The sequence below is a fragment of the Necator americanus genome, chromosome V (assembly GCF_031761385.1).
Source record: "Necator americanus strain Aroian chromosome V, whole genome shotgun sequence".
NCBI classification, from domain to species: Eukaryota; Metazoa; Nematoda; class Chromadorea; order Rhabditida; family Ancylostomatidae; genus Necator; species Necator americanus.
This window is the reverse complement of record NC_087375.1, coordinates 9,963,485-10,102,827: the sequence shown is the minus strand read 5'-3', so window position 1 is coordinate 10,102,827 and position 139,343 is coordinate 9,963,485. Positions and strand designations below refer to the sequence as shown.

The window sequence follows — 139,343 nt, the reverse complement described above, 5'->3', positions numbered from 1 at the left end:
GATGTGATTCGTGTACGTTACGAAAATTTATTGGAAAATTACCAACAACAATCATTATCGAGCTCAGCTCTTCTTCTTTCGTCTCATCTTCGAATTATTTCCACAATGTACGGAATCAACTTGCTTTGAAATCCTGTCTTAGGTCGAGGTCGAATCACCAAATGGGAATCGTTTATTTTTGTGGATCCCCTTAATTTTTATTACCAGCTCCGTTTCGTTGCACGTCTACGATTAAAGCGCGTACATAGTGGTAGCAATTTCTTACGGTGGCGCAGCATCCAAAGTCCAATCAACAACACTCCAAATTACGTCCAAGTACAAATTTTGTGATTCATCATAGTCCTGTCGTTTTCATGAGAGAAATCGATACGTTCATGTGGAATTATCATTATATTCGTGTATTCATGTTAAGAAAACTAAATAAGTAAAAATAAAATGAAATAAATGAAGAAATAAATAATAGCAGTACAATAAGTGGAATAATAGGCTATTTACTGAAGTCTTTCAACGCAAAACATAGCGATGCAGAGCAGGATGACGAACCACTTCATCTTCTGCAATGTGGGAAGTTCGGATCGGAAAATGTAGGCGTATCATTTTTATCTATTGGTGCTAAATCTTATGAGCTTAAAAATTGTGATCTTTTAAAAAGAGAGAGGGAAAAAAGCAGAGGTGAACGTGCCAGCTGGAAAACTATTTATACTCTCTTCCTTGGGAGTTGATCAAAATCCATATAAATCCACATGACATATGCTAAATAATACAATAAAAATCACGCCTTTTAAGATCGATTTCGATTTTTTCGATTTCCGATTTCCCAATTGATTTTTTTATGGTCGGGATAGCAAAATTTCCTCCTGTAATCTGCGAACAGTCATACAAACAACGGGCATCAAAATATACTGAATGTGACCATTCTTGTTTTTGGATCCACTTCTATCCTGGTAAAAACCATCTTCTATTGTTTACGCGGTTTAGAGTACCACTCTTCATGGCTATAGAGGTTCAGAAAAATTGGAATGTAGCCAAGGATCGCTAAGAATATATGTGGTAAAAATCCTACGTTCATTATCTGCACCTTTCATTTCAAGTATCTGGATATCAATTTTCAGGAAAAAGAGTTGATAATCTCACAAAACGGTGCTCAGTAATCACTATATTTCACTCCACATTTACTCGTTTCTGTGCAAATGAACTAATCAACACGGTACCACAGCAATAGCTCCACCTTGGACCAAGATGTGAGATGGAAGGGTCTGGAATAAAATAGTATTCTGTAGAGACCGACAAAACCTATGATAAAACTTTGAATGATATGAAATTTTTTTCAAACCAGCGTCCTCGAATACAATAGTCGCCATTATTTGTCATAAGTGGAGGGATAGTGGAGAAAAAAAAATAGAAATATAGTGAAGGGGTACTGTGGCGTAGTCGGTAAGTCGTTCCGCTGTGGGCACAGCATGATCCATCAGAGGTTCGATTCCGTCCCAGTGCCGACCAAGCTTTCTATCCCTTCGGGATCGATAAATTGATAGCAGAGTGGTCTGGTGGGGTAAAAACACTGAGCCGATTCAACGGTTGGTCCCTGCTAGTTATTGTATATATAGGCCAGACTCGCTTTGGTGAACCTCAAACGATTCTGAGTTGTAATGAACGTGGTGGATCCCAGGCGGATTGGTCAAGACCAGGCACTTCACCCTTTTGATGAAGTAAGGGTATAATGGGTTGTATTTTCTGTTTAAACCTCATCTCATAACATATTTCCCCTCATAACATAGCTTTACTATTTTATAACTTTTACTATTTTATACTTTTTATCCTATAACAGTATACGGTGTAACGGTGTACGGTATTTTTTTATGTCATAACATATTCTACTACTTAGCATTTGTGAGATAAAACATGTTCATACTGTATGACATATTTCCTTCTCTCCTGACAAGGTCACCCGAAAATATCTAAGATTCCAGTAAATGAGCTCTTTTCTGTCTCCGTCACTTCAGCTAGCTCCTCCATGGATGTTGATTTTCGTTGCTGTGATTTTTTTCAACCTTTGTTGTTGACTTTGAAAGAGTTGTTGCATGGATGGGATGTCAGGACGAATTAGAGTATTTTTAGCACTAAATTAATTGTTTTTCATTGTCAATCAGGGAGCATTGTCAATTGCTGTAAAAAGTCTAGACAGAAATGACGTTCTATTCGTTAAGTCATTTTTCATCAAAAGTGACGGAACGTGAATGAAGATCAACTTAAGAAATGATTTCAGATGTTGTGAATGCAGTCCAAAGTTTTGTTTACTGCTGCGATAATAAATCACTGGCGAACTAATAAAAAAGGGTGGTGAAAAATTTTAGAAATAAAAAAATAACATCGTGATTCAGCGTTTGCGTACCATCTATCAACATCACATGGACCTTTGTAGCAATCCGAACTCAAAATTTTATGCGTTGTACTGAAGCATACACTCATCGCATTCGCCGGTCACAACTCAAATCCAAAGACCTGGTTCCTAGAAAACAAGAAATTCGGAAATTTTCTCTTAAATATTATCCATAGAGGTGCCTAGTTATGTAAAGCGACATTGGATGTCTATTGGGATGCAACTTAATAGCTTAGATGCTTATTTGTAAACGCCCATAGGTGTGTCATAAATTAGAAAAAAAGGAAAAAGCTCATTAGAATTTCGGCTACATTTTTACAAATTTGACTTTTTCCAGATTTGTGCGGTAGGTAAACAGACCATTTTCTCCCTACCGAAAGTGGAGGCTTTTCCGCTCGAGCCCTTTTCCCAAGTCCAGAAGGCTATAGATGGTAGAACAACGGTTACTTGGGTTTAGGTGAGAACCAATGTAACCCAGAACGAATTAGTTGTTCTATGGGAAAGGGCGAAAAAACCTCAAGTGGGGCGACTCAGCTTTTTTTTTCAACTTTTGCTATCCTTGAACAGATAACAACTACTGGGAAAGAATAAAGACCAGTTACAGAGAGGAAGTCTCGAAAACAAATCAGACGGAAAAATGGCCGAATTCCAGACGGCTATATATGTAGAGTCACGAAAGTATAATGACAAAAGAAGGTAAGAAAAACTCCGAACTGAAGAACACAAATTAAAACAATGCTTATTGTGGTCCCTGATAAAAACAAGTAGCTCTGAAATCTCTGAAAAAAGTAATCGCTGAAAAAAAAATGAAACTTTAAGGCTCGCAATACACCTACGACAGTAAAGACATTCAACTTGGATGACCCTATGGGTTTGGAGTGGACATAAGTTTAGCAGGAGTTAGATGAATCCAACGCGCAATTCAGAAAAAATGGAATTGAAAATAGTTGAGAGGAGTTTTTGTTCGAGTTTAGAATAACTCAAAATAAGGTACCTGCTCTTCCAAATGTGTCTTGGTCGGAAAGTCCAACACACGCTTGTCTTTTGTTTTATTTCTATTCCTGGGTTAAGAGACCCCAGTACTCGTCCGTTGACTACTCGTCCGTACTTTAGAATGTGGTTTAGGGTGCCCTAGATCAGGGATGCGATGATTTATTGATGGGTTGATCATGCTAACTAATTATAAAACAATATAATATATCATCATTATAAATTATTTGCTGTTAGTTGCTCATTTTAACGCTTAGCAAAATGTTTAAAATGATTTTTTTTTGGAAAAAGAGGTGATCGTAATGTTAATTTCCTCTAGTTTAACTCTTCATTTACAATATTCTCTACTCACGAGATGACAAGAAAGAAGTCCTTGCAAGTATCACGAAAAGTCAAGGGTTTGCTCTCGCACAAACATTTGTGAAATCCCTTTTGAATGTTTTTCTCCAAAAGTCTAAGATTTATTTACATGCTGAGTAGCTTGCAGAATTTTATTAAACTTTAAAGTTATCAACTGTTCCCTGCACTTGAGAAATTAGAAATCTTTTCCGAATCTAAGCCTGTAACTGATATTCAGGCTAATTTTTCCTTGATAATTGTGAGGATACCTCATCTCCACGCTTTTTCTTAATAAATGAAGAGGTAAAGTGGAGAACTGCTTTTGTGAATAAATGAATTTCTCAAGGCTTACAATTTGATGTTGTGAATTTAAAAAAATACTTCTAAGTAGGCTCAGTACAAGGCGCCAGAAAGCAAAAAAACAAAAACCTTAGAAAACACCGGATAGATAACACCTTTTCACAGCTGCTTCAGCTTTATTTCATTGGAGAAAAAAAAATCGAATTAAAATGAGAAAAGTCCCCCCATTCGACGTTTTTTCGAAATGATCCATTCGAGTTCAAGCGACATTCTGTGAATTGTTGCTTATAGTCAGCGCTAAAACTAGTATCGTGCGCAGCTATAGTTGCTTACGATGAGCGGCGGTTATGCGTGGAATCTCGTCCACGATGATGATGTTTACACATGCAACATCGTAAACATCATCCGTGGAATTTCTATCATCTCCATCAGAGGGAAAGGGAAGAGCATTTTCGTATTTTCAAGACACCCCCTTTTTTTTCCTCAGCGATGGAAAATAGCGTGTTGATCGTTGCGGTACGGTGGAAATGGATCGAAAAATACGCATGAAATGCCATTTGTCAGATGACATTGACATGTTTCGTTTTATTTTAAGAATGTTTACCGGGTTTTTCGGATGGCTCTTATTAACATCAACGGACTGGACGACTGCAACCGGCTATATCACATGTGTAGCGAGCGACACGACCCCCATTAAGGCCAACCGAGGTCTTCGGCGATCTATTTCGGACTGATCGCTACTCATCAACATCTTCGATGGTGATCACGTTTCCTTATTTATGATGCTTTAAGTGTTTTTCTAATTCTTCTCGCCTACAATCACTACGTCAGCGAAAAATGAAACCACCATGTTCACCGATCAGAAAGTTTACCTTGATGTGTTGCCCAATTGATGACCTTCACGTTTATCGCAGTTGTTTAGAGATCGCAACGGAGAGAGATCTGTGAACTCACAGAATTCTACCGGAAATTATGACGTAATAATAGCGGATAATTGTTGACGATATGAGTAGTCCTGTGACATAACATCGTTCGTGGATCTTAGCTATGTCTTTGGGTTGTTATGTTGACATAAGCCACATTATATAAGTGGAAAATTTCCCGCCGAATACTTGGCAGTCTCTTTCATTTTATTCATTTTAATTTTTACTTTATTTTATTTCAAACTAGTCCCTTCTATAAAACTCCTTGAGGGATGACTACGTGCGATCCTTATTTTTTGTTTTTATTTAATTTTCTTTGTTTTTTTTTTGTTGTTATAAATGTGCTAGGATAATAAATACTGTAATCCTAACAGGGAATTAACTCCAGCTATGAAATTGTCTTCTTTATGGAAATCACTGGAAACTTCTGTGGCATTATTGGAACACGTTCGTGCAAAATATTTGAATGATGGGAGATGATTCGAGGAATTCATTAGAAGTTACCAATTCGTCAATACCTACAATAATGTTGAAGCTTCTTTAGGAAGAGAACTCCACTTTGCACTCTTTCTGCTCTGTGAAGCATACATTCACAAATATAATTTTTTAGTCTAGTGAATTTTATTATAATTTTTTTTTGATTGTTAATATATGGAAGATAGATTTTGTCACAAATTGACATGTGATTTAAGTCAAGCTTTTCTTGGAAACCCTAATTTTCCCTAAAAATATGACAAAAGACATGTATTATGACTATGACGTATACTGTGACAGAAGAGCACAAATTTTCCGCATACTGTTGAACAATTTTTGAACATCGTATTGATTTTCTTATGAGCTGTACGTGAAATTTTTCTGATAGTCCCATCCAATGCTCCGAACAACGTGATTTGTCAAATTGTTAGTCAATGAAATCAATTAACAATCTCGCGTACAGCTCATAAAAAATCAACACGACATCATACTACGCCGAGGTTCATTGAAACTCGAACATTTTGAATATTCGGAACGTTCCGGAAAAACGTACGTGTTCCGTCGAAACATAGGTATCTCCTAAACAAATTTGTTTGGAGAATAGTGGACAAATGAGATTACATCCTAATTTATGAAGTTCAGTTCTGGTGTAACTGTGAACATATGTAGTACAACTATGAACACCTACAACAACGGGTACTGTACCATAGTTCACAGCAGTTTTGTAGATGGATTCTCCATTTTCGGGAGATTATGTAAGCATTCGCATAATAAGAAAATCCACTGGAAATATTACTTATTAATTAATAAGTAATAATAATAATAATAATAATAATAATAATAATAATAATAATAATAATAATAATAATAATAATAATAATAATAATAATAATACTTCAAAAGCAGCGCTCTCGGTGGAATTCGCTCGCTTCTCTATTTATTCAACAACCTTCACTTCTGCTATCTGTTTCTCCGTCCCTTCTCTGGTTTTCTCGAAATTAAATAATGTGCGAGGAAGTAACCCGTCACTCGTTTCGTTTGTGAATGAGGAGCGTCACAAATCTATATAGCAGACTTATATCTCTATAACAGCCCATTACTGTGCTAAGTACCCGAGTGTCATAAGACTTCGTGAGCAACATGGTAAGAATTTGTGATCGGATTGCCACAGGCTGCACATGTTCTACGTGTCTCTCTGCATTTCGTCACCGCCTACGTATGTAGCTCTAATCCTGAGAAGAGGAATTGGATGTTTACAGATTACAAAGTTTCACAGGAAACAGGAACGGTGCCTCATTAGAACGAGTAGATTAAAGAACGTCCACAACTCGTGCAAAAAAAGAATCATTTAAAATCGTGTATTCGGTCAAAAAAGGACATTCCGGTATATTTTTAAACATACATTTATATGTCTTATATATACATATATCTTTAAAAACACACTGGAATGAGAGAGAATGAGAAAGAGTAAAATTCATGGATACTGTAGGTGCCGAGTAAACGAGGCACAAGACGCATCCGCTATGCAAATAGGAGTATATAGGAAGGTTGAGACATAGACCTTTCGATTGTTATTCTCCTTTTTTTTAATTTCACCTTTCACACAATCGTTTCCAACCGTCTCATCACATTAACTTCTGCATTTCAGAACCCGTACCAACACCAGATATTTTCATGTTTTTCTTCTCAAAAACCTGCTCACAGTTACCTCAACGGTGATTTTTATAAATGAGAATGTGATCGATTTCCCCAGTATTCTCTCACTGAATTTGTTCGGAAGACATTTATCCTTTGAAAGGATCCATAAACTTTTTTCTGTGAATTATCCAATTATTGCTCACGTTTATGCACCTTTCTGCCACTTTGTAATCTATTTTCTTCGGGAAAGTGAAGGTTTTCGAGGAAAGCTTGAAGTCAATTCTAAAAGAAATTGGGTCTCCAATTTCATCTTCATTTCATGCCAGTAATAACATAATTTGAAACTATATCTCACTGAGCAAAGAGAGTTCAAAGTGTGGTTATATATTTAGAAGAAGTCAAACTTTGTATTGGGAAACTAATAACTTCTATTCATTTTCACGACTCTTTCCTCAAATTCAGGCCAATATATCATGCATTTTTGACTTCTGAACATTATGACAAACCACCTGTTTACAAATTTATCTTCCGCCCTTCGCTTTTGCTTACTTTCGTGAAGTACTTCTCAGAAGTATGTAAACACGGATTGAAATCCAGAAGTATGTTGTTCATCACTGTCTTGTCCAGTTTATGAAATATTTTGATTAACCGTCTCGGTCTTTGCTGGTCTCAGCGGACTTTAGCTTGGTGTTAGAGTTTTGTCCTCAAAATTGAGGTGGCTATTATCAGATTCATGAATGAGTGACGAGGAAGATTTTAAAAAAAGTTTTGCTCTAGAACATTTGAATAGCTTCATAATTACCTGTTATCTTTTTGTTAGCAGATTTTTCTGACATTTTTTACAGACATTTTTTCAGTTTCTGAAAGTCCTCTGCGCACAGTTCAGTTGTTATAAGACTTTAAAAAATTGTGCTTTGTATCTTGGAAGGAGAATCCTTTTGTATCCTCAATTCAGCATCCACTTCTACATCTTTTGGAGCACCAACGTTTCTTTGGATAAATTTCTGTAATAACTGGGAAGTTTTCGCCTTCTGTAGAAGGAAAAGGACCCGATCACGTTTAATGAGCAAGACGACAGCTACGCGCTTACGTTTACAGTTACACGAAATTGCATTTCGTCCACTTTTTAATTGCGCGATTCATGGCAGACTTTGTGTGCCTTGGAATAAGTGAGCAAATTAGTTAATTGGCTAAGTAATTAATTAATTAATTAGCACAGTAAATTTGTGAAAATTCGCAACAATTTACTTGACGCGATTTCGAGACGTCTCCTGTCTCCCTGCAAAAAGTTTATCTTCGCCTTCTTCACCACCATCGCACACCACCCGGTTTCGCCGCGATTGTTGCAAGGTATCAAACAGCTGCGCGACAACTTGATCTGATAATCACGTGGACATCGTCTTCGATGGTGATTTCTGATGTACGACAGAAATCACCTTCTGTTTTTCAATTATTATTTTCAAATTCCTTTGGACGTGTTTTGAAAGTATCCGGAGATTCTTTTGAAGGAATCCAAAGATCAGCCAACTTTCTGCATAACTTTGCAGAACCAAAAGAACAGTATGTGAAATTTTCTTTCCAGTATTTACACAGGTGACGTCAACTTTTTTGCGGCTTACCTCGTGGTGTAAAAGCTGTTGATTTACCTCTCCTCCTCAATTTTTCTCGAAAATTATCTTCCTGCAATACTTATTTACATAAAAAGCATCTAAAAGAAGAGAGAACACTCTTAAGAGAAAAAAAAATAGAAAATGCTTAAGATCGTTTGGGCTCCATCACTTGTTACCTTATTTTATTTTATTATTATTCATTTATTTTCTTGTTATTTGTGGGAAATTTCCCGAATTTCAAAAGAAGCACAGTTTTTTCATTATCTTTCTGTGGTAGCTGTTGCGTCTCATTATTGTATATTGTATTTATTGTAGAAGAATTTATTGTTTTTAAATATTTATAGTAGAACCCACATATAACCGCATAATTCCTATCGTCTTAGCTCTAAGTACTCTAAAGATTTTTTCACTGGATTAAATTTTAGGAAAAAAGTGTCGATCGACAAATCAAATTCTCCGTTTTGTGAGCCAAAATAAAATTTGTTTTGATGGAAATTTCGATTTGAAAACGGGGATTTTCTTCGCTTCTTCGGTAAATTGCTGCAGAACAACTAACAACATTATTAATGGAACGATGTCATGGTTTCGTTTTTGACAGGCGTTGATCAAAGATACGCTGATTTATGAACACTTCATTCCGTATCATTAATCGAATTTGTGACATCACCAACTCATTGAAAGGAAGAAAAGGAAAAGTGTGAAAATGAAGTGTGATTGGGTTAGACTGTAGCCGTTGTTTTTTTTTTTATAAAGCGACAATGAGGCGAGAACTGCAGTAACCTTTCGAACGTTAAATTTTACAAGCATTCCAGAGTTAGATTGTGGAACATGGATTAGAGTTCGGTTGAAAAAATAGGTCTGCCACATATGAGCCCTGTTACTCTTCCTTTTTCCCGAGAAAAAAAACACTAGATTAAACCAATGTTTTCTACTAGTGTCTCAACGAAATTTTTTGATGGGACCTTAATTATTCCGACGTTTCAGGTTTTTGCCGTCTTCAGAGGCCTAAATAGAGCTTGACTGGAATAATCTCACGCCTATTCCATCAAGTTGCACAGTAGTAGAAAACATAGACAGAGGTATTCTGAGGTTTCTAGACACGAAAACGTTTGAACTTCCTGCGAAAATCGACTTTTCTATTCGAAAAGTGCTTTTCAACAATCAGATTATTCCTCATAAGGTTAAAGATCTCAACGTTTGGAGCATAGATCTTTGAAACAAAGAAAAGTATCCACAGTCGCTGTTGATCCCAAGCTGAACAAAGCCTTTCTTTATTCTTTTCAATACGACAATCTCATTTCTTTACAGAATTAATGCGATAAATGTTTACGTAGCAGATTTTGACGTAGTGCTGACGACGACAGAAGTTGACTGGAACCGTCACGTTCGCAAAAATTCTAATCCGTACTGAATTAGGCGCGCGCTTAGTAGGTATTAATTCTTTACGGATCAGACACTCAACAAGTAATCCTCTACGACGTGCAGAATCAAAATATTTCCCGGAATCCCTCCTGCTGATGTAAACATTATGTTTCGGAATGCAGATTTTAACATCGAAAAAAAATTGAGAATAAATTGCAAAAATGTGTGATAAATATAACAAAAATAATATAATGTGTAGTATAAAAAATAATGTGTAATATGTTTAAATAATATTATAAAGCTAATAATGATATAATGCGATAATATGCAACATATAAGTTATTTCATAGAACTAATAAAAACAATACAATGTAATAAATATACAATACTATTTAATATTTATACAACGTATTATGTTACAATATTTTATTTACAATATATTTATAATATAATATAATAATATGTAGTAAATATATAGTATAGTAGTAGTGTATAGTTTAGTATAGAATAGTATATACACAAAATGAGTGAGAAGCAGGATTCAGTGCTCTCTCAAAAGCAACCTTCACTTATCCGCTAAAAAAATTTTCGAGATATTTCCACTGCTGATTTTGTTTTTTTTTTTTGAAAAATTTCTTATTCAGAGATTAGCTGTTGCGATTTTTTTTGAATACTCAGGGTTAACTGACCGAGCATTTACTCAGTGTCGCATCCATGGAATTTTAAACAATTCTTCAAATTTCATCTTGAAAAATTGTTGTTGCTCATTACTCCAAACTAAAAAACTCTCGGTTGGAGTTGATATCTTTGGAAAAGATATCTATTTGACAAATTTTCTGCTTCACTGGACTTCTGAGACCTTCAGCATTGTTTATGCGCTTCATTTCTGATCAGTTTGTTGAGCGTTTGAAGGTTAAAAATGCAAAATTAAAAGAAAAACTCACTTCCAATGCATAAATCTTCGATTTGAGGTTATAAAAGGTGCAACAAAATTATAATGATGTGAATTTTCTCAAGATCTACGGCACTATATTTAGCAACCCGTCTAGTCTGCAAGGCAATGTGGTCTATTAATAATTCTGTCCACTCACAATATTAGGAATGTGTCTGGAAAGAAACCATATTTGTTATTTGTTTAGGGTATCCATGGATGGCTAAATTCGGATACACTATTTGTGATGACGTATCTATAGCATATGTTGTTATTCATTCACAAGAATAAATTCGTGTGACCACTGGTCGCGTCACAAACATCTGTGAAACTGGTGACGATGACGTGAGCGCTAGAATTCGCAGATGGAAACAAAAAAAAGTAAAAATAGAGCAGGCTTACCTCAGTATTTCCTTTCTGAGATACGCTACGGACTACTCGTTGGGGACAGTGATAGGTTAGGAACTTTCGAAACTTTTTCCTAACTTAAGGAGTACATTTTAAATAGCTGATAAAAGACGCAAAAAGAATTTCAATGAAACAGGAGGTGTTTTTATCTACAACAAAATTTAGCCCCTCTACTCGAAGAATTGCCACAAGCATCCGTTTAACCACAGTACATGGAAATAACGATAGATAGTGTCGTCTCGAAAAAATTAGGATGGATACTATAATTATATTTTTTATCACTTCTAAAAAATAGAAATGAAAGCATAGTTTGTTTCCTAAATAGTTGTTTAAACGTATTTCCTATTTTTTCTAAATTTTATTTCCCTAATCTTTTGATTCCACCCCAAAATGGCATCGTAGGTAACGATTAGGCGGAATTCTTTGCGAGTTTATGTAAATCGTTGTGAACATCGTCCAGGCCTAGGCAACAACTTCTACCAGAAAAAAAAACGTAGATGTACCAAAGAATATTGGTTTCAGGAAAAGTCATATGGAATTTGCAACCGAGAGCAGCGAACAGTTTAGAGGAAGGAAAAGTGATCTTTTTTTTCTGACAACATGAAAAATTTGTTCAAAATGAGCGAATGAGAGTGCACAGGAAATTGAGAACCTGAAAATTCCACGAAAAAGTCGATTTGCGGCTCATTCGTCGTTCATTGTTCAAAAATGTCCTTTCAACGACTAGTGCTACTGTTTCATAAATTCAAACCATAATAGTACTAGTATTCCATAGAAGTTTACTTAAAACCATAGCATACTGTTATAAGTTTTCAATCGTACTTTATTTGCATTCCTTTAGTTAAAACCCTACTAGTTACACGCACCTGAACTCGATAGGAAATTTTTCTCGACAAAAGAAACTCGGTTATGGAGTTTGCAGGGATTTCTTTAGGTTTGTAAGCATTGAAGAGATTTTTTCGTTGGGATTTGTTAACGCTGCTCTTATCACATTCTATTCTGTTAAATTCCTCAAATAATGCTTCACATAACTCTTGATTAATTTGCATTTGTTTATTTATTTTTTAGAAGTTATTTGTAAGTGAAATTCGTTTGAAATTGTGTCGTTACATTTTTATTTCCCTTTTTTTCGTTCATACTTTCCTTTTTTTATTCTCTCTTTATCCGCTCTACATCGTCTTCTGTTAACGTTCTTCTCTGAATTCTTTGTTTATCTCTATTGTATAGTTTCCGTGTATTCTTATTCTTGCAGATATTCTTTACGTCCTTATATAGCATTTATAGTTTCTGCATCAATGAGAGTTTCTTTTCTTTTTTTTGACAAATTCCGAAATTGCTTCTCCACCGGGGCCTTGCAAATGTGGATTTGTTCCTACGTTCACTTATCCATGCGTCTCTTCAGTCATTCATCCATTCACTCGCTTCTATGACCTATGGGGACGGTATTATTTACTGTACGTTAAAGTTCATCAAGTTTCCAAATACAAGACACTTGATTTTTCGCTTCATGACCTCAGTGTCCTGGTCCAAGATGTTGGACATGATCTCTGTGTTCAATGAAGTAGCAAACCGGTTCCTGGCTCAAGTAATGTGGTGTAGTGTAATAGTGTGACCCATCGCCAAAAATGTGACCTTGGCCCACGGCATGGCAATAGATTCAAGTATGGTAAAGTCGATCACTTAATTAGTTAAATTTGCATCTCAAGTGTTGCCGAAAAAAAAACTGGAACAGTTAACAATTGGATACTGTTGAATGACTTGTAGCTATGATTGTATAATAAAAATTGTATGGATTTTAGAGGTAAATAATTGAATAAGTTGGGGTCCCTAAAGCACTAAGCACTAGTCTTAGAGGATCTACGAAATGTACGCTAAAGTTGGTAAGAGAAAAAGTAAGTTAGAGCTTCAAAATGAAGAAATAATGGCGCCACTGAGTACCCGTAACTACATTTTTCCCCGGGTTTTTATCATTGGAAAGGACATCTGCGACTCGACAGCCTGTTTCGACGTAGCCTCCCAAGAATTTCAGCAGCAGTCTCTGCAGAATCTGATTATTAGCCTCGGGATTCTGTTAGCTCTGTTTCAGACTCAAAGCTAACCCAGCTCCTGCAGAACAAGGATAACCCAGCTCCTGCAAATTTGTGTCATACGCGTCGGGGTGGTTGTAATCGTCCGCATGTAGACGTAGTATGCAGAAGCTTAAGAAATTTAATAGGGGTCTAGTCTGTGACGGTGTAAGCGATTTTAGCGGATTTGCAGACGTAATTTTTAAGCGTTAGGTAAGTTGCAGATACGTATACATTGTAAGACGGTATGATCGCTGATTTATCTCTGCAGCTTGTTACGCAAGCAAATCTACCGCATAATCGACGACACGACGTCCAAACGTGAAATAAAGCCCAGATCAAGAGATTTCCTGCTTACATGCAAGAATCCTTGATGTTCCTCCGCCGTAGACGAGTACAGTATGAGCTCCACGTATGTTTACGATCGAAATAAATTGTACTGTTCTCGACTTATCCTCTCAGCACAGGTGTATAAACAAACAACAGAGAACATAGTTATTGTCACTTCGGTTTGAAACCTTCGATGTGTTGGTAGATAGTGCTGAACTCATTTTTTTGGGGACACATAGGATAATTTTAGGATATGATCTTCAAATAGAGGAGAGCTCGTCTGTTTGAAATATTAGAAATATATCATTAAATATTGATATATAATGTAATAAAATAATAAAATAAATAATATAATATATGATATATTAAAATATCAGAAATATTTGAATCACCTGTCCTTTTAGATTCCTAAGGAAAACAGAAGAGAGCACAAGCGAGGTAAAACGAGGTCACAGAGCGAACTAAGCAAAATGAATCCTCCTGACATTCTCTTTCGGTCCTCTCCGTATAGTCGGGTCAAAACGACCTAAAACTTGGTGCAAGCGGCCGCGTTCGAAGCGATGTGGTGGAGCGTAGCGGTTAGGATCGAGGTGGGGCCCTTACTAGCACCAATCATCGCTGCAATTCTTGGTGGTCCCACCACGAACTCAACCAGAGCTTCGCTGCTTTGAGCGCTGCTGCTTGCGCAACAGCATCGAGCTTTGTGTCGTTTTTACTCGACTACACATACTCCACTCTAGTCTTTCTGGATCTCCTAGATACTAATCGTTTCTCCTCTGATCCCATTAGATTTCCTCTTCGCACGGGATCAAACAAACTGAAAAAAAAACTCTCGGTCTGCTTTAGACCTACCAGGATTCCTTGAGATTCTGGCAGGTGCGCCCAGACACATTCTTTTGGTTTCCAAAAATTGGAAAAAAAAATGAAATGTGCCCACTGTTTTTTCTAATGACTAACAACTCACACCCACTGTTTATCACGGCTGAATGCTTTTTTGAACCTGATTCTTCTTCAAAAATAAAAGAAAGGTAACGGAAGAAAATGTGTTTCGGAGTTCCAAGAATTTTCTATTGGGGAACTAAACAATTTTCAAAACCAAATAAACCAAATTTCAAATAATTTGGTTTGACAGGAAGATTTACGAAAACCAGCCATCTGATGGTAGTTTCACCGACAACGTACTGTTCACCAGTGGACACGGTGTATTTTCAATAAACAAGACATGGCTATCCATCAAACCACCACTTAGAAAATTTTCAAGAAAAAAATTATCCTATGTAATTTGTCCAACAACGTTCTAACCAGTTTCTAATTAGTATTGTACTCTGTTGTTCAGCAAAGGTTGGGCGTGGAAGTGCGGAGAGAAATTAGCCGAGCTGAAAGACCAACGCCGGACAAAACGTGGAGCTGGGTCATCTGGCCCAAGACATTCCAGACGAATGCTTTGATGGAATGATTCCACAGCAATTACCTTTCTAATTGTCAACTTAGTTTACTGATAGTTCACTAATTTCCTATTCTATACATTCAAGTGTGCTGTCACTGTCACACTGTGTAGAATTTCAAATGCACCATTCCGTTTCTTTATGATACAGGTGAAAAATCGTCTAAACATCATCACCCATTTGTGATAAGCAAGGTTATTTTTTGGATACATCCTCTCCTGCCCCCTTCCTCAATTTCCCCACAAAAAAAAATAGCAAATCAAACGCATCATTCCACATAGAATCCGGGATAGTGCGGGTTTCAGGTGGGTTATCCCAATACTGGGTCGTAGATTGTGGGGAGGAAGGTGTTTCCATCCATTTCTTTCTAATCACCACAAAAAAAACGGGCTGAGAAATGCGGCGCGTGCACATGGCTGGCGCGCTCCAATACAACTCTTCGTTGACAACAGCGCCCCGGAACGCCCCGCAACGCTCAAAGTCTCATCTTCCGGGCCGTTTTTTATGGCGATTAGGAAGAGATGAACGGAATCACCCTCTTCCCCACATTCGACGACGTTCCAGCACCTCCAGGAAATTGGTCAATGTCGAAAATTTATCCTCTGTAAATCCCCAAGCCTATCGCTCGCAGAAAAAAAAGCGGATGATGTAACTGTATGGAGCAAAATTTATAAAGTGAATTGAACAGTGAATTAGAGAGGAAGTGCTCCCTTATAAGTTGCTTACATTTCTGTTTGGAAAGACACTTTATTTTCACTAGAAAAACCGGAGAAAACCCCTTTCATGCATTCGTTCATGTTTTATCTTACCGGAATTTATCGGAATGTATCATGAGAAAAGTAAGTAAAGGTCACATGGCACTGAAGTGACGTGATTTGTTTTTGTAGAAAATCTACCACGTGATGCAGTTGATAGCTAGGCAACTGTCAAACTAGAAATTAAACGAAGAAATGTCGGTCCTCTTGCGTAAGAGGAAACGTATCAGTTTTTTTTCCTCACCCACGTGACTGTCTGTAACGTCAGATCCCGCACGGAGCTCTCTTTTCTTCGCTGTGGAGTCACAGATTACATGACATTGGAGTATCAGGTGTGTCTGTGACTCAATATGTGTGCGCATGAGGAATCTCGACTATTTGAAGTGCGTAGGAGAGGACGTGATTACTTCCTTATCAGACAATACAGCATTAGCGACACGGTTCAAAGACTGAAATTGTCCAGACGAGACGGAAGTCCTTCCTCGGCTATGACGAAGCCGTTGCCGGCCGACGCCACCGGTCAGGCGTCGACAATGACGCTGTCATTGGATCGACTTTAAAGGATTAGCGAAGGAGTTGGGTGTATTACCGGGCTGGCACGTCATGAAGATTTGCGTTTTGAGTCAACCCACTGAGAGGATTTAGCTGAAGATGCTGAAGAGGTATTTTTCCTTGTGCTGATCTCTGGATAAATTGCTAATATTTTTGGGTTGACCTGGAAAACAAATAAATATAATAATATAAATATAATAACTACTTAAGACCAATAAGATTTCGAGAAAGAAACTTTTTTTTATTCGAATGAAATGAATTTCTTCATTGTCTTAACCCCAGACTGTTTTCTAAACTAATTGCAAGAAAGGAAAGGTCAAATCATCTCGAAAAATGCTGAATATTGAGATATGTGAAGTGCTAAATATTTTTTTGAAATAAATTTCCCGTCTTCTTATCAAATTCTGCAAACAGAATTCTTGATAAGGCAAATCCTAACTACATATTTAGATAGTGAAAGGGGTACGTCTAATACAGTTCCCATACCCAGAAATGGTGACTTCCGTGTAACAAAAGGCGTAATTAACAGAGGTTATCCTATAAGTTCCCTCGTTACTTTCCTGTTTTTTCTCAAATTTTTTTATTCAACAACAAATTTGCTCCAATCAACAATAAAGTCAGCAGAACAGTTAATAGTCTTCGTCCATTGATGTGATAGATTTTTTATTTTTATTTTTTTGGACGAGAGAAGGTTGTTGTGAATTAAAATGTTGACGATTATGGAACGAAACTTTTGAGACGTTGTACCACTAATTGAGTCTTTTTTGCGTGAAGAATATCATTTTTGGAAAACTGTATTCGAGGATATCTTTCCACAATTTCATCAGTTACCAGCTTTTCCAGCTATTAGAAAAAAAAACTCTCTCTGCAGAATGTAATTAGAAAAAAAGCATTTATTTTGGAAAATTATTCATTGCTTAACATTTACCTATTTAAGAATGAAAAAATGTTTAATTTTATAATTTTCGTTTTAAAATTAAAAATGAGTGTTGGTCGCGAAACGATCCACGATTATTTGTATTGTCCGAATATGACCATTTTCATCCCTTTTTTCCATCGCTCCTTTATTGATTTGTTGATGAAGAATGTATCAGTGACGGGAGTTCTCATCATTTTTAATAGTTAATATATCTCTGTGGATATGCAGTCGGCTTGAGGACGATGATCTGGTCTTAACGTTATTTAACGTTCGTTGACCTATGCACGATCTAGTATAATCTCGTCGATGAAAGCACTAATCATGCTATCCGCAAGATTTATTCTATCACAAGTAGTGCATGATCTACTTTATCAGTGTCTAATGGATCCAGCGGACGATTTATTTCGAGGAAAACCGCTACCGACCAAACACCAAAGAATAAATGACGAGAAATGATGCAGAACACATGTTAGAGGTGGTGAAAGTGTGGAACTAGGGGAAAAAACGCGCCAAAATAGCTCGTGTTCTGACTTTCCGAGCAATTTATCCGGACAATTCCGATATTTGTGCTATTAGAAAGGTTCCTAACAGGTAGTTTTTTTTTTGTGACTAAGCTAAATTTAAAAAGTAAATAAAACTAAGTGTTTGATGTCTGGCATAGAAAAAGGTTTAGCTGCTGACTGATAATTGAATTCCTGTCAATTTTAGTAGAACTATTTCTTTCTGCTGATATCAGAAAGAATTTTTTTAAGTTTCGACGTGCTGCTGCTATTTATTGCCGCCTATTTTAGGATCTATTGATATACTAATTAATTCTGGAATTCAACTATGGATCTAAGGGAATTATGTGCTAACTATGGGAGACATATGTAAGAATAAAAGGATAAAGGATAAAGTCACTGGCGTATCAATCCACTTGGGATGCGCCAACGCGTTTTACTGGAATTCATAATCGTTGAGGTTTTGGAACGCGTGTTGACCCCTACAATGACATGCGGGGGCCAGCCGATGTGTCAAGTCAGTGTTTTTTTCCCCTCAGACAAGTCTGGTACCAATTTATCGACCCAGAAAGATGAGAGGCTTGGTTTGCACTAGGACGGTTTCGAACCCTCGACCATGTGACCACAACGGACCTCTAACCGACTGCGCCACACCCGCCGCTATGTATGTAAGAATAGGATTTTCAAAAATGTCATTTACCGTAATCCATTCAAACCTGTCTGTTAAATTTCCAAAAAAAAGAGATTTTTTTCTCACAGAAACAAGAACTCCTCCAATTTTTGTTTTCAGGTTTGGGTGAATCGAGGAAAATGAAAGTATTACTCCTACTTACTGTGCACATTTACGCATTAACATAAAATAAGCGCGAGGAACGTGAAAAATCACAACGATATAGAGAAATTTTCATTCTCACCGGATTCACTTTATTTATTCTTACGAATGAACACTCGTCGACATTTAATTTAATTTAATTGATGTAAATCACAGCTTAATGTAGTAAATCCTAGACAAATTTCTATTTGATGTTTGATGGAGGATTTAAAATATTGGCTATATCTGTCTATGGCATAAGGCAGACTTCAGACATGGTGGTCTGAATTTTACGCATCCGTTAGTCGTTCGATTCATCACAACACGGAACAGATTTGCTCCTTCTAATCCCATTGAAATCCATAAAACATCAAGTGTTGCTTACTTATATGTCTGCTTGCTTATTTTATCCCACCCCCACCGAGCTTACATGTCTGATTTTTTCGCTGACTAAGTCAAAATAAATGTTGCTTTGCTATATATGTATGAGGAGGCGCCGACAACTGAGTCATCTATGGAAAATTCAAAAATTTTCAAATTTCCAAAAAAAGTAGAAAAGCAGAGTAAAGAACATCATCTAGAATCTAAAACGGAATCCCAATTAAAATTCTGGATTTTCATAGTTAATCTAGAATTCCGAGCGCTTAATTCCCAAACAAAAAAAAATTGTACATGAAATTGATCGAGTTCTAGATTCGGGTTAGGGTTTAAATTGTACCCATTCCAGGACTTTTAGGATAAATGTAGAGGAATTTAGCGTTCGCTAATGAAAGCGTGGTTTTGTGATGCGAATTTTTTTAAAGATCATTCTTCGCCACGTTTACTGTTTTGTTCCGAAGACTCCAAATCTTTAAATCATAGATGTTCAAATATTGCACGAGTATTCCATGACTTATGACTTTCAACATATTACCAGTAGATTTCTAGGATTCTCTTTTTGAGCTACTTTTTGAGCTGAAATTTGGCCGATTGCAAGCGGATTGATTAACTCCATCTGCTTTTCCTTCATTGTTTTTTTTTGAATTTATATTCATCTGTGTGTTTCAGGAAAAAAATCCTATAGATTATTGCTTAAGTAAAGAATCCCTAGCGAATTCAGAATAAAAAGTGTTCAAAGTCACTCTGGAGAGGTTTTGCGTGGGCGACTATAATTAACTCTGTACCGCAATCTTGTTGATATCGAACGATACATGTGAGCAGTAAATATTGTGCTATTATTTGTAATTACTGTATTGTAATCGTGTACTTGTAGTTGTTATGCTGTTGTCTGTATGCTACTATTAGAAGGAACTAACGTGGTAAATGAGAAAATTTTGTTCTCTGAGCGATCATATGAGCAGGGGACCCACGCGGATGTTAATTCCACCTCATGATTGGACTTTCTTCATCCAGACAGTATTTTCCGGAGTAATCATGTGAGAGACCAGTTTACAACTCGATAAACTTCACTAACATTTCCGAAAACGTGTGGTTTGATAAGAGAGGCATTTTTTAAAGAGATTCAACAAAAATCTCTATTCTACTTCCCTTCTAATAACCAAATAATAATAATAAACACAAATAAATTAATAAAAAAATAAATAGTAATTAACTAAATAAATAAATATTAGGTTAAGTAATCATTAAGGATAGCCGATGGGTCAAGTCAGTGTTTTATCCTCCCAGACAAGTCCGGTGCCAACTTATCGACTCCAGAGGAATGAAGGGGTTGGTTTGCACTAGCGCGGTTTCGAACCTCCGATCGATTGTGCAGGAAACGGAACCTCTAACCGCTACACTACACCCATCCATACAAGTAATAAAGAAAAATATAAAACAATTAGCTGAAATACGTATTCCATTGCTCTTGTGAACAGCCGTTTAGCTAGGATTAATTTTAATTACAGTAAAATTCTTTTCATTTAAACTTCCTTAGATATTCCTGTAGGAAATCGCTCTTCACTTCTTTTTCCTTGTCTCAATTATGTCCTATTATGTAAAAAAATTTATTTTCAATCATCTGCACCGAGAAATCTTAAAGAAGAGCACGCACGCCTATTTCCGGCTGTTTATTCCAGGGGTTTTTGCAGTTTTTATATGTTTTTAATATGTATGATAAAAAAAAATCAAACTTGGCGATTCTTTTCACTGTGATTACGACGCAAACAATAGTTGGATATGTGGGAACGTGGGATATATATATTTATACATATATATATGGGGATTTTTTTATGTTTCCATAAGTTTTTACGGCGGTTTAATGTTTCGGATCGTGCAAATCCGTGCAAAAGTGCGCATTTCATGATTCTCTGGATCTTTCAGCGTAGAAACAAGAACACAACAGTCCAACACGTATCTCTGCCTACCGCTGAATGATGTCATACGTTTGTGTGCTACACTGCAATCTTCATAACACTACGTAATGCTCTCGTTTCTTGCGGTCTCAATCATACGCCCACGCAAGTTTCACCTGCCGCACAAACCACGACGATAGCAACACAATGAATGATACAATGAATGATTAAAGATCAATGTTCGTTGCAGTCAATTTTCTCAAATGGGTTAGGATATGTTTTCAAAAAAAAAACCCAAAAAAAGGAACATTTTATACCATCGAAAGAGATTTAGATGAAGGTTACGTATCACCTATGAATTGTGTAACTTAAAGGGTAATTTAGTCAAAATTTTAAATTGAGGAGGAATTTTGAGAAAGAGATTAAATATCCGTTTTGCTTTGTTTCGCTTATCATTTCCGAATACACTCATTTTTAAGAATTTTTTTTTCATTAACTACCATTGTGTCAAAAAGGTCCTGCACTTTATTGATGCATTTATTCATCCGTTTATTTATTTATTTGTTTACTTGTTTATTTATTTAAATAATCAACCGTTATTACTGCGGCTAGATTCGGTTAATGTCCCCTCTAGAGACACATTTGTTCTGTTTCCTTTTAGAGGAGAAGAGTAGTCGTGGTACATAAGTGCATAAGACTTTAGAAACATAACTAATTGGAAAAGGAGAGAATTCTTTGATCCAAGACTATCAGACATTTCCTTCTTTAAGCCCTTTAGACAGAAAATAAGGGATTTGTAAGACTCAGTTACTAGAGAATCTGTCAATTTCAGGAATCTAAGAGTTTGTTAGTATAGGGTTGCAAATTTTTGTAATCATTTATTTTTCTGGTTTCCCTAAACAACTAGAAAAAGGACTGCAAAAGTGAAAGCACGGCAGTTTTCGCGTGGATTCCACCCTCCGTAATTGGAAAGATGAGAGTTGCACGCTTCATTGCACTGTGAATGCTTGGGCATGTAATTTTTTCCACAAGGGTTTCTTTTTTTTCAATTTTTTCCACTTTTTTAACAGAACATTTCCTGAAGAAGCCTTAGCAGCGAACACTTTGCAGTGTTTGATTCCGGCTTGCACCCCCGCCCCGGCTGTTGGGCTTCAACTTCACTTCGTCATAATAGCAGATGCTATGCACGGGTTCGCCGAAATACCTAATTGAAGTCACCGCAACCTGTCAGACGAACAGGTCGTAAGCCGTCGACGTCATCTCAAACCTGCTAAACCGTAGCCCCAGCCTCGAAAACACCCACGCGCTAGGAAATATGCTCCACTGAGCAAAATCCGTCATTTAATTCGATGACGACGAGGTTAACGGGGCGAGAATCGTCATGTGCAGCTCAACACGGGTCAGAACCCATGAGCTGCTTTGAGCTAACAGCTCACCTACACACATTGCAGGATTACTCCACGTCCCAACGATTATCCTGCTATAGTAAGCGGCTATTTTGGGAAAGTGACGCCTATTTACATACGTAGCAAATCCTAAATGTTTTCCAACGTATGGTGCGTGGAATTAAGTGTAAAATTTATTAAGGCTACTAATCTTGGCATGCCAAATTTCATTACTCGAGGCTAATCTAAATTTCTATTATCTTCATTATTCAGACCATAAATAAAATTTCGTCAAACTCTTGTTGCCAAAACAAGAACCCGTGAATGAACAATTTCATTATTCTCAGCTAATCCAGACATCTATTTTCTCCCCTACAGCGATATTTTTAGAACAATTGACGTAGGTAACGGAATGTCTGGAAACATTTGAGAGATCGAGATTAACTACGCTTCCGGAGCGCATGTTGGTGAATGATCTTAGCAGATTTCCTAGATTTATTCATTAGGCTATCTTTATTTTATTGTATTCTATCACTAGAACCTATCCCAGACATAGTTAGCTCAAGATACACTCCATATTTGCTTTTTTAGCAAAAAGGACAAGAAGAAAACTATAGAAGCGCTTAGAAAACGAATTTTACAGAGAAAAACTACATTCGATTAAAAACTTACACGAAAATGGTATTCAAAGTGGCAAGGTATTTCAAACAGTTGTTCATATCAGGTGAATTTTCCTAACTCTGTTTTTTTCCAAAATTTTTCACTTTTGATCTAACATATCCTCTGAACTTAAACTTCAATAGATACTCCGTACATGTTAACTAAAATTGCAAGAAAAATTGTTCCTGAAAATGCAGTCATTTTTAATTAATGAATGTACTAATGAAAATTTGTAATTTATGAGATCCGTACTCATATTGACAGTACATTCGTAATTAGCAAGGTAAATTTTTTCTTTGTAATTTATGAACGGTACCGATAAAGATTTTTCCACATCAATAACGAATTTTTGGGAAAACTTTATCGCTCTCAGAGATCTTATTTGGAATTTTTCCCTCTGAGCAGCACCCTCTGAAAATAAAAGAGAAAATGAGATCAAATGCGAAAATTTATCAAAAATTTGACGACTTCACAGAATATGTAGGAAGTTCAAGTCCAAATATAATAGATCATAGGTTAAAAACTTTGAAAAAAAGAACAGAGTTTGAAAAATTTATCATCTGATAGGAACAACCGTTTGAAATCGGTTAACGCTTTGAATATCATTTTTTGGGTATGTTTTTAATCGAATTTGGTTCTTCTCTGTGAAATTCGTTTTATAAGCGCTTTAACAGAACGATTCATATAAAAACAGTCGAATAGGAAGAAGGAAGTATTCGGATTCATGTTTTCAGACATTTCTTTAAGGATTACAACGATCTTAGTTGTGGGTGGCGGATATGTCAGCTACTGTTTTGAAATGCAAAGTTATTTTTTTACTAAGGTAATTCCAAAGAAATAGACTGCCCTAACGTATTTTTTAATAGATTTTCAAGTAGTGCTTTCAATCTACTTGTTGGTTATCTGTAACGATGTGCAGTTTGATGACCACTTACAAAGAATAACCCTCTTTTAGAAGAGCTGGCTAGAATAAGAACAATATTGTCCTTATTTTTCTATTTTATTTTTTTCATCTATCACCGCTCAACCTCAAAAAACAATGGAAAAAACCTATGAATTCATTGTGTTCAGTTCTCACTGGCCAAGAAATTAAAGATCCTTTGGATTCTCTCTTTCATAGAGCTCAATTATTTTGTTCACTCAAGTGACATCTACCTATCCTTTTTAAAAAAATTTCCCATTGCTGTACCTGCCTAAATTTGCTCGATTTACTTTTCATCCATTTTCTACATGTTTGATTCTGATGCTGCCTCCTTTGTTTGGTATAATAGTCCTTAATGTTCATTCCAAACAACAACAACAACAACTTTCTTTTTTCTTTTCTTTCTTCTTCATAAATCCTTACTGAGACTAAGTCCTTAACCCAATGTCCAACGGGAACCCCGAAAACTTGTTTTCATACGCGTCGATTCCAAACTTTCCTTTATTAAAAACCATTCTCATTTTATAGATCTTCAAATCAAAGATTTTCCATCAAATGGCAAGAAGTCCTTGAGGACTATGAGGGTGAGTACATCACTGACTAAAATTGAAAAATCGCTGAAAAAATGGTCCTCTTTGATTTTATAGAAGAAAAGACACTTCTTTCCGGGGACCAGTACGAATGAGATGAAGTTCTTTTCCTTCTAAAATTATCGTCTATCCAGGAAAACTTAGCAATTTGTCGAATTGTCGAATTTCTTGAGGGAACCAATGAAACCGGGGTCGCTGAACGGTAGCAGCATCGACAGCGACAGCAACCATGAATCATTCATTGCACATTCCTCAAACCCACTCATCATAATCGGGGGGCTTGGAGAAAATGGGCGTGGCGACTACTCAGCAAAAGGGGTGTGGTCTTCGGGCGTATATAAGGCCGGCGAACATACTCAGCCGCACCCAACGTTTGTGTCTCTGCTTGTGTGGCGCACAAATCAGGAGTTATTACGCACATCTGCAAGAGCAAAGCCAACTGAACAATGCTATTCGAAGTTCCCGTCGATCATTTCCCGATGAAACAACGTCCGGATCAACGGCCACAACGGCCGAGTTTACTGCGTATTCCGCAAATTTCCGTCATTCAACGGCAAGAAGTGTCAGCCGCCGTGGAAGTGCTTAGTCCTTCAGGTTTGTTTTACATTATTTTCGCTCTTTCTGGATTTTTCTGCTCCCTCTTCAATACTTTCCTCTCCTAGTTTTCTCTCACACCTCACTCATTCTCATCTTTTCAGTTCAACGTTCGCAGTTCACCTTCTCCATCGTACGATTTGATAACTGCAACCGAACTCACGTCGCTGATATTCCCAAACAAAGGAGTTTGTCACTCCCACCATCAGTTCAATCGCAACAGCAAACGAAACAACGTCAACCGACCGAACGGTTCCGGAGCACATTTCAAATCCCGAATTTACTCCAATTACCGTCTCGACTACTCTTCGCTGCTGCTTCATTATCGCAACTTTCCTCGCTACATACGTGATCACAACGGTACGGCGAGCGTAGTTCGTTACAGTGTAGTAGTCGGATTTTTCCTTATGAACTGACAATCTCAACAACCTTCATGTGGTTTCGTTAAGAGATCCGTTGTAAAAATATGTATGTATGTATGTACTTAATATCTGTACATATCTGTATATATTACATTTTTGTTTTTATCGGTTTTTCTGTGATCTCATTGACGACGAGTACCACTGACCAATTGATGCTTTATGATGTTTGTATAATATTCTCTTCCTGCGAGGTTTCTAATAAATATCTAAGAATATTGGTGTTGAAACATTTGTTTACCTTTCGAAAACCTATAATGTGTCTATGCACTGTTCCACCAAAACGTGACCACTTCATACAAAAAGGTCCCGTTGTTTATCATACGAAAAAAAAAATCTGATTAAAAAAATTAATTAATACTCTACCAATTTAGGGTTGAGATTTCCACTCTAAAAATAGAATGATCAATGTTGTTTTTGGAAGCTATATTTTGAATGAATATTACTGCAACGGAACATCCTACCTATTCCAAATACCATGGCACTAATAGTGTGGCAGTAAAAAGAAGAGGTAAATTTTAATTGTAACATACTGTAGGTGAACACGTCTCTACTCTCAGCATCACTGTCACTAACATCACTTTCATAGTAATTAAGCCTCCGAAGAAGGCGATGACGACGAAACATTAGCCAGGATGAGATTACATTGATAATAAGAGTGGCTTTGGATTGACCGCCGAAAAACGTTAGGCTCCATTTATCAGATGTTACTCTCGGTTAGGGAAATCGTACATCGCTGAACGAATCTGGCACGACGTTCGGATCGTGAGCAGAGTTCAACGCAAAAATTAGAAACTAACGAGTTTGCACTGTGCGATCGCACCCGGCTTGCGTTGTTTACGCAAACACAACCCACAAGCCACTACAAACCACAACTACACTCGTAATTTCAGGTTTGTTCCTAATAAATCAAACATCTTCTACCTTTTTTAGAAAAAGAATGACCTCCTTACCTTCCACAAGAAGGACTAGTTCGTATTTCTTCGCCAAAGAAATTAAGTGCAGTAATTTTTACGTTTTGTTTTGACTCGGGAGAAAAAAAATTATTTCCTCGTTCTCATGCATCACTAATGTATGTGAATGGATAAATAAAGAAATTTTTAACTATACAAATATTCAGTACATTGCCATACTGTTATAATTTAGAAGTTAGCATGAACAAGTTAGCACTATAAAATTATTAGAAATATCAAATAAGAAATCAGCAATTGTTCCAGATGACAACATTTAAATGTAGTGAACTACTCTAGCATTATAAAATTTATGCGTTTCTCATGTCTCGATTTCTTTCGTTTCCTTTTACGAGTATGAAATTATTTTGGCAAAATCAAATCCAGGAACCTAAGCGAAATCCCTTAACGGATCCTCGATAAAGATTCACCTGCGGAGAGAATATACTGCTTCGTGGAATGGTTTTTGCACGTAATGATGAGATCCGAGTTCACCTGACAATAGCAGAAGCTAGGAGTTCGCCGAATGACCTAATCAGAACCAGAACAATTTGCCAAGTGAACAAGTCGTGCCGATTCCGTTAAGGTTAACACAAAACATCATCACAAACCCGCTACATTGCGGTGAAAACATCGTTTGAATACATCCACTCTATGAAATTCGCTCCGGTGAGTAAAATCCGTCATTAAGGCATGTGGGGCCAGTGCCGTTGACGCGAACTCACGACAGTTACGTGCAGCACAAAGTAGGTGGTGGGCTTGTTAGCCGTCACATAGCTGCTTTAAGGCGGTCGCTTAGATCCTCATTCCATAGCATTACTCGTCCATGCAGCTATTACCGTACCATGAATGTGACTATTTTCGAAAAGTGACGTTTGTTTACGAAAAATGGACGTGGAATAAGATGCTGTAAAGCGTAAAATTTCTGGCGTGTGATGTGTGCAATTATTGAGGTTGCTAATTTTAGCACATCGGATGGTGCAAAATAAGTGAAATTGTTTGTAAAAATAGGATGGAAGATATAATGGAGAATGCAAACATTTTTCTACCTAACAAATCCCGAATTCAGCTCAGAATTCAGAATTACGTAGTCGATAAACTGCTTTATCCATACTTTTGAGTATATTAGCATCTATAAGATGAAGTTTGGGGCGGACGTAGTGCTGTCGGTAAAGTTTCGATTCCAAACGGAAGCTCTATGGTTCGAAATCGTTCGAGAACCAACCAAGTGTTCCATACCCGAATTAATAAATTAGTTCCGGACTTGTCTCAGAGTTTAAAAACAGTGATTTGAGAAATCGGTTGCTCGTGATCGGATAAGATATAAGAAGCTGCATACATTTTCAGAAACCTAAAAAGGACTCTGATTTCGAACACATTCGTGGGTCCCAAAAAGAATAATCGACACACTGCATTGCTTCATTCGTTAACTTCTTTCTTCCAATTGTTTCCGAAGTTTGAGAGGGTCAAAAAATTCTCGATGAAGGTCACTATAGAGAGCTTCACTGAAATTTAAGATATTTTGGGTACGGTAGCACCATATTCCCTCCTATTCTGTACATTTTCAAAAATAATCACAGCCTTTCAAATTGTTCGAAAAACGACTTTTAGCAGAAAAAACATTGTAAATTTGACGAGCTTACCCCAAAAAATATCAGGAACGTAGAGCCTCCACATTATTTCATTAAATGTCCTTCCTTTTTCTCTGTATCCATCAAATTTTTACGCTCTTCTGCTTTGACAACTCTCCTTATCTTGCAGTCCGAACAATTTTTTTTGAAAACATAAATCTTTGCTACGATTGTTTCGGAGATTCGAAGCTTTATAACATTTTATCTTTTGATGTCTTTGAATTTGTGGTAATTTAATTTAATACTCAGTATTTAATAATTGCGAATTCTGAACATTACTTCACAAATCCACGAGTTTTCATTTTGAAAATTATTAGAACCACGAAAAGAATCAGCGGCAACCACATATCATCCAAGATCCAAACAAAGCTGCATCCAGTAAAACCAGAGCTTGGAAAAAAATGGGCGTGGCAAGTCCCAAGCAAAGGGGTGTGGTCTTGGCGCGTATATAAGACCGGCGAACACGTAGCTGCCCCACCCAGTGTATTTGTGAACAGTTCTCGCGCACATCTACTAGAACAAAACTAAAACATGCTATTCGAAGTGCCCGTCGATCATTTCCCGGTGCAACAACGTGCCGCACCGGAATGTCAACAACGGTCGAATTTACTGCGCATTTCGCACATTTCCGTCATTCAACGTCAAGAAGTCTCAGCCGCCGTGGAAGTGTTTAGTCCTTCAGGTTTGTTTTGCATTATTTTCGCTCTTTCTGGATTTTTCTGCTCCCTCTTCAATGCTTTCCTCTTCTAGTTTTCTCTCATCTCACCTCACTTATTCACACCTTTTCAGTTCGTCGTTCGCAGTTCACCTTCCCCATCGTACGATTTGATAACTGCAACCGAACTCACGTCGCTGATGTTCCCAAGCAAAGGAGTTTGTCACTTCCACCATCAGCGCGACAATCGCGACAGCAAACGAAACAACGTCAACCGACCGAACGGTTCAGGAGCACATTTCAAATCCCGAATTTACTCCAATTACCGTCTCGACTACACTCCACTGCTGTTTCATTATCGCAACATTCCTATCTACATTTAGGAGGACCCTAGCAGTAAGTGTAATTAGCTAGGAACTTGTGGTCGGACTCTTCTCAATGAGTTAAGAATGTGTTTGTGACATTGAGTGAAATGATCCATGTAGTTAGAACTGTATAGGCACTATTTTTTTTGTTTTTTTCTTCTTTTTCGCTATTCCTGTGATCTCATTGATGACGAGTTATGACAATTTGATGCTTTATGATGTTGTTTACATCACTCTCTCAATCAGAGAAGTTCTTAGTGAATCTTTACACCTATTTTGTTATTTCAACAATACACAAGGAGGTTATGCCAAGTGCAAACACTTTATTTATTTATTTATTCATTTATCTATTCATTTATTCACACACACAAATGAAGCAATAGAGAAAAAGGAAACCATATTTATTGTGCCGCAGAAATTCTCAATTTATCTATGAACAACCATCTACTGTTTACCTTTAAACACTAGGAGTACGGTAGACAGCATCGTATATCGCCATACCATTAAAATAAATAAATGTTTTACCAGTTTCGGGTTTGCTATGTTCTGAAGACCATTACAAAGCCCAAACAAACGTCTTTAATTAAAATTCACTAAGAATTAAACGCGTATCCATATCAATTGGAGAATCCTACCTTTAGTGTTTTCGCCACCTATTTGGTGTGATCTATAACAAGCTACATCATTTCGGGAACTGGACATGAGAAATAAAGAATGAAGACGGAATGAATAAGTAAAGAAATACATAAAGTAAAATTAAAGGTTTCCCTCTTTTAAAAGGTTATTTTTGGCATTACACATATACCATTTTGATGAATGGTGGTACTGAAATTTTCTTAATTCGATGAAATTAAAGAAATATTATCCTCTACATTAATTGAGGCTTTAATGCCCCTCTGTGGTCTCTCAATTCGAGTTGAAAGTATGTGATCTTCGATCTTGGGCAAGTCAGGACACTTTGACAAGTGTAACCAGACAGATGACCAACGATAACTGTCAGTTCTCCCCTGTACGTAAACCATAAAACTAGTTTTGGTATTCAAATCTGCAGAATTTTCTTGTTATCTAAAAATAAGCAGAATTTGCGAAAAAAAATATAAACCCCGTTCTCCTACACAGGTGCCGCTTACTGACCTTGCACTTAACAAGGTACTGTTCTCTCTCTTCACATTTCTTTCTCATTGAATCTATTTCTACTTTTTCCACAAATCCATTATATTCTTTGCCCGTACGAGACGAGAACCATCCTGAGAAATTTTTTTTTCTAAAAAAAAGCGCTTCACTGTGAAAAAAGCATCCAAACGATTGAATTCTGAACGGTTTCTTTTGTGCAGTTCTCAAGAAATTTCTTATTTTGTTTCTGCGGAATAACATGTTATTCTACTACATGAATTTGTCAAAAGGTCTGCCGTAATCCTCATACATGAAGAGTGAGGTATAAATTGGTTCTTGGTGCATATTAGGCTACAACAACGTGTTCGACTACAGTTCAAAATCGTAGAGGTTTATGAAGTTTACGCCATGACTTGCAGTGGCGAGTCATGCAGAGAATTGGAAGATTGAGTTATTTATTTTGTTAACTCGCTTATTTACACAAATATCCCTCTCACAAACATAGAAAACAAATGTATCTCTGTTACTGTAGACTTTTTATCCTCCCAGACAAAACTGATCCAAGTTCATCGACCGCCGAGGGACGAAAGGTCTTGTTAACCTTAGCAGTCTACTGTAACGGTTAACAAGACCGGTTTAGAACGGTTTAGAACCGTCGATCATGCTAAGTTAAGCAGAAGTTTTTAAGATTATGCTGGATCGCACAGGAAACACCAGTTACTGTACTGCCGCACGATTTCTTTTCTCTGGAAAATTAGTTTGTTCATTGAATGTTTGTTTGGGGATCCGATCCGCCAAATGATAACAATCATTGTGAAGAACGTTTAACTTTCAAATAAATGAAATTAAGTGAAGTATTGGTGTGTTTAGTAGAAAAAAAATGAGGATAGCTGCCGAAGAGCCTAGTATGGTGGTCCTTGAGGCGGTTGTAAGTTCACGATCTTCCCTGACTGAGCGAGAAAAATCTTGCAGAGAGAAAAATCTTGCAAAATATTGCTGAGCAACGTTGTGAAGTCAGTGCAGCAATAAACAAATCACCCAGAATTGATTTAAATGGGAAATTTGTCTTTGTTTCGACAATGAACCTCTTGTCTTTGGACTTCTCCAATTGAAGTTAGGAAGAGGTATCAGTCTCTATAGATTTATCACCTATATAAATGGTCAACAATGAAAAACAAAAACAATGAAAAACGAAAAATGAAAGAATCCAGAGCACTTTATGGGGCGGACAGCGAATAACTCAAAATTTATTAAGTAAAGAAAAGAAGAGTTTACATTGAAATGGTCACCAATATTAATTTTGCACCTCCTTGAAAAAACTAATGCAATTGCACCATAAAGTATGCGTTGCGGAACAGACAGATCTCTCGTAGACTATTCAAAATTCATTAAGTAAAGATAAGAAATATTAAGAAAAAGAAAAGAAGTATATGTATATATAAATAAACAAATTATATACTATAAAGAAATTATATGTTATATATACTACAAGGAAATTTTCTTTGAGGTCTTTTCTAAGTTTTTTTCTGCTTAACTGACAACTCATCCTCATCTATGTAGTGGTAGTGTAGAAATTTATATCATACATATATAAAAAGGTTCTTTTTTATTGTGAGGGATATCAAATTTTGAGAAGCAGTAACACATAACCTATAAATTACTGCATATTTAACGAATACTTGTATATTTCTGTGATTTTGGTAGCGAGTATTTATTTACATGTATGAATAAGAGTAATCACCGGACATCTTTTAGGATTCAAGACCCATTTTCGTTATAAACGTAAAAAGAAAACAAAGAAGCAAATAAACAAATAAATAAATAAACCAGTTTTGATGACACTTCTTTGTTTAGTACAAAAATGCCTTAAGCGTTAAGCTAAGCTCGTACTTCTGTCCTCTCGCCTTAAAGTAGCACTTAAGCAGGATTTTACCATTAAACACATAGGTAATTTTGATCACATCTATTTAAAATTAAAATCAAAAATAAATTAAAACAAATTAAATCTGCTATTTAAAATTCACGATGAATTTTCACGACATGTGTAATATGCATGGTTGTTAATGTAAATGTAACCTACGTAAATAATTTCATTATTCAATTAGCACTCATTTATGAAAATATATTCGGTTCATACGTCATATTCCTATTTCCGATTCAGCCCATTTTGGTAACAACCGAAATAACATCTATTATTTTTGTGATGCACAAGCGAATCCTGAAAAAAAAATACCCTGCAGTTCACGTGATATGTTTGCTGTAGTAATAAGTCAACAAGGTAATTTTAGCCAAAATTTATTGAAATAATTTTAGATGTAAGTTGAAGTGTCATTACAACTGTTTAACATCCTAAAATAAGCTGTAAATACAATATGTCAGTGTTTTTCATCTGAAATTACCCTAAAACAAGGGTCACCATCCTCCACATAGGGTCCCACCTAGTAATCTCTTCCAACTATTGTAGCACCTAAATTTTGTTATAGTTTCTGATCCACTAATGAAACCTGGAAAGAAAATCGCTGTGTAAGTGATAATTATTAATTGAAATCGAATAACTGATAATTACTAAAGTAATTAGCCAATTAGATAATTTTAGAAGCATTTATTAAACTAAGTTAAGCGGTAAAGTGAGGTAACTTCCCCACAGTTTAGCGTCCTGAAATAAGGTAAAAATAGAATTTAATTTGATACGGTGCTTCTACAGTATCAGAAATATGTTTTTTATTATCTAATTTATTATCTATATTCCATATTTATGTGGTAGGAATATTTGTGCAAATAAGCGAGTAAATAAAATAAATAACTCAATCACTTAGATGTAATCCTTTTGCGAGTCGTGAACGAGTGAAAGGTCTGATCCAATAAATTTCCCTTTCTCTAGTGGTTCTTTTTTTTCAACTCTAAGTAAATCCATAAATCATCCGAGAATCTCGATTGACGTCACGCATACACATATAGAACACCATGTTCAACTGTTCGACCACACCTATACAGGTTTTTTAAGCTTTATCGACACGGTTTACACAACCGTAGGTATAGGGGAATCGTAACAGACCACCATTAATCATTCAGACGCCCACCCACTACCATTATAGGTCATGAATCATGAATCATGAATAAAAAATTTCAAGTCTCTTTTCTTGTCTTGAATTTAAAAAAAAAGTTGTGAAGTTGTTAAATAACTGAGTAATATTGAAAGAATTGTATATTTTCTTTTCAAACTTGAATCATTAGATTTGTCATCGTCATTTGGCATAGCGTTCGTCGAAATTAACACATCATACTGTATTATATAGCGTTTAAAGTGAATTCTCAACGACGAATCATAGATTTTCTCCTCTCATTTCCATCAAAACATTCACGTATGGAAAGCGAGCGGCGAACGTGTTTGACGTGACGGAACACGTTGAATATTCGTGTTCCCTCACGTCAAAGTGATTGACGCGGCTACGATGGTCCTGAACAAACCTGGATTTTAACTAGTCTTGACATGTCCATGCAACGTGTAAACAAATACAGTAGTAATAATAGTGATAATAATAATAATAATAATAATAATAATAATAATAATAATAATAATAATAATAATAATAATAATAATAATAATAATAATAATAATAATAATAATAATAATAATAATAATAATAATAATAATAATAATAATAATACAAATAATAATACAATACCGAATAATAATACCTATTTAGAGGTTTAATAATTAATAACTTAAGAAATACATAGCAGTATTAATAATAATAATAATAATAATAATAATAATAATAATAATAATAATAATAATAATAATAATAATAATAATAACAAGAATAATAATAGCAATACCGAAATAATAATAACGCCACTAATTTCTAGAGCCTATCTATACTTTCAAAATTCCTCAACGTTGAATAGCTTTAATTAATTTAATAACTTAATTAAAAATAAATCAATAAAAAGTAATAATAATAATAAATTAATTAATTAATTTAATAACTTGACAGTTTTGGATCGTTTGATCAATAAATCATCCTTATGTCGGAATCGCGTAATAAATAAATAGATAGAAATAAACAAATAAATAAATAATACATAGAACAACACCGTAATTGTTTTGACATATCAATGCAACATTGTATCAAAAATGTATAAACATACAAATATATAAATAAGACGAAAATAACAAATATTTTTGAAAAATAATAAGGTAATGAGAAGAAAAATAAGCAGTAGAGATAAATATTTGTATAAATAATGCAATATATTAAAAGTACAAAGGTTGCTATAGTTTTTTTTTACTACATGATAAAGCACGTAGAATTAAACTCTTTGCTAGGGACAGTTGAATTTTAAAATAAAACTAAAAAAAAACTTTTGAAATAACATAAATAGAATAATAAAAACAAAAGTGAACAGTAGAAAATAACAAAAATAAATATACGACAATAGTATATTACATTAAAAGTTAAACGGCTCCCATCGTGTTTTTTTTTCTTAACTACACGATAAAACACGTAGAAATAAACTCTTTGATAAAATCAATTAATTTTTAGAAGCGAAAAATTATTCACGACTGAACACCATCATATATATGTATGAATTTGTGTATTTGTTTCTTTGTATTGAAAGGAAATTCCATTTTTTTCGATGAATAAACACTCTATGTACAGTAAGCAAATATTCTTGCGATCACAGTTTATCACTTACTACAACGTCTTATGTTTATATTTGCACGTTAATGAGGTCAGTTCAGATCTCTCCTTGAAAATTTTCAAAATAAACCCCTAAAATGAAAACCCAGTCCAGTCCAGGAACGTTGCTAGCCATTGTTAACGTATTTATTAGTGAAGATTGTATTGAATCCAGAGCCCGTATCCAATAAAATTCCTCCAGTTGGATTAGAAAAAAATTTTCGCTCTTACGAAAAAATCAGCTTTGATTGAAAACATTGCTATTCAGTAGAAATTCAAACGCATCTTGGGACCTAAATACGTTTTCATTTGTTTTAGCGATGGAAATGTTTCTGCAGCAAACGGCTGGGTCCCGAAGCGAAGTGTTCTTGCACCGAGTTGGTACATATTTGTGTCACTCTGACGACAGTGACGCATCCGCAGTAATTCATCTTTTCTAACTACCGTACGAACTCTCTTTGTCCTCTGCTCTTCCTCAATCTAATTAGCAGAGTAATTTGAGTATTAATATAATATATAATATTTTTAGTAATTAACCTGAGTAAACACATGTACTATTAATAATCAAATGAAGGGTAAGAGTACCTACGATAAGTATTCGCAATAAATAGCAAATATGTCCATTTAGTTGGTAGTTCATGGAAATCCGCTACTGGATAATGAAGATCCTTCTTCACGCATTCCCAATTTACTCAGGATATCGCAGTCCGCACTCACCACTCACTTATTATTTGAAAACTAATATTGTTTAATATTATGGTTTGTTGTCGTTTTCCGATGCACTAGTCACTTCAAAAGAATGCACTGATAACAATATTCGCATGTTCTCTGAGTCAACGTCTACGTTTATGTTTAGTTGCACACTTCACTGACATCAGAATGATGGGGTTCCTACTGGGAAAAAAAAACGTACTGAAAAAGAGAGCTGGAAATGAGGAAAAAAAAAGAAAAAATTACTTGAAAAACAAAAAAATTGAGTTCAATGTTGGGATGTTATGAGAGAAGTACTATACTCCTTGGAACTACTCCTCCTACTCCATTTGTCAAGGAAGAGTGGTAGGAAGGCATAGAAGTAGAATCACTCCTTAACAGACTTACTATCATTATTGGAATTTTACTGGAAGAATTACTGACCAATAACTTCTCTACTCATTCACACTTCCAACACAATAACAGCGATAGCTGAATTTTTCCATATTTTCCGTCTTATTGTATTTTCGGGTACTTTATATAAATATATATCGAATGTAATTTCCTATCCAGATCCCATATATGCTTCCACATATTAACTACCTCTTTTCTAGACATGATGGTAAAGAACCTGGACCGCGGATACCCTCGGTCCTAAGAAAAAGTACGTTTTTGATCTCACTTAGAGTTAGAAGATTTAGGAGCTCATGTTGACAAATAGGCTAGGTTGTTTTAGGAAACAGTATCCAAAAATTTAGAAATTGAAAATTCAGAAATGTGATTCGCCAGACGACGTTGGATGTTGCAGCATTTTATCCTATTGCTCTGCAAAGCTTCTATTTTGATTTATTTATTTAGCTTCTATTTACGTCGGTCTTTATTTTTTTTAAGAAGGCTCTTCTGCCAATTTTTTAAAGTGGAAATGTTATCAAAGCCAAACTTCAGTCACTCAAATGTTATTTATTATAGCCATTGAGAAAATCTGCAGAAATAATAGCAGAACCGGCAGTTGTTCTTGCATATCTATTTTGCAAGCGCCCTAGAGCGGCAATTACAGTGCTCTACAGTACTGTACTTACATCCTAATAAAAGTTTTAAGACGGTAAAAACATACGAACTTCAAGATTATCAGCTGCCTGTTTCATTTGATAACGATTAAATAAGAAATAAACAAGAACATTCATTCATTAGAAAATTGCTCAAGATCTGGATTAGGTGTCTGTTCCATTATTTCAAAGTGATAAAAATATCAATTTCTGGATTTTCTTTCACAACGATCCAATAACAATCAGCTAGATGGAAGATTTCTATCCGTATTTGTAATAGCACTTTAATAATCGCAGATTAGTTCAGATTTTTCTTGAGGCTTTTGAGGGGAACATTTGTTTAAAGGGAACTTTTTCAGAATCAGATTAAGGACAAACAGCTAGACCTGAACACCATTAATTAATCTGTGGAAGAAAAAGGGTCCGGAGGTGATGGTTAAAAAGTCTCGAGAAAGCTTCTCAATTTTTTTTCCGAGTAAATGTGGTTGCTGACCCTCGCTGAAATCAAAAGTGCTACAATTTATCGCGCTGGTTTGACGATATCCCTGCGTAATAACAATGCTGGTCCCAAAGTTCTTGTCGGTGCGAAAAATACAGGATCGTTCGAGAGGAAAAGGACTAATTCTCTCAAAACTAACGAATGAAACAAATTCTAATAAAAACCGAGACTGTTTTCACTTCGTGGTCAATCAATTGGTACCAGATTTGTCGGGAACTGTAAGGACACTGAACTTGTGCATCGATTAAAAATATTGCATTACAAAATATAAATTATATATATATATATATATAAAAAGGAGAGATTCACAAAATTTCAGGATACCCTTCGTAGAGTTTTCTGACCCATTCTCCATAGTATACCCAGGCCACCTTCCCCTTTCGCTGCGTCACCGTCACTATACTGTGTCAGCTGACCTGTTGTATTAGAAGTAACTCACATTTAAATATTCGATTTCTGCATTATCCTCGAATGGACGATGAATGTATCCAGGGAAACACTTTGATTTGAATGACAGAACCAAATTTTCTAATAATGGTCTAATAACAAAGATTTCTTTCTAGAATAAATGTCGGTTCTAATAATAGCTTCTAATAAAAATAAACTCTTAGTGATTTCTAATAATGTCCACCGTTAGTGTTGACTGGTGTCCATAGCTTTAAGTGGTGTATTAACGATGAAAGTGCATACATAGTACTGCAGCGCATAGTATAAAAACCAGGATCGAGATGGATTTAGTGGTCGACCTTTGGCCTTTGTGTATATCTAGACAATAATATTCAACATCAATCAAGATGGATGTCTAAGACATGAAATTTAAGGTCATGAATCAAAAGGAAACCCGAAGAGACAAATAAACAACACATCCATACCTAGTATTCAAAAGCAGCCATGTCAAGTCATTATTTGTGATGTGTTCAATGCAAATATAATCCAATTAAAATTAAGCCCTTTTTTCAAGTTAGATTTTCATTTCATTTTAAAAATTAAATTTTGATTGCCTTTGTTTCGTCCATTTCCCGATCTTCCTAGTGTTTCTCTTCAGAAATTAACAGGAGATGACTAACATGTTTGAAGTCAGCGTCCATGGGAATTATCCTTTTGAAAAATCCCATAATCTGCAACCAAATCTTTAAACCTTCTTCACATAAAGAAGGGAATTACCTTTGAAAATACATCGCGCTGAATATATATATATATATTCTTTTATTTACTATGCAAGGTGATTTTTAAACTTTGAGAAGTGGTTGAGAAATGGGGGAGAAAAAAACAAAGCTGTAGAGGGATTCATGAATCATATCTTTGCGCATTCCCAATTAGACATGAGAATTCCGGGATCTGTGGATGTTTACTAACGCTAATCTTAATAGAATCTTATAGACGATATACATTTTAAGGAATGAACACAACAAATTCATTTTAAAAATGTATTTGATTGGTTCATCGGTCGCGTGACGAACATCTACGTATGTGGTTGATCATGCGACCTAATCGTGTGAGCATATCGTGATTTCGTCCAACGACATGGATTCGTCTTACTTAAAAACATGTCGGTGACAGGCAGTATTCGATTTTGACAAAGAAAGTTAGAGGTCAAATGTGACAGAATGGAATGACGGGTTTTTTCCATTTACCAACGAGTAATAAGAAAATAAACTCGCAGCTCCGTTTTCATCGTTATTTCCACTTTTATTTTTTTATTATTGAAAATCGCGTAGATGACAAACCATTCATCTATATCTATGAGAGACGAGGAAAGAAAAACCTCAGAAAACAAGATTTTCTCTGCTCGTTTCCTCCACAACCTGGTTGCTTTATCCTCCATAGTAATAGTTACATATCAGGGAATTTACTTACAACAAATATACAACTTTAGTTCAACATACTACTTGGAATTTATAAAAAAGAAATGGTTAAAAATATATGGGAATAATAACTTAACAGTTAAAGGCAACAACCCACTAATCTGAGGTGGTACGGATTTCAGGTGGAGTATTCGTATACGGGATAGTAGATTAAGGAGAGGGGTGTGATTCCGTCCAATTCTTCCTAATTGCCGTAAAAAAATGGCCCGGAAGATGCGGCGCGTGCAGAAGGCCGGCGCGCTCCAATCGAACTCGTAGAAAATAGTGCCCCGGGACGCTCGAAGCCGTATCTTCCGGGCCGTTTTTTACGGGAATTAGAAAGAAATGGACGGAATCACCCTCCCCCCCCCCCATAATCTACGACCCCGTATACACCACCGGAAATCCGTACCACTCCAGATTTGTGGGGTGATGCCTTTAATGCAGACTAGAAGTAGAACTAACAGTTCGTGTTTTGGGTGAAATATTGAACTTTTCGTCGGAACACAAAAATCTGCCAACGATTTCTAAAATCTTGCCAAAGGTACTCATATTATCCATAAGTCAACCATATTTTGCAGTTACTCCCTGAATACGAACGTATGTGTAGAAACTTGAGAAAAAAAGAAACAAAAATTTTCAACCACAACTTTTCAACGATTGGCACACATAAACTACGTGAAATCACCTTTTTTGTAGTTTAGAATACAGAATGCAACTTATTCATCGCAATTTCAATCTCATTTCTGGAGAATTCTACATTTTCTAATCAGAATTTCGACAACGACTCCAAAATATCTACAAGTATTGCCTAAAATCAGTTATCATGCGCAGAAATCGCGTTTTTTTTTTCTTCGTCTTCGAGATCGTCAGAGATCACCATCAGAGCAAATAAACAGAAAAAAAATCCTCCATTTCGTTATGGATGTCTCAAAAAATACAGAATTTATATATGCAAATGTGCAAAAACATGGCATTATCTTCATCTTATGGTGAGATTCTTCAAAAAATCGTAAAACTAAGGGGATTAGAAGATAATCGCCTTTACTGATGTTGTGAACAGGGAGAGATGGATCTCCGATCTAACAAGTAAACAAATACCTATAATACACTGATTAAATCCTATACAAACAACGTGGGGGAGAATTTTAAAGGATGGAAGTCTTTTGCAGCTTCTTCAAGAATCAAAGCTGTTGCAGAACTTCACTGTTAATATTGTAAACAACAACGTAAACAACGAATCTCAATGTAGTTCATCAGGGTTGACAAAAAAAGTTTTCCAAAGACAAAAAAAAAACACCTGCAAGAATAAATACACTGCAAAAACGGCAGCATAGATCTACACATGATTGTTGTCAATTCACTTTCATCCTATACAACAATAACTGCAATATAAATAGAATAATTCTGAAAGAGGATAATATCTTAGTGGCAAGAAACTGTCAATAACTTTCTGGATGCATCGTTTCTTTTTCAAATCCTACATCCCCTGCATAGCTTCGAAGACATATGAAAGAGAAAGAAAAAATCCTATAAAATGAGCAATGTTCAAGACTTAGTGAATAAATGGTGTAAGTTGTAAGTGTTTGTCAGTTGAGTGTTTGTTAAAATTGTACAGTTGTAGACAGATTCGGACCTCAAATATTGATTGATGTGCTCTATTCACTTCTTGACTCATGAGGAACAACCGCATACTGCTTTTGTAGATCTTAGTTGACCATACTTTCACGTCAGTGCGCAGTCAATTCAAAAATATTTCATAGTAAAAATGAAGCTAATAACTACGTCCTTCAGGATGAGTGCCTAAAATAATAGTTCTTCTACCCTAATTGATAGAAATGTAGCGCAGTTGGTAAGGAGTCCGGCTGTGACTGCATGATTGACCGATGGTTCGAAACCGCATCAGTACCAACCACATCAGGATCGATAAATTGTTACCAGAGTTTTCTGGGCGAAAAAGAACACTTAATTGACACATAGGCTTGTCTCCGCAACTCATAGTAAGGCTCTATACATTTCTATAAACCTAAAGAGTTCTGAATTGCAGCGGAACGCATAGGCGCATGGCGCATCTTCATAGGGTTCCTAATCAACGCCGTACACTTTATCCACATTTTTCATCCGGAAGGATAACATAGATCCGATTTTTCAGATGCTTCAGCATTTTCAGCTATGCGATTAAGCTAATGCTGGATTTTGTTCTAACGAGCTTTCTGGAGACTTTGCAGAATTGCCTACGCACAGCTTCCACACAATTAACTTTAAACGTTAAAGGATAAAGTTTCTAGCGTATCAATCCGCTTGGATGTATCAAATCCGCGTTTTACTGCAATTCGCAATCGTTAAAGGCATCACCCCACGAATCTGAGGTGGTACGAATTTCAGGTGGAGTATTCGTATACCGGATAGTAGATTATGGAGAGGGGGTGATTCCGTCCATTTCTTCCTAATTGCCGTAAAAAACTGCCCGGAAGATGCGGCTTCGGGTGTTCCGGCGCACTATTTTCTACAAAGAGCTCGATTGGAGCGCGCCAGCCTTGTGCACGCGCCGCACCTTCCGGGCCGTTTTTTTTACGGCAATTAAGAAGAAATGAACGGAAGCACCCCTCTCTCCATAATCTACTATCCCGTATACGAATACTCCACCTGAAATCCGTACCACCTCAGATTCGTGGGGTGATACCTTTAAACATTACGACTGAATAATTAGCCTTTACAATGACTTGGAAGGTACCCGGCGGGTGTCAAATCCGCGTTTTTCCTCCCATGCAATTCAGGTCGAATTCAAACCATTGACCATTGCCTAACGGACCTCTTATCGACTGCGCTGCATCCGAGAATGAGTTGGGAAAGAAAAAAGCAGAATTGTACCATGACTGTTAATGATACGATGATAAGTATGATTCTCATCCAAAGATTCTGGGAACCAGCTCCTTTTTGAGCTGAGTAGCATCTGTTGTGAGCAGATTTCTTGTAACACATTCTGTACAAACATCCATGTTTCTCCTCTCAAAATGATTCATGGAAAGATTCATTTTTTCCGATTCATGGAGTGTAAGGTAATGTTTGCACGATTAATCTCATTGCATTTCCGAGATTAATTTCATTTTAGTTGGATGGAGGTTTTGCAAAATGGACTAATTTGTCATCATAAACATCCCACACAAATCAGGCACGGAAATCAAAGGGAACTTCGTAATTCCACTTCAGTAAAAAAAATACTGCATCGTTCATAGAATTATTTCTTCATAGCATGTTTTGTCTGAGAAAACCTTTGAAAAAACCTTCTTCAACGCGTCAAGGAGATATCCCTTGTAATTGGCTTAGCATAATTCTTTTTTTCCGTCTTCCTCACTTTTGATTTCTTTTATTTATTGAGTAACATCCACGGTTACAGGATTTAGTTCTGGAGGTTCGTCCCATATCAATGTTTTTGATATGACAAATATAGTGGAAATAAAAACCCAATATCAGCTGGAAAATCGAGAATGTCCATTCTGGATGAGCAATCCTTCTCAAGATATTCTTTTTACTCCCAAACTGAATTCAAGCCAGTCCATGATGGCACCATAGCGTTTTTATTTTGTTTCTAATCTAAATTGAATAAAGACTACACGGGACCACATTGGAAAAACAGTGGGGACCACGAAAATCGAGCGGTTCATAGATACAACATAATGTATAACATAACATAATTGTTTATAATCTAAAATGCCCGAAAAGAAAACAACGGGAAATCAAGGATTCTCCCGAACCATAACCACCATGAGTACGGTATCAGCTAAAATTCAATGGAGATAGGAACTACTTTTTTTGAACTCTCCTGGAAATGTGTGTTGTCCTCGCACATCTACGAATCGCAAGAACACTCCAGGATAAACTTATCCTTTTCATCACTAAATTGCCGACCGTGTCAGCCGCACTTTCTTAGAACCATAATAGTAGCAGATAAACTTTAAATTCCACTTTTCGGCTAAACAAACGACTTTCAAAAGTGTTTAATTTTTCAGCAATGGAAAGTTTTCAGACAGCCATGCTCACCATCAAATAATCGTTCGTGATATGTGTTCATGGTGGATGACGAACGTAGAGAAGCGGGGCGACTAATCTCTCATCATACTTAGAGAAATCTTTCTATTAGATATCAGATTAGCGGAATATTATACTAATTCATATGCAAATTCTACTACCCACATACGCACAAACACTGATCCTTGCAACTAATACTCTTAAATGAACCGTATGAAAACAAAATCTGTCTTCATGAGTCCAATCACAACACCTTAGACCTCAGATCACACCTTCGGACGCAACACAAACAACATATGACATTATCCACGAAGGTAGTGGCTGATCCATGTACGGTGATCTATGGACTATGAACGATTCTCATCTAACGAACGGCTGTAAAAGTATACTAATAACCTCCTGAAAGACATGAATATGCAATTACACTCGAACTTCGTTAATGCAGCAACTCATAAATATCCTATCTGAGGTTATTTTGGGACAACCTCGTTTACGTAGCAACTCATAAATATCTTAGTTGAGGTTATTTTGGGGAAATTACCAGGGATGTAAATATTAGTGACTAATGAAGAGCGATAAACACAGTTGTTTATTTAGGTTTTGCAGCCCGCTAACGCTTGACTAGGATCTGATCCAAGCAAACTATCGTGTTCTAGCCAAAGACAACATTTCAAGAAGTCGTAAGAGAAGCATTTTAAAAAAATGTAGAAAGGAGTTCAATCTCTTCAACGATCAGAATTTTTTAAGACTTCTCTAATCTAGAAGTCAATATCATTCTCAGTACCTACCACCTTCTGGTGTGACAAGAAACAAAAAGACAGGCGATGAAGCATCGGGTTATAAATAGCAGTACACCTTATACGAAACAAAATAAGCCACCCTAATTTTTTAGTGAGAACCGAGAATGTGTATCATTTTTAGCCTTAACTAAGCGGATGTACAAATCAGAGAATTGTTGATTGGCTGCTTTATGGCAAACGAAAAAGAATTCGACTCTTTTCTCACAGCCCCCACAGTCAATCGAGTTCTATTCACCGTTTTGCAAAACACATCTCGCTGTTAACTATGTATCGTGCAGATACAATATAACATTAATCTGCTACTACAGGATCTTAAATGAAACCAACCGAAAGACCCTGGAAAAGGAAATAAACAAAAAAAAAGTTTAATTTTTGCACCCCTGTGAATAACTAATGAGGATGACTTCGATAGTTTCATCTCTTATCCTAGCCCTACGTTTTCGGAACAAATGGGGCTTAATGAATCAGGTTGGAACCGAAAAAGATTAAGGATCAAGAATGTTGGCTCGAGAGCGGTAATTTCCCCTTCACTACCAGCAGCTAAGCATATATCTCTTTCTTAAAAAAAGCTTAACCTCTGGAGGCATGAGGAACACTGTAGGAATAGGCACATGTGTGAGAAAAGCATAAGATTTTCGATAAATAATTTATCTGAGGAAATAAAACGCACGTCTCATCAAACTTTTTCATCCGTATGCTTGAAATCCGCCTTCCTTTTCTCGATGAATGCATTGATACCTTCCTGAGCATCTTTGTACTTCAGATTTTCAGTCATTACTTTCCCACCAAATCTGAAAAAACGACGTCACAAGTGAGCCAGTGATACGGTAGGTTTATATTTCGAAAACACATCTTTGAAGAGATATACCAAAATCCAAAGAAGATTAAAATTTCATATGATGTGCTTATTTCAAAGCTAAGCAGTGATCATCGACGCACTAGTTGTATAAACTTCATAAACGAATGGCAACGTGGATTACACACATAAACAAAATGCACGAAATCCACTGTCACCGAATTTGTGATAGAAATGAACAGAAAATAAATGAATGAAATGAAAGACTTTTCTGGAATCAAACTATCTGTTAACGACAGAAGGTAACCTTGCCTTCTGACGATCTGCGATCGTCTAATGAATTTGGCAAACAGAACTGTATCTACGTACAGCACAACCGAGCAAGATACCGTATACGCAAACAATTGCCATTTCCTGACAGAAAACGTAAAAAAAAATGTGTGCCTCATCACGATTAAAAATATTTACTCAAGGAACCGTGGGACATTTCCAACAGTCAGAGAAAAGCGCTCTCGAGCCAACATTATTGACTTAGCACATATAAACATCATTCACCGGTTTTAATTATTGCGAACTAAGACAGCTTGAAAAGTTGATTTTATCACAACACTAATATTTCCACAAATTTTGCCAGAATGTGAAAGTTTTCGAAATTATTGAACTAACCTATATGCATCATTGATTCCTAGTTCCGTTTGCGAATAAAAGAACGTTTTGCCGAGTGCAGTGACCGAACGACTATGTTGACCAATTTGTTCAGCAACTTTCAGAGCTTCGAATTTAACGTCCTTTTCGGGGACGATCCGCGAAACCAGCCCGCAGCTAAGCGCAGCTGAAAAGGATTGCCCAGAAAGATTGTGGTGATCATATAAAGTGATGAGAGATTGACAAAAAGAAGTTATTTGGTACCAAAAACCTTCATGTAAGAAGAGTATCAAATTTGTAATATTGCTCAGCGAAAGTTAGGGATGATCTATGAAATCGAAAGAATATAAACCGAGTCAAAGTAAACGAAATGTTTTAGCGAAAAGTTCGTGCACTCACTTTGGGCATCAATAGGTTCACCAGTGAGCAACATATAGAGAGCTATTTTATGTGGAACGGCCCGAGCCAGTGGAATCCCAGGAGTCGAACAGAACAGACCAACTTTTTGCCTAAAATCAGTGCTCTAAAGGATTGACATCGTGGAAGTAGTTCATCACATGAGAAACCAATACTACGTAAAGATGAAAGATCACCACCATACTTTGACTCGAAAAAGTAGTTTGTGGTGATTGATCCGAATGATTGCTTTTGTCGATAATTATAACGAAAAAATAGGACTGCAGATCACACTAGCCCAATAAATTTGGAGAAATGAGCATGCATCATTTCTATTACTTAGTTTTCTAGTCAGTTTTTTGAATCACCTTCTCGTCGCTAAAGCAATCTGCTGAAAGTGACAAGATATACCCCTTCTTAGAAGCTCTTGCTGAACGACATGTTTAAGGTTTGATGCTGCTAGAGGGTAAAAGTGATAATGGGTTATAAACTATTATTCAATTCTGGTATTTATTACTCAGTTCTGATAACTACACTCTCTCTCTATTGAATGAATATATATTTATATACAAGGTAATCAGGCCCATGAGAACTTCTTCACCATAACAGCTACCCAATTAGTTTGAGGTTTGGGAAATGTGCTCGAAGAAATTTCAAAGAAAAATATTTTATGCTAGGGGTGCGTAGTAAGAGAGACTAGATTTTATAAACAAGTTACTGATGAGAAATCTCTATTTTGGGGCTATTTATTGAGTCACTCAGGTAATTTTTCTAATTGATTCAGAGATAAATTTAGAAGCAAAGAGCCATTAGTACTAGATTATCTCTCATATGCGTAATAATAACATACTGCCCATCGTCATGAAACATCGTACCGTATCCGCTATCCATATTCGAATCATTTGTTAAAAATGACATCACTCTTAACACTGAATCACATGTAATGAAAATGGAAGCTTGAGCGTTTCATCAATAGCGTCCCACTCGTTAGTCATAACATTATGACATGAAGGACGTATATGGAGCAACACATGTTAACAATGCTTCAAAAGCCAAGAAAAAATTGGGGTTGAGCACCTTGGTTACGGTCCATGTACTTTACGTACTAGAGTGAAAAAGCAAGTCCTCAGAATCAGTGACACTATAAGCAGAAATCCATCTTTGGCCGGAACATTCCGAACTTATAAGGGATTCCATATTAAATCATTCAGGGAAAATCTTAAAGGCAATTAGAAACATACCCAGGAACGACAAATTTTGAAGTGTCAGACGCAATGACAACATCACACGAGGCCACCAACTGACATCCAGCGGCTGCAGCTATACCGTGGACCTTAACGTGTATGAATATAAAATAGGTCTAAGTGTTACGGAAAAAAACCTTTGTACGATATGAGAGAGCTTTATCGAAGAATAACTACCACACTTGAAGGACATTTCAAGTAATAGATGATTCTGGAGAACTTACTAGAAAGATGTAGAGGATGGCTGAAGAAAATTTCGTTTAATAAGTTAGATAAACGAGCAAAAAGGACAAGGATAGGAAGAATCAAGTCCAATAGCTAAAATACAACTATGATGTGAGTAGCAAAACACTTATGACAAAAATATTTCAACAGAGCTACAAATTGAATACGCCTTCTCTAAAGTGGAGGGAAAACATATGAAAACTGCAAGTAAAACAAACCTCAGCAATAACTGGGATCTCCATGCGACGTATTAACATCATAAGATTCCCACAACGATCAAAAATTTTCTGATGCAGATCGGACCCGGCTTCGGCTTTCCAAAAAAAAATGCTCGTAACTAAAGCAAAAAGAAAATGAACAAAACTAAAACTTACCAACTCCTTCAGGTCATGTCCCGATGAAAATGCAGGGCCCTCGGAAGAGATGATAACCGACCGTACCTGAACTGAATTAAAGGTTGGAAAAAACGAATGCACCTTCATTGCAACAATTAAATAAAACCTTTGAAATAGTATTGACTCCTTCCATTTCGCTGGTTAGCGCTTCAATCATTTCAAGTGAAAGTGCATTACGCCGTTTGACATCTTTGAGGATAAGGCGAACAACCGTCTCCCCCTGAAATAAACACATTTTATTTGATAATTTGGAAAAAAAAAACCATCATACCGTAGCACAACAAATGCCTGCAATTCGATTCTAAAAACTGATTACATATGAGTGAGCAGTCAATTTAGCGGCAAGTTCAGTCATGAAACCTCGAAATGCGTGTAGTGAGCGTGCTTGACAAGAATAACTTGAATTCTACTAACTACTACTAACAGTTGTACGTTTTGGTGCACAGATATCCCCACATTCAGAAATATTTCTGCAATATTAAAAGATTTCCAACAGCAGAAGATAAAGAAATCAATCAATATGCTTTAGAAAAAGAAAGCGAACAAGTACTATGAATATTTCAATGAAATGCAGCTTGTTGGAATTTTCTCACGAGGAGCAAATAGGAGGTAGGAATGGGTACAAAAAACTACGTTTTGGTGACTTTCTGACTTTGGTTCTGAGATAAGTGATAAGTCCATATGAAAATGGCTAGCGTTCAGGGTCTTCCATCTCCACTAAGACATTAGCATTCAAGATTCGGGATCAAAAAGGCTAAGAAGGAGAATCGGAGCAGTGTTTTTGGCATAGGACTTACTAAGATCAATATTGAAGGAAAAAGCAGAAAACAACATACCTGGTATAATTCTCTGCCAATCAGTGATGACGCCGTACTCAGCGATCTTCTAAGCATCATCATTGTGAAAGCAACTAAAATGTAAATAAATTGGAAATGCAAAGATGTCCTATTGGAAGGAAATAAATTAGCTTTCAATCACCATAACAGCAAGAAATATAAGGAAAGTATATGGTAAACGAATAAACTTGACCACTTTGAAAGATTCTTTTTGAAAAGGTTTAAACCGAAGGTTTAAAAACCTATAGCTATATGTGGGTAAATGAAAAATGAACGTTTAATTTCCCCAATAAGTTAAGCTAATGGTCTGAATACTAGAAGAACAATCCATACCTTGGCTGAGGAACTAATCCAGTTAATAGTGAGGTTTTTTGATTCGACGACAACTGTTGTCATGTGTTTGGGCTTATCAGAGAGATGGAGCGCGATAATCGACGAGTTATTAAACATCTGGAATTGTGTCAATGTCACATTTCTAGTAGCAAAATCGGCTACTATTAATCAGTGAAATTCGAGAAATTGACGGAATGAGTACATGGACAGGGCATTCAATATTATATCTAGGATAATAACGTTGTTAGAAACGCGAATTAGGAACTTTTACAAACCGTAGTGAGAACAACAAAATATGATGGGAAAGGAGAATGCAAAGTCTTGAAAATAAAAAATGATCTACCATCCAGATCAACGAACACTTGAACGGACCTGTCAAGACTGGAAATTAACGAGTTAAAACGCGCACCAACATGTGAAACAAAACGATGGACGTTTTCAAAAATTTGTGCGTGAAACGATCCTTTCTACTATAGAAACAGATGAAAAAGAAGCAGAACAAAAAAAAAAAGAAAAAAAATGAAGATAGGATCTTCAACTCTTAACCTTAAATCTTCGAAATAGTGGTCAACATATCGATAACGAATAATGATACAAGCCAAGACTGTTAACAGTTTCTATTACTGTTGGAAGAATATAAAGATGAATTATTTCAAACTACGGCTATTCTTTCGAATGCAAAAGGATAAGCATATAGAACTCCGCGATGCAAACTATCGCATCGGCTCGCTCCACAATGTTACGCCGCGCCTCACTGCACCATAGGATTAAAGGCATCACCCCACGAATCTGAGGTAGTACGGATTTCAAGTGGAGTATACGTATACGGGATCGTAGATTATGGAGAGAAAAGTGATTCCTTTCATTTCTTCCTAATTGCCGTAAAAAAAACGGCCCAGAATATGCGGCTTCGGGCGTTCCGGCGCGCCACTTCCTACAACGAGTTCGATTGGGGCGCGCCAGCGTTGTGCACGCGCCGCATCTTCCGGACAGTTTTCTTACGGAAATTAAGAAGAAATGGACGGAATTACCCTCCTCTCCATAATCTACTATCCCGTATACGAATATTCCACTTGAAATCCGTACCACCTCAGATTCGTGGGTGATGCCTTTAAAGGCAGCATGCCATGAAACTGATTGAGTGTTGGGATCCCTCCGCGAATAGATAGGGTTACGGATGTATAGTCAAAACGAACTGAAGCTCTGTGCAAGCGGCTGCGCTCCTAGCGGCGCGGTTGAGCTGGCGGTGCCAAGCGGCTCACACTGCAGAGATGAGTGGAGCTAGCGAGGGTCCCATCTCGATAAGAACCGCTCCCTTCGTTGCACCGCTTTCGTAATTGTACTGAGGTTCAGCTCATTTTCACCCGACTACAATTCACTAGAAAGAGCGAGCAGTCACGCTCGATGCTTCCAAATAATACAGAGAAATAGTCGCAGAGATAAATCGGATACTCTTGCAGTTAAGATTCAAAAATTAAAATACATAGCCGGGTCAAAACGAGTATCAAGTACGGTGTAGTTGCGTAGGCAGCTGCAATCGAAGCGACGTGGTGGAAAAGTTAGGACTGAAGTGGGACCATTGGGAACCTCAGTGAAAAATGGTAGTAGGTAGAGTCCTCCCCAGATCCTAACCGCTACGCTCTGCCGCACCGCTTGGACCGCAGCCGCTTAGCAACTGCAGAGTGCTTCTTGTCATGTTGGCCCTACTAATATATATGTGTAATGCAGCTTACCGCTGTTTTTCCTGCAGCCCTTACAGGATTTGAACTGGATAGATGCACCGTTACACGTCGCCATCCCGGAAACTCGATAGAAAGAGCTGTCAGCCCCTGGAGTAGCGAACTTTCTTGTGAAGTGATAATATGAGACGGTAAATCTTTCTTATTTCTTGGAATACTCGCGATTAATATCCAAACATTTTCACTTTCATTTTTCTGTCTTTAGTTCTGTTTCTCTGCAGCACTTCCGTTTGAAGGAAAGCCTCGAACAAGTAGCGTGATTAGGAAAATCAAGCGGTAACGTTGGGAGATCATCGAGGACTACGCGGCCGTAGGATGTGTGAAGACTATCAAATAGATCATTCTTGGATATTTTTTCAGTGGGAAGCAATGAGCAGAAGAAAAAGACAGCTGGATTGTTCCCTTACATAAAATTACGGCATATATGTACAAATATTTGTAGGATTGCTTTCCAGACGGAGGCTGTCACTGTGGTGAAATATGGGGAATTATTCAAAATTACTCAAATTACTTTGTCTGTCCAACTGCTATTGTAGCTCAGGCTAATCTGTGTGTGGTAAATTTCCATACCATCTGTAGAATTTTTTAACATTTTACAGAATGTTCGGATATTTGCGAAGAGCCCAGCAGAGGAAGTTGTTCGACCTTATACCTTATTGTTTGCTAGAAATCAGGGCTTACCCTCTTCATACGTATTGAGTCATTGCATACTTTCTCCATTTTTTGATTTTAAACTTGTATTCTAGTTTGTCTCGAGAAGTTTCTGAAACTGTTGACAGAAAGTCAGACAATCAACGCCAATCTCTCCAACAAATCAACTCCAAAAGCTGGCGGATGCACTCCGCGAAAAAGTGACGTGAAAAATTTCTAGAGGGCCCAGGGTGGACGACTCCGTCTTATCCTCCTGAATCTTGCTCCATCGGACTATCACCTGTTCCACGTCCTGAAGTAGTATCTGCGTGAGAAAACCCGTACTCAACGACTTTTTATCGTCGCAGCCCCTCTCCTTCAGGAAAAGGGGCATTGAGACTTTGCCCATTAGGAGGCAACATGTCGCTGATAAGGATGGTAATTACATTGTAGATTCTTTATTTGCACCAATAAAATTGGAATTTTTTTCAAAAAGTTGGAAATAAGAAATGCAATTACCAAATATTTGTGTAGGTTGACTGTGAAAGTTCCTATGCATCGGAATGGCTCTCTAATGGTAGAATTTTCACCCAGCGTATAGACTTTTTGTTTCCTGGAAAAATTCTGGAAAAACTACGTAATAGAAGAAAATTTTAATATGCCCCGATGTAGGTGTATTCAGTAACCTGAGAAGAAACACATGAAATTGGAAAAAAAAAGTTTCTTGTTTGTTAGTACGTAAGCTCATCTAGCTAGCTCGGCCAGCACAGCAATCCTACGATGACTCGTTCGTCTCGTTTCATCGCAGGTGAGGTGAGGGGAACTTGGAAAGAAACCCTTCTTGTTAAGGAAAGGTCAGAAAAAAATTAGGAGACGAACGACAGAGAAGAAACGACATGTGACACGTGTTCGGTTTTTGTCATCTACAGATGGCATTGGTTGCTCGACGAGTGAAAGAAGTTTGTACAGAAAAAAAAGCAAATGATCCCATTATATCCATGAATGGACGGAAAAGAACACATCGCCAATAGCAGTGCAGTGCACTTCAACCAGGAAGCTACTCATTGCTTGTGGTGTATGTATATCTCATAAGTAGCACTATTGATCCGTTGAAAATTTTCCAAAATAGCCCATGTTCATGTTGAAGAATGTTCTAGTCGCAAATACCAGCGCCAATATTCTTCGATCGGCAGATGTGTGCCTGATCTTAGGAACTGTATTCGTTCCAAAAGAACCTGAAACTTAACGCAATTGCGTAAGCAGGTGCTCTCGAATTGGTGCGATGTGGCTAGCGGATCCTATCTGGATAGCAACCGCTAGCTCCACTTTGACCGCAGCTCTCTACGCAGTTACAGGAAGATTTAAGTCCTTTGGACTCGACAGTACATGTTCCTATTTGCATTTTTCGCGGATATAAAGTGGTGCTTGGCATATCTCTTCTGATTTGAATGGTTTTTTGTTGGGGATGGGGAGAGGATACGTCAGATTAACCCAGTATACGAGTTCACCGTGCTTCCTCACTATGCACACCTCGGTGCAGTTGCGTACGCGGCTGCAGTCGAGGTGTAGCAATGGAGTTATCTTCTGAAATCGAGGGGACCATAGCGAATGACGGCGATGATTGTTGCTAACAAGTGTCCCGCCTCAATACGGTAGCGGTATTTTTTTGCAATCTTGCCGGTGCACAACCTCCCAATTACTATTGGTATTTTTCACTTCTGGATATCTTCGGACCAGTTCCTTAACGACGCCTGTCGGACTCGTCGGTGAACGGTGAAAGGGCTCCCGGCGGATTCTCGGCGAATGCCTTCGAGACATAACGTGTCCAGTGGGTATGCCGGGAGAAACGCGAACAATCCTCGACGAGGTCAAGCTCCAGTCGTTCACGGAGACGCAGACAACCGTCCTGGACATTCTTGTGATCGTAGAGACGCAAAGACGTACACAGTTATAAGCAAATATGTAAAGAAGAGTGGTGTAGGTTGTCGGAATTTACTGAATAAATTAGAGAACAATGTAGTTAAAAATACATGTCATTTTGTATGATGTTTTAATAAGAGAATTGGGACCGAGTTTTGTCTAGATATTACCTTCAGGAGCTCTAGAAATCCTACGAACTATTTTTCTTCCAAGAACTCGGAGATACAGAAGGTCATTCTATTCGGAAATAAATTAGGGGGAAGTTGTAGCATAACGATAATTTTCATTTCCGACACTTTTAAAAGTTGGAGTGTTCCGTTTTTAACGATAATTTTCATATGCGTAGTTTGAAGCCTTTAGATACATCCTTCTCTCATAATTCAGTGGAGGATTTCTCCTACTTCTGGTACGGTCACAAATTCACCTCACATCAAAAAGTTCTAGTGGATGTGTCTGATTCCACAAAACAATTAAGTGACTCGTAAATTATATCCTACTTGGTGATGCAATGTACGATTAGCGGTAGGTAAGCAGAGACAGCTATAGGCTTTAGGTAGCAGTAAGGGTGAGTTTCTTTACTCACCTTTACTATATACACACCATCGGTAATTGCTCTGTCGAGGCATGATCCCTGCTCGAAAATCCGCCGGGACCCTCTCCACACGAACTCCGGACTCGTCGGTATCACTTTAGATTTTTTTGTCCCAATAGGTCAACTTTAATCAAATTCTTTTTGGAATGAAACTTTTATCAAGAGAAAATTATTAACAATAAACGTCAATACCATAGTTTACAATAGCTTATAATTGATAGCTTATACATATAGATACTCAGTCCATTAAATCTCCTTGGACAGTGTTGTTACATATTAGATGTAAGGGGATGAAGAAATTTCTGACCTGAAATTAATCCTCATATAGTTTTAGCAGCAATTAATTAGGATGAGATGACGTAGTTAACTAAGCTTACCAATTCTCTCTGTTTATTACGTAAACGGGTGTTGGTCTCTGAAATCCATTGAAAGTTGTGGAAGCAGAACAGGTGTACGCTCCCATGTTTGAGTATAGGATCCAATCGCCTACTGATAGACGTCTCATATGTTTCTTATCCTGAAATTTAATATTTATTAGTTGTACGAGGTACTTTTGCCCAAAGAATTATTCACGCTACCTACCTCAACCTTATCCAAACTATCACATGTGGGTCCCCAAATAGTGGTTGGATATTCTTCGGCAATTTCATCCTGCAATGTCAATTTCCTTTTTATAACATTGCGAAGTTACGTTTTTTGTGGACGTCTACAGTAACTATCAAGCGCGTTCAACCCAGGTGACGCAACGCGCGCGCTGTGCGCACTGCGGGCTCTTTGAGCCTATCAGCGCAACGAAACTGATCCTATCAGCTAAAGAAGCGGCGATTCTTGGGTGCATCGGACAAAAAGGATCCGGAAGAGTCCACATATTGCTGCAGACGCGTCGCGTCAGTAGGGTTGAATGCAAACGCGCTCCACAGCGATCCTATTAGATCTCAGATGACACTCACAAAGAGAGGCACTCCCTCCGGTTGAACGTGATCGAAAAGAATGCAGTTAAAGGAACCGTAGACACCATCGTTGATGTAGTACATATATCCAGTATGTTCTGAGTCTTCCGCTGAAAAACAAATCATTCGTGAGCGAGACTTTCTCCTTATATCATCACAGTATCCTGCAGTATCCATGATAATATGAACCTACGTTGCTTCGTGATCTTTTCAGCCGACACCTCAGTTGCATGGATAACATTGCAGACAAGAGTGAAAGGAGCAGCTGCGAAAAATCTGGAACTAGTTCCTATCATAAAATAATTTTTGGACGTTTGCTGGATCTTTTATGTTCCAAATATTCTTTATTACTTAATCATTCAACAGTGAAAGCTTCATAGCTCACCTTCCCGGTTCAGCAATCAGACGTACACCCATACCTTCCGGGAAGAATTCGTCCACAGCAGAACGAATCACTGCGGCAATCTAAAATACACCTGTCATTTTGGAAATTTTGAATAAATAGGGGAAGAGAGCTTACACTCTCGAACGAGGTGTGATGTGCAGATCCGGGATATCCTCCTCCTAGATCCAATATTTTCATACAGAAACCCAATCCTTCTCCTATATCCATGAGATTTCTTGCATGAGCTAGAGCTTCACGGTATGCGGTCGGGTCGTTGCATCCCGAACCAACGTGGAAACTTAAAAAAATGGAATTTAATGAAAGCGATCTATTTCCAGTGAAACAATCAACAGAAAGCGTATCTTCAGGAAGTTAAAAAAAATCAGTACTGCCTGTTTTCTTATAATGAACTTAATCGGACCGAGGAGAAATTGGAGATAACACGTCCGTTATTCCATTTCAATAAAATGCTCTGGGCGTGAGTCTATGGGCGCATCCAAGAAGTGTTGGATTAAACCACTGCAACCGACTTGTCACCTCCGTGGATTTCAAATAAAAAAGGTGAAATCCACGGAGACAAGTCCAACCAATTTTACCCGAAAACAATGGAAACTGGGTAAGTGTAGTCTGGTCCGAACGACCTGAAGCCCGATGCAGTTGCGTAAGAGATTTTGCTCGAAGCGGCGCAGTGAAGCGAGAAGTTAGGATCGAGTTGGGACCATTGCTAACTCACTCGGACTGCAGCGATGACTGCACCGAGCTTTAGGACGTTTTGAGCTTACTAATCATTATTTAGTCGATCACATAACATTCTCAGGATTTCACTTTTTGAAAAGTGGTTTGCAGAAAATTGAAGTACGCTGAAAATCCTTCACCTGATGCCAACGACTTCCACTCCGATCTGCTTCGCCTGCACGAGCAACTGAGGGGCAACTTTCACCGGATCAGCTCCGAACTTGAGGTTCAGTGGGCAGGTAGCGGTAGGGTCGGATACGGCGATACGCAGAATCATCCTGAAGAAAGTCCTTTCAATCAAACGAAGGAGCTTGACTATTTTATTATTTTAATGTTTATCAGTTGTAAAATTTTATGAAATATATAAATAGATCCAGCTAAACGTACTCAGCATCAGGATGTAGTGTTGCCACTTTTGCCAACTCTTCAGCATTATCAAATGTCATCATGGTGACATTTCTCTCCTTAGCATGACTGATGAACGAACGTGTTTTGCACGGATTTGCATAGATGATACGATCAGCACTCACGCCCAAATCCATGACCTGTTAAAATTAAAATTGTTGGAATTCCCTTCAATGCTGTGCTCACAGCTATTAACCATCATTGCTATGGTCGGGTAAAAACGACTCGGTGTAGTTGCGTAGGCGGCTGCGTTCAAAGCGACGCGGTGAAGTTAGCGGTTCGGATCGAGCTGGGACCTGGTACACTCGCACTACAGCGAATGGAGCCACCGAAGGTCCCCTCTCGATTTCAACCACTACGCTTCACCGTGGACCCGCAATCAACCACAATTGTACCGATCTTCATGTCGTTTTCACCCGTCTCTACAATTCGTTAGCTTTCTGGAATGTAATCCACAAGAAGTGTGCTTACAATATCGATCTCTTCTCGGCTTGCACAATCGAAACCAACTCCTAACGCAGCCAATGTGCGCAGCAGGACGAGATCCGTGTTACATTTTACTGCGTAGAACGGCTAAAAATATGTTGGTATACGTTGGAGGCGTGGGAAACCTCAGAACTCCTTTTGAAATTCGCAGCCCTTCAGGGGTCCCCCTGAACTCAGTGACATGAGGTAAATTTTTTTGTTTACTTTAGTTTCATCTTACCTAGGGTAAATAAATAAATAAATAAATAAATACCAAGCGTAAAAGTGAGGATAGTTCCAGGGAATGATTGTCATACTACTGATAATTTGAATCAGTTTGAAACTTAGTGGACGAGTTTACATGGCACCACCACTCACTCCTACAATCGCACGTGAAAATATCATGCATGTCACGTGAATGTGACATGATACGGTAGTGCTGTAAACTCGTCCTTTGTTCAGGGATGATGCATATGTTTGGTTTGAACAATGATAGAAGAGACTGAAAGAGAGCGCTTGCGCGGCTTTAATTTCTATTCGGATGGTACACAGTATAACTCGTCCAAATTCATGGCAATCTACTTCTCGATTTTTTCTTCATGTCGATATTAGTTTTAAAGAAAAGTAAAATTTAATGTTTGCTAGATGGCTAGTCCTGATTTGAACAGCCAAGAACTTTTTCTTTTTGCTCTTTTTTTCAGGAACACCACACCATTTTCTCCCAATATCTGCTTTTCTTTCTTTCTCGAGATCTAATCAATTTAGCTTTTCCTTTAACCAGATACAGTACAATTTTTTTTGTTTGTTCTACCGTAGACTTGCAACCTCGCTATCAGAGTCCAGTTCCAGAACACGGTCATATTAGATAAGACCGTGCATGGATGACCAACCTTTTTCCAAAAGACGCAACACATCCAGAACCCTTATTACTGTGAAGAGTACAGAGGATTTTCTCACCTCAATCATCGGTAATTCGCGTTTCCACAGTTGATACCGCTCAAAAACAAGGTCCAGGTCGACAAGCATGAAGGCCTCGTCGTTATCCTGGAAAACGCGCATTATTCTGGTGAAATTTCGGGAATCTCACAAATAATAATCCCACATCTTTATCCTTATTCATCGCAATTTGTCGGCATAAACCAAGGACGTCAGCTTCACCGTCAAGGATACCGACCTGGAAAATAATAACGATTTTCTAGGGATGTTACGAATCAGTTTATTGCGACTATAAGTGTGATCCAGTGCTGACCTTGCTATCGCCAATAATTTCCATTTGCTTAATCATTTTATTCGTTCTTAAAAGTGGTCCGAGTGTTGTCACCAAGGTGGAGGTTTGCCTTCGTCAACGGCGTCGTAGATGAAAGCAAGGAAACTGATGAAGGTCTCGGGAGCTCGAACCTCGTAGACCTGGAGAAAAAGAAAGATTATTTTTAGATTGTGACATTAATCAGAAGACTCTTAGCCAACTGATAATATGTCCATGTGAATTATTTACCTTAAGAGTGGTAGCGGTAAACGCTATCCGTTTATCGTACTCAATAGACTTGATTTTCTGGCAGTTTAAGATCCTGTCTTTGCTGTCTCAATCGCGCCGGCAAGTTGACAGACGACTTGCTGGTGCGGTTCAGCTGTAAAACTATGTAGGTGTGAAATATTCATTTCCTAGTCGAACTGAAAATAAAATACGACATGATTAGGAAATAAGAAAAGAGAAATAGAAATAAGTAGATCGTAAGAAGAAATGTATTAAGCGAAGGAAGCAAATATGTAGAGTACTGGCGCTCGTGCCGTGGAGCACTAAAAGTGAAGGGCATGTAGGTTCTAACCCCCCGTTGAACGATAAGAGATCGTCTGGCTTTCTTGATAAGGAGTGCCTACAATGTAATTGAGCGGAAGAAAAAAAATCGCAAATCACAGCTCTCGGTGCATTTTAGAGAAATCCGGGATTATATTTTTAGGATGATTGAGCCATTGTACTATCAATTAATAACTCTACTTCGGGAGGATTTCTGTATCATTCGGTAGAAATACGTTGCTTACGTTCTTAGACCTCTTGATTTCTAATGGAAATACGCTAAACCCATAATTCTCGCCATAAATAGAATCAGTAAAAAAATCTGGGATCTACGTTTTCTCAGCTCATTTTTGATAAAGCGATAAAACTCCGCTTCTGGATCGAGGTGTTAAGGATTGTCACGTGAGTTTAGGCCGTTATAAAGGGAAATGTAAGAAGCAAGAAGGGGAAATGACAGGCAAGAGCTATTAAGATGGTGTGACTGGCATCTTCAGGGACTCACGAGGTCTTCTCAGTGATAGGAAGGAACAAAAATTTATGGATGATCATAAAGAATGTAATGGCTATCTTTGAAAGATAGAATATAGTGATAAAGAAAGAAGAGGAAGAACTGAAAAAGAACGTGGTTTGATCTTTGGTCAGCAGTCAACTGCGGACGGCAACAGATCTTGGAATGGAGAGGCGGAGGAAATCCGGCCGAACCGCTTCGCGTGCACACTGATGAGATGAATGAATGGCTCGGTACATGCGTACCCATCCGATGAGGCTGACCCTCATCGTGCACGCACCGCCCACACCGACTTGGCTGCGGATCAAATTCCCATTGAAGGACGCGTGGAATTGCTTGCGACCGACTCGGTTCGCATAACGGAGCGACCGGATCGCAGGGTGCGGTAAGTGAGTGCATTGTGGTTGAGAGCAGGTGCGTAGAGATGCATGGACCACCGTGACAAAAGCCAGAAATCAAATGATACGACCTAGGTTGGAGATGGCCTCGGGGATTATATCGGTCACCTGATGACCCATTTCTAAGCGAGAACGACACGAGATTAGACTATCTACGGCAGGAAATGGCAGAAAATTAAAAATACATTTGAAATGAAATAGACTGAAATATATTTAAAGCGAATGTAACAGATGATCGCAAAAAAAAACGAGTAAGTTCCACTACGATATCATGGACTATGAAAATTCTAGGAAAAATTCTAGGAAGAGATATACTCAACAAGTTAAGTTTAATTTCAGTTAGTTTCACTAATATTTGAAGACTTTCTCTCCTAAATTTGACCTACTTTTAATGCAGGTTTGTAAATAACATAAACAGATAATATCTGCATATAAATTAAAGAAAGAACTATTTAGTTAACTTGGAAGAGACGTCAGACAAGCTTTAGGGCTTTCTTTAAGTGATATTGGCATTCTTTTGTATCATTTCGAACGTTTTTCATTCAAAAACTGACTGAGTCCCTCCTCTGCTGACCGCCAAAATCAGGAAAACCTCGGATTCTGGAATCAATTACTTACATCTCGTATGATGAAATGAGAATAAAGTAGAAAAATAGTCCGGTTTTTTTTTCAAAAAAAAAAATTCTTTCAGAGGGCTCTAAAAAAAAGGAACTCCAGAAATGACGCAGTTCTCAATGAAAAAAAAAGAAATGATAGAAGAAAATTGTAATGAACATTGACATTGTTCCATTGATGCCCTTGTGGGAAAATTTTCCTACAATTTTTCAGATTATATGTAATTCCAGCACTTCCCATATGGGCTTTCTGAAGCCCTAAGCTCACCTGCAACCACCTTAACACATCGTTGGCTGATCCCATCTAATCATGGACTTTATCATTTCTTCTGGATCAAAGAATAATTGAAGGATTTCGGAACGCGTGTGGAATACTTAGTAACAAAGACAAAAAATAACTATGGCAAGTATAGTGGAGTGAATGGCCGTGATAACCTTGATTAACTTGGACGGGATGAATTAAAGGATATGTTCCCGTGGCGTCGTAGGGCTTAACGCTTCAGGAAGCTCACATGATCCCCCCAACCCCTCTGAACTTTCGTGAAACGTGATCCAGAAGAGATTTGAAGGAAAATTCCCATATGAAAAACATGAATCACCTTTTCTACATAAAAATTCCTCTTCTGGAAAATTTCTGGGAATTCCGTAAGGTTATCCTGTAGGGTGGTTGATAGTTATAACGACAGTGAAGTCCAATAGATGAAATATTAGACTAGAGACTAGAATTAATTATGTCTTTCCAGAAAAAAAAGAACATAGCATAAATAAGAAATAAATGTAAATAAGGAAAGAAGAGACGTAAATACTGAAATGTCCAATAAACAAGTATAAAAATGAATTGTTTATGCGAATTTGTGAGACATTCTTATCGCATAAGGAAAAATATCGTAGGTTTTCGTTGAACAGAGAGAAGAGAAACGACCAACGCGACTGGCGTAATCGGACCCCGAATAAGCCAGATACGACCGGAAATTCGCTCGCATTCACATATAAATAGCATCTGATGAAACGAAACCAAAGAGATGAGTCGATAGAGGCGGAGTTCCGTCGACGACGCTGAAGTTTTACGGGTACCAAAATCGACTGTGACGATGATGATGTCATAGCACAAAGCACATTGGCGAAAGCAGCTTACGTGCCTGAATTGGAGATCATTCGATTGACCACCAGGATTTATTGATATCCACGGAAACGATCGAATACGACACATCTGATGGTGCTTTACGGTTGTAAAACGGTCTAATATGGTGCCGATAAGACGAGACGATTGGCAGAGTGCTTTGCAATCCAGAAGTGCTTTGCTTGTTTTATTACTGCTGTGGAAATTTTCTTAACGAGAAAGGAGGAACAAAAAAAAAATCGAAAAAAAGAGAGGTAATCATCGTAAGAAACGAATCTTCTGGCACAGGAATGTGTTCTGCAAATCAAACGAGAGATTAGCAGCCACTATTACACTTGACCGATACGTGGAGCTGTCATCGAAATCAATCCCGAATGGAAACCAATCGAATAGATCAAATCCACAAAAATCGATAGCACTGGAACATTATCGCATTGGAAAATACTGTTAAAAAAAAAGAGAATAGTGAATCTTACGGGCATAAAGGATTGAGCGAATGAAGGACAAATGTGTAGTTTTCATAAAGTATCGATAAGATCAACTTCAACACTATTTTTTCATTCTTTTTGTATTATTTTGTACTGTGAAGAGTTAATGAAATATTGCTATTTTCCCGATCAATAACTGAGGATTACGATTACTGGAAGCTTTCATCGGAATGTCGCAGGAAAGGCAGCAAAAACATTGCTTTCCTCTCTTCCATATAAAATGCCCACTGTTAGAGATGTAGGATTTCCAATTCAATTCCTGGGTAGCAAGTTTGTTTCATCAAACATTTCATAAATTATTGCATGGATTTGTTAAAGATTGCTCAGATGGTCTTATTTTCCTGCTGATTTCCACGAATAGTTCCACAAACTTCGACCAATTGTTTACAATCTGATCATGTCAACTTCAGCACGCATTTTTCGGAGTTCTCCGCACGTAAACATTTCATTTATTTTAATTTTTTTTGGTTTAATTATCCACGTTTGAGGTAAATCTGCCTTGTTGGCAAGTTGGTGTTTTATGGAGTTTTTGTGGAACAAATGCAACTTAGCAGCATGGCGTGCTCAGAGATCATAGGGCGAGCACTGGTCAAGTAACAAATCAATCAACAACACACAACACGCTACTCCCAGGAAGTTCCGGAACCGTTAGTGCATAACATAGAAGAACGTAGAAATCACCTCAATCGGTAACGACAAAGAGAAATCCAAACAATTGAGTATTTCAGTTTATTGTGCAATATTATCCAAGCATTGGTAAATGCAATGCAGTGAAACACTGAAGTGCAAAAATAATTTTTCCCAGTTTTTTTTTGTGTTATCTAATGTGATTTCTAATTACTGAACTTCAATGTAAATGGTTTATTTTTCAGAAACAATATTTTTATTTACTGAGAAAAGAGTTAAAGAATAAGATGTTCTGTCACTCCAAATATATTGAATGTTTGAAGATAAAAGAGGAATCAACCGATTTCTTGTATTTGATCCGACCACTTAACGAATTTTTGAATACGTTAGAAAATAGTGCCGCATGGAAAATTTTTGCAAGATTTCAAAAAAAAAAGCGAGAAATGTTTTCAGGTGTTCCCCTTCCCTATTTCAAGCAACTGATCGGGTAAATTCGAGAAATTCGTCTTGAAAAAAATTCTTCTCGGAAAACTTTTTGTAGGCTCCACTTTGCTTGAAATCATCTTTCGTGGATACCCAGAGAAAGCGGAGCTAACGCGTAATTGAATTTGCGCAAGAAATAAGAAAGAGTAAAGATAAATTTCTTAGCTCAAGTAATTAATGTGAGTAATTAATAGAAATAAAACATTTTGAAACTGCAACGTAACGTAACTGTAACGAAATAATTAAATTTGCGAGATCACAACTAGATTATGTTCACAAAACCACAATCTGTTCTAAGAGCAACTTTTTCTGGTTAATCGTAGCAGTACTCTCTACTTTTAAGTGAAATTCATAGCCATTCATAGCCCCCCCCAGGCCCGGATTCCATGGAGACCTTCTGTCTGGCCTTCAGAGATTTCATACTTGATATTATTTTATTTAATATTTGAAAAAACTTATTTTAGATTGTTTCACTCATTAACGAAAGTTCTTATGCTATTAAGTTTAATGTTCACAAGTTCAATGTCCATAGATCATAGCGCTGCTTATCAGATTCGACGCGTGACATGTTGTTTATTCGAATACGAAGAATTTATGGAATGTCGAAAGCAACAAAATATTTGGAAATAATTTTTTTTCTGCAAAAGATATGCACACAGTTTATGGAAAGATCTATATTTATGACAAAAAGTCATTTTTAGAAGGTTATAGTCTTTTTTTCCAGGATTTTCGACAGTTTCGACGATTTCAGCTACCCGCAAATGGTCGTAATTTTTACAAAAAAGATATTTTCTTATACTTTTAGGATTGTTCGCATATTATAATGAGACGGAATGCATTCTCTGTTCGATTATTTACCATGCTGGGCAATCGTAGGCGATCGCAGCGGCAAGGGCAGGTCAGCGGTGTCCGTTTGAGAGAATGCCCTCAGCCATCCGCTCTGGTTTTTGGTCTCAGCCTCCAGATATCATCTCAGACTACAAACGTCTCCTCTCAGCGTATATAATGCATAGAGGAATCAACAAATAAATAATATAACTTATATAAGTATCACGTAGTTTGCGTAATCTTTTTTATATAGTTTTATGGCAATATTTTTTAGAAAAACAGAACAACTATTGCGGTCAGTAGAGTTCTGAAGCTTACTAGCTAGGAGTTTTTGTTATTCAAGAATTTGAAGAATTAAGTTAAAATTTAAAGAAATTTAATCAAATTAAGAATTAGAGGATTCAAAAACACGACACACTACTACTTTCTGGAAAATGCGGGATATTACCAAAAATTAGCAAAAACCTTGTCTTTGTTCTTGTTATCGGTTGACTTTATAGATTTTTTTCAGTAGTACTGATCATGCAAAGGATTTTGATCCAGAAACACATGAAAAATTATTGGATTAAAGGTAGAGAATGGTTCCTAGCTCTTTTCCTTATCCCCCCTCGTCGAATTTCCTGCACATCTTTATAAATGCAGCGCTTAAAACCTCTTTAAAGTCTCGTTTTTTTACCTGATGTACGCTACTACTTTGCCTACTTAATGTATTTTTGTGGCTAAGTGAAGAATGTTGTGCAAGATCCATGAAAAGCTTATGACTTTTAATATCGAAAATTTTCTCAGTGTTACCATCAGTGCAAAAAATGAGGATGAAACGAAAAAAAAAGGAAAATTTTCAATCTACTAGTATCAAACCAATATTATTGTAGCTCCAAGTACACAAAGGAATCTGAGATCATCAATCCTGAGACCATGACGAAATGTCACCACAAAGTCATGTACAAGTCCCAGATATGAGAAGAATGGTAGCCATCAAATAAGAGTTGATTTAAACTATTTTCTGATAAATTTTAACAGATTATGGCAAGACACTGAGGAAATCCCTAAAAACTCAGGAAAATAAATGGATAGTTGAGCGACAGATCAAAATTGCTATCGACTTCCGATTAGTGAATGGGGTGTCCACATCGCTATCTGGTCGAAGTAATAAAGGAACCACAGAAATTAGCAATAAATCAATGATCTGCATTTCGACAACAAAACTGTTACCTAGCTATACAAATTGAAAGAAGATTACGAAAAAATGCTTCGAGAAATTAATACATACCCACCTATGTTATCGACTTCCTTTTTGTTACGCAGCAGATAATAACGAGGAAACAGAGTGATGCCACCATCTGCTTATATATGACGTAGAAACGCAGTCCATGTAGACCAAAAATCCACGTAGATCAAAAAACTCGTTCGCTTCGAGGGTCGAGATGTGCTTAATTCAGGAAATTTAGCCACATTTCCCAGTAATGTGTGCTAGAAAACTCTTATAACGTTTTTCGTAGAAAAACAATGAGAAATGATTTGATAGAGTAACATTAAGTTGGGAAAAATGCAAAATAAGGATGAGAAAAATTGTTGACATTTTCAGGAGTTATTTAGAACCGAGATTGGGAGTCAAACAAGAGCAGTGGGATGGAAAATGGCGTGAAATTCACTTCTAATTACTTTTTGAAAGCAAAAAGTTACGATCACCTGTCATGTCCTTTTCCTTGGTCACAATGTTGCCAGGACGACTTATTGACTGATCTCTGAGTACCATAGATCCCTTATGGCTCAGAGAAGAGGCACTGCAGTTTTAATCTAAGGGATACCAGAAAGTTATATTTCTCACAAGCATGTCAGTTTCAAATTTTTTAAGAGTCACTTCTCCAAGATTGATGATTTCCCTATCAGGCAGTACAAGATCAATGGCTTGCATGACTCTACTTAATCGGCGGGCTGATGTCATCGCCTGACGCGATTAGCCGCATCTTCGCCGAGGTGTGCCATCCTTGAGCATAGCTGCGCTCAAACATCTCGATCTTCTGCGACAGGTTGCACAGAATCAATCCATTCGTCGCTATTGCATATCTTGTGAAACGTTCCAAGTGAACTGCGTATCCACGCCGAGTGTCCTCTGGTCCTCGTTCACCATTTCAGTCCAAAATTTCCGTTTTCGGCCAGGATGTGTCTCCCAGCTCGAAGCCAACAAACTCCTCAGAACTCGTTGAACAGGAGGATCTACTAGTCTCCTTAATATGTGACCAATGAAGCAAAGACGATTTTCGGTAGCCACTTTTGATGGCGGTGCAAGATGTTGATATCTTTTTGTCATCCGCAGATATATCACGTCGATTTCCGTGTAAAGCTCTTCATTGTGACATATCTTAGGCCTAAAGTAGCCAAGCAGTCATCTAAAGAGTTTCCCTTCCGCGCAATCGAGCCTCTCCATCGCCGTAGACGGTGCTGCCCAAGGCTCCGATTAGTAGATTATGATTGAGTGACTGGCAGTTTGAATTCGTTGGTGATGGTGGTCGATCACGGGCATTTAGTTTTTTGAGTCAAATGCAGAAATGGCCTTAGCGCATCTCTGCTGAATATCTTTTTCGTAGCTGCTGTCGCTCTTCAGTGTACATCCCACGTAACCGAACTCATCAACGAGCTCGATCGGCTGTCCGTCCATCCTTATTCCCATTCGATGTCTCGAAGAGACCCACTTCTGTTTGCATTCATCAGGGCATAGACGGAGACCTCAAGCTGCAGCCAGCTTCGATATAACGTTGACAGCATGTTGAAGTTTCATTTTGCTTTCCGCGAATATAACATCGTCAGCGTATCGGAGATAGGTCAAGGGGCGTCCAGACGGTGCTAGGATGATATCGGTAGGACACTGATCTATTATTCTTTGCATAATGGCGTCGATGGCGAAGTTGAACAGGTCCTGCTGCTGCCCTTTATCTTACTCCAGTTACGACCTCAAACGGTATTGCACATCCGGCTGGTGTTCGAACTGCAGCAGTTGTTAATTCATGTCACAAAGCAAGCGAACGAAATTTTCTGGCATTCCATCGGAAGCACGTTGAGAAGACGGCCTTAATTGAGAGGCAAAAACTTCAAAGTCCAGAAAGGCTAATCGCGTTGGCTTCAGTACCGCTGCCAGATTTCGGTAACTCTCCTAACGATGAATACTTTCAATCGTAAATCGGTCAGAGCGAAAGCCAGCTTTCTCGTTACGATGCTCAATAAGTCGATCTAGGATAATCTGCTCCAAACCTTGTACATAACATGCATCAAAGGGATTCTTCAATAGTTTTTGGGGTCCGTGACGGATAGCTTGTTGTGGAAATTAATTATGATAGCGTGTCTCCATGAGTAAGGTATCCTTTCATCTGTTCATATTGAGCGGATGATCTTTGTCGTCTCACGAATCCCTGACGGAGGAAGATATTTCATCATTTCTGCGCTAATTCCGTCGTCTTCACCAGATTTTCCATTTCTCATCTTTTGGATACTGACCGGAACCTACAACTCGGTTGGTGGTTCCTCGCTGACCGCAAATGTCGGTCCATGAACGTCCTTGCTGAACTGCTAGCTCCTGAACTCGAGATCTGGTTCAGCAAGGTTTAGCAAGGTCTTGAAGTAATGCTTCCATATGGGAAGAAGGGCTACTTCGCCGACACTCACTCCATTGGCAATGTTAATGACAGGGGAACATCTTTTCAAGTTGCTGCTAGCTGCTTTAGTAAGACATATGCTCTCCTCAGGTTCTTGCCCTCCTTCGTCTTTTCAAATTCCTTCGCTCTTTACATCTACTTGTTATCGCGGTATTGTTGCAGTTTAAGACGCAACCTACTTTACAGGCGCTTTTCTGGTTGAAATCGCTGAGCAGCTCCCTTCCGCAACATCTGAACTGGAAGTGTTTCCCTCTATCGTCCTGGATGCACTTTGCGGAGGAATCAGCGTCGCAAACCTTTCTCCTGGTCCGTACTCCAACATGAATAGGCATACGTTGGCGGAACTTTGTTCTGCATTCTTCGTCTTTCAGACCTACCGTGTGGAGTTTAGTCAAGGTGAAACTCTTCAGTTCCTCTTGAGCAACAATAAAGATGAGGAGAACTGGGCTGTGGTCGGCATTGAATGTGACATCTCGAAAAGCTCTGCATTTACAGATATCTGACACAAGGATGTTCCTTGTCAGAACATAATCGAGCTGAAGCTTGAGCGTCAGCATCTTCCGTTCTCGCTGCTCTTTCTGGTGTTAAAAGTGTGAGCCTTGCTACGTGAGCTGGTGGCGTCGATGATTCCTCTTAATCGTAAAACGATGATGAGGCCCACATGTCATAAGTCACAATCAGTTCTCATAAGTCGACTAGACGATTACCGTTATTTGTCATCTGCTCCGCTGAATAATACCATTTCCCCACCACATCAGATTGCTGCTCAAGTCCCACCTTTACATTTGCGTTGATTACGACCACCTCAATGACCACCTGCTGGCTGGGTATTTTTGACATCAACGCATTCACCATAGAAGGCGTCCTTACTGTTGTCCTCAGCGGTTTCCGTAATTTGCGTGGGCATTTACAATACAGAGTTTTTCTGCTATCCCGCAGTCGTACAAAGGCGCATCTAGACGAGGTTGAGCCGAATCCCTCCACCAGATTGTTGTAATCCTTCTTCACAGCTATCACGCAGCCACCTACTTTCTTCTCATCAGCATTGCCGCAGTATGTGGTGTAATTTTCGATGCTGATGACGGGCCGATCTCTCATGCGTGTTTCCTGCAGTGCAGGAAATAGCACACAGAGATATCGTAAAGGCCTGGACAGCGCGGTTTGTTGAAGTTCACTCGACATGTTCGGCAGTTCAGCGTGACAAAACGAATGTTTGTTGCCAAGGAATCTGTGCTCGTCCAGGCAGTAGACATTTCAGGTTATGGGCTTTGGCGATGTGCTAGACGACAGTACCTTTTTGCAATGTGTGAGAATCTTTCGCGAAATAACAGTGCAGCTGATATATCTTTATATACGGTCCTAATGCGTGCACTGAAACGCCAGATTGTGTTTTTAAAGCATAACCACCACGAGCAGGTAATCCTGTATACGCAGCCTGGTTAAAATTCGACGAAAAACCGCCTCTTCCCTTTCCAAATAGTTATAAGTAGTTTCTTAATAATTCTCATATGACGATGACAAAGTATTATTTTTTCTGTAGAGTCTTCCTCTTCCCATTGGACGCCGTATGTGAGTCTTCTTCACATTCTGCTCGCACAGAATTTATAAATGTTCTCAGTGAACCCTTAAACCTTTCCCTTATAGATTAACAGCCTCTAAAGTACATATTTATTTATTCATTTATTGAACCCCTTCAGAATCAAGGGGAGAAAATCAGGAAGGATTTGGACATGAGAGTTGTTCAAAAGTCATGCTGACCTGAATCCATTCACAAGCTAACAAATCGAATTTGACAGGAGAACAGAAGGAGCGAAGAGCGGCTGGAAGTGCTCTCTTCAGACGAGCGCTTGCAAAGCGACATTCACTTCGTTTTTATGCAATTACGCTGCAAATCTCATTTTATAATCCCTGTGTCTGAGCCCAGCCTAATTGGATGTGCTGGATACCACGGCGTTTTTGCCAGTTAATAAAAAAATAATCGAAATGATTTTTTGGGAGGGCGAAAATCTAGGAAGCAACAATGGGAAAACGACTACAAATAATTACGAGATGATGTTTGTTCCCGTCATCTGAATTTGTTTCTTCTGAAAAATTTTATTTATCTGTTTTTTTCTTTTAGCTTGAATTATTTTCTATTTCGTGCAGTTATTTTCTTGACTGAAGCTGTACCAAACGTTCCTTTCCTCTTTCCTTCGAAGGAAGTTTAGTGTGTTTTTTTTCAGTGAAATTTTTTTTTGAGTATTTGAGTTCTTGATTCATATTATTTAAATGGTATTGTTCAATGTTGTTGGTGAATTTCAATATTAAGCTTATTTCAATCGTTCCTCCTTTAAATAAAATGCTAACTGAAAAATACTCTCTTTGAACGTTGCTAAACTTGGTAACTTGTCGTGGTAAGTGCTTTGATCTTCGGGAAAAAATAGTAGGATAATAGGATAAAATAGGGAAAAATAGATAGAATTTTAAGGAAAACATAGAACTCATAGGTCCTCATAGGTTCACGATTTTCTTATTTTCTGAACTACGACAGTTTCGAAAGTGATCAAGTCCTGTAGTATTTATATTTATCGACTCAGTAGTTTTCTTCTTTTCTTTAGATACACCATTTAGAAGATGATTATTCTGATTTGCAAGTCTAAAATCCCTGCACAATTTTTGTTTCCTGCATTTTCATGGAACCCTAAGCAATTATGTCCCCAACAGATACATGAAGTTTGCAAGAGGAAAACCCCAAAAAATCAGCAGGTTCGTCAGGTGACCTTAAAAAGGATTCTGACTTTTCAGCTACGATAACATATGATAACAAGCATCATGAAATTCCCTGTCCCTGACCGGTGCTTCAGTGATACCATGGGATACTCTTTTCCAAACTTTCGAGGAAATCCTCGAGCCATACTTTGCTCGAAAAGTAATCCCACCTCTCTCATAACGGTCACACATAAATTATATATCCGCAAACTCTCCAAGAAAACATTGGAGAAAGTCGAAAATTTATCATTTGTTCTCCACCAAGGGCTCTGTAAATCAATTGAAAAGTTGCGCTATAAAGTTTATTGTTAGTTTGTTACCCGTTCTTTCTTCTATTTCTAGAAGATTCATTTTATTTGCAAAGTTTTAATTTTGCATTTCTCAAATTTTGGTTGTTTTTTTTTTAGGTTTGTGTGCTCTTTGGGTAAAAATTTCTTAGATCATTATTGATGCAGTTTTCTATGAGATCCTAACACAAGACGTTTTTTTTTTACCGGTAATCATCATTTTACCCGGAAAGTAATTTTTGCTACAAAGTTTCAACTCTCAACACCGTTTCAAATGTTCTAAACAAGATTTTGTGATTTCTGGACTTGGTTAAACTACGACAAATGAATGTCTTTGTTTTTCAAACCTCTATAGAAAACCCTTTACACGGTAATAAATGTAAAAATCGAATTGTAAAACAATTGAATCTTGGCATTGTAGAGTTTGATTGTGTACTACTTTTGAAATATTAGCCCTTTTAAATATTAAAACATCAATATAATATATATTGTAATATAATATACAGAATCTGCTTCAGTTTTGGTAATTTCTTGGTCGTTGTACTCAGATGTAACCCTAATTAATAAGAATGTCAGGTTTGTCGCACGCTCATCTATCATCGACAATGTTCTTTACGGATAAAAATTGTTCTCATTTATTCAATCTACACTGAAAAAAAATCCCGTTAATTTTATTCGATCATTACGCGGTACCCAATATGAATTTGCTATACGTGAAACACGTCATTAAGAGTAATGCCCGATCATTACCATGAAATGAAGGGGACAGATTTGTAACTGAGTTACAACACCGCTACTAACTTGTGTCCCAAAATCCGTCGCCGACGGATTAATCCGTCGCAAACCTTCGGAATTTCAAATTAAATTTTGAAGTACCATTCGAAGTAAATGAGCTGCTGATTTCAATATACTTCAGAATTTACTTTGACAAATGTGTGGCCTGAAATGAGCAAAGTTTCCTAATTAATTAATCCGCAATCCTCCATGCATATCCCGCGGATACATCTCCTAAGAGGTGTCTAGATTTCCGCTTATTTCGAAATTGGACAAAATGTTTTACATCCGTAATCGAGGTTATTTAGAGCATTTGTACCCATCTATGTTGTCGAAATTCTTTCAAAACGAAGCCATCGAGAATAATAAAGCCATACTTTCCAGTGTAAATCTCTAAATTATCAGCAACAACTTGTACTTGACAATAGTTCATATTTAAGCTTTAGCTTTGAAATGTCTATTTTCAGTGTCAACTTACACATTATCATTTCGTTATTTGTCCAATTTTTGAACAGTGTCACAGCTTAATGAACGCTTAGTCTCGCGATTCGGTACTTGCTTGGCTTTCCTTCCTTTAGGTGAATTAGCGCTAATCGGATGGCTGTTTTGAGACCAAATTGAGAAATTCTCTGTTTCACAAACGAATTGCCTCTAATTTTCGTACCTCAAAGTCTTCTCAAAAAGACGCTCTTTAATGAGTTAATTTTTATTTAAAGCTTAAATTACACTGACTCGCCCTCTTATAGAGCGGGTATATAGCTGAAGGGCCGAGCGATCACCTTAGTACCTTGCGATGTACAAGAGACAATAATGTTAAATAATGAACGGTGACGAATTTAAAGTTCTTATTTGTAAAAAAGCAGTGATAATTTAACGGCTAAGAAATGACTGACGAAAAAATTCATAGGTGAAAATTCTTTTAAAAGACGAAAATTCCATTTGGTCACTCAAACCATGTCTAGCTCTCATCCGATGTTAGCGCCTAATTATCGTAAGGAGGAGTCGAGACTGCGCAAAGCGAAGCTGTTAAATTGCCAATAACGAAATAGAGTGTTTTCAAAAAGCAAAAACGAAGCAAAAGTGAGGTTATTATTCATGACAACTAAGAAACACCAAAGTGTGCCAACCCCTAATGTAAAACACAAGGAATAACCCCCCCATTATATATTAAAAAGGAAATAAATGTATTTTTAGGTTTGTAGAGGTTTGAGGAGATTTTCTTCTATTTCCTTTCCTTCCTGGTACTCTTGTTCGGTTTCTCCCTTCACGTCATCTTCTTCCGTTTTCATTTAGTCTTCTTTTTTTTCCTTCTCCTTCAACTTCTTCTTCATCTTCTTCTTCTCTTCGCGCCTCCTCTTCTTTCATTTTCTCTGTCTAATCTTCTTCTTCTTCTCCTTCTCCTCTTTCCTTCCGTTCTTCTTCTTTTTTTTTCGCCGTTTTCGTCCCCTTCTCCATTTTCTTCTTCTTTTCCTTTTACTCTCTATCATCCTCCTTCTTCTTTCTTCTATTCTTTACCTCTTTTTTTAAAATACATTTTGTGGATTCTTCTGCGCTAAACAGCCACACATAGATAGCTTTGGTCAGCCGTAGGTCTGTAATACTTGAAAAGAGCGCAGTAGGGTGGTCTGGCGGATTTTCGCTTGAGGAGTCATTTCGCACATTTTTAAATCTATAATTTACATAGATGTAAACACATTCATGTCCGACGTCTTCGTGTCTTCTTCGACGTGTATTGGCCGGGTTTCTCTTATTTCAAGAGAAAATTATTCCTTGAAGTTGGATTAAAAAATTCGGTCCCCAGCAAAGCTCTTATAAATTTCTTTCTGAATTTTGTTGAAAGGGAATCACTGACATCACTAAGCAACTGATATCAAATTTTATCGCGTGTCTTTAAAGTAGACCTGTAATTTGATGTGAATTTTGTGAAACAACATCAAGGTAGTGTTTCTGAAACTTTATCTAAGCGTTCACACGCAAGCGAAGAGTTTTTCCGGCATTTTCCTCAAATTGCTTGTCATTAAGGAAAATTATACATGTTTCTGATGTTCTCGTTCTTCATTGCAGTTCTTTGATCGCACCATTTCCAGTGGTCAAGTACTGAATTACTGTATGATTTTCTTGTATGTGCATCTGGAAAAAAGTCGAAAACCATTCCAGTTTCTTGTTAAAGACCTTTTGATGGTCAAGAAAAAAAATTACCGCTGGGACCTTACAGCCCTCTAAAAGCAGAAAAAGCGCTATTTTTTTTTAGTTATGATGGAATTTTTCACGATGGATTTGTGTGCAAGTGCTCTTCAATCTCTCTATGGAAAATGCCGTTTCTTGTGGATAAAACACCGAAAGGCATGTGGTATCCCAATTTTAGGGACAAAGAAAGTTTTAGCAGCGCTGAAAGTGAGGCTTGCGTCTGTAATGTCGGAAAATGTGTCGGACAATGAATGTAAAATTCTCAAAGAAATCATTGCGTCACCGCAAGTTGAAAAAAGAAAAAAAAAGCCGGTTCTCTCGCGTTTGCTTTTCTGAACTGACATTTTGCCAGAAGGAAGAGGGGATAAAATGGTTTCCTTCTACATATATTTCGAAAAAAATTCAGGGAAAAATATGTGGATTAGGTACGTGCACTTTTGAAGAGAGGAAGTAGATGGAGTTCGATTTAAAAATGAATGCCGCTATTTGCTAAATTGCTTGAGATTTCCTTTAGAAATGTGTTTGATTCCCCTCTATTAGTGACAGGAAAAGTGGAAACATCGAACGTATTTCATTCGGAAGAAAATTTCCTTTGAAGAAACTATTAGGCTTTTTTGAAGTCAAATTACTGGAAATTTCAAGAAGGAAAATATGTTTTAGAGCGAACGTTTCCTACTGGATCATTTTTGTGTTGAATATTTTCTAATATTTAATTTTCTCCTTTGTTTTGGGCTCATGGACTGCATTTAACATGATTCTTCGGCTTTCTCGTAAGCACCAGCTAATTCCACTGTCTTAATCTTTAAACTGTGAAAAACCACAAAAGTGGTTATCAAAAATTCATAAATTTAAATTTATCTTCTAGGAAAGTCTTTATCTGAGACACATCTGATTATCATTGCTATTGTTCTTAAGCGTTATCATAAATTGATAAATAACTCAATTCCTATGAATTTGTGGATTTGAATTTATTCATTTGTTTATTTCTTTAAAATTCCCTTACGTTTGCCAGAGAATAGAAACAAGAAAGAATTTTTTTTACAGGAAAGTTGACCCTAGTTTATAAAAGAGTTTCTAGTTGTGACACATCTCATTATGATTGCTATTGTCATTGTCAATCATCTTCTACTTGATTAACGTAAGCTAATTCTACTGTCCGTTACTCTTTAAGAGATGGGAAACCCTGTGGTTACGCTAATTCTAGGATAGCTAGAAAATCTTTGCGTGGTTCACATACTGTTTCTTTATTTCGTCCCTTGCCTATAAATCGTGAAAAAAATAATTTGCTGAAAAGGAGCGGACAAGTTCTTTGCATGGATTTGGTAGATTGATAATGAGTAATTTAACAAAAAATTTAAAAAAAAAATAAAGATTTTGTTGGTGAAGTGATTCTAGGGATTCTAGGGCTATATGTTTACCGTACACCTCGAGTTGTATTGAGTTCTGGTTCGCTTAGACAAAATTATTATAGCGCTGCGCTTGGAAATATTGTCGTATTTGGAGTACTGTAGCTTTCCTATCCTCATTTACAATCTGAATCGTTGTATGTTGCACGCAGGAGGATTAATAGAATTATAGCGTTCCGGATTTTTATGTTTTGTTTTTTAAACAACTGGTTATTCAAAAGTTTCTAACACTCTTAGAATCCCTTAGGTGTTGGAAAGCTCTTTTTGTTTGGCTCTATCAAACATCAACACCTTGGTTGAACGAGCATTGTCGTCTAATTACACATATCCAGACAACTCTTGCATATTCGAAGACGTGTGGTGTCAAAATTAAAATATCATAATTAATAAGCATGTCCGCATCGTATTCCGTATTGCTGTCTGCATTTGAATAATTAAATAGTAACCTATCTACCACCAACTTACTCATTTTTTCACCAGACTCTACTCAATTGTTCTAGTTGTCGATTTATTAGGCAAGTGGATGTGTGCTCTATGTTTTCTTTTTGTCTGATCACTTTTACAGCTAACATTCTTTGAAAAATAACCTCATTGTTATTTGTATGCAAATTCCTAGAACGCTCTTTGCACGTTCTCGATCTCAATCATTTGTTGTCCATAGTGATGAAAAGAATCACTGTTGGGTATTTTCCATTTTTCTTAAAATTAAAACAAAGCTGCACACATATTGGGTTGGTGCAAAAATAATGCACGTTTTCAAACATTCACTTCGAATTGCTATAACACGCCTCAAAATCAATCAATCGGAATGAGAACTATTGCAGTCCACGCATCTTTGCCAACGAGATACAATCCTGCTTATTCTCACTACGGAAAAGTCCGAGCTTTTGGAGTCCACGATCTTTAGGGAGTCGATTTCGACATCACCTTGGTTCTGCAAGATCATACCTCTTAGTCAGCTGTCCAAATGTTTAGAAAAGTATCAGTCGGCTGGCGAAAGGTCTGGCGAATATGATGGATGAAGCAGAGTCTCCAACCCCTTCAATTTCTGTAGCGTCGCCAGATGGTCTCGCCAGGTTTCATGAAGCTGTAGTGGATCACACCTTTAGCACACCACAACACAGCCACAATGTTCTTCTTCGGGCGCATTTTCCGCTTCGGGACATGCTTATGAACTTCATCCTTGTCCATCCATTGAGCAAGACACTTCCTGTTGTCGTAAAGGACCCATTTCTCATCGCATGTAACGATACGATCGAGAAATGGACCGTTCTTGTTGCGCAACAGAAGATTGAGAAGTTCCGTTTTGAAATCTCCTCAACAGAAGTTGATGAGATTTCAGAAAGGCGATTTCTTAGGGACTCGCTCAGTTCATGCGGCACCACTTGTTCAACGTTTTAAACTTTCCAATTTTTTCAAATGGGGGACAACTGTTGAGTGGTCACTGCCCAGTTCTTGGACAACCTCTCGTGTTGTTTTAAGCGGATCACCTTCGATAATTTTCTTCAGCAGGTGGACATCAACTTCAGAGGAGCAGTCGCAGCCTTCTTTATCTTCGGAGCTCATATCGCCATAACAAAACCTCTGGAATCAACGCTGTACCGTGGATGCGGTGGTACTTCGCTCATCCCAAACAGCGTCGATATTCCGACTTGTCTTCGCTGCAGAGCTGCCCAGCTTGAACTCGTAGAAGAAGATTTAGCAAAAAAATTTTGCCTGGGCATATTATCTTCTAAGTCTTGGTACTAATTAAATTCTGATTTTCGTTCAAAACCACTTTAGCACTAATAGCCACAACGAAATGCACCACAAAACGCTATACGGCTTCTAATATTAAGGATGACTGCAACCGAAAAAGTTTGTTGTGGAGAAAAGACAACTATAGCGCATAGTTTTGCACTAACCTACTACATATGTAAGTTGGTCCCGCGGCTTGCTTTCTTGATTTTCGCGGAAAGAGAATTCTATCCTATCGAACGTGTACTATGTATTAGATTAGTTCCGAGTTATTCATTATTATATTCATTCATTCATTCACCGATTCATTCACTCATTCATACCTCATTCACTCACCCCTCTCTTTTTCTTTGAGCGATAGCAATAGCAATCCTAGCACCCAACCACAATATATGCGAGATTAGAGATTTCTTGATCGAGAAGTTTTTTTTTTTCATCATTGAGGAGTACGATCGAATAACCGGAACAAGTTTTATCCTGAAAATTCCATAATTTATCGTCATATATTATGCGTAATCTGTGCAACAAGTAGCCTTTCTACCACCGGTGGCAACCTCGACGGAATGCAATCTTATAATGGCAGTTAAATATAATGCTAAATGTGCGCATTGCGCCAGATGAGTTGGTTACACCTCGCGAAAATACTCGATTCAATATCCCCACCTCATGTATTAGCAGCCGATGGTTTATTTCTTCGAATCTGCCTTTTGTGAATTCATTTGTGATATATGGATATCACAGATGTCTGATTACGGTATCGTTTTTTTAGATTGAGATACCACTTCTGTAGAGTTAGGTTCATCCGTATTCGTCAATTTCCTACTTCGAACTCAAACTGCAGCTCTCCTCAGTGTCACCTGCAAAAGCTCATTTTCAATGGATTCTGCAATCAGTAGGTTAGAGCTTCATTAAAAATTAATATCTACACTTAATTTATATTCCAAAACTATTTTTCTAATTTTTAAAAATTTGCAGACATTCGTCAAAGTATAATGAATGTAAAGCTGTTAACGAGCTGCATGCATTTTTTCAAAAAAAAAAGAAGAAATTTCATCTACTCTAGAACGTAATTTTATTTGCTTGAATAAGCTCTAATAGGCTGCATCTAGATTATATGAGATGTATGAAGAATTTATGTGGATGTGTCATGGAGTTTCCTGAGCCTCAGTGCGGTGACACATACGATCAAGGATCTCGTGGATCAGCTCGGATATATGTACATAGGACAACGTCAAACGTGCTTTCTATTTCCCTATTCAGCAATAATTCTGTTCTGGACACGGTAATTCCACTGTTTTTCTCTGTCCAAGAAGCCAACATTCGGATTTCAAGGATAATCCAGGGGTTACCAGTTTCACCCGAATGTAACTCAGTCATAAATAAGAGGCAGCAGTTTTTTCCACCTGAGGTACCTCCTTCAAACGTTTATTTCGTTTCATTTCGAATTGAGCGTTGTCATAATTTTATAATTAAATCAATTCAATCAATCTATAAATTAGTCAATTTAAATTATTTTATTTGTTTATTTCTTTGAAAACAAACATAGGCGTGCCACAAATAACAAACAGGAATGAACTGGGCACGATAGAATATCGCTTAAGTTTTACACAGGAAAGTCAGCCCTTGTTTATAGGAAAAGTCTTTAGCAGAGGTATATCTGATTGTCACTGTTATTGTCATTGTCAGGCATCCTCCACTTCATCACTACCTTTAGCTAATTCTGCTCTCAGTAACTCTTTAAACTCTGAGAAGCCCTGCGGCTACAATAATGCTAGAAAATACAGAAAATCCTTGTATAATTCGTACATAATTTTTTTTCATTTATATCGAGCATTGACTCTTAATTCAGAGGATTTGTTAAAAGATAAATGCTGGACAAATTCATTGTTTGGGTTTAGTAGACTGACAACAAATAATTGTACGAAAAATGAAAAAAGAACAAAATTTCCGACGAATGAGCATTGAAAGTGTAGTCCAAATTGCGACTTTTTTGGTTAGGAAAAATCTATTTCTAAGAAGAAAGTTAGGAAAATAGGTTAGGTGCACTAAGAATTAATTTTAGAATTTTAGAATACATATAGTACTATTCACACTCTCGCTACAGTACTGGCGGGATAAATTTTCCCTTTTCTGAGAATGAGAACCTAAATATTTTTATAGGGAACCTATCAGGTTGTTTGAAAGTAATTATGGTACTTTCACCTCGTCGCAGTTAATTTTTTATCCGTACCTCGGGTTCCAAAGAAGAGACGCGATTCATTTTTCTCAGTCTGAGATCCATGATAAGGCAATTCCATCCCGAAGACAACCGGAAGACGCGTTCGCGACCTGTTCTCTGGTCATTCGTACTCGTTGATGAGGATTCTTCAAGCATCCGCACCGCTGCGGCTGCGAATGACAATTAGAGCACACTGAGACCGCCGGGCTCATAGAAATAATTCAACAAGTCATGCCTATTCCGTCAAGAACGATTAATTCTTCCGAGAATATTCTAGATTATTCTGTAATTGTAGAGGGTGTTCTTCATTTAAAAAAACCTCAAACTTATCTTTCTTTGTGCGAGAAATTAGTAGATTTTATATTCTTATAGGGGACCCTGTTATCAAGCTAAAAGTTTACGTTTTATCCCAATTTTACAATCTCACTGAGTTATTACAACCTTTTAAAAAAGCTACAAACAAAAATACCTGATCAGAGAATTACTGTAATGTTTTGTCTGTAAAAATGAAATGCATTTTTCCAATAACTTTCTGGATCTCACAGAAATGGATTTGACAGTAATAAAATTTACGATAAATCTCCTCGAATCCTGAAATATTCTGAGCACAAATCACAGAATCGACAACACTATATCCTTGCATATTTTCTAGGTTCTCATCGTCAGAAAGGATAATAACGCCTTCTCCTCCACAGTCTGTGAAGCACTTTTTTAAAGCAAAATTCAAGTACCATGAAAATCTGAAATATGAAATCCATCAGAAGCTAAGCTGAGTAAATATCAAAGCATTAAGAAACACTTCACAAACATTATGAAAAACACCTATATGATTTGAATTGTTCAACAATTAATAGTTTTTTTTTAAACGAAATCTAGCAACATTCGAGATTTCCTAACCTTATTAACAACAAATAAAGGTGTGGAGGCAAATATTCAAATGAAATGTCCAAAACATTCAATTCTAATCCATACAGTAACAATGAAATTCTAAAGAAGTCGTTTGGCTGCCATTTTGACCTAGAACTATTATGTGAATCTTAATTCTAGTGCACAAACACATTTTTGTACAATACAATTAGAATTTATACAAATTTTTATTTACCCAGTTATTTACTTGATTTCGTTTACGCATGGAAGTCTTCCAGAAGGAGAATTTAAAGAAATGCTTAAAAATCTCGGATCACTCCTTAGTTCTGACTCAAGAATGAGTTTTTTTTTTTCGTGAAGTTTTTAAAGTTTTCCCAGTAGTCTTTTCCGGATAGGCTAGACTAAAGAAGATACGGAAAGACTAAGGCCTAATAGCATGAAAAATGTTTTATTTATGAGAGTCTCTTGCAGATTTTCGCATGGTAGTAATCTACTGATCGATTGCCTACCTTAATTTGGAAAACCTTGATATCGGTTCGGGAAAATTGGTACGGATAAGATTTTCGAATCATGTACCGTAATCGGACGACTATTGGCAAGCAAACATCAGTGAATACCACTTAAAAAACGAAATACAGTGCCGATTTTAGCGAAAATTTAATGTTCGAGAATCCATGTCTTCTTGTTCCCTAGGATTTTGTCCTCACGAATGCTCTTGAGAAAACCTGTGCTAAGTGATTTTTTTCATGTCTTGTCACTTTATCGTGGGAAACATCGGACATACAAAAAAAAATTGGTTTGGTTGCTGTTGGCCCGAGAGGAAACTCCGCCCACCTTCCTGCTTTAAGGTGTTTAAAAATTTCATCTCTCAATGTTCCACCGTATCCACTAGAGGAACCGGTTGATTTTGTAATGTTATTTATAAACGTTTCTAGAGAGCTCGTCGGTTGCCGCGAAAATTTCAGAATTTTACAAGAATATTATGATATAAAGCTTCTGGACATCCCATAATCCTCCAAGGCATCTCCCTTTCCATGTTTTCCTACATCTCAGTGCTTTTATTCGGGAAGTTAAAGTAGTTTTACATTAAAAAACATACCTAAACTTAATATACATTTTACATAAAACAACTCACTTTCCAAAATTCTAACCTTGAAGATGATGTTGTTTTATAAAGTGTTATAGTGAAAATTTCCTGAAAGAAAAAAATACCACCAAATAATTCCGTTTATTTTTTAGGACGCTTGTGGAAAGAAAAACTTTGAGCTTTCCCAGATGAATTATTTGTTTTAGCTGTTGGAATTTCTTGAGATTTTTCTCGTTGCTATGGCACCGCAGAGTGTTGAATGGACAGCTGAAATGGTGTTTTCCACTCAATTAAGGTCAATTATTTCCCTAATAAAGCCCTAAAAAATTGCTAAAAGTCCTTCAAAAATGAAAAATTACTTCAACAATTGGAATTGAATTATTGTTTTGGAATCTTAGTTTATCTCCTCTCTTCTGCTTTGATGAACTATCGCTAACTAACTGATCAATTAGATCTTCAAATCTATCGGCAATTTCTTTTAGCGATCTTGTTTTTTTTTTCTTTTAGCGATTTCTTTTATAGCTCACTTTGTCATTCTTAAGTACATTTGCTGCGTAGTAGATTGATTTTTATCCTTTCATAAAAGCCAGGGAAATTTTCAAAGGTTTTTTAGTCGGGGAAAAATCACACTCGTAACTTTTCTTTTTTTGCACAGTAACTAAAATTTCCCGGAATTTTTTGTTTTATTATGATTTTCTCGAAGTTATTTCTTTTACTAACTATGCTGAGTGCTTTCAATCTATGAGAGAAGTCAATATTAGGAAGTATTTAAGCTCTACAATATGCATGTTTGAATTACTGTAGCTCGGTCACTTCTTTCCAAATTATTCAATAAATTTTTTTTGAAACCCTAGATTTGAAAAAAATCAATCTCATTTCCTCATTTCCCGATTTTGTTGGTATACTTTGAGAGAAAATGACATGATAAAAACAAGGTTGACCTCCTCTAATGCCTCTTACGTAATTGAATCGAGTCACTGGCATTGATTAGCCGAAGAACTTTTTCAGGTCTTCTCTGTTCCCTGCAAATTCCAAGGTTTTCCTCAGGGACATTAAGTCTTAAAGTACAGTATTACATCTTCTTTCATTGAACTGCTTCAAGTGTTTTATTGAGGTAGATTTCGAAAACTGCTAAGATTTTTTTTTAGATTTCGAGAGAGGAACATGGGAGAGTTCCTGCCCTTCTGTCGTGTTTGTCGCAGAAACAGGAAATTTCCCGGAAACTTCGATCCTGAGATTTAGTTCACGTCAGAGTGAGAAGCACTTATTTGAAGAAATACGTGAAGTTTTCACATCTAACACATTCACTAACGCAAATTTTTTCTTCATTTATTTGGATTCTTGTTTGTTTTTTTTTGCTGTAATACCGGAATGTTGAAGACTCCACAATCCTTTCCGCTACACATATTTTTACATAATTACTTTTTATTTGTTTATTTTTTGTTCATAATCGAGCATTTTTTAAAATCAAATGTTAACAAAAAATATTTTTTGTTGACTTCTCAGTTGGAAGGTCTTCGCAGCTTTGATCCCTCAGATTTTTTGAGCTGCTAATTTTGGACTTTTGAACTGTGAACTTTTTCGAATTTTTTGGAGTGCGGTCTCGATGGTCATTTCCTCGCCAAAAGACTTGTTTCTCACCTTACCCTGATATGTAGTAGTTTGAGGATGATCCTAGATTTATTGCGGTCCTTCTGTTGATCTTCATATCTCTGTCACTTTAAGTTGATTATTTTCTTTCGAACAGTCTTATCCAAGGATACCGACGATCGAGTTGATCTATCGCTCAATCCTCTATGGATTGCCACTCGCTTCTTTGTCAAATCAAGGCGCCGAGTGATATGTTGCACAATCGCTCTTCGTATCCGTTTTCCTTTTTTCTCGCCTTTAAGATATTTAATTCAAAACCTTACTGATCCTTTCTTTTCTTTCTTTTTTTTCGCTTTCGACATTTTACTCGTGAAGCATCTACCTTCGTGTTTATTTTTGATAGGCTGTACACGAGATTGTTAAATAATTTTATTGGCTAACGTTTCGACAAAATTGCCTTCTCCAGAGCCTTAATTGATCAAATCAATTTACGATCTAAGCAACCAATCTTTTCACAGCAAAACAGACCAATTCTAAGCCTACCTTGATTGGCCTTCCTCCCCTACTGAGAAGCTTCAATTAAAGCTAATCCTAAAATGGATCGTCTAGGTAGAGGCGAAACTATCCACTTTCCAATTTTTTCCTCTATTTTATTTATTTTGCTTTTTTGGATCGAAGACGCCTAGGAGGGCTGATTGATCGATCAAGAGAATGAATGGGTCGAATTTCTCATTCGCAGCAGAGCAGCTATCCGAAGTATTGTGCAAGTTCCCGCGTTATAGAGAGACATTCGTTTTTCGGTTCATTTTAGGCTTCTTGGCTTGGATCCAAAATGCCTCGAGCGATTTTCCAACCAACGCTTTAGAGTTGTATGCCCTGATCTGAACCCTGTTTTCAAACTCGGCTCCAACTTGTTTTTGTGTTCTATGGGCCCTTAAGGTGTCCATTCCCGTTACCTATTCATTCCTTTTACGAGCACTTTGATGCGAATATATGGTTTCCGCTAGGGATAGCGCCGTTTCACTAATGTATTCGTCGATACAACTCTTGCAGGAAATCCGTTAGATTACATTGGATCTCATGCAGTCTCGTGGTCCACCTCTGAGTCAAATAATACAGTCCAGTGTTGTACACATGGTATCGTAAAAGCGATTCCGAACTAGCTGGCGCTTCAGGTTGTTCGATGGTATTTCAACGACCCAAACCGAGCTGTCTAAGTCTGGTCTCCTGAGACACTGCCTAATGACAGTGCTCATTACATCGAAGATGTTAGGAAAGTAGAGAGGTATTTTACCTGGGGGGGGGGGGGGGGGTTTCTAACCGTCGTGCTCGTACACTTCGGTACCACTGAGACGTTTGGATTTCATAGCGATTAGAATCAGCAACTTTACGAGCCAAAGATAAAGATTACGTTCTCTCCTCAGATCCACTACAAACCGTTCTTGCCGTGCGCAACATGTTGTTAATCGCACCTGAAATGGATGAGCAGAGAGTAAGTAAACAAAGAAAGTGAACGAAGTGTCTAATGACTCTGTCATGCAGGATGTTTTCAAAGTGCTGAAAGAAAATATAAGAGCTTCCAATTTATAGGTTACGGGATTGGTCACCCTTAGGCGCCATAAGAACACAAAAGCACGACAAAGCTAATTTTGAAATCAGAGTCCAGATCTTGGGGTATGAATCTAAACTGTTGGGTCGAAAGTCGCTGGAGAAATTTGGGACTCAAGTCAAAAAGTCCGAAATGAACCGCAAAGGCAAATGTCTCTCGGAAACTCACACAGTATCTCGGATGGCTCTTCCAGTCCGAATGAGGCACTCGAACCATTCGCTGTCGTGATCGATCACTCAGCGATCCCTGCTAGGGCTTTCCGATCTAAGATGAGCAGTCACTACGTCAGTGGTTGAAAAAGTAGGTTTAGAGTTCGTCTGTTTAGATGTGGAGAGATTTGATCGTTAATCGCTCGTGAGTTGAATTGACCATCCCAGGCTTTGAAAAAGGCAATTTTGTTGAAGCGTAAAGCAGTAAAATTATCTAGCTCGTGTACAGGTTATTAAAAGTCATTACCTCATCTTACTATGCCTAGGTTCATTGAAAGTCGAACTTTTCGATCTTCTATCTTCACCAATCATTTTTTTTTTCTAAAATTTCCAACCAGCAACTGAAGACTTTTTTGTCAGGGTTTTTATTGATGTGACATGTACTCAGACACGAGTGATGCAGGAAGTTAAGTTTACTTTAGAAAGAAGAAAAAAATTTAAGTATTTCTCCACGGAGATCTGTTTCTGGGAAAAACTCATTTCTTACACAGGTAATTTGCTTATTTTAACAAACATTGTTTTCTGTAATATAATAAGAAAACAGAGAAGATGTCAATAGGGAGTTTCAGTACAATCCACTAAATTATTTCACATATTTCTACATTCTTCTTAACGACCATAAGTGCATGACGAATGTTAATGTCCTGTGAGAAACTTGTTTCGAGAAAAGAAATCTTTTACTTGAAAAGAGAAAATCAGCTTTTTGTTCAAGACAATGAAAGCTCCTCTGAAGTATGAATTCTAATGAGTATTTTCTTGTGATATTTCATACCAGAAATTCTTATAATATCTTCAATTTGTCGTAAACCTACAGTACCTATGTATTGTAGTATCGGTTTTGCTGAAAAACTCTTAGAACCTCGTGCGGATCAGTGAATTTGTGATAATTATTGCTTGCTGCGATAATTATGTACTATGAGATGACAAGAGCGCTGTCAAGAATTGATTATGGGGTTTGTGTTGTACTTTCTCGTTATACGTCTATTAAGTTTGTATCCTCTTTATGTTGAATGTAGAATACGGTGCTCGTGTTGTGCCAGATGACCTACTTACGTTGACTTAAAGGCATCACCCCATGAATCTGAGGTGGTACGGATTTCAGTTTCAGGTGGAGTATTCATATACGAGATAGTAGATTATCGAGAGGGGGTGATTCCGTCCATTTCTTCCTAAATGCGGGAAAAAACGGTCTGGAAGATGCGGCGCGTGCACAAGGCTGGCGCGCTTCAATCGAACTCGTTGTAGAAAATAGCGCGCCGGAACGCTCAAAGCCGTATCTTCCGGCGTTTTTTTTTACTTGAATTAGGAAGAAATGGACGGAATCACCCTTCTCTTCATAATCTACGATCCCGTATACGAATACTCCACTTGAAATCCGTACCACCTCAAATCTGTGAGGTGATGCCTTTAATCGGAGAGCTAATATTTTCTGGTCGAGCGTAGCTGTGTTCAGCATTCTCGATCTTTTGCGGGAGCTTGCACAGAATCAATCCGTTCGTCTGTCTCGTCTGAACTGCCTATCCATGCCGAGGGTCCTCAGATCCTCTTTCACCACCTCAGTCAGGAACTTCCGTTTTCGGCCAGGTGGCCTCTTCCAGCTTGAACTCGACGAATTTCTCAAAACTCGTTGAACAAGGCGATCTGCCGGTCTCCTTAATATATGACCAAAGAAGCGAGACTATTTTCTGTGGCCAGTTTAGGATGGCAGTTCAAGATGTTGCAACAAGCGATTGCGACATATTCATTGCAGCAACGTTTGTTCAATCGTTTTCGCTCTGGCTGCTGTAGCCATGGAAATGTTTCGCCAGGAAATGAAATCAGAAGAGGATTTACTCCAGAAAACGGAAACAAAATAGGATCCACGTTCCTTTTTCCTTCCCAAGAATTGCCCGAGGGAGGTATCGGAATTAGGAGCAGGTTATTCTGATGGTACAGAAGGACCAGTCGACAAATTTTGATTTCACTGTGTAGATTTGCTTTGAAACGTTTAAATGTGACTTCGACAGACTCGTTCAAGTGACGACTGTAGACTATGATTGCCTCGCCCAATCTAAGAATAAGCTTCAGGATTTTGCTGTTGTAGTTCTGAAGTGCTCTTGATATTTTGGTTTTAATGATAGAAAGTGAATATTGCTTTGTAAAGTTCAATTTTTATTTTTTAGAATTTATAGAATGGAACAATGGAACAAAACAGGGAAGAATTAGATAGCCAAATTTCTTTATGCATCTTCTATCGATGAATTTTAACATTGCGACCATGTTTCTCGAATTCTCCTCGATTGCGTCCTCCACATCACTATTTCTATAATTTTTGATTGTTTATTGTAGTGCGTCAAGACGCGAACAAAAAACAATTTAAGGTATAAAGTGTAAAGGATAAAGTGTCTGGCGTCAATCAATCCGCTTGGGAGGCGCCACCACGTTCACTTCAACTCAGCATTGTTTGAGGTTTACGAACGCGTGTCTAGCCTGCACATTGACATGTAGAGGTTAACCGATGGTCAAATTGAGGTTTTTGTTGTCCTATACAAGTAACCAAATTTATCGACTTTCCGCGGAGATGAAATCCTGGTTAGCACTAGGGCGGACTCGAACCATCGGTCTATCGTACAGTCACAGAAGAACCTCTTCCCAACTGTGCAGCCCCACCTCCTATTGAGTTTCTCTTCTTTTATGCACACAAATATGGTCCTAAAATAGTCCTAATACCAGACAAAGGATTATCCAGATTCTCTACTCAACTTTTGGGAAGACAGCAATTCACATAATTACAGTTTTTGCCCGTCGTTTCAGCCGTTTAGCACATATAAATTTATTTTTGATTTCATATTTGATTCAAAGAACCTTCCAGTTTGTTCTCTTTCGGCCATATCTTTAAAACGTTTACATCTTCAGCGTTTTCGCTGCTGCTCAGAAATCGCCTGGAGCAATCCTGGATAGCAGGATGTGTATGTATGATTTGGATTTTATTTCTTTTTTTTCTATCACTACATCTCCCATTGGTGAAAATTACAGTTTGTGACTTTTAAAAGAAATTTGAGCTTAATAATCTTTATAACACTTAAAGGGAAAAAAATTTCGAGGCATTCGTAGTCAAATTTTGTTTTTTAATAATACTTATAGGTTTTCATGCTCAAAGAAATGTGTTAGTTTCCTCCATCAGTGTTGGATTTTCTTACCGCTTTCTTTTCCTTTGCTTTGCATGTCAGACAGATCACAAAAGAAACTGATTTATGCTCAGAAACGCTTTTGTTGAAAACGAATTAAAAAGTAGAACGTGGAGTGAAACGAATAGTGCTTTTTCTGCATGACAGACAGAAAAGTGTTGAATCAGTTGCTAAGGGAGTCCCTTGGTATTTCACCTGTTTTAATTAGTCGGTTAATCTTTGTTCATACTAACAGTGATGTGTGATGCATTGCTACTGGCATTCACGCTGCAAACAAACTTTTTTATTCGTTTTTATTTCCTCGAATATCTTATTGAGGAATTTTTTTGAGTTTGAACTCTTTCCTTTGCTCATGGGTTCGCAAGACTTCCTCTCTCTCTTCAGAAAAAAAAGATTTTGAGAAGAAGGGAAACATTGAAGATTGGAAAACAAAAGATTGTAAACACTAGGAAACGATGCTTTGATACATGAGGAACATTATGAATTAATGCCAGAAAATTAAACCATCAAATCATGTGATCATTCAATTCATCATTTGGCTCTCATTTGTCTTTTCTTTTTTTTTATTCATTCGTCAATTTAATGAATAATTCTTTGATTAATTCCTTCACTCTTTTCTTCATTCATTCAATTCCCTTATTGTATGGAGTTGAGCAGATTCACATACTTTTATGTTTACTCTTACATCATTCTCTTGACTTTACAACACTTAGAGCGCTTATTTTTCAGTTTTTGCCCTTCGTTTGAGCCGTTTAGCACATATAAATTTATTTTAGACTTTTTAAAATATTTAATTGAATGTCTGAAAGAAAAAGGGCGGGTGTGGTGTAGCGGTTAGAGGTTCCGCTTCCTGCACGATCGATCGGAGGTTCGAATCCGCCCTAGTGCTCACCAAGCCTTTCATCCCTCCGGGGTCGATAAATTGGTGCCAGACTTGTCTGGAAACACTGACTTGACACATCGGCTGGCCACCGCAAGTCATTGTATAGGCCAGATACACGTTCGTGAACCTCAAACGATTCTGAATTGAAGTGAACGTGGGACGCATCCCAAGCGGATTGATTAACGCCAGGCACTTTATCCTTATCCTTATTTAATTGAAGGAACCTTCCAGTTTGTTCTCTTTGAGCCATATCTTTATAACATCTAGTTCTCTTTTTTCTTTTTTTTTACAGGCATAAATAAACTTTCTCGTAATGTCATGCTTGTGTATCGGAATCCAATCAACTGCTTGTAAATCCCTTGTGTTTTGAAAAACTACAAAATAAAAATGTTACTAGCAACACACTGTAAATCATGCTTATTCTTCTAATTCTAACACATTTTTTGCAAAGGCTTCCGTAGTTTTTCACTTTGTAAATGCGACCTGTTCATTGAATCGAATTAAAATGGATTGCACCAGTAGCATTCAGTAATCCGGCAGCTCAACACGCATACGCCTAGCCCCTATCTGGTCAGGGACATGACCGAAGAAGACATGACGCGTTCTTATCAAATTTGGTTACATTAGGGGCTAGTTGCTGTATTACAACAGAAAGATACTTCAATTTATTTCATTATTTTTTCACAACGTTATTGGACGACAAATTTCGAAGCCCATCCTACTGAACTATGTAGACCCATATGTACTTTCTTCTAATGAGCAAAACCAAGGAGATATTCTTATTTTTATTTTTGTGTTACACTTAATTTCGGGGCAAATTGGTTCCCGCAAGGAGAAATACAAAACAAAAAAGGGAAATACATAGTGAAAAGGCAAAAAAAAGAATGAAATGACCAGGGATCAATTCCGTATAGGATTCTCAGCTAGAAAATTTAGTACACAACCCAACCAGAACTAGGAAAGAAAGTTAGATATCCAGAAGCTGTGCAGGTATCAAATTACTAGCAGCCTTTAGATATTACTGGCTTCCATTTGCATAAGCCAGCAAGAAGCCCTCATGATAGGTGCAACAATGGCAGTTCGCCAAATCGATATACTGGCTCAGATCGAATCACAATGCAGTATTATATGCTTGCTGAAAAAAGAATAAGTAAGGAAATACCAATTCTGTTGAAGCGAAGCTTTTGAGCACAAAACTTTTAGTTAGGAGCGCACTTGTCTATTCCCGATTAACAATGTAGAAAATACTTATTTTGATCCAAACATATTGGTGAAACAAAACAAAACTCAGCTTCTAGAGATATTTGCACCGAAACAACAAAAAAAAAACAGGAAACAAACGAAATATAGGCTTAAGAAGCTTGACAGATAGATGAATTTGGAAAATTTCCCTAGAAGAGCTTCACTACAGTGGGTAAATGCGGTTGGACTGGAAAATGCGATGGTATAGAACCGATGCGCACTTTTTGTTGAAGATAGCTTTTGCAGTGAAAAGTTCTGGAATTAAAAAATGGAAGTACCATTTACAAAGTTCCAGAAGCAGTCAAAAGATTGAGTAAATCGAATTTTTTTTAGTCTATGTTCGAAAGTTTTACTGTTTTGGGGCAAAAGCACTAGGATATAAGAAAGACGAAGCCATTTAGCAGTTCGATTTTGAAAAGTACTGGAGGGAAGTGGGATCTCTTCCGTTAAAACTTATGCTATATAATTCAAGCCCCCCAATTCTGAAACTGTTTTATCCCAACTACTAACTACTGAATACCTATTACCTACTGGGCACCAGCGTAGTCCAATCTAGTACACGGCAAGAAAACACTAAATATGAAACATTTTTCTATTTCCAGTCTATTTATATTATATTGTGGCAAGTATAGTGTAGTGGTTAGAGGTTCCGCTTCCTGCACGATAGATCGAAGGTCCGAATCCGCCCTAGTGCTCACCAAGCCTTTCATCCCTCCGGTGTCGGTAAATTGGTACCAAACTTGTCCGGGAGGATAAAAACACCGACTTGGCAAATTGGCTAGCCCCCGCAAGTCATTGCATAGGCCAGTTTCATGTTCGTAAACCTCAAACGATTATTGATTTGAAGTGAAAGTGGGGGCGCATTCCAAGCGGATTGATTAAAGCCAGATACTTTGTCTTTTATCTTTATCATTATATTATCATGATCATGATTCATGATCATGATCTACTATATAATAACGGGCTTATTCTGTCACGTGTGTCTGTGTGTCTGTGTGTGTGTGTGTCAGTCACGAAATTCAAAATGAGGGGTGCGACGGGTCCACCGGCGTCGAGTTAATGCCTCGAAGCTAGGAAGCTATAAAATGAGGTGTGAAGGGGTCCATCGGCGTCGGATACCTATAGAAGGGGATGCGACGGGTCTATCGGCGCCAGATAGCGTTAGAAGGGGGTGCGACGGGTCCCACGACGTCGGATACCTATAGAAGGGGGTGTGACGGGTCCATCAGCGCCAGATAGCCTTAGAAGGGGGTGCGACGGGTCCATCGGCGCCAGATAGCCTTAGAAGGGGGTGCGACGGGTCCATCGGCGTCGGATACCTATAGAAGGGGTGCGACGGGTCCCACGACGTCGGATACCTATAGGAGGTGCGACGGGTCCACAGCGTCGATTGCTATAGAAGGGGTGCGACGGGTCCACCGGCACCAAATACCTATAGAAGGGGGTACGACGGGTCCAATGGCGTAGAGTTGGTGCACCGATGATAGATACCTTTAGAAGGGGGTGTGACGGGTCCAATGGCGTCGAGTTGGTGTGCCGGCGTCGTAAAGCTAGGGACGTTGTAAAAGTTTTATAGTTGTAACCACTTTCGGCGTTGCGCTCCACCTACTCGGCTCCGCTGTTCCTCAGAAACTGGATATACACGTTCAAACAGCTGCTTAAATAGTAGCACGCTGTTTATGTGATCTGACGTAGAACGTTATCTTTATCAGTTGTATAAAGTCTTTCACGTCATTTTGTGCTTAAACATGGTTCATTGATAACTCTTGGAGGGAAACAGGAGGATAACCCAAATTTCGAGTAATACTTTCCAATTGTGTCTACATTGTATTGGTATCGACGGAATGTTCCAAGCTGAAGTTCGAATGTTCTCCAAATGTAGAGCTGACGCGTTTAGAACGAAGACTATGAAATATTTCGCCTTTAGTTATAATATAAAAAAGGAATAAAGATTGTTGGAGACTCAGAAGTCCTATTTCATAGAAAATGGCTCTAATATTAATTTCCGTTGATCAGTCAAGGCGAGCGAAGCAAACACCACGGAAAGTCTGAAGTCCGGCTTTAGCCGGACGTTCAGACTGGTATATAATAACGGGCTTATTCTGTCACGTGTGTCTGTCTGTGTGTGTGTCAGTCACGAAATTCAAAAAGTGGGGTGCGACGGGTCCACCGGCGCCAGATACCCATATGAGGGGGTGCGACGGGTCCAGCGGCGTCGAATTGGTGCGCCGGCGCCAGATAGCTATAACGTGGGGTGAGACGGGTCCCGCGGCATCGAAATGGTGCGCAATAACTTTGCGTGCATGTCGCAAAAGATAAATGGTTAAAGCCGTTTCATAGCCGTGGACACTGGGTACGTTGCTTTTCACCTTCGTGACTCCTCCGCGTATCTATTTCTTTGTTCGTTCGCCTCAAGTTGGTAGCGTGCCGTTCTCAGAAAGTGGAAACGCGCATGAAAACGGCTGCTTAAGTAGCAGCAGGATGTGATCTGACGTGGAACGTTATCTTTATCAGTAGGATGATGTCACGTTATTTTCTGCTGCAAATCCTACCTCACGCCTCAAAGCGGCGCAGCGATGGCCCTGGCGTCGGGCAGCTAGTGGTGGCGAGACTTCGTCTCGGCAGGTTCAACCATGCCACAAAGGTGTACGGCTAGTAGCCCGGTCCTTGGGCCAAGGCTACAGGCTAGCTAAGTGAGGAGATAGTACGACGATTCCGGTGCCAGGCTGCTAGCTTGCTAGTGCGACAAGCTGACCGAGGACAACACCCCCGTCGCATCATACTGTTAATGTCTACTATGTGTTCTTCAGAAGCTAGGGCGTACTCCAGAAGCGACGCGCATTGTCCTCGCCCGGGCAATGTGGCAAATATGCGAGGGCTACCAGCTAGAGGACGAAGCCGGCCAAAGAAGTTAGTCCGCCATCGCCAGCAACATCCAGTGCGCTTGGCAACACTTAACGTTGGGACGCTTACTGGAAGAAGTCGTGAACTGGCTGACAGTCTCAGAAAACGCCGTGTTGACATATGTTGTATACAGGAGACTCGCTGGAAAGGCTCCAAGGCAAGGGAATTAGACGATGACTACAAGCTGATCTACCATGGCACATCAAATCGCAATGGGGTTGGTATCATATTGAACGAGTCGTTTAGAAATAGCGTCACAGCGGTGGATCGACTATCGGATCGCTTGATGGCTGTAAAAGTAGATAAAGGAAAAGTGGAATTGCGAGTCGTCTCTGCTTATGCGCCACAGGCGGGCTGTAGTGAAGAAGAGAAGGCAAGCTTTTGGGAGGATCTGGAGCAGTACGTCCAATCCCTGGAAAGCGAAGAAATACTTTTAATCGGAGGAGACTTCAACGGACAGTCAGTTCTCGGAAAGACGGATTCGAGAGTTGTCGTGGTGGATACGGCTATGGAGCTCGTAACGACGACGGGTTGCGAATCCTGGAGTATGCTGTTGGAAGTGACTTGATCATTGCTAACACTCAGTATCGGAAAAGAAAATCGCATTTGATCACGTACACCGGCGGCGGTCGTGAAACACAAATACAAATAGATTTCTGGATGTTACGCCGAGGAGATCGCCGAATTCTGCAGGATTCATAAGTCATCCCTACAGACCATGTCGCTGCCCAACACCATCTGCTCGTTATGCACTTAAAAATCTCCCGTCTAAGGAAGAGACATGCAAGGATGGAAACACAGCGCATCAAATGGTGGAATCTGAAGGATCGAAAGGAGGTATTGTTCGCGTCAGTGGCTCCATCTACACTTCTCCACCCTACTCGTAGTGTGGAGGAAATGTGGTCGTCTACTTCCAGCGTTATAAGCTTGACCGCAGAAAACACTCTGGGAAAGACGAGTCTAGGTAAGCCAAAGGTACAAAAGGCTACGTGGTTTTGGAACGAGGAAGTTCAGGCGGTAATTCGTGAGAAGAAGTCCAAGTATAAGCTCTGGTGGAGGACGCGTCAGCCTGAAGGTCGGGGTGCTTACCTAGCGGCGAAGAGGGAGGCTAAGAAAGCAGTCTCCAAACGCGAAGTCGGACCGCTACAAGGCTGTGTACGACATGCTTGATACCAGAGAAGGCGAGCGGGCAGTGTATCGTTTAGTCAGAGCGCGTCATCGCTCAACGTTGGATATGGAAAACACCAAGATCGTTAAGGGAGCTGGTGGAGCCGTTCTGCGCCGCTCTGGTCAGATCCTGGAGAGGTGGCGAGAGTACTACAATCACTTGTGTAACGAAGAGTTCTGTCATCCTCCCATCCCAACCGTTCCCAGTGTCGAGGGTCCTGTTCTACCAATTACTGCCGTCGAAGTCAGTGCTGCCCTCGCAAAAATGAAGTCGAACAAGGCAACCGGTCCTGATGACATACCTGCTGATGTCTGGAAGCTGCTAGGAGATCGAGGGTCCATGTGGCTCGCAACTCTATTTAACAAGATCGTTGCAGAAGGACGGACTCCAGACGTTTGGCAAACTTCCGTGACCGTGCCTGTCTGGAAAGGGAAAGGAGACATTGCTGACTGCACCTCGTACAGGCCTATACGACTGCTCTGCCATACGATGAAGGTTTTTGAGCGTGTCCTGGAAGCTCGTCTGAGGAAAATTGTTAGCGTTTCACTCAACCAGTGCGGCTTTGTGAAGGACTGCAGCACTATAGATGCTATCCATGCTGTCCGAATCCTCCTGGAGAAACATCGAGAGAGAACCGCAGTGTGCATCTTGTTTTTCTCGATCTCGAGAAAGCTTTCGACCGTGTCCCACATGAGCTGTTATGGATGTCCATGAGGTCGCATAGAGTACCAGAAGAATATGTGCGGTGGACGAAGCTACTTTATGCGAAGCCTACCAGCGTTGTACGATGTGCTGTTGGAACAAGCAGGCCATTCCCTGTACAAGTAGGGGTTCATCAGGGTTCATCCCTCTCACCTCTGCTGTTCATACTGTGCATGGACACGATAACGAAGGAAATCCAGAAGCAGCATCCGTGGACTCTACTCTTTGCCGACGATGTCATGCTCGCGGCGGAGTCTCGAGATGATCTTCAGAAACAAGCACCGTCTTGGAAGGATCGGCTGCAGCAACATGGATTGCACCTCAACACATCAAAAACTGAGTACATGGAGTGCGGACCAAGGATAGAGGATGGTTCAATTCGTGTTGATGGCACCGAATTAAACAAGGTGAACTGCTTCAAGTACCTTGGATCCAAAGTGACTTCCACAGGCGACATTGATCAAGAAGGTCGAGCACGTTTTAATGCTGCATGGATGAAGTGGAAAATGGCAACAGGGGTACTGTGCGACAAGAAAGTCCCTGTTCGACTGAAGTCGAAGATCTACAGGACGGTTGTGCGTCCTGTTGCCCTTTACGGATGCGAGTGCTGGCCGACGACGAAAGCCTTGGAAAGAGTGCTGCACGCTATGGAGATGCGGATGTTAAGCTGGACAATAGGTGTAACGCTAAAAGAGAAAGTATCCAACGACACTGTGCGCTCCATCTTCGGCGTCGTCCCGATAACTGAGAAGATGAAGGAGGCCCGACTGAGATGGTTCGGTCACGTCTTGCGGCGAGAGGAAGATTCTGTGGCCCAAACCGCACTGAAGCTCGACGTTTCAGGAGTGAGGCCGCGTGGGAGGCCGAAGATTCGCTGGTTAGACCGTGTGAAGCTGTATATGACAGATGTGCGTTTGTGTACGGCTGATGCAATGGATAGAACCAAATGGAAGACAAGAAGCAGAAAAGCGGACCCTGCAACAATGCGGGACAAACGCTGGGAAGAAGAAGAAGAAGATGTCACGTTATTTTATGCTAAAACACCACTCTTTGATAACCGTTTATAGAAAACAGGAGAAAATCCCATATTTCGCAAGATACTTTTAAATATTGTCTATAATATATTGATAAGGAGTGTTTGAAGCTGAAGCTCGAATATTTTGCAAATGTAGAAGTGACGCGTTTAAAAAGAAGACTATGAAATCTTCCGCATTTAGTTATAATATAAAAAAGGAAGAAGGATTGCTGGAGATACACAAGTCCAACATATAGAACTAATAGCACTAATATTAATTTTCGTTGATCAGTGAAAGCGAGCGAAGCAAACACCACAGAAAGTCTGAAGTCCGGCTTTAGCCGGACGCTCAGACTGGTACATAATAACAAGCTTATTCTGTCACGTGTGTCTGTGAGCTAGAAAGCTATAAAGTGGGGTGTGACGGGTCCACTGGCTCCAGACATCTATAGAAGGGGGAGCCACGGGTCCAGCGGCGCCAGATACCAATAGAAGGGGGTGCGACGGGTCCATCGGCGCCAGATACCAGTAGAAGGGGTGCGGCGGGTCCAACGGCGTCGGTGGACCCGGTCATTGGTGCGCAATAACACAGGATGCATGACGTAAAAGATAAATAGTTGCAGCCGTTTCAAAGCCGTGACCACTGGGCGCTTGGCTCTTCACCGTCATGACTGCTCCGTGTGCATATTTCCTTCTTTGTTCGCCTCAAGTTTGTAGCATGCCGTTCTCAGAAAGTGGAAACACTCATGCAAACAGCTGCTTAAATAGTAGCAAGATGTTTACGTGATCTGACGTGGAACGTTATCAGTAGGATGATTTCTTTCACGTCATTTTATGTTAAAACATCATTTCATGATAACTATAGGGGGAAATCAGGAGGAATACCCATACTTCGAGTAATGCTTTCAAATAGTATCTACATTAATCTGGCATCGAAGGGGTGTTTGTCGCTGATGGTTGAATGTTCTCCAAATGTAGAATTGACGCGTTTAGAAGGAGAGCTCCGTAATCTTTCGCCTTAATTTATAATATAAAGAAGAGAAGGAAAGCGTTGTTTAAAAAATCTAATTTTACAGAAAACACTACTACTATTAACTTTCATTGATCAGTGAAGGGGAGCGATGCTAAAACCATCGAAAGTCTGAAGTCCGGCTTTAGCCGGACATTCAGACTGGTATTATATATGCCAACAATTTAGGAATCCTTCCATTTCTCGTCTTTCTTAAATCGGAATATTTTTATCTGAAAATTTCTTATCCTCATTTTCTATCTGTTGTATCTTGATTATATATGAAGGAACTATTCAATATCATTTTTCATATGGCAGTGAAAGAGACACGGGCGATTTTCTCTCTCAATAATTGCTGCTGACGGAATCCAGGATCCTTCCACGTCCTATTCTAGCAAATTTATAACCTTATTTTGGCGATCCTTAAATGAAAAGAAAAAAACTTCGTAATACTATAAGATGATATGATTTGAATTGTTTCAACTTTCTACAGTGCGACTTAGCATCGAAAGTCTCTACGTAATGGAATGTTCTGTTGCCGAGAGCTCATTTAATTAGGTCAAAGATTGTTTCCTGCCCAGATAGATATGATTGTGTAACGCGATTTTTTTTATGGCTTTATGCCGATTATCCTTTTGATGCATCCGCAGGTAATATTCAGCTTTATAAGTTCGCTCTCTACTCCAATGTGAACAAATAATCTCGGACTTAGTCCAGAGGTCACTCCGTATCGTTTCACAATGTTACCACATTGAACTTCTTTCATACTTCTTTCTGTGGCCGCATCGCCTTTCTTAACTGAACCAGAAAACCTTAGATTAGTGGCACCATATATAAATTTTTGCTACGGAATTAACCTTTTCTTTTCCGTAACAACACTTTCTTCTGTTCTTTTTAAGAAATTTAAGCACGTTGATGGGAGTCTTCAGCAATCATATTAATAGAAGTAAAATTGATCGGAACCTTTGCGAACGAGCCAACAGTTAATTTGCACCGAAAAATCTGGAATTTCGGAGTCCATGAACTGACGGAAACTCTTCTCAATATAAACTTATTTTTTTTAATAACATTCCTTCATTTTATTTCTGCAAGATGTTGCCGAGATGCTTGGAAGAATCACCCCACGAATCTGGGATGGTGCGGGTTCCAGGTTTGTTATGCCTATACGGGGTCGTAGATTATGGGGAGGAGGGTGACTCCGACCATTTCTTCCTAATTACTGTAAAAAACGGCCCGGAAGCGGCTTCGCGCGTTCTGGGGCGCTATTTTCCACAATGAGTTCGATTGGAGCGTTCCAGCCTTGTGCACGCCTCGCATCTTCTGGGCCGTTTTTTACGGCAATTAGGAAGAAATGGACGGAATCACCCTCCTGCCAATCATCTACGACTCCTTATAGGCAATGTCCACCTGAAAATCCGTACCACACCAGTTTTGTGGGGTGATGCCTTTAAATAAGAGAGAATCAGTGGGCAAGGAGTCCAGTGAATTTGTTGGATAAGGTAGGATTCCATAACCTACAGCTCTTGTACAGTTGGCACAGCTTCTGCAGGATCGGTTATGTGGCATGAATATCGGCGTTATCATGCGAAAGGACTAGAGCTTCTCTCAGTTCATCATTGCTGCACACGTAGGTTGGAGTACCTTATGCATTCCGTGGATTTTCTAAAACTACCTGTTTGCAGGAAATTGTGGTGAATCAGCCCGACTTCAAACCATTAGACACCCCGTAGCACAGCACGTTCCTTAGTTCCTGAGTAGTTCCTATGCGAAATGCTTAGGTACTATCATCAGCGCCACTTTCCGTCTGAATTTCAATTAGAACAGGAAATTTCGGAGTTCACACTTTTACCAAATCTTGGCATTGTATAGTTGAATCATGTAGTTATTAAGATTTATAATGATTTTGGTCTGCTTCTTTGACATTGCCGGCTGAAGAAGGCGACGACGCCAAAACGTTAGCCAAAATAAAGATCATTGACAATGTTGGTTTTGCTCAGGAAAATAACTACTTCATAGCATAAGAAATTACCTGCAATTTCCATTTTCTTAACGTTCTCATTCATTTTTTCTATAAAATGTCAAGAAGTTTGGCTGGGTAACAAGTTTAGCATCGATAGATAGTGTGCAGTGATCTGACGATGACGACGTGACGTATTGGTTAAACAAAATTTTTCCGGACTTCCTTCTGCTACACGTCTTCACCAGTGTTCGGTAATACTTTATACAGTGGTACCTCAAACTTGGGTAACTAAATCATAAGAAAATACAAACATAATGACATAACATAAAAAATACCAACAAAAAACCAACAAAAATAAAACCAAATTTGGGGAAAGAACGACGGAGTGGCCCGTCTCCCTAATACTGAGGATCTGACGGAATATGTTTCCTGAAGAGAATGAGAATTTAAAGGACGCTGTGTCCTTTAAATTTAAAATCTGTAAAGGACGTCATGGAGCCTTTGGGTGAATGACCGCCGCCGCGCCGCAGGTTAACTGAGCGTTGTAGTGCCGCGGAGGTCCCGCGATAATGGTGATGTCAGTTTTCTTTGAGAATGTAACACTAAAAATTAAAAAAAGAAGAATTGCATTAACTTTTTTCGGAACCTAATATCATATAGAAGTTCTGTATCCAACTTTATAATAATTTACATATTTTATTTAGAAAAAAAGCTTAATAAATTGGGCACTAAGATTAAACCGACTAAACAAGAAACAAATTACAAGTATTCTCAAAATACTAATTTTCGAATCTATTGATTGATTTGTTCATTGCGCAATGATGTTGATTTTGTTATCAGCACTGAATGAGCAGACGGACATTTTTTTCGTTTTCCTCGAGTTCCTCCTCGAATGTGTTCCTTTCACTTGTTCCGTGAAGTGTACGCTTAACAAAAAAAAACTTCCCTTTGTTGTTTTTCTGGAAGATGATGAAGGAAATTTTCACAACGCGAAGTTGATAAGAGAGTAGAGGAGGTTTCTCAGGTATTAAATCACTTGCACATAAAAATACCTTGACGCCGCGATGATAATAATTTTTAACTTTTCCCAATTGAGAAAAAGAATGACTTTTTTCTTTTCCGTTGCTCGATTTTTTCTATATTCTGTAAACACTTTTAAATTGCATTGTATTCTCTACATACATATAAGGATTCTTTCGACATTTTATTCGATAAACTTTTCTATCTAAACAATCCATCGTCTACGCTTAGATTGACATCTTCAACAACCTCTCAAACACGCATTCTCTAGTACTCGCTGTGAAAACAAGGAACTCTGGATCACTAAAACTTGTGCGGAGAAGTTTTTTTTTGAATTTGAGGCGACTTCTAACATTTTCCTCAGTCGAATCTTGCTATTATTTTATCCGTCAAAAAGTTTTAATCGCATTTTGTAGTTTTTTGCTGACAATTGGTAAATAAATATTATTTTTTGTGGAATTGCCAACACGTAGAGCTCACCATCTGTGAAATTGCCTAATTATCCATCAATTTTGTGAAATAGGACTTTGTCCGCCTATTCTAAAGTATTCATGATTAAAATTCACCTGTTATGATCCAGACCTCAAAATAAAGTGTAGAGATGAGTTTTGAGTTGAATTTCTCGTGTTTTCTTATTACCTAAGAGTGAGCTGCAAGAAACGCAAGATGGCGCGTTTCCGTTCCCTAAATGGGGATTTTCCTTCTTGCCTTTTATAAATCTTCCTCCTATTTTTTATTTTGTGGTTTTTGGCTAAAAAAAAATTGTTTAATGCATGTAATTTGTTTATTTCTTAATAAGTGTGCAATTAATGCATGTCTTAGCTATTTACACTATTCGATTCTGCGAACAGAATTTTCCCTACGGTCACAGTTAACTGACTTACTGACTCCGTACTTTCCAAGGCTAAGAATCATCGGATATGGGAACATACTTGGGTTAAACCAAAATAACGAAAGAAAATAAGGTAGGTTTAGAGTAATAGGTTTAATTATCAATGATCTATAGTTACAAACATAAGTAAATTTCAATTGGCTCACTCCTCTCCATCCGTTAATTAGCCGCAAATGATTAGGGGAGTTCATAGAACAGTCAAAGGAACCCAATTCGCCAGTGATTAGCAAGACCCCGTTCGATTCAATTTCCCGCCCAGACGTTTTTTTTTCTCAAACGGTGTCCGCACTTTGCGCTCTTTTCCAGAAATAGGGAGTAGACTTTGTTTTTTTTTTTGATTTTTAGATGACAGTGTCTCCTTTAGATATGTATAGAGAATTAACAGTCAACGAATTTCAGTCCGACTATCTCATTGCTAGGTTAACAGATCATCATTCATTTCTTCATTTTTCTGCACATTTTCGTTCTCAGTCATATCACCCTTCATGAGGAACATTAAGGAGTAATGGATCCACTGAACTTCTAGTGGCAGTTGTCATGTTGAGAGTCTACGAATAAATCGAAAAAGTATTATTACCCTTAATACAGAGTAACATCGAAGTATAATATGGAAATATTTCACTTTATACAGATTCTCAATGTAGTAAGGAAAAACAGGTTGTGCGGACAAGATCTACCGTTGCGATCTACTTGAATGATGGCCGTTATCTCAATTTTTTTTATTTACTGCACTACTCCGTCGTTGAATTACTGTGTAAACTTGCGCACTTTCTGCGAATCATTACAGTCGTTGCTGTATGATCATTCAGCAATAAGAACTGTATTGATCACCTCTCTTATGACAGTTTTCGAATTTCTAACAGTAAGTGGATCTGCCTTCCGTTTCATAAAATTTTATTCATTTATTCATTAAATCCTATTAGTATTGTGGTTGATAGTAGCAAATATTACCGTATTTTCTAGGGGTATTTTTTAATCTCAACATCATTCATTCAGACGTATGCCTCACACATGAACGCCGAGCTTAGCCAGTGTACTCTCTTCCATATGGTCCTGCTCAATAGTACACTAGCACTGACCAGCAATGAAATGATGCACTAAGAGCTGGAATTCATTCTAAGTTTTCCTTCTGAAAAACGCTTCATATCAAAAGAAAAAGTATTTCAGATTTTTTCTCTTTTCGTTTTCGCACTTTTGACATAAAAATGCGATAATTCCTTTTTAAAATCCTTCTGTTCTCTTAATTTTTTACAGTTCGTATTTTTAGATTTTTTACACCTACATATATGCACAAATATGTACTCTTTATTGCGGACTACAGTGGATTATTCACTGGAGAGTTCTTTTTAAAAAAATTCTTGCATTAAGTCGTGCCCAGGGTTTGCTCCGAAGAGAAGCTGCATCGGTGTGATCCCGACAGCACAGCCCGGATCCGAAGGAGGTGGCGCTGTGATAGGCCACCGAATGACGTCCTAGCCACTCCGAACTCCTATTGCATGGCGAGAGGCCTATTTCTTGCTCTTATTGCCTTCTTAAAAAGCGGGTGTGGTGTAGGGGTTAGAGGTTCCGCTTCCTGCGCGATTGATCGGAGGTTCGAATCCGCCCTAGTGCTCACCAAGCCTTTCATCTCTCCGGGGTCGATAAATTGCTACCAGAGCTGTCTTGATTCATCGGCTAGCCACCGCAACTCATTGTATAGGTCAGTTACACGTTCGTAAACCTCAAACGATTCTGAATTGAAGTGAACGTTGGGGCGCATCCCAAGCGGATTGATTAACGCCAGGCACTTTATCCTTTATCTTTAGGTTTCAACGAAACTAGGGAAGCTAAAAACATCAAGCTTTGCAGAAATATAGAAGATATCTCCCTCTACAAAACGCAGCCAGTTTTATTGCAAAAAATTCACTTTGAGTGTCGATGTTCAGAAACTCGGGGAGCCTTTTTTGTACTGATTTTCCCTTTATTATTTTTATTTATCTTCTTATTTTTTTAGCCCTAACTTTATCCTTCTTTATTTTTTTTATCCTTAACTGCGCCTGTGGATGACTTTTTTTCGCTCAGTAACAGCATCGAAATTGCTTTTTCGAGTGATAGCAATGAATCCGTCACTGTCGGATGAGAAATGTGCTCTTTTAACTCTCGTACACTAAATGCAAAAATCCCACTTTTGTCAGGGACTGATCTTTGACAGTTGCAATGAAAAGGCGATATATCAGGTTGTATCATGAGAGGCTCAAGGCTATGGCCACAACCAGCTTCAACCGACAATGTACCGATGCTCACTCTCTGACTTCTTCTCTCATACTCAATATTTACCATTTTCCAGGTGAAATTTTTACAAAACAACTCACTGGAAAGCAAAGCGGCAAGGCTCTGTTCAGAACGCATTCTACGCTAATTTATGCTCCTTCTCTTGCCTTCGTACTCATGATCCCTCACATTTGTCGTAATCTGGATGTCCTTCATTAATTCATTATTTTCCCAAACTAGTCCGAAAGGTGTGAAATTGTACCTGCATAATTTTTGAAATCCTGAAATTTAAAATTTAATTTCGGCTTAGTTTTGTGTGTTATATCTGGAAAATCAAATGTTACTCATTCTTAGAAGTAATGCTTTTTTCCAGGTTTGATTTGATTTCTTCAAGAAAATATCTTCTTTGTTGAGAAAAAAAAGACTACGAAAAAGTTGATATGAATTCCAACAACACCATTATTTCCTATTGTTTCTTTGTTTTTCGAAATGCAGACTATACTTACATTTTGTTGCAATGAGATTGCAGATTTGTTAGTTGTTCAGAAAATCCAGAAACGTGAAAAGAAAAAGATTTCTTTCGTTGTTTGCTAAGATCATATCTAAAAGATCTTATCTTATCTATGTGGGATCGTTATGATGAGTTCCCAGTGCGAATCGAAATTACTTCAAACAAATAAATAGTAAAATAATTTTGGCAGGTCTGTCTCTAAAAATCTGAGCCTAACGAAGTGGTTAAATTTGAAAAGGTCCGACAATCATCACAGTTAAGGTAGTTATTTTTAGTTGGGATTGCCGGAATATTTCTTTTGTGAGCGTCATTCCAGGAGAAAAATAGCGCTCTTAGCAGTACTAATGACCGTCCTCAACTTCATAACTTCCAATAAAATAGTTTTTTTTGTGGGAACAAGACAAGATACGAAGATAAATATGGTCTCTAAATACAGGGCCCATTCATTGGTATGAATGGGCCCTGTCTACGTAGACTTTTTGAATTACTGCTTCTGCTCATTTATTGGCCAATAAGTCTTTCGGCGATGAAATAATTATTATGCACATATTTTTCGGTAGCTCAGCAAAATTAGAGAAAATCTGTATGAGATCGAAGGTCCATACCTCGTTTAATTCGATTTCATTTGTTTTTGTATTGCCGTATTGATTTTTGGGGAGCAGTGAACGAACTTGATAATTGATTTTTTCGGCTAAGATTTCGGCAAATTCCCTTCTTCAGGGGTTTCGTGTTCGATCATTACTGGGCTTCTTCAATCCAAGGTTTTGAAAGAGGCGACTTGCTGGAAAGGTAAGCCAATAAATAATAAATAAACAATTAACAAACTCGTGCACAGCTCATTAGAAATCAATACGACATCTTGCTATGCCGACGTTCATTGAACGCAGAACATTTGGACTGTTTTTATTTTCTCCACATATGAATTACGGTAATAATGAACATTTTATGTAGTCGATCGATGGTAGTTTTCTTTGAACAGATCAGCGCAATGTATGTGCAGTAGGGTCAGAACGACATGAAGCAAGTACGCAATTGCGTACGCCGCTTCTCTCGACGGGCTTTGGTGAAGCGTAGCGGCTAGGAGCGTGGTGGAATCTTTGCTAGCACCATCTATTGCTGCAGTTTTTGATGGTCCCACCTCGGTTCCCACTGCTGCCTCCAAACGCGCCGTTTCAAGCGCGTACGCAAATGCACTGCAACTACACTCGTGATTCATGTCGTTTTGACCCGATTATAGATTGGGGTACGGTAGAGGGAAGGAAGAGGGCTTCATCAAAATCCACTTAAACTACTGCGTGGGCGGTCGCTTGGCAGCCGTTTTAGTAGATTCGGAGCGTGATGGATCCTGGCCGGCTCTGCGGTGTTTGCGGCTCTTTAGCGGGCTTGGGCCTTCGCTTAGTTAAAATAAAGCCTTCCGAGCAAAATCTTTTGATTGTAATGCAAGTATTTGGATCTTGGATAGTGAATAGGGGCCATGACCACTTCCGTTGTTTACAGTTACCTAGTTTCATTAAGTTTGAGAAATCCGGTTATTGAGGCAGACGCGTCGCGGTCATTGCGGTCATCTTCGCTGATCGTTAGGGTCCCAGTATTGCTTCTTTTTCTTTTCTTCTGCTTGTCTTCAAAGATTTGATAAAATAATTTCTTAGGTTAAATTTTAATTTAATTTAATTTCTCTTTCCTTGCTATGAGGTAATAAACAAATAAATAAATAAATAAATAAATAAATAAATAAGAATTTGGATTGTTCTACACGGTATGCAGCTGGTATCGGCACCGGGCATTTATCTCCCATTAGGTTAGGATTCTGCTCAATATTTACTGCTAAACAGAATATTTGATGTTTTTTCTTTTCGTGAAATCTCTTCTAACTCCGACCTATGTGATAAAATTTTATTGAAAAGTCAGTTTTCCTTTTTTGTAAGGGATTTATTGTAAGATAGATAAAAGGTGAGCGATGAAGTGCATCACATTCGTCATTCCCTAGGGGGATGCGCTTACGTCTTTGATTTCAATTCAGATTCCTTTAAGGTTTATGAACGCGTGTGAGGCGATAAAATGACTTCCGGGAGCGAGCTGGATCACGTCAGTGTTTTTATCTACCTTGAAGCGGTATATTCATAGAAATAATTATGTACGAATGTATCATTCATGGACTCTTCAACAGCTATTAATCAGTAATGATCAATCACTGATCATATGATCATATCATGATCATGTCATCTTACACATAGCTTTATTCCAATCAATACAATCAATCTAAGTAAATTTTCCCTATCAGTTATCGCTTTCCAAACGTGCTAGCCTAATGTAGTCACATTAAACAATTTTTAGAGGCCGAATACATATTAAAATCTTATTTACTATTCAGTTTATTATCTAATTTTCTTAGTTAATCCCCCGTTTTTTTCTAATGTTTTTAATCACCAGTATTTCAAACATTACCCGTAGTATTTGATTTTGAGAGTACTTCTTCGAAATAAGGCTCTAACAAGTGATTTCTGGAAGAAACCTCACAGCTCGTTTCACACCTTGTTGTCCTTTAACATAAATTTTTCTGGAACCCCATTTGAAATCCTTCTAGTGGTTTCTGATTGAGTTAGTGGTAAATGGATACTACTTAAATATGCAGAAAAATTTAATATTTTACTTATTCCTTTAGAATCTCTCCGTATTTTTCACACGATACAAATGGAATCCCATTAATTCCGAATGTTTCACTTTCCTATGAGGCGCTCACCCGAAATACTTCAAAATTCTAAACAAGTTGAGTCTTTGCATCCACCATCGAAATAGGAGAGACATACATTTGCTTGTATTAATTTTGTCTGTTTTTTTTACTCTTTTTATTACGTAGTTGCTGTATTTGTTTATGTCTTTCCTTCCCCAAATCTGTTGGGACTTTACTGAATCATCATTGAGTAAATAAATAGATAAATAAATAAATAATAAACAAATAAATTTAGTCTCCTCACAACAACTACACCTCTGATCAGCAATAATCCGTTGAAAATTTTATCCAGCAGCATTGTAGTATCGGTGACAAGGCTGGCCGCCGGCATCGTTCTGACCGGGAGCGACCAGCGGACGCTAGTGCTCGCTGTATCAAGATAGGACGGAGTTTGTGGCGGTTATTAAAGACCTTAAAACCATATAAGGTCATGAAAATTTAAGTGAACTTCAGTAGTACTTAGTAGAACTCATTTTCGGCATCGTTCCATCATGTATTCACCTCCTTTTCCACTTTTTTTGCTCTTAGAGAAGTTCCCTATCCACTTTGAATTACCTTCATGGAATAAAAGCAAAACTAAATAGTCAGAAAATTCGAGGTCTTTTGTCCCGCCAGATTTTTTTTTCGATTGCTTAGAATTCGAGTTAACAATGTAGTCGTAATACAAAAAGATGGTAAAAATAAATAAGGTTTTGAAGTTTGGAAGAGATTTTTCCCAGTCAATAGCTGATTTTACGATATGATGTGTCGTGTTTCTTAATTTTAGAAAATTCCGTTTCTAAGTAAATTGATCTTAATTTTTTAAACGCTAGACTATTTATAGATGAACTACTCATTAAACAGAATAATCACTCAATTATCCACCATTTTTGCGGATGAGCCTGACGTAATTGTGTGTTTTCACCGCCGAAAACACCACAGAACTCTAGTCCTACTCAATTATCAGCTGATCTGGTGCTGTGTGATTTGTAGACGAGTTGCTCCTGGTTAGACGCTCGTCATTGCTGCCCTACGATCCTCTAATGATCCCACCACGAAATTTTGAACTCGTCCAGAATATGAATTCATCGGAGTCGAGTTAGTGTTTTCGTTTCAGCAGCACCGCTGTGGCAGCATACAAATTTCGTGCGATCCGCCGCGTTAACGTTGCGATGCGGTCCACAGCGAGGCGTGGGCGTATTTTTCGTTGTCATTCGCTTCATAAACAAATTACATTTACGCGGTAATTCATCCATAATTCGATGAGCTAATGAGGTTCAGTCGTCTTGCAACGGCGTGTATGTGTGTGTTTGTGTTTTTCCTCTGCATATCTGTCTATTATATCCAGTCCAGGAGAACAAAAACCCGTAAACAGTTGGATAAAAACAGCTGAAATTCGCTGGTTTGGTCCAAGAATGGCTTTGCCAGATTGAATTCGATGAACCTAAGGAAATTAAGTGTCCCAAAATTTGATTGAAATTGCACACAACCCACAAACAACAAACTGACCTAAATTTTATTCAGTTCTTCTTCAGCTCAACTTACAAGCAAAATGAGAGTAATATCGAAGTCTAAGAGATTTTATTGTTTTAAATAATATATATATGGCGAATAAAATTATGTGCGGAAGACTTTTGAAGAAAGTCCGAACGATCTACCAAAGAAATGGCAACTTGTCATCTCGAACTTCCCAACTTTCGGTTTAAGTTCATCTTTGAGAGGCAGTGAGAGAGGGAGAAAATAGGTCCTCCTTCTTTTCTATCTTTCTATTGGATCATTGGTTGTTTTTTTTGTTTTTTTGTAGATTTCTCATCCTATATTTCTTTTTCGCATTTTTATTGCTTTTTGTTGTTTTACTGCATTTTCGTTTAGTCCGTAAAATTTCATTTCATTTCTGTTTCTCAATTTTGGTAAAATCTCTTTGATTTTTTTCTGTGGGTGGGTATGCATTAGAAGAAGCATGAGACTTGGCTCGACGTCTTAAAAAAAAACCTGTAAATTAGCTAATAACCATGACTAAGCAACAATTAAATTAAATAATAGACAGTGCGGAAAGGGAAGTCATTATTCCCTCACTTATGTAATTACCTTTTCTTGAATTTCATAGAATCGTTTTTCTCCAAAAAAATCCAAGAGAAGAGAATATGTAGTTTTGTTGTTGTTATTTCTTAATTTCATATTATTAACATAATTTGGCATTTCCTCACGAAAGAAGCAGAGAATTTTATGTAAGAATCCCTCCGGAAAATTCAGTTCTAATTTGTTTCTTTCCAACTTCACTGTGAAAAGAAACAAAGTAAAAAATTGTAGCATCCAGGGAGGCATTGTTGTTTTAATAATACTTGAAAATATTCTTAATAATAATGAACGAATGAGATGCTGAAGATTCTAGAAGAAATTTCAGTGGATCTGCTAAAAGAACGGATTCTATAAGCTAACCGCCTAATCATCAGCGTTGTGCTTGAGAACTCTTTCTCTTCTTTGCATCACTTTTTTTTCCAGGAAGTGATAAAATTTTGAACCTTACTACTAGAAAAGTAATAGTTAAAGTTAGTTAAAGTTAAGGTTAAGTCAACAAGTGCAAACTACAAGAGCAGTCAAACTTGTTCACTTCGTATTTTCTCATCCTTTGTTCATTCCAGGAATACTTTAGGGTAAGTTGAGCTCGGCTAAGCTCAGCTTACCCTGAAGAGCTCACGGAAGTCACGTGTGACTGCTCTTGGGTTAGTTTTATCGGAATTTCTTGGAATCTTTAGCAATTTCTTGATTTATTGGGGACGAAAACGACGTCCAGGTTAGCTCTGGGACGTAGTGTACAAGCGTTATCTCTAATTGTTTACTCATATGTTTACATCTTCTGTTTATCGCGATTTGACCGAGCCAAATCCTATTTTTGGATCATAGTTTTGGAAAAAATAACACAGAAAAAAATCATTTCTCTCTCGTTATCTCTTTTCGTAAACAGAATAAAGCAGTAGTATGTTTTCCTCTAGATAAAGTGTTTACTCTATTTATAGGAACACATGTTTTTTTTTTTGAAATGCTTACCATCTTATATTTGTTCCTAGAGAATTTTCTGGAAGTACGAATCATAAAATTCGGAGATTGTGACAACTAAAGTCACGTAATTTTGTAGGACAAAAGATCACATCATGGCAGCAACAGATTTGCTCTCAGTTTTCAGATTTACCGTCCTTCCTGACGTTTTTCCCATAAGCATAGGGATTCTTAGAAGTTGAGTCTCCTTAGTGGAAACCTCCGTGCTGGTTGGAACCCAAAATTCTTCGCTTGAAAGTTACCGCAGTTGTTTACAAGTTATATGCAGTATGCAGTATCCTATTTCATAATTGGTAAAAAAAAATCTTCCAACAGATCATATTTCCGAGAATAACGAAGATTTTCTACGGTTTCAGACTCCTTTTTCGCAGAGATTTATTGTTTTATTCAGCATTTTTTTTATTGATCTCTTCATCTACGAGTTCGTTTTAGGTGAAAATTTTCGGCTTTTTTCGCCTTCTACATTGTACACATGATTAGTCTACGAAATTAAAAAGTGAACAAAATTAGATAAATTGCATTAGTAATGAAATTAAATTAGAAATTGAGAAAAAAATCCTAGAGTGAGTAAATTGAAGTGAAATATATTAGATACTTTATCTTTGATCTTCATGTGAGCGATTTTTCACAAGAGGTTTTCAGTTGTAAGAAATTTATTTTCTGATTTCGTAGTTCGTAGGAATTGCATTCGGAAAAACAACATCAATTTTCATAGTTTTTTTTATTTCTGCCGTAAAAAGGCTGGATGGTTTACAATTAATCCTGAAATAGACAGACTCTCTTTTCTTCGTTATTGCTCTGTCATTTCTTGTCATTACTCAACTTCTCCTAGATTTCAATCTAATTTCCTATTATTTTCTCTCTATCTCATGACAAACTTTTTAATTTATGATGTCATCTGCTCATCTAATGGCGATGTACTCAATCTTGTGAGCGAAGAAGACGACACTGAAAACTTTCATTTAAAGTGATTACATTGAAGCTGCCTGGAAGAGAACACTGCTAGAAGAACACTTGTTAAGGCGGATGGGCTGAGTGCTGGCTCTTTTCACTATGCCCTTTCCTAAGCTGTACAGTGTTTATGTTCGTTTCAAGACCGACTGTTGTCAGAAAGCTACCATCATAGGCTGTTTGCTTTCAAATTCACTCAAATGTGAACATATTAATCATTATTCTAGTGGAAAGTGTCTTTTTTTCGCGCAATATAATCGCATTTTACAATTTCACTACTTCCTCATGGTAAATTCTATTTCCCATCTATTGTCCTATGCTATACGTTGTTATGGGTGGATGTGGCGCAGTCGGCTAGGGGTCCGTTGTAGCCACACGGTTGATGGTTCGGATCCGTCCTAGTGCTCACCAAGCCTTTCATCCCTCTGGGGTCGATAAATTGGTACCAGACTTGTCTGGGAAAATAATAAAACTGAGTTGACCATCAGATAGCCGCCGCAAGTCGTTGGATAGGCCAGGTACACGTTCGTTAACTTCAAACCTTTCTGAATTGAAGTGAACGTGGTGGCGCATCCCAAGCGGATTGATTAACGCCAGACGCTTCATCCTGTATCCTTTTACCACAAAAGTATCGTGGTCAAAAGTCCAGTTTAATTTCTTTTAGAAAAGAGACAACAAAAATATTATCATTAAGCATGACCGGGATAGGATACAAGTGGGAGGAAGGAAAGAGGCGGTGCAAGAATGTCGTAATTGGTTCGTTCCCAAACCTCATCAACATCGTCAGAAATAACTCCTTTTTCCAGAAATTGATTAGTGCGAATATTGTACAGTTATGCGTAGGAGAAATATAGGACGAGCCGCCATTGAGGTTAGAGGAGAGGGAACTCGTCTGCATCGCGAAAAACTAGGGTTGTAGAACACGGATTTTCTCCTTCCGACTTCTGCAAAGTCCTCTCCGCGTGGAACCGATTGGTCGCAGAACTGGAGGACGGTCTAAAAAGTTCTTATGCACTCGCTCAGCAGTCATTGTATAGGCCAACACGCGTTCCAAAAACCTCTGCGATCACGAATTGCAGTTAAAAAAAGCGTTTGCGCATCCCAAGTGGATTGATACGTCAGTAACTTTTATATGATGTTAGAAAGGTGTAGCGGAGTCGGTAAAAAGTCCCACTGCAACTGCACGGTCGTTAGATGGTTCGAAACGGCGCTGTTGCCAACCAAACCTTTCTTCCTTTCGACAAATCGATGTCAAACTTGTCTGGGAATATAAAGACACCGATTTAGATATGGATCAGATATCCCTGGTAAGCCATTGTGTGGGTTAGACACGTGTTCGTGGACCTCAAACGATCCTGAGCAGAAGTTGAGCGCGTAGGCGCATCCCTACAAGGATTAATGAATGCAGTGCACCTCATCCTTTTTCACTTTTTATGTTGCATAAAAAATGAAAAGTCCGAGACTAATGAGTTTTTTTTCGTCAGATTCATTTTCTAGAAACTTCCATTTCAAGGTTATTCGGGGCTGGGCCTATCTGACAGTGGATCTACGTTCTATCTTTCATCCTCTGCTTGAATAGTAGGAGAATAAGCTAAAAGGTCCTAAAGCATTCCATTGATGCAAAAAATCCCATTAAAATGGGTCTTCTTAATGGGTTTGAGGAGAAATATGCTAAAAATAAAGTGAATGAAAGCTGAGATGTGAAAATAATGGCGTGCAACTTTCTGGAGACATTCTAATGAAATATAAGTTCTCTAATTTGTATATTTCTTGGAGAAACGGACAAGCAAACAAACAGAAAGCTGCACGCATCCTTTTTTATTGTTGCGGGCTCTGCTTGCTCTGCACTTTCTTTCATTTGCGTCATTCTCTTACAGTCATCGAATCCTTTTAGGAGCCAGGGAAATTTTGCAAAACTCATTTCTGCAGGGGAATTCCTTTCCACGTACTTTTGATTGTGCAAAACTTTTCAATTTTTCCAACTCTGCATTCGAAGAAAAGTAGAAAACTTAATAAGCAAAAAGGGAAACGTCTGGACAAGCATTTAAGGATTATAAAGAGTAATTTTGTGGAAATTTACGGATTTGACCATTGATCATCCAAGTGTTAATGTGAAAAGAGATAATCTTATTCGAGACCTTATTCTATGTGCTTAGCTGATCCCATTCTCTATAGCTTATAATGGATAATCATGATTTCATCCGTTTGTTCATAATCCATTAATTCGCATCCATGATCCTTGATCTCTGCAAAATTTATCTTTTTTCATATATGTAGCACCGTGTTGTCGTCGAACAATCAGCTCAGCTGACACGATTTTCCTCATCGTCCGCTCATAATCAGTTCATTTTGTTGACTTGTATTCAATTAACTAATTAACAAATCAATCAATCAATCAATCAATCAATCAATCAACGAGAAATCTCCTAATTAGCTACCATCATTTTAAGTTTATTACATTCTGGCTGAATCTACTGTTTACGCGTTTTCCGGCAATTCAACTGATTTCTTTTTTCTGTATTCCCTCAAAATCCTTTAATTTCAGATCTTTCTTCCGTAGCCGAACTAGCAAGTTCGAAACCGAAGTTCGTCAATCCTCACCGCAGGATTTTCCCGTTTCTTCGCCTTAGTGGAATATCCTCTTCATCTCTCTCATTTCGGTAGAAATCTGGATGCAACCATAGAATCCTTCCCCTAATTATCTACAAAGTACAAATATGTAGGTGTTTTATGCACACTCTAACTGTTTCGTCAGCAATTTCTATGTCGCCTTCGTTTCAGATGCGAGGAATTCACAAGCCCACCTTAATTACTACTCCAATCCTTTCGCTTGTTTTCGTATCTCATTACGTACAACGTTCTCCAGACAGGTTTTCATGTCTCAGACATCTTCCAGATATCCAGAAAATTCTGCTTCTTACACGAAAAATGATTTTTTTTTCGAAATGATCCAGATGAGTCCTGTGAAAGTGGACAGGTCACATTTTTTACCTCCAGAGTTGAAGTCGCTCCTCAATATCTGTCATTGATTTTTTTTTGCCATCTACCGAACTGATCACTTCATTCTAATTGATATTGATTTAGAAAAGAAAAACTAGCATTCAAAGCTCTGAAACACTTTTTTCGCATTTTTTTTCACAACTACACTTACAGTAACACCTCACTTGCCACATTACCATAGATAAACTCGCTTGTGACTAGGAAGGGGCGCTAATAAAAAAAGAAACAGAGTCATGCTACGTTTCCTAAATTTTGAAGACGCTGTAAAGGACTTCCTTTTTTGAAAGCACTTTTTTTTGAATTTTTCCACACTAATTTCTTTCGTTCGCTTAATGAAGCGAAAAAAAAGAAACACGTCCGGGTTTTTGGATCCTTCAATCGGTACGGAATCGTTTTGTCTGTGCGCTGCTTTTTTCTATTATCACAATCTTTTCTTGATCGTCGCAAGACCCATAGAAGGGGCTTAAACATGACGTTGTTTTTTCAGCATCGTGTGCAAAACTGCAAAACTCCGTTTGTACTTTTCTCTTTTTTAGCAGAACATTTCAATGCATGGAATTCAATGCATGCTTCGTCTCACTGTTTTTTGACGTTTGAGATGGTAGGTCTGAGGTCATCAGTCTGGGAATTCCTCAGAAACTTTGAGAATACTCGGCTTCACCCAGGAGAAAGGATGTTAAAAAGGATGTAATCCGTAATTTCCATGGAGAACGGATGTAGTTATGGAAACGAATACCTTTTTCAATAGAAAAATTGTTTTCATTATCATTTCCGTTTTTATATCATGTGACCAGCGAGCGAAATTCAAGGTCCAACATCATTTAAAAAAAAATTCCTTTTAAAAAACCTGGATTTTCGACGGTGTTTTTTCGCCGGTGGTAATCGATCGATTATCTATTTTCGGTTTTTTTATTAGTGAACTGCGGATGCTACGTCCCATTGGGCCCCATAGGGTTAATTTAAGAAGAGTCACTGAATGTTTTGGTCCCAGCCCAATTGTTCTGACATATTCTGCCAGGTCATCCTCCATTGTCACCGCTGCACCTCAGGTCCACCCACGATCCTGCACAACACCTTTTAGGAAAAAGCAGTGGATTTCCTAAATCGATCCTGCTATTCCCAATCATTTCACACTTTTTTGCACACAATTGTTGCGGATATTGTTTCGGTCCTGAAACGAAGAGATTCAAGTGTTGATTTCTTTCGAGTTTAATGTCAGTTTCCCGTAATCAGTCCGAACGCGGGCTGAGCTGATGGAATTCACAGAAAAACTGAACGTATGCACGATAGCGATGGGGTGATGGGTGTGGATGTGATGGACAAAGTTCTGGATAACTAGTGTGAAGACGTACAAAAACTCGCTAATTTCTCACTTAAAATGTTGCGATACGCGCACGGGTCCATTTTATTCCTGTCATTCCTGTCAAATATTCGAAAATTTGCAGTTGTTTTCCCAAATGCTTTCAACTTCATGGCGAGAGCGGTCCTTTATTTTCTGTTTTTTTTTATCATCTTGCCCTTTTCCTTTTTTACGTAATTGGCACCATATTTTTAGTAAATTAGGTGCATTGATTTTGCATGTGCTTGCCTTTTTGGGTAAGTGCATTCATATTTTCGTAGCCCGCCTTGTTTTCTGTCTACTTGCGAACCTGGCGTTTCTTTTCCACTGATTGACATTCGTAAAGAAATCTCTTTTCGGACAGCACAGCTTTTCTCCTCAATTATTCTATTCTTTCACTGGTTAAATATCTTAGTTTTAAAATTTCTCTGTTAATTCAATAATTTAAAGGCAGCATACCACGAATCTGAGCTGGTGCGGATTTCAGGTGGAGTATTCGTATACGGGGTCGTAGATTATGGAGACGGGGGTAGTTCCGCTCACCTCTCCCTGCATCACAGCAAACAGCCGCCTCCAGAATGCTGTTTTGTACGACGCCATCTATTACAACGCTCCGCCCCTTGCGCCGCCCCCGCCCTGCGATTCGTCGAAAATCAATTCGGACTGCCCCGATAGGCAGTAAGGGACGCTACGCGTGCAAGGGTGGCGCGCTGCAATAGAGGACATTCATTGCAATAGAGGACAAACAGCATTCAGTGGCCGGCTGCTTGCAGTTATTCAGGGAGAGATGTGCGGAACCACCACGGTCTCTATAATCTATGACCCTGTCTACGGATTCTCCACCTGAAACCCGTACCACCCCAGATTCGTGGTGCGCTGCCTTTAAGTTCACCTTTTTCAGGACGAGGGACTAACGATTTCGAGAGCTCGTCGATATTGAAGTTCTGGAGTTCTTCGCTGACATATTTGCTCTATAGAAACTTTAGAATTATAAGGAGAAACCTCAACGGTAGGGCCATTAATCACTTTTTCCTCATCTGACTCCATTTCCACAGCTTCATTCACTTTTTGATTGCGTTCCATTTGCAAATTCGCTTCTAAAAGCATCATAATCATTTAGGAATTACTATAATACTGGAGAAATAATTAGGACAAAAACTACTTATTTTTAATGACTGCAGGCATTAAAACATGATGAGTTTCAAAGTCTTATATTCTCGAATAAAATACTTTTTGAGTTGTTGTTCAAGTCTTGCTGTAAGTCTAAATTTAAATGTTAGGGAAAAACAAAGTAAATTTCCCCTATTTTCAAATCCTTTATTAGAATTCCTTTAAAAAAACTCTTTCTAACGATCAAACCACGATTGTCCGATTTGGTTCCGGGTATTCCAATCTTGTAATTTTCTCTCACTCTTTTTTATTAAGACTTCAACGTCTAACGTCTTTCCTTCTTTTTCCTACTTTTATCAGATCTTCTCAGGAGAAAAATCTTTTCCAGTTCAATTAATGAAGCAGCGAAAGGGAGAATTGCAAAAATCAGAAAGAAAAACCAGATCAACCTTGAAATGAGCTTTGAAAAAAAAAGCAAAAAAAGCTCTCGGACAATTTTGTTGCTTTGAGCTTGCACTCGCTAAAAGACATTTTTCTGTTTCAATGAATATTTAAAGGTATCAGAGAAGGTGTTTGCAGTCTGCAATTTTTTTCTGGGAATCATTTAGCTATTGCGCGAGAGAGTTCCTCGTTTTTATCTCATTTTTACCGCAGTAGCCAGACAATTAGTGGATTAGAGCTAGGGAAATGTATTTCTCATGCACATACGCGGCTCTTGGTGTTATGAAAGCAGTAAAAAATGCTCCTAAGCTAAATAACATCTTGGATTATTCTGGAGTGGTGTTGTTGCTGTTGCGACGACGCGCTCCGGCGATAACAAATTGTTCTAATGAAAAAATTCCGTGGGTGCGTATATGATAAATGAAGGGGAACTTTTCTAGCAGTTACGTGAGCGATGTTTGTCGCTTCGGCAATCGAGACGGACGACAGACGTCCGTTTAAAGCAAGGCGGGAGATTTTCGGGAACCATCACCAGCTCTAATTTCTGAAGTAGGATGGTGTAAGTAGAAAATATATGGGTTGTTTTACGCGCAAATTCTAAATCACTTCGAAAAAATTCAAGTTGACAAAATTTCTGCTCATCCCAGGTGTGTTCTCCTAGCTCATTGTTTTGCACTCGAAAAAAAACACATTTCAGCTTTCCAATAAATCGTTGAGATCGAAAAGAGGGTATATATCACGATTTCGAGATTCGAAAATATGCATACATATCAAATTTGAATTTAAATTGGAAAAATTTTAATATTTTCTATATTTTATACCTGTATATTATATTTACTACTGCGATATATTTTCTATATTATTATGTTTCATACTATATTATATTTTTCACATTGTTATATTTTATATTTCTGCCAGAAATCTAAAAAAAAAAATCAAAAATGAAGATGACTCATTGGAAACCGATGTTTACAAAATAAGAACTTCAGAAAGAATCTCTACAAGAACTTTAATTTTTTTAAAATAATTTCCTACCTCCCTACTTTTCGTTCACTCGAAAGGGAGCTATTACTTACTCAGTTTTCACATACACACATACATCACAGATTAATTGGTTGGTGTTTTGCCGTGGATGTCGTCTCATGGGAGGAGAGGTGTGTTTTATGTTCAATGAATACTCTGAAGTATTTACAGGATTAATTTCTGCCTATGAGCTGACAATGTGTGGATAGGACCACTTTTTTCTCTGTTTTTGACATATATCGTAATTTTTTTCAAATCCTTCTTTTATTAGGCCAATAACATTCTGTCTATTTGGGAAAATCTTAAAGTTTTACGTGATTGAAATGTAATGTATAATGCGAGGTATTGTCTAGAGGAAGCGAAAAATAATAAGAAGGAAATTGAGGTCGTTCATGCTACCATACCACCTATTTACCTCTTGTGATTCCTACAGTAACCACCTGGGATTTAAAATAATTGAACCAAAAACTATTTGACATTCTTTTGACACATTCTGACCTCATTCACCCATTCATCCTCTTCTCTCTAGCATGTCCAACCTGTGATGCCATTATCTATTACCAGAAAAAAGCTAAAATTTAAAATCAAATAAAAATTGTAAAATATACACCGCACGTGACATAAAAGGAATTGTTCTCGTTTCGAATTGTTATTTTTGAGATCATGTAGAATTATAGGAACTTGAAGAACTCCTTCAGAATTCATTAATTTTTCAAGAGCAAATGAAAATAGAGAATTAAATTAAAAATTAACAATATTTAATCGAGTTCGCCGAAATCGCTTCTCGACCTTCCGCTGTTTCACATTTTCACATGTGACTATATTATATATATATATATATATATATATATATATATATATATAGAATACGCACGATTCCTTGTAATATTGAATTCCTCGTTAAATTTCTGGCGTTTTCCAGTATTTTTGGAAAATCACGGTCACTGCAAAGGTTTTAGTCGTGGATTAAAATACAAAACTTGTGCGAAAAATGCAGAAAGGACCACAGATGTTGCTTTACTCGGTTGCTTATTTCGTTCCTTCGTAATTATGCAAATCCTTTGGGAAAAAAATCATTTCCATTCTGCTCCAATCATTATTAGCAATCCTTGTTATCAGCTACATATCGGCACTGGTTTTTAGCCGAAAAATTTCATGATAGTGCTGCAGTTGTACCGAAAGAATTTGTCTCTAATTTTAAGATTTTTCACATTTTGTTCGTTCAAGTCATCTGAGTAGCGTCGAACGACTGTTTTCTGCGTAAAACTAACGCTTCAACATTTCCATGCTTTCAAAATAGGCGTCATTTTGCCGTCAGTGTCGGGAAGTTTACGGTTCATTTGTGCCAGTTTTTCACATTTCGCACGGCATTTCTTATTGGTCTCCATGCGCAGTCGCATGGAAATCCCATTTCCGGTATCGAGATCGTGGATCGTTTTCGTTCGCGATTTTTCTGTCAATTCTAATTTGTTTGGCTCCACTTTTATAGATTCGTTCGAAGAACTATCAAATGGTCCCATAAGTTTCTTCTACCTTTTTGAGGTTTTTTATTTGCTGAAAAAAAAACTCAAAAAAGACGGAAAATTGAAAATGAAAATGCTCCAATTTTATAGGTCCGTTTGAAGAACTATTGAGTGGTCCCGTAAGTTCCCTTCCACCTTTTTGAGGTCCCCTTTTTTCTATTCAACAGCAAAAATATTTCAATTTTTTTCCTTTTCAACAACGAAAACATTTCAATCTTTTTTCTTTTCAACAACGAAAATATTTCAATCAATATTGTAGCAGACAAAATAATCGATGACATCACCCCATCGGTCAGGTAGATTACTGGCTTCATAGACCCAGAATTCAAGCAACTATGAGCTGTAAAAGTTGGCGACGGTGGAGAAAAACTTGAAACTGGAGAGCCAAATAATACTCGTCGGGATAGTTCTCTTTTGGCTTACTAACTTTAGCCAGCCTTGTCTGGAATAAATCACTCCCAAAGGATTTCCTTTATATGCTGCTGGAAAAATTTGTTCTGTGATTCACAGAGGATTTCTCGGATCATTTTTCTTAGAAACCATCTCGACTCCTACGCAAAATCTCTAACTGCTTTTTCTGGATACAAATTCCACAACCAGTCACGGCTTCGTCGTTTGTTTTCGAAGTTTCCCATTTATCTAGTCGAAAAGAAGCCATAGCACCATGTATAAATAAGGAGAAGTTTCCTCGTGACGTATTCTTTGATTATTTTGAATTAAATCAGAGAAGATTTTAATTGAAAAGCACTGAAAAATTGACGCAAAGAACTCTGGCGAGTTCGTCAGGACGCGGAAGTCAGGAGGACGAGAAGAGATCGCAAGAAGGTCTTTTCACTTTCTGAGGAGTCGAATTTGCAACAAAATCCAACAAAAAAAAAATTGCATGTACATATTTCTGGACGTGGACATTGTCTTCACTATGGAAGATTATGAAGTAATCCATAAATGAATAATCCATAAATGCAGCATAACTAGACTGTTCTGTATGGAATCTTCTCGTCCGATGTTTCAGAGGATTTTCGAGGATTCCCTTTCTAGAGTGAAGAGGTTTTCCGCATCTTTTCCTAACTGGAACATTTGCCCTTTAGACTCGTTCACCCTTTGATCACAAAGTTGACTCAATTTACCGTAATCACTGCACTGAGTAGGTTCACACTACTACTCAGATATGCAAATGAGTGGGAGAGTTCTGAGTTATCACTATTAGTTAACGGGAATAAACGATGACTTTTTAATAGAAAGTTCGACACCTCTGAATGTTTTGGAGAAGTGCATAATTTGAGTCACAGAAATACAGTAAACGGACTGACGATACGGTACTGTAATGTTAATGGAGATAATACCAATCTGAATACTTTGGTGATATTTTGTCTCCGATTTTGGTGTTTTCCCACAAGATTTCACTCACCCTAGTTTTTCCATTAGATTTTTTTCCTTTTTTTCTTTCCCTGTTTATTTTCCACTAGATCAACGTGAAAACTTCTATCGTAGTTTTCATAACCAATAAATAAGTAATAAATAAGTTACTGACTGCAAAAGTTCTTATTTTTTACACGGGAAAATTGTGGTTCGGCACCTTTTCGCTGTTTGGAAATCAAAGAGGTAGAAAATGACACTGGAATTCTCTCGAATTCTAATTTTTCTCTTCTCTATGTTTTTTCAATCCCATTAATCTCTTTTGGGTGAAATGATAAATTTCGTTCTCTTTGAGCGCTTAATACTTAAAGTTTCCTTCTTTTATTTTCTGGGTGATCATAATCCCAACATTTCGAAAGAGATAAAAGTATTTTTCACCTGCCACACTTCACATTGAACTAAAAAATAATTCTAAAAAAAGCGACGAAAAGGAAATTATGACATAGTTTGCGAATAAATTGCCAATTAACGTTGCATTTTTAGGTTCCTCTTTGTAAATATATGAAAATTCCCTCAGGCTTCAATTAAACCCGAATTTATCGCAAGAAACACATTTTATTATTTTAATAACATTTGTCAGTCTGCCGAATTGACGAATTTTTCGCAGCCGTTTGCGATGCATTTCAAATTTCTTCGTTTCTCTTTCTTCTTTATTCGTTTTCTTGTCCTTTCCTTCAAAATAAAAGCTACCGCCGTTTTTTGTTGGAGCCCTGGGCAAAAATCGTTATGTAATTATTCTTTTTTTCTTAACGCTAGCTGTTTTCATCTCTGAAAGACGCGCAAATCCTATTATAGCAGAAAATTATCTACTTTTTATCTTAAATCATTTAAAATTTTAAATAAATAACAAAGAAAATTAACTTCCTATTTTTCACGAGTTTATTGGTAAAGTTTTTGTGAGAACGCAGCGCTAATTGCGAGGAATTTTCGCGAATAACTGGAGAAATATTATGTTGCAAGAATTTAAGAGTTTTAAAAATTGGGGACCAGAATGTTTTTGACTGAGCCTCTGTTGTTTTTTTTACAGCTAAAATTAAACTTTGTTTATTGATTTTTTTATTGTGTTTAAACAGCAATTCTTTTATTTTTGCATGGCGTAAAAACGTATTTTCTTTTTTGTAACCTCTCAGCTTAGGTAAACGTAAATCTAGTACATACTAGTACAGTAATTATAAAAGAACACTCATTTCAAGTTACAGTAACTGCAATTCTAGGTACTCTCTCTCTTTATATAGGATCTAGTCTTAATCCCACCGTCGCCTCCTCATCCACCCGAAAAAAACAACCATTTTTTCTTTTTAAGAGTGATCCTCTCCCCTCAAAATAAGGTTCTCCGGTTTTTTGACTGCAGTGGAAATTTCTACCGATCCACGCTGACAATATCACTGGTGGTTTGCCGTTGCGGTGAAGGAAGAATGAGTTCCTCATTGATTCCGCAGTAATGCTTAGGTAATTGTTATTGCAACTAAATATTTGTAGATACAAATGACAAGTGACTATAACTGACTCCGAATGATTCAATGTATTCCTCCAGCTACAAAGGAAAAGCAAAAAGGAACGTTCTCGAATCGTTCCCGACAGAACTGGGCGGAAGTGGCACGGAACCACGTCATTAGACGTAGCGATTCCACCAGCAACAACTCCCCTGCTCCGCTGCTCGCTCGCTATTATTTTCGCTTTTCCTTTTGATTCACACTAGGATCAAAAATGAGCGGCACGCGCTTGTTTTTCACATACATGACACCGAGTAATTCACAATTCATGCTTCAAAAAAATATTACGCGCATCGTTCTTTCATTTTCTACAACATTTCTATCTCGAATCTTTTTCTATTTCACGGTAAAAATACGTTCTTGCATAATGCCAAGGATCCCTCTGATCTCTGAAATCCTTGCCAATTATCCCTGTGATCTCTGAAATTTTCTCGGGGAGCGCAAATCCTTAGGACAATCGCCTCATTGGGCTCATTCAGCTGTAAGAGCGGATCTCTTCACTCTTCTCTATGCTTTCTCTCTTTTCAACCTCATCCTTAGTCTATCAGAGTTCGAGGAGTTCGAGATATTAATCGATTCGATCGATCGATCGTGAGGGCGATTGATTTGAAAGTAAAAAGATCTGAAGAATTAAAAATGATTAAAAACTTACCCTAATAAAATTTTATGGACATAAATCTTGAATTTATTTTACCCATGTACATATTATTGTATATTACATATTATACATATTATATATATACATATTAAACATACTATTATTCATAATATATACATATTATATATTATATCATATCATATTATTAGATATTACATATACATATACATATTATTATTCATAATAATTGCGCTCTATAGTTCCACACTGAAATTAGCTATTGTTTTTCCTATAACCTTCCATTTTTCCCCTGGTCTGACAATACCTCCATGGGAATTGTAGGGAAAATCCATTAGGAGTAGTCTTTGAAAGGAAAAAATCCGCGATTCGGGATTAATTTCACCTTCTAAGAATCTTTTGTCCGCTAAATAATAGCTAATTGAACTTCTGCTCTCTCTCTGTAATTATAGATAATCTTGTAAATGAGGAAAGAACATGTGACCTGGAGATATCTCCCGACTCACTGGGTACCTGACCCTCGGTACCCTCGGTACCTCTATGAGAAGAGGTAGTCGAGTTTCACCACTAGCTGCCCCCTGTGGCACTGCCTTTACCAAACGTAGTCGGGCCTTTACCAAAGTACACGGTCTCTGCACGTGCAAGCTACATAATTTGCACAGTTATATCTGCCAGAAGTTACTCAGGCATCGGAAAAGGTGTCGTTGTCCAGGATATCGCTGAAGCCAAACCCAAATAGGTCAAATACCTAATAGGAAGGGTGGATTCTTTGGTAACAACTATCCACTTCATTACGGTCAATTGGCTGATAGTTCCGCCAGTTGACCGTAATGAAGTGGAGTGCTCAGGTTAAGCTGGGTCGATTCAAGCGAGACTCCAGATTTTGTAGGAAATCATGTAAATCAGTGAATCAGTGACGAATAAAAGGATTCAGCGCCGCTTTTTGCTGTAGATCAAGAGGATTGAGCAGAGATGCTCTCAAAGACGACACCCATCGGCGAAGAGGCGGACAACCATTTCTGGCACCATCCCATCGTCAACAAGTCATCCATGAAAAATCGCTCAATTTATCTACCTTGTTCAAATTTTCTCATCCTAAAAAACGTAGTTGCTGTTTACATGAAAATCATGCCATACTCCTTCCTGTTCTAGACGGCTTCTTGTTTTTGCGTAAGAGATTTTCAGTTGGGGAATCGCCGAAGTTTCTTGATCACCTCGCGGAAATGGAGGCGTTCAGCATTTCAAGGATTTTGATCGAACGGCTTCTGTCTATAAGGTTTCTCTGTTTTGGGTTGTTTTCATTGTTTCTTCTTCCGTTTCCGGATAGTTGAGCTATTTCGGCTCGACTCATTTTCACCTCCAAAATGCTAGAAACCAATTTTTACTTATAGAAATTCTAGTGTATAATGCGACCAAATGTAAACTATCACAAAAATTTGGCCACATTTTACATTATAAATTGTTACCGTTCAACTTAAACTAAACTATGTAGCTAGCCTAAGCAAGAAATATGTATCCGACCGTTGCTAAAACCAGTAGTCATTTAACTGATTGGTTAAGAATTAAAGGCATCACTCCACGAATCTGAGGTGGTACGGATTTCAGGTGGAGTATTCGTATACGGGATGGGAGACTATGGAGAGGTGGGTGATTCCGTCCATTTCTTCCTAATTGCCGTAAAAAACGGCCCGGAAGATACTTCTTCAGTCGTTCTGGCGCACTATTTTCTACAGGGAGTTCGACTGGAGCGCGCCAGCCTTGTGCGGCGCCGCATCTTCTGGGCCGTTTTTTTACGGCAATTAGGAAGAAATGGACGGAATCATCCCCCTATCTGTAATCTCCCATCCTGTATACGAATACTCCACCTGAAATCTGCACCACCTCAGATTCGTGGGGTGATGCTTTTAATGTCTAGAAAGTTCTTAGAAGAGTGAATATAACAACAAATACAGGTGAAGCACAACATTTCAATTAATTCTAGAACATTTAAAAATATCCTTACTATTGTCTATGATGGATAATCGCGTGATATTCACGTCCTATTGTTTACCAGTGTTCTTATTTATTTGAAAGAAAAATTAGCATGATACATTTATTTAAAGTTATTCACAAAGAGCTTTTTTTCGAAGAAGAACGAAAAGAATGTCAGATCTTCTATTTTAAGCAGGCAGACAAACATCGTCTGTTTTAGATTGTGTTTTAATATCGTGCTATATATACCTCATTTTGTTTTCGTGTGATTATTTGTGCTTTTCTGCGAATTCAGAAGAAAAGATTTCGAAGGAAACTGTAGGAGGGCGGTACTACTATTGGATTCATTTGCTTGATTTATTCATTAAATTCATTTATGCTGGATTTATTTGCTCCGTCTAAGAAGAAGTCTAAGAACGTCTTTGTACTTGGAAAAAAATAAAAAAAAAATAATGGGAAATAAAATGGAAATATAGTCGAAGTTGAACATGTTCAACCCGGCTAACGCGACGCGTCCGCGACGAACACGTGGACTGGTGGTCTGGGGAGCCGGTCCGCGCTGTGATACCAGAGTGTCAATTGACAGTGGTCCGAGTCCGAGGAGCAGAGTAGCGGTGCTCAGTGATACTGTGCCACTTTGCTATGCGTATGCGCTGCGTATGCGCTGCGGCCGTGTGGTTGAACGCAAGCGCAACTGTTCGATCACTCGGAAAATTTTTGCCTTCTTCGTATTATTTTCAGAATTTCCTTGGATTTTTTTCGCTAAAATATATCATCTCATTCTGAGAAAGGCGGATGGCACTAAGATACTGTATCGGACGCAGCTGAGCGGTTCATACTATTTCTCGACTAACGTCTTGCTCTCGGAATCGTCCCGAATCCGCTTCATTTCTGCTTTTATGGATCACCCCTCAACCAGCCTGATTTTCTATAAGTTCTGTGATATTTGAATTGTTTTCATTCAGTCTGTTCTCATTCTTGGCTATCCCTCCTCCCTTTATGTGTGTGTTTTTTATTTTCGCGAAACTACACATAAACATGAACTTATTACCGGCACCACGCAATTATAATATGGATTCATCACGAATGCGTCATTACTCGAGAGGAATAACACATCAATTAAGAGTTAGTGTCACCAAAAACATTCAGACGATATTATGTTGACGATTTTTCGCATAATTCCTCGGAGAAGCGGCTGGTCAGAACTGAAACATTCTTCGTTCGAATATTATCTAAACAAAATTTCTTAATTTTTTTTTCAAGCGTAATAGGTCAGTTTTAAAGTAAATGGAATGAATTAGTGATTACCATAAAAACCTGTTTAGTAATTTCTGAAAAAAAAATCACAAGCATCGCTCACTTTCTGGGCGTCAGCTTCTTTGTGTTCATTCCACTCCGAGACTTCTAGGATGCCGTTCTTTTTCGATTCTTAATCACATCCACTGTTTTCATCGCCCTTACAGCTGTGGATGAGGATTTCATTTCAGAATTTCATTTCATTTCTCAGAATTATCCCAAATGAATTGCTTCGATCGTTCATAATTTCAAAGAAATACTAAATAAACTCAACAGCTACATGAATTCAACTGATTGTTGCCTTTTCATTTACTTATATTTTTAATCGACTCCATTTTAAAGTTTTCTTCGAAATGGACTCGATTCGAAATATTTTTTCTTTTTTTTAAGCTTTAGAATTCTGTTCAGGAGAATCCTTAAATTTCACTAACAAACACACAATCAGCTACTGTAACTGTAGTCCCGCGTTTTGCTGAAGTAATCATTTCAAACATTTATTTCGTGTATGTGCTCGTTTCTTTACTGTCGTATGGACTTACTGGGAATCTAGGAATCCTATGGATCGAGTAATTTTTTTTTAGAAAACTCGAATTTTGGATTTTTCATCTAATTACTGTTATGTATTTTTGAGAATAAAGCATATCTAGCGAATAAATTTAATTATTATTTGTTTACTTAGACACAGAAATACTTAGATGGTCCGTCTTCACTGAACATGCGTGTCCCAGCATTTTCTCAGTGTTTCCTCTCCTTTAGGGGGGGGGGGGGGACGTAGAGTAGTCGGTAAGAGTTTCCGCTGTGACTGCACGATCAGGCAATGGTTCGATGCCCCGATCTAGTGCCACCCGAAGCCTTTCATCCCTTTACAGTCGACAAATTGGTGCCACATTTACCTGGAAGGATAAAAACGTTGACTTGATAGATCGGTTGCCCCACGCAACTCATTGTATGGGACCTAGACACGCGTTCGTGAACGTCAGAGGAAATTCTGCATTGAAGTCGAACACGTAGGCGCATCCCAAGCGGACCGACTGACGCCGAGCAATTTGTCATTTATACTTTATCCTTTATCCTTTCCTTCGCCGCCGTCACCCGAAATACCCCCAAGTATCACGAGTGACGAGGTTCTGAGATGTACCCAGCTGAACTCTCAGCTGGATCCATCCGTACAGCGAAAACATCTCGTTGGCGTCCTCCCTCGAGGGCGTTTAGCATCTCTTGGGATCCACTCTAACGTTCTTTCAGTCCATTTATCGGCGATTTTCCTCATATTACGATCGGCCCATCTATACCTCATTTTCGACATCTATTCCGCTTGTTCATAATTTACTCGCGGAAGAACTACCAGCTACCAGCTCGATTACTTGGAAGAACAACGGGAATCAGGGTAAATCAAGGTAAGGCAGTTCCGCTCGTTCTCAAAGATGGAACGCCTTTTGAGTCGAAGCTGCGAAGACCAATCTAGCTGCTAATAAAAAAATAATATCTCTTCTATAAAATACAGTTGACATCAAACGTCAACGTTGTGTCGGTGCGACGAGCCCGCTCCGTCCTGCTAGGATAATCCTTTCTATTGTTGCAGGAAGATTTTTTCTAAGGTTTTAGATCCCATTTTTTCAATATTTTTCTCAGATGGATAAAAGGATAAAGGATAAAGTTCCTGGCGTTAGTCAATCCGCTTGGGATGCGCCCCCACGTTCACTTCAATTCAGAATCGTTTGAGGTTTACGAACGTGTAACTGGCCTATACAATGACTTGCGGTGGCTAGCCGATGTGTCAAGTCAGTGTTTTTATCCTCCCAGACAAGTCTGGTACCACTTTATCGACCCCGGAGGGATGAAAGACTTGGTGAGCACTTGGGCGGTTTCTCAGATGGTTACGCATAAATCTTGCTACGACCGTAACTATAAAGTGATCCCTCTTTGGTCACAATTAAACGAAAAATTATGACAGAAATTCAATTCCTGTCGAAAGTAAAATTTGAAAAAAAAAACTAGAACTAAAGGATCGCTAGCAGTAAAATAAACGAAAAGGTATTTGCTGAGTTTAGCTTAAAGGCATCACTCTAGGAATCTGAGGTAGTACGAATTTCAGGGTGAGCATTCTTATAAGGGATAGTAGATTATGGAGAGGAGGGTGATTCCGTCCATTTCTTCCTAATTGCCTTAAAAACGGTCCGGAAGATACGGCTTCGGGCGTTCTGGCGCACTATTTTCTACAAGGACTTCGACTGGAGCGCGCCAGCTCTGTGCGGCGCCGCTTCTTCCAGGCCGTTTTTTTTTTTTAGGAAGAAATGGATGGAACCACTCCCCTCTCCATAATCTACTATGCCGTACACTCTACCTGAAATCCATACCACCTCAGATTTGTGGGGTGATGCCTTCAAACCATTGAGAGTGGCTACCGATTTCCTGAGAATTTTTATGGCATATCTCGGCTTCTCCTTGACCCTTGACCATTGACCATTGACCTGATCTATCAAGAGACCTACTCAATTAAAGCTAATCCTACACAACCTTCTCGTTACTTTTCTGCATCAGAGCTCTGAGTCGAGTTTCACCTGTTCCATTAGTGATGGAGGGAGAAGGAGCAGGTGAAATTCGATTCAGAATTCTATCTAAGAAGCAGATTTGCCTCTTTGTGAGTGAGATTTTAGAGCAAATAAAAGGGATTGGGCGTTTTTGCAGGTCTTTTTAGACGCAATCAAAGTTCTTAAGATCATTCCGTTTGTAAAAATATTGTTAGCAGAGCACTGCCTACATTTTTCCTTTGAAATCAACCGGCAATGGCTAAAGTATGGAAATTTTCATCGTTTTGTCATGAGAGGTGACAATAAACTGCTTTTCTCACTCTTCTACTCATCGTAAATGCGTCAACAATAGCGGCGGATTACTCGTGGGAGCGAAGAACGAACCTCGAAAGTCTCACCGGAGCACTACGTTTCCTATTCATTGCCGATTTAGCGTCGGATATTGAAAGTCTAACATCCCGCAGACGCATGAACTCGCTCCTCCTGAGTTTAACTCAGCTGAGAAAGTGAAGTGTTCGCGAATCCTTCGAAAGACTGGGGTTTTCCATTTAGCCATTAAATCTCTTCTGTTTTTTTTCATTTTTCTCGTTTTTTTCTGTTTTTGAAAACTTCAGTAGATATGTAATTTTAAAGAAAAATCAACCTTTGAGTTCTTTTTAATTTCGAGAGTTGTTCGCTTTTTTTCAGAGAAAATTCTAGATTTATTTCCATGAGGTTCTGTCCAGCATCAAATATTCCTATTAAAATTAGAATGACAGGAGGTAAGAGAACGGAAATTGGGTTTTATTGAGGCTAGCACCCGATTTGCAGGAATGTTCTTTTTTCCTTTCTTTTCATTGTTCTTTTCTTCAATTTCCGAGTTCTTTTTCTACAAATTAATTTTCCATTCAATGAATGAAATATACAACTAGACATTGGCCAAACTCTGACAACCATCCTCTATCAAAATTTCCTCTTCTAAAAGATTAGTTAATTACTCTTAAGTATTTTAAATCGTGGACTACCTAAATAGCACCTTTTTTGGACATTTCGTACAGTAAAAAGTATAATCATAGTAATTTGATGGAAGATTTTAACTAGTAGGTCGCTTTTATCAAGGAAGAGAGCCTTCTTCCCGATTTTGAAGGGTAATCCTAAATGTCCTTTGTCCTGATTTTGAAGGATAATCCTGAACGTGTCTCAAATGAAATTGCGTCTAGATACATTTCTCATTTCTTTTTAATGTCGTGTTCAAAAAAACAATTCCCTAAAACCTTTGGGGTTGCCCTTATTCTTGTCATCAAATTCGTCTTCCTCCTTTTTTCACGTGTTCTCATGCCATCCATCTCTTCGCTCTCCTCAACGTCCACACGCAAATTCCTGGATGATATCAGAGTGCAAACGATTAGGAACAAATAAATGATGTAAGCTTTCGTAATCTACGGTCTCTCGTTGATTTGAGTAGCGTACCTCCAAGTACTAAGGCTAAAAATACTAGGGAGTTTGATAAATACATCTGTTCAAACCGAAACCTTATTTTACCCGCTTGTTCATGTCTCCTAAGCTGATTTTCCGAAGTATTTCGGATTATAATCATCGATTTTCCTTACATTTCTCTCCAAAAACTGATTTTATTTCCTGATTGATTGACCTGATCTCCAACCAATTTCATCTTCGATATTCACTAACGTATTTAATAAAAAAAGTAATAGAAAAATAAAATATATACTGAATAAATGCGTGCGCTGTTACTTGATTCTTGCGTCCATAAACAAACCCACGGAGATCAACAGAAATCTCCCCTACACCCAAAAAAAAAAATCAACAAAAAAACCAGTAATGGCCTTATCCTCTTTGGACCTCGTGCTTTTTTTAGTGAACATTTATAAAAATCATTAAATTATTATTTTATTATTATTATTATTTATTAAGAATTAAATGTTTGTATTTAGTTTTGCGTATTTGTTATGCATGGGACCCTTCTAAAAATTTGTTGGAGATAACTTTGTTGATTATTTATTTATTATTTAGAGATCTACAGCATCTGAGTACTTCCATTTGAAAACGTTTAAAATTTCATTTCTTTCTTATTTCCAGCTGCCTTTGACTGCAACGCAGTGGGCATAAATGGCACAAACTAACAAAAACAAACAAACAAACACAGGATTCACCGAGCATCATTTGGGAAACTCGTTGAATATTTTTAAAATTTGAATTCAAGTTTAATGCTAGCAGTCATTTGAATAAATTAATTTCTTCTGATTTAACCTGCGCTGTTTCTTGTTTTTTTTTTCTTAAAAATTTGAGTAAAAAATGCATTAGTAAAGTGAAAAAGGAAATAAGGTATGAGGTCCAACAAAATATTTTTGATACCAATTTTCCTGCAGGAAATTATTTAGAAAGAAAGCTTTCCCTAATTTCAATAAGAGCTCTGCTTCTTTTGGTTCCGTTAAATTCAATTGAATGGACCAGCTTATTATAGAGAGCAAAATTAAAAACAAAAAAACAAAAAAAAAAAACAAAAAATTAAAAACAAAACAAAATAAAGCAGAAGAACACGGAAGCGTTGCGGAATTTGTAGTTCCTTTAAAACATTGTATCTCTCATAATTCTCAATTTATTGTTCCCAACCAAGTACATGCTTCATTTTTTAAAAAGAATAGGAAGAAATAGGCCCAGGAAAAAAGTTTTCCTTAATTCCACTTCTTCGTCTCAATTTTGGAAATGTGAACAAGGATTGAGAACAAGGTCTTTTTTCTCATGGAAAACATTTACCAAAGCGATTTTCTTCATGTTCTATTTATGTAGCGATTTCTCTGGTTTTTTTCCAGATCATTCTCTTTTCATCTCAATTCTACCTCTTGTTTTCTCTCATTTTTTGTCAAAAAAAGATGAAAGCGGCTTTCTTCCGATTGCCCTTCACCGCAAAGCTATTTGTCACCCAGACAAGACATCTGAAATGCAAAATATGTGCCTCACAAAACAGGTCAAGTGTATTGAATCGAAATCCCTGCGCTCTTACGGCATGAGCCCATCTTTTTTTTTAAATATTTCACATTCACATCTCAATACCACAAACCATATTGTAATAATAGTGGGCGGGTGTAGTGTAGCGGTTAGAGGTTTCGCTTCCTGCACGATCGGTCGGATGTTCGAATCCGCCTTAGTGCTCACCAAGCCCTTCATCCTTTCAGGGTCGATAAAGGGTTGGTACCGGACTTGTCTGGGAGAATGAAAGCACTGACTTGACATCGTGGCGTTAATCAATCCGCTTGGGTTAGGGCGCATCCCAAGCGGATTGATTAACGCCAGAAACTTTATCCTTTGTATTATAATATTAATAATAATATCGGATGCTTAAATCCGTCATTTTTTTTACTCCATGAAGAATTTCTGCTGCCGGTGATTTTAGTGGGAATTTCACGTTTATTAAAATCGTCGAGGTCTTGGCTGTGATTTTGCAATTACAAAGGTACTCTGATGACTTTCTGGATGTCAACTGAAGCCACGGTAGAAAAAAAAAACTCCAAAATTTCTACTTCACCTCCTAGACTCTTGCATATGTTCCGTATATTTTCCAGTGGATCTCTTTCAACAGCGTAGGCGTTATGCGGCTGAAATCTCTTTGATAAGGGCTTAGCAGCGTATTTTGAACAAATTGTGAATCGTCAATGAGTTTTTGATAGAACATAGTAAACGTAGTAGAACAAAAAGAACTTTACTTAAAAACAAAACTTGGTATAACTTAGTAGAACAGAAAATAAAAAGTGGCAAAAATATTAAATAAATAAATTAGTATATATATATATATATATATATATATATATAGTATTATTATTTTATTATTTTACTATTATTTTATTTATTATTAGTATTATATAGTATCAATACTACATGTTACTAGTACACATTGCAACACATTCTCCTGCTTGCCTCCTTTCATCTTTTTTGTCCTCTTTCTTTCTCAAAGTGAAAAGCTGCTTTTGTTTGGGCAGCAACAAGAAATTCAAAGTGCAATAGATTCTTTTGTCACTTTTTCTTAAAGTCTTCTGCATCTCATGAGCATTTTGCGAGGAATAGTTCGTAGGTTCTCGTTCGCTTTCCTCTTCCGGAGGTACTCTAATACACATTTCTGCAAAAAGAAAAGAGAATATATACGTTAGGGATATCTTAGATCTTTTCTAGGGTCTTTGACTAGTAGCGCTTTGAGATTTGATTATGGTCAGTGCATGAACAGTACATTAAATGATTAGAAAATAACGTAAAGTCGTCCCTGAAAAGAATCAGCTGCCCTCTTTCTTAGTATACTTTATTTCTTTCTTGATTTCACATTTTGTTTTCGTGGATCTAATTAAGCTTATTTCTTTTATTTTCAGATACGAATATGTTCTTGATTTTCACACTTTTTTTGTTACATACAAATAAAAAAGGACATCAAACCATAATTCTCATTATTTGTCGGATAATTAATTTTTTTTGCTATATATCGCAAAGTGTATATACACGACGAATCATAATCTGCTGGCTCTACCTATGCGCATCTTTTTTGAGATTGGAATCGTTGAAAAGTAAAATTATAAAATTATGGAATGAATTTTAGTACATAATATAATAATTAATAACAAACAATAATATATTATAATAAAGTAAAAATAATAAAACAACAGTAATAGTAACAACATTTTCAAGAAGCACCTGATGATAAATTCGAATATGCAGTTAACTGACTCGCTAATGGATAATCAGGAAAAAGTCCAAATTAATTTTTCTATCAAAAAAATCGCCTTGTAACGACTTGAATGCTATTTTTCTTCTAATTCATACTTTGGTGATGCTAGGACGCAGGAAAACCCGCAAAATCGTAGACATATGGTATGGTTTCACTTCGGATGGTGTACATACCGTAATTCTAATTGGTTATCCTTCTTTTGTTTTCAAATATGATTGAAAATTAATAACAATACAGCAAAGAGGAATCCCATACGAAACGCGAACAGTAGTTGTGTAAGTCTAACCCTGAGGTACGGTATTGGACCTCCTCGTTTGGCTATATGGCTAGAAAAATTAGTTTAAAACTTCAATTTTTGGCGGAGCGAATGGGAGATTTCATCGTGCAGACCACTCTTGATTCCACTTTTCCAAGTTTCGAAAAAAAAGAGGCGGAAAGGACGAACTCATCGAAACTGTTGTTCAGAACAAATAAAATCTGTGTCGACCGTACGTGTACAGAGCTGACTCAGTAACAAAAAAAAATCCCCAGCCGTCATCCCAGAGGGATGCAAGCAGCGGTTGTCTATTTATCCATTAAATCCTGCTATCCATCCATCTAATTCTCCGGAAAAGAAACGTATACACGGCGCTTGTTTTTTAGAAATAGACTTCTATTTGCAGAATTCGATTCACGTATTTGTTTTCATCGTTTCGTCGCATGCCATTTAGTAGTTTTCTTCTATTTTTCTGGAATGGTGAACACGCGTTTGGAACTGGGAAACCATAGAAGTAGACGGCTAGACTGCAGTTTTCAATCCAGCGTTCTGTAGCCGTGTTGTCGGGTGAGTTCGAGTCGAATTCTTAGCGCTGTAATGAAACTCACGCTTTCCTGTTGACTGTGGATTTCCGGACTATTTGTCCACTCCTCTCTAGAATAATTATCTCAGCTTTCAAGTATCTTTTTTCTCTATTCTGAAATGGTGGGAATATTCTTGAGGAATCATGAAATGAATATATAATTTCCCCGCATCAATCCTGCCCAATTTTCAAACCAAAACCCCCTTAGAATTGGTCAATTTTTCCCAATTTTCGTTCAATTTTTCCAAAAATAGTTCATAGAAGGAGCACATCTCCAAGTTCCCTAGCCCTAGACTAAATCTAATGCCAACAAAGGCGATGTTAATCCAAATTAGCTTGAAGAATCAGCGACGGAGAAGTTCAAGTGCTCGGATGCGCAAGCTATATGTACGTCACGATCCTAGGAACAGACAAAAGTCAGGTCTGAGCAGCTTTAGTGCAATTCTAATTTATTCGTCGAGACAGGCGAATTTCTAATGCATGTGCATACTTTACTCATACGCTTCGTTGATTTTCTTTCTGTTCACTGTTGAAAATCACAAGGATTCAAACCTCTGAAGGCCTTTTTACTAAAGATTGAATCCTTCTGCATGGATTTGTGCTGGCGTTCTAGTAATCCTCATAAGATAAGCTACGTAGACATCCATCCTCATTGAACACCAAGTATGCAGGGGCCCTCCTTTCGGAAGCTTCTTTCTTCTGAAGTCGTTATTGTTCGAAAAGTCAGAAATAGAAAGTCCGTGCATGAATCTGTTTGCTGCCGCGACGCATAGCACTTTAACTGAATATTGTGACGATGGAGCGTGGCTTCTTAAAAAAAGCCTTTCATTCCTTAGGGTGCTCAATGAATTGGTGCCTGATTTGTGTGGGAGGATTAAACCACTGACTTGATCCATGCGTTACTGTATAGGTTACCTACACGTTCATAGTAAATGTTTTCATTAAAGGCATCACCCCACGAATCTGAGGTGGTAGGGATTTCAGGTGGAGTATTCGTATACGGCATAGTAGATTATGGAGAGAGGAGTGATTCCGTCCATTTCTTCCTATTTGCCGTAAAAAAAACACGGCCCGGAAGATGCGGCGCGTGCACAAGGCTGGCGCGCTCCAATCGAACTGGTTGTAGAAAATAGCGCGCCAGAACGCTTGAAGCCGTATCTTCCGGGCCGGTTTTTAAGGTAATTAGGAAGAAGCGGACGAAATCACCCCCTCTTCATAATTTACGATCCCGTATACGAATACTCCACCTGAAATCCGTACCATCTCAGATTCGTGGGGTGATCCCTTTAAAGAACAGTTTCCCAAGGACATAGGAGTAGGGATTTGATAGATTTCCGTTCCGCCTACACGCTTAGATGGACGAAAGAATAGCGAGCAAAATGGGAATAGGTTCATCTGCACCATTTCGACTCACGTTGTTTTTCGAAATGGTCGAGCGAGCGCCACTGTTCTTTAAATTTGAAATTATATACATCTTTTACAGTAACATGTGAATAAGTTCACCTTGATCCTTGATCACCTTGACTCCCGTTGATCTTCGAACTGGTCGAGCGGGCGCCAGTAATTCTTCCATTTGTCCCGATCGCGTGCCAGAGTAGCCCAGTGGTTCCTCCTTTCGCGTGGAACACGAAGAGCATCATATTTTTCTTTAAAGGACTTCATGAAGAAATCGGACCATCGGGTCGGCGGTCTTCTGTAGTGCGCTCAATATCGCGGGGAACCCAGTCGCTCACTGCTCTGGTCCCACGGTTGTCGTTAAAGCACGTGTCCGGCCCACCTTATTTTACTTTCTTTGGCAAACGCGGCGGCGTCTCTATTCTTCGATCGCTGAGGACGTAGGAGAGAACTTCGAATCCCGAACCTCACTTGCGTGAAACGGGATAGCTCGTAGCATCACTCTCTCAATTGCGCATTCAATGACGCTCACCGCATTTTCTTCCTGCTTGCGAAATGCCCAGGTTTGCGAAGCATAGGTCAAAGCAGGAAGTACGGTGGCGTTGAAGAGGTGAGCACGGAGCCGGGTGTTCCTGGTCTTCTTCACTACATCCTCGATGCTCTTGTACGCTCCCCAAGCCGCTCGTCTCCTCCTGCCCAGCTCGGGGGTCAGGTCGTTCGTCATGTTCAATTCCCGACCTAGATAAACGTAGCTGGTGCATTCGGATATGTTCGTTCCGTTGAACGTGAATGGGGCATCCGAGACCCATCCGTTGCACATGAACATCGCAGAAACAGGGAGTCCATCCCCTGAATCCACCTGCGTCTCTGGGCAAGCACAAGGTCGCTTTTGGTCCGCGATTAACCCCCTATCCGCCACCCGGGGACGCGCCACGTAGCCTCGCGACTAACCTGCTGTGATCCCTCTAGTGAGGGAGATCCGTGGGTGAATAAGTTAGATAAGAAGAACTCACTCTTGATCCTCCTTGGTAAAGAGGAGTGAATAAGAATAAGGAAGTGAGGTAGAGCCAGCTATTCAATAAATAAAAGAGGTCACACAGGCAAACTAGATACCAACTTCTTAGGAAAGTTCTTAAAAAAATCTTTATTTTATGTAGTTTAGAGTATTTATAAATTATATATTATAAATGTGGAGGTATAAATATCAAATATAATACTCAAAATATAAATATAAAATAAAAAATTTTAAAAAATATAAATTAAAAAAGAAAAAATAAATGCATAAATAAAAAATACATAAATACATAAATATTTAGCTTGGAGATATGTTTATGACTAATCAGAGCTCAAGCTCAAGCGGCCTTATAGGGTTGATCAAGGCCGTGGGTTGTATTTAATTCACTGGTTTGAAAATAATTAGGGAAAATTGACGGGGGCAATTTTTGTGAACAACTTCCTCATTATTCCAACTAGCCAGCTATCCATCAACGGGGACAATGCTTATGGAAAATTATTCTGTCCGTAGTTTGATGTGTTTTTATTTTTAAAAAAAGTGGTTGTCGGAGATTTATTCGCGCTAAAATTGCATTTTTGACAACTTTTTTTCTCGGATCTGCTTTCCTGCAAATTGAATCGAGACAAGAAATTCATGACTTGTCATTTGGGATGCAAGAAAAATTAACTTCGAACAGCATTGACATGATTACTCAGAAATTGAGGACAGTGCTCCGTTTTTGTCAGCGTTCGACCTTATTACGTGGGTACTACTCGTAAGCGTAAATAAGCTGTCATCGGTTCCATTTTTTAATAACCTAAATTGCTTACCAGAGCCTGTATCCAGTACATTTGTCCTTGAGAGGATAAATACGATTGAAGTGGAACCGCTAGCTTCTATTTCTAACACCACAATATCGTTTGCTTGATTTGCTGGTGCAGTGGAAGTTCGTTACGGGACCTAGCCGACTGCTGGACAAATATTTTCATTGCGAAAACGAGTGGATTATTCACTTTGGATGAATTTTTATTGTTTATTAATTTGAAAACATCTATAGGAGTGCCAAAGAACAAAAAAAAAGAAGGAACAGAGCTCACTAGAAATTCGCATGAATTTTATACAGCAAAGTTGCCGCTTCTTAGCATTGTATGGCAATATATCCAACCTCACCTCATTTATCCACCAGGGTCAGTTTATCCGCGTTGGATAAATGATACTATCATGGGTATGATCTTTATCTCAAAAGGTGTAACAGTTGAAATCGATCTGGTGGTAAATTACGTTAATAAGTACAATTCATTTATTTAGGGTTAGTGATGAAGGAAAGAAAGGCACTAACCCCATTTCTGGAATAATCTTGGCTTTTCAAGATTTTTTGCATTCCCAACGACAAGACATAAATTTCCAGCCTTGATTCAAATTACAGGAAAGCAGACGCAAAAAGAAACGTGTCAAGAAGCCAATTTCAGCACAAATCAAGCTATGGCAACCGGTTTTTATCGAAACAGCTCAAGCTTCGGGCAGAATAATTCCTGACAACTGGGCGTGATTGGTGGCTGGTTGCTGGCTAAGCAGAGTGATGAGAGCGTTGAAGCATAAAAGGACAAAGTCACTGGCGTATCAATCCACTTGGGATGCGCCAATGCGTTTTTGTGGAACTCGTAATCGTTGAGGTTCTGGAACGCGTGTTGGTCTATACTGTGACTAGAAGGGATGTTTTTATCCTCCCAGACAAATCTGGTACCAAATCATCGACCCCTGTTTGGTTTGCACTAAGGCGGTTTCGAACCTTCGACCATGTGGCTACAACGGACCTCTAACCGACTGCGCCACACGCCACCCAAATAACAATTTTTCAATTAAAATGCTTTTCATAATTGCCGACAAGTGACTTTGCCCGATTAAGTTCATAGTCCGATCTAGTCAAACCAAGCGAATAACCCATCGACGAGAGCTCGCTTTTTTCCGCATGCGATTCTAATCAATTTTAACTTGCTATATTTTAACAGGAAAATAATAATAAATAACAACAGGTCCATAAAGCACAGAGAACTTTCGAGATAATCAGAAAATCAAGAAAAATAGTCGTTGAAAAGTGTACGGCTTATCGATGAGCCGCATTATCCCATGTTACCAAGAAAAAAAAAGCGCGGCTCATTGTTAAGCCGCGCTTTTTGTCAGATGGTCAAACCTGCACCACCCTTCGAACGCGTTCCACCTAGCTGCCGCGACGCATTTGCGGCGATGGCGCGCACTGGTGTGAAACGGAGTTAGGACTTAAAAGAAGGAAAATTCTCACGATACAATGGTTGTGATAATCTTGGTGCATAGCGAGAATGGCACCCTATACTACTATTCTATTATGGTCACTATGGCGAAGGTGGAAATCTTCTGGATTTCGAATCTTAGTGATTTTCTGCTGTTAACAGAAGCTTTTAAGCGTATTCCAATAGATTCTTATGTGAGAAAAGTACGCACAAACATGAGGTAATTTGTGTGATTTGCGGAAAACACGAGAATTGCACTAAAACGGATCCTGCGTGACGTCCATCTCTTCCCAGAATCACAATGTACTATGTGAATCATACTCGTGCACTTTTCTCTTTTTTCCCGATTATTCCAGTCGACTTGGATTGACCGGAATTTCGTCTTTCAGTTAATCTTTTTGATCTTAAGGTCTTTAATCTTGAAATGTTTAATCTTAAACTTTAATCTATTCCAGTGTTACTGATTGCTTTCAGACTACAAATACGGAAACTGATGACGAAAAATTCCGCCTCCGAACAGAAATAAAAAATAAAATAACTGGAAAGATTTTGCCTACTTGCAGGCCACATTTTGATCCTCTGAGTATCACCGTGAAAATGCACCGTTCTCTCACAAATCCGGAAATTCAGAAAAACAAAAGCAGAGAAGGTCGAGAGTTCGCGCTGGGTCTACGACAATACGTCCGACAATGTAATTTATTCACAAAATGAGGGAAATTTCTATGAACGTTGACATTGAAGGAGTTAGTGGCAGGTGACAAAAAAAAGGCTTCTATCGCTTCCAAAAGATATGTGAATTTCCTCGTTTTTTGCTGCCTCGTCGGCTCTGAATCCTGGATTCGCTCGACGAGGAGGAAGGAGGAGCTTATGTGTTTGACATTGAATTATTTTCCGATCCCTTGAGTCGTTCTATTAAATCCTAGCCTAGAAAATCTCTCCAAACATAGTTTCTGAACTACCACAGCGCACTTTCGACGCTCTTCTATGCTCAGGTCTAGACTGCATTTCCCTTTAAAGGCATCACCTCAAGAATCTGGAGTGGGACTGATTTCCGGTGGAGTATTCGTATACACGATTGCAGATTACTGAGAAAAGGGTGATTTCGTCCATTTCTTCTTAAATGCCGTAGAATACGGCACGCAAGATACGGCTTCGAGCGTTCCCGCGCACTATTTTCCACAAGAAGTTCGATTGGAGCGCGCCGGCCTTGTGCACGCCGGGCCGTTTTTTACGACAATTAGGAAGAAATGGGCAGAATCACTCCTCTCTTCATAATCTACGATCCCGTATACGAATACTTCACCTGAAATCCACACCACTTCAGATTCGTGGTATGCTGCCTTTAAGAAAGAAGGTTTTCAAAAAGTTCAGTCCCTGGTAAAATCCGAATAACCCTGTTGTGTTTGTGAACTCTGTTATTTCTACATGATACTATTATGACGACAATTTCAGCATAGGCTGTTTACACAGGCAGAAGATTCCCCATTGAAATCCTCCCAATTCCCAGAAAAACTGCTTTTTTTCTGCGATTTTGCAGAACAAATGCATTAGTGTAAGGAAAGCGAAACGCGTACATCGGATTATTTTTCAGTATAAAACCTAGTTTCATCTATGCTTATAGAGCTTGCTGGGGATGGAGTAGTTCTCTTTATGTATCCATGAGTAGTCTGTGCTTATTCACCATTCTGAATCGGATATAATTGTTTAATTGAAAAATTCTAACAGACAAGTTACAAGGCAGGTGAAATTGGAGGGGGGGAGTCTACGATAAAAAGAGTTTCGCTGCAAATTTTTGAATACTTTATTTTGAACTGCTCGCATTACTACTTTGCTGCAACTAGATTTTCCAACGATTTTCTTTAGCGTCCCTGAATTATTTCCGTCGAAAAAATCTGTCCGAAGCAGATGAATTTTCGCGGATTTCGTAGACGATCATCTCACCTTATACTTTCATCGCAAACAGATTAACACGTGAGCGAATCCAATCCTTGCTACTTTTTCATCGAGTGGAGGATGCGTATTTTATAAATCCCCTCCGCTCCACCTACTGTAATCCTTACTTATCTACTCTGGAGTTCAGCTAGTTAATGCAATCTTTCTACCAATAAACTGCTCACACAAGTATATCATGTAACT

The 139,343-nt window shown here is 38.1% G+C and overlaps 14 protein-coding genes across 21 annotated transcripts; 7 read left to right on the top strand and 7 right to left on the bottom strand.

Moving 5' to 3' along the window:
* Nucleotides 1-25,009: 25,009 nt before the first annotated feature.
* RB195_013467 (uncharacterized protein) lies at nucleotides 25,010-25,509 on the top strand (the record flags this gene model as incomplete). Its single annotated transcript, XM_013441483.2, has 2 exons — nucleotides 25,010-25,157; nucleotides 25,262-25,509. The coding sequence occupies 2 exons, from the start codon at nucleotides 25,010-25,012 to the stop codon at nucleotides 25,507-25,509; spliced, it is 396 nt and encodes a 131-aa protein (XP_013296937.2).
* Nucleotides 25,510-28,688: 3,179 nt separating this feature from the next.
* On the top strand, nucleotides 28,689-29,206 carry RB195_013466 (uncharacterized protein; the record flags this gene model as incomplete). Its single annotated transcript, XM_064203293.1, has 2 exons — nucleotides 28,689-28,839; nucleotides 28,947-29,206. The coding sequence occupies 2 exons, from the start codon at nucleotides 28,689-28,691 to the stop codon at nucleotides 29,204-29,206; spliced, it is 411 nt and encodes a 136-aa protein (XP_064059174.1).
* Nucleotides 29,207-33,737: 4,531 nt separating this feature from the next.
* Nucleotides 33,738-35,111, bottom strand: RB195_013465 (uncharacterized protein; the record flags this gene model as incomplete). Its single annotated transcript, XM_064203292.1, has 2 exons — nucleotides 33,738-33,989; nucleotides 35,067-35,111. The coding sequence occupies 2 exons, from the start codon at nucleotides 35,109-35,111 to the stop codon at nucleotides 33,738-33,740; spliced, it is 297 nt and encodes a 98-aa protein (XP_064059173.1).
* A 9,448-nt stretch (nucleotides 35,112-44,559) lies between these two features.
* RB195_013464 (uncharacterized protein) lies at nucleotides 44,560-52,725 on the bottom strand (the record flags this gene model as incomplete). 2 transcript variants are annotated; one of them, XM_064203291.1, is made up of 10 exons in its annotated part: nucleotides 44,560-44,674; nucleotides 45,346-45,511; nucleotides 45,724-45,833; nucleotides 46,962-47,053; nucleotides 47,408-47,502; nucleotides 47,560-47,629; nucleotides 47,691-47,804; nucleotides 48,421-48,494; nucleotides 48,754-48,758; nucleotides 52,631-52,725. In XM_064203291.1, the coding sequence occupies 10 exons, from the start codon at nucleotides 52,723-52,725 to the stop codon at nucleotides 44,560-44,562; spliced, it is 936 nt and encodes a 311-aa protein (XP_064059171.1). The 2 variants fall into 2 exon arrangements, with proteins under 2 accessions (XP_064059171.1, XP_064059172.1); XM_064203290.1 differs by lacking the exons at nucleotides 48,754-48,758; nucleotides 52,631-52,725 and having other exon boundaries at nucleotides 48,421-48,483.
* A 1,185-nt stretch (nucleotides 52,726-53,910) lies between these two features.
* On the bottom strand, nucleotides 53,911-57,859 carry RB195_013463 (uncharacterized protein; the record flags this gene model as incomplete). Of its 2 annotated transcripts, none has more annotated exons than XM_064203288.1 (13): nucleotides 53,911-53,941; nucleotides 54,012-54,151; nucleotides 54,217-54,285; nucleotides 54,585-54,694; nucleotides 54,778-54,860; nucleotides 54,970-55,049; nucleotides 55,105-55,267; nucleotides 55,845-55,982; nucleotides 56,092-56,249; nucleotides 56,581-56,682; nucleotides 57,532-57,618; nucleotides 57,677-57,748; nucleotides 57,824-57,859. In XM_064203288.1, the coding sequence occupies 13 exons, from the start codon at nucleotides 57,857-57,859 to the stop codon at nucleotides 53,911-53,913; spliced, it is 1,269 nt and encodes a 422-aa protein (XP_064059169.1). The 2 variants fall into 2 exon arrangements, with proteins under 2 accessions (XP_064059169.1, XP_064059170.1); XM_064203289.1 differs by having other exon boundaries at nucleotides 57,824-57,847.
* Nucleotides 57,860-57,891: 32 nt separating this feature from the next.
* Nucleotides 57,892-65,191, bottom strand: RB195_013462 (uncharacterized protein; the record flags this gene model as incomplete). The annotated part of the gene is made up of 5 exons (XM_064203287.1): nucleotides 57,892-57,981; nucleotides 58,070-58,126; nucleotides 58,183-58,202; nucleotides 64,710-64,778; nucleotides 65,125-65,191. 5 exons carry the CDS (start codon nucleotides 65,189-65,191, stop codon nucleotides 57,892-57,894), a joined length of 303 nt encoding a protein of 100 aa, XP_064059168.1.
* Nucleotides 65,192-65,491: 300 nt separating this feature from the next.
* Nucleotides 65,492-67,642, bottom strand: RB195_013460 (uncharacterized protein; the record flags this gene model as incomplete). 2 transcript variants are annotated; one of them, XM_064203285.1, is made up of 3 exons in its annotated part: nucleotides 65,492-65,804; nucleotides 66,894-67,006; nucleotides 67,265-67,642. In XM_064203285.1, the coding sequence occupies 3 exons, from the start codon at nucleotides 67,640-67,642 to the stop codon at nucleotides 65,492-65,494; spliced, it is 804 nt and encodes a 267-aa protein (XP_064059165.1). The 2 variants fall into 2 exon arrangements, with proteins under 2 accessions (XP_064059165.1, XP_064059166.1); XM_064203284.1 differs by lacking the exon at nucleotides 65,492-65,804 and adding an exon at nucleotides 66,164-66,363 and having other exon boundaries at nucleotides 66,928-67,006.
* RB195_013461 (uncharacterized protein) lies at nucleotides 67,064-67,588 on the top strand (the record flags this gene model as incomplete). Its single annotated transcript, XM_064203286.1, has 2 exons — nucleotides 67,064-67,175; nucleotides 67,272-67,588. The coding sequence occupies 2 exons, from the start codon at nucleotides 67,064-67,066 to the stop codon at nucleotides 67,586-67,588; spliced, it is 429 nt and encodes a 142-aa protein (XP_064059167.1).
* Nucleotides 67,643-67,769: 127 nt separating the features above from the next.
* Nucleotides 67,770-68,183, bottom strand: RB195_013459 (uncharacterized protein; the record flags this gene model as incomplete). Its single annotated transcript, XM_064203283.1, has 1 exon — nucleotides 67,770-68,183. The coding sequence occupies one exon, from the start codon at nucleotides 68,181-68,183 to the stop codon at nucleotides 67,770-67,772; it is 414 nt and encodes a 137-aa protein (XP_064059164.1).
* Nucleotides 68,184-75,498: 7,315 nt separating this feature from the next.
* On the top strand, nucleotides 75,499-75,888 carry RB195_013458 (uncharacterized protein; the record flags this gene model as incomplete). Its single annotated transcript, XM_064203282.1, has 1 exon — nucleotides 75,499-75,888. One exon carries the CDS (start codon nucleotides 75,499-75,501, stop codon nucleotides 75,886-75,888), a length of 390 nt encoding a protein of 129 aa, XP_064059163.1.
* Nucleotides 75,889-91,893: 16,005 nt separating this feature from the next.
* On the top strand, nucleotides 91,894-92,568 carry RB195_013457 (uncharacterized protein; the record flags this gene model as incomplete). 2 transcript variants are annotated; one of them, XM_064203280.1, is made up of 1 exon in its annotated part: nucleotides 91,894-92,568. In XM_064203280.1, the coding sequence occupies one exon, from the start codon at nucleotides 91,894-91,896 to the stop codon at nucleotides 92,566-92,568; it is 675 nt and encodes a 224-aa protein (XP_064059161.1). The 2 variants fall into 2 exon arrangements, with proteins under 2 accessions (XP_064059161.1, XP_064059162.1); XM_064203281.1 differs by having other exon boundaries at nucleotides 91,966-92,568.
* Nucleotides 92,569-92,789: 221 nt separating this feature from the next.
* Nucleotides 92,790-93,170, top strand: RB195_013456 (uncharacterized protein; the record flags this gene model as incomplete). Its single annotated transcript, XM_064203279.1, has 1 exon — nucleotides 92,790-93,170. One exon carries the CDS (start codon nucleotides 92,790-92,792, stop codon nucleotides 93,168-93,170), a length of 381 nt encoding a protein of 126 aa, XP_064059160.1.
* On the top strand, nucleotides 93,163-94,937 carry RB195_013455 (uncharacterized protein; the record flags this gene model as incomplete). 3 transcript variants are annotated; one of them, XM_064203278.1, is made up of 2 exons in its annotated part: nucleotides 93,235-93,663; nucleotides 93,747-94,937. In XM_064203278.1, 2 exons carry the CDS (start codon nucleotides 93,235-93,237, stop codon nucleotides 94,935-94,937), a joined length of 1,620 nt encoding a protein of 539 aa, XP_064059157.1. The 3 variants fall into 3 exon arrangements, with proteins under 3 accessions (XP_064059159.1, XP_064059157.1, XP_064059158.1); XM_064203277.1 differs by having other exon boundaries at nucleotides 93,163-93,882; XM_064203276.1 differs by lacking the exon at nucleotides 93,235-93,663 and having other exon boundaries at nucleotides 94,044-94,937.
* A 39,427-nt stretch (nucleotides 94,938-134,364) lies between these two features.
* RB195_013454 (uncharacterized protein) lies at nucleotides 134,365-134,772 on the bottom strand (the record flags this gene model as incomplete). Of its 2 annotated transcripts, none has more annotated exons than XM_064203275.1 (1): nucleotides 134,365-134,772. In XM_064203275.1, one exon carries the CDS (start codon nucleotides 134,770-134,772, stop codon nucleotides 134,365-134,367), a length of 408 nt encoding a protein of 135 aa, XP_064059155.1. The 2 variants fall into 2 exon arrangements, with proteins under 2 accessions (XP_064059155.1, XP_064059156.1); XM_064203274.1 differs by having other exon boundaries at nucleotides 134,365-134,766.
* Between the last annotated feature and the right edge of the window lie 4,571 nt (nucleotides 134,773-139,343).